General features: G+C 39.6%; 3 protein-coding genes across 5 annotated transcripts; 1 reads left to right on the plus strand and 2 right to left on the minus strand.

The window, feature by feature from the left end:
- Positions 1-25,554: 25,554 nt before the first annotated feature.
- Positions 25,555-75,439, minus strand: SH3YL1 (SH3 and SYLF domain containing 1). 2 transcript variants are annotated; one of them, XM_084261676.1, is made up of 10 exons: positions 75,419-75,439; positions 62,981-63,091; positions 61,867-61,980; positions 61,392-61,456; positions 58,096-58,208; positions 55,388-55,516; positions 54,876-55,020; positions 54,126-54,198; positions 53,379-53,435; positions 25,555-25,837 (listed from the first exon to the last, which is right to left on the minus strand). In XM_084261676.1, coding segments are annotated over exons 1-10 (1,008 nt in total). In that variant the 5' UTR covers positions 75,420-75,439; the 3' UTR covers positions 25,555-25,637. The 2 variants fall into 2 exon arrangements, with proteins under 2 accessions (XP_084117802.1, XP_084117801.1); XM_084261675.1 differs by having other exon boundaries at positions 54,858-55,020.
- A 343-nt stretch (positions 75,440-75,782) lies between these two features.
- On the plus strand, positions 75,783-94,176 carry ACP1 (acid phosphatase 1). 2 transcript variants are annotated; one of them, XM_084261358.1, is made up of 6 exons: positions 75,783-75,835; positions 85,083-85,156; positions 85,252-85,365; positions 90,169-90,230; positions 91,285-91,390; positions 92,262-94,176. In XM_084261358.1, the coding sequence occupies exons 1-6, from the start codon at positions 75,793-75,795 to the stop codon at positions 92,337-92,339; spliced, it is 477 nt and encodes a 158-aa protein (XP_084117484.1). In that variant the 5' UTR covers positions 75,783-75,792; the 3' UTR covers positions 92,340-94,176. The 2 variants fall into 2 exon arrangements, with proteins under 2 accessions (XP_084117484.1, XP_084117485.1); XM_084261359.1 differs by lacking the exon at positions 85,252-85,365 and adding an exon at positions 85,418-85,531 and having other exon boundaries at positions 75,789-75,835.
- An 8,417-nt stretch (positions 94,177-102,593) lies between these two features.
- Positions 102,594-108,041, minus strand: ALKAL2 (ALK and LTK ligand 2; the record flags this gene model as incomplete). Its single annotated transcript, XM_084262600.1, has 4 exons — positions 102,594-102,658; positions 105,107-105,187; positions 105,298-105,351; positions 107,783-108,041. The coding sequence occupies 4 exons, from the start codon at positions 108,039-108,041 to the stop codon at positions 102,594-102,596; spliced, it is 459 nt and encodes a 152-aa protein (XP_084118726.1).
- Between the last annotated feature and the right edge of the window lie 36,138 nt (positions 108,042-144,179).

Below are 144,179 nucleotides of genomic sequence, written 5' to 3' on the forward strand. Positions count from 1 at the left end.
TAAATCCCTTATTTTCTTCACCCAATCCACCATAGCCATTGGGACCTTGGAGAAAGCAGAGCAGATGGCATCAGGTTGCCTTTGCCAGGTGGTGTCAGCGCTACCAGCATCTCATCATGTCATCGAGGCACTGCATAAGGGAATCATAGATTCATTAAGGTTGGAAAAGACCTCTAAGATCATGAAGTCCAGCCACCAACCCAACACCACCATGCCCACTAAACCATGTTCTGAGGTGCCACATCTACATATTTTTTTTAATACCTCCAGCGATGGTGACTCCACTACTTCCCTGGGCAGCCTGTTCCAATGCCTGACCACTCTTTCATTAAAGATTTTTTCCTAATATCCAACCTAAACATCCCCTGGTGCAACTTGAGGCCATTTCTTCCTGTCCTATTGCTAGTTACTTGGGAGAAAAGACCAACACCCAGCTCGCTACAACCTCCTTTCAGGTAGTTGTAGAGAACGGTAAGGTCTCCCCTCAGCCTCCTTTTCTCCCGATAGAAATGAGAGGATACATGGGAACCAGTGTCTTTCCTTACATATCTGTTTTTTCTTTACATAATACAATAAGTAAAGTAATCCAAAATCAAACCTTTTTCTAGGACACCCAATACATTGTCTTATTGTATTGTATCCCTTTTGATCAATAGTTTTAGTGATAACGGCTGTGTGGCTATTCACTGAACTCCATGAAATCTATGCATCCTACAGAGACTGGCTGCCTGCTTAAATAACCAAGTCTTTCTCTTTTCTCACTAAACACCACAAGGAATCTAGGCCAAATTTGAGACAAATGGAAACCACAATATATAACACAACTAACAGATTTTTCTTATATTTTAGAGTTTCTCAGAGGGGAAAAAACCAGCCAAACCTAAGTAGTGTTGTTTCAGGGGAGGCTGTGCACTTTTCATGTACATACTCTCCATTTGCTTGTTAATCTTATCAGAAAATTCCCCTTGTGATGCAAGCACCATAATTTTTAAGTAGTTGAAGCCCTTCATTTACCTATGCTCACACTGGGAAGTTTTTTCAGTTTTTTTCACACCTGTACTTGCGTAAGTGGTTTAGTGTTACGGGGGAGGAAGGGATAGGAGTTGTGGGGGTTTTCCCAATTCTACAACAAAACTTTTTCCTTTGGGATTCTTGATTAACTTGGTAGTTGGTAGCAGACAGTGTTTTCCTTCTTTAGACAATTAAAATAATCAATTTCATGTGGCCATGGAGAACAACTAATACATAACTCCCTTCATTACCTCTCTAAAACCTGGATTCCTGATGCCTGCTGGAAAGGAGGAGGGAATGGGGAGGAAGGAGGGAAATTTAAGTGGACAGGGTATTCTAAAGACTTTTTATGTTTATTGTAACTCGACCCTCTCCAGATTACATAAAAGTTCTGAAAAGGCTACAGTCTAGTGCTGAAAGTGCCTGCATAGCAGCTCAGAAACTTGCAGCCTTCATTCAGGCTATGAATCAGATTGCGAAAGCTGATGTTCACATAACTAAACATTTTCCAAGTCAAATGCTATCTGTGGCTGCTGCCTGTTGGGGCTTGCTCTGCTGGAGGGGGGTATTCATAGCACTGACCCCAGGAGTGGCCTGGGGGGAAGATACTTCCCAGCAGCTGAGGAATATCAATAGGAGAATTTCATTGCATGAAACACAGTGTTGTTGCCTTAGCCCTCTGAAATGAGGGAATGATGGGGAATCTTTGTAACATTGGGACTGTTACCTTCTGTCTCTGTGTCCTACATTTACTCCCACTTATAAAAATGATCCAAGAATGGAAAGCAGTAGAGCATAACCATAGCTTGCCTTCTGGGATGGGAAGATTTGTGTCTCCTTTCCCAGAATCTCACATTCTGGGTGGGGTGTAAGCAGTGCCTACTGTGCCTTCTGTGCTCAGGTGCTCTTGGCAAAGCATCACCAGAAGTACGTGGGATTCATGTCTGTGATACAAGCTCTCAAAATCAGGGTGCAGCTGAACGCCTGAACTATGCTTTAAACAGGTCATTTGAGTTAGAGCTAGGTAAACAAACTGGCTACAACTGCTAATATGTCCTTTAAATGTTTGTTTATTTACTGCATTCCACTGGTGTGGCTTACACACTATCAAATCTACTTTTGTCAGACGCAGGAAGAAAAGAAAACCATTCTCCTCTGCACTGAGAGTCTGAAGCCAAATTTCTGTCTGCAATGATCTTGAGGGGCTGATTTATAGGCATCCAGAAATATGGGTTTATAAGGAGAAGGCATAGCGTCCCAATGCTGTACATACAAGTGCGGCTTGCTACATTGCCTTAAAAAGCAGAAACACGACACAAACCAGTATCTTCTAGAAGATGTTAATATTTTCTCTAATCTGTTCTCTTTGACGTAGTTCTTTTCCTTAAAGAAAAGGAGTAAGTGAGATCCATCTGACCAGGTGTCAAGCTTACCTGTCTGAAAACTATTTTCATAAAACTTGTGTTAGGGTTTATATATACCCTTAGCAAGTGTAACTATTTTTCTCCCAAAGGCACACTCTGGGTAGCAAGGACATGATTTCATGAGATGGTGCACATGAACATAAATCCAGAGTTTTATTTCCCTGTCTTGAGAAACTTCTAAAATGAAGCGGCTCATCACTTTTTTTAATAAAGATTTAATAGAAAATGGGGAGAGATGACTTATGGATATGAACCTACTGTATACAAGATGGCAGACAGTGTTACCTCAGTTCAGCTGGAGAGAACACTGAGGTAACTGGCACATGGAGCTGAAAGTCTAGAAACTGTTATAAATACACCCATCACACAGACTGTGGTAGCTTTTGACTAGAGAATAATAAACTTACTAGCTATTTTAAAGAAAGAAAAACAGAAACCAGGCATCTACAAAACCATTTGTCAGTATTCATGATTTCAGAACAATTTTGAAGAAAAACATCAGTAAAGATGTGGAAGAAATGCAACAATACTTACCAAATATGGATTATGCAAGGCTTCTCTGGCAGCTTTTGTGGTAAGCTATTCTTGGGTGAGTGATGAACCTGAGCCAAACTATCCAGACTTGTCTAAAGTACTTGCTGTAGCCTTTGATCAAATCCTACATGAGAATTGAACTGAGATGAAGAAGATGAGAAAAATGAAAAGTGATCACCAGGAAGGAAATACCAAATAGGGAGAAAGTGAGATGTTGCTTTGAGCGGGTATCTATGGAGCTGAAAAGGGCTTATTTTTTACAGATTTGCCATGAAATGGGGCCGATGTATTATTTGAATTGATGGTCTTCCCACACAAAATAGGTACTTACAAACTTTGCTGGAAAAGGAGAACATGGAGAAGCATTAGAAGTACCATGGGGGGTCAAGATCTGGACAATTTGGAGACCTAAATTTATAGAAACAGGGTGAGAGTTAAGAGCACAGAGTGGAAGTTAGAGCACCAGGGGACTACATATTAGCTTCAGAAGTAATTTCTTTTAAAGATTAAGCAATGGAAGTTTCACACTGTTCTGGTGACAAAGTAAAAATGGACTTTAAAAAGTCCAAAGGAACATTTTCTTGTGAAAATGTTCTAAAAAATGTGGTTTTGCTGAATGAGCTTGGGTTTCATGATATATTTACCTGCTATTCTGCTTCCCTTCTTCAGGGTTTATTTTTCTCAGCTTCTGAGTGTTTTCAAGATACTCTTTGCAACAGTGACGGGGAAGGATAATAAAAACTGTAAAGAAATAAGAGGAAGAGCTTTTGTGCTTTGAGATAGCAGCAAAACCGAGTAAACCACCTGTTGAATTTTCCTTGGTCTTTTGGCAGGATGATGCAAGAGGCAGAAGAGGAGGACTTTTTAAAAAGGTAAGACAAATGTTTCCTGGAAAAGGTAGCTCCTACGCAGGGTTTCAGGCAGCTCACAAGGGCCATGCATTTTTCAGTGATGCATTAAAAGAAAAGCTCAACATATGTTGGTAATGGAGCTACTGAAGGCTAACAATGCCAGTGAGCACTGCTGCATACCTTCAGCTTGCAGATGGGCTGAGGCAGCAGCTTGTGCAGGGTGAGGCTGGAGGGGGATGATCTTGCCACATCACCCAGGTCTCTTGTGACACAGTTCCTGGACCTCACTTGTGGGAAAATGAGTTATTGGGGGTACCCACAGGCAGTTGGGAGGATTACACTAATCAGTGCAGGTGCAAGGGACAAGGTCTGAGTAGCTTATTGAAGAACATGCTCGGGAAGAATCAAGGGGGTATGTGTTCTTCTAGTGGGGATTTTTTTTAAGGGCAACCTGCCAAGCATTTCAGCAGCTAATTTATTGGGAGTTTATTTTTTGAAGTGTTTATAAGTGATCCAAAAAGAGGGAGGTTTGATTCTTCCACTTGACATGTGCCAAATATAATTGGAATGATCACACACTGGTCAATCTGTGAACAAATTGGATTTGCAATTTTGGCAATCACCCGTCTTTTCAAAGGCCCTCTGGAAATCACAATGGGTTTTTTTCATGCAATGCTGACAGTTTGTGCACAAAAAAAAAAAGAATAGAAAAATACGAACTTTCTTGCTAGACAAATAAGACCTAGGGTGAATTCCTACTCTTTTGAAGTTGATGGCAAGATTCCCATTGGCCATGATTTCACCCCAAATCTTTCAGCAGTGAACCTAGTAGTTCCTAGTGGATCTGCAGAAAAGATGCCATGAAATGGAATCTGATAAATTTAACATTTCTACTTGTAAGCATTCCCAGCTGTAAATGCTGTGTATGATCAAGCTGACATTGTCCTACCAGTAAAAACCCCATCATTTAAAAAAATTAAGAAGTGAGGAAAGTCAGCACTTTCTTTAGGTCAATACAACCTTTTCTGTCCATCAGGTCCCTTAACTTTATGAGTGTGTCATTCTGAATGACTGGCTTGATTGGTTGTTTCTGGCAATTTCTGTGCCTGTACTCGTTGTGGACTCCTCTGAATTGTTTTTGTCCTTCTCATTTTCGAAGTCTGTGGGGCTTACTTTTTAAAAACACAAAAGGAGATATTGGAATCTTGTTATGAATTTGAACATTGCTTCTCTTCTCCCTATTTTAAGATCTTGTTTTAGTATTTTCCTCATACTTTAATTAGAGATGAAAAGTCTACATGACTAGAAAACTTTTTTTTCCTTTACAAAACTAATTAATTTAGGCCCTAGTTCAACAAAGAAACTTAATTCCCTGATAAATATAAGCATTTATTAAAGTCCAATGTGACTTAAGCACGTTAAACGTATTTTTCAAGAGAAATGCAACATATCTATACGTCCTTCACCTATACAGCTTTATACCATGCCTTTCAGATTGCTATTGCCTCTATCCAGTAACCTTCCCTCTAGGTTCTCCAATGATCAGGTTGGCTCTTTTGACTACAGTGGGAGCAAGATACATTCCTTTACTTATTTCTTCCGTGTCAGATGTTTTAGTGGTTAGAACTCAGGACAAAATCCAAAGTTCAAGAGAGGTCATTGTCTTGTAAACCTTTTTCCTATGTGCCTTTGTGACAAAGCAAAAAGTCAAGTCTTCCCCAAAAATATCATTTGTAGATGGTGAATTCAAGGCCAGAGAAAAAACTTAGAAGTGTTTCTTTGAAGAAAACAACATGAATCCAAACCAAAAGCCAAGATACGCTGTCATACATGCAATGTGTGAATACAAGCATGAGGATGCAAGAATCCTTTCTAATCCAGACTTTCAATGATTGCAAGTTTTTTCAGTGTAATAGTGGATGAAAAAAATGCTTTCAAAACCGTTTATTAATCCAACTGCCTAGCAAGAAGGTCTATCTATCAAAAGCCAAATTAGCTATTGCTCTGCTGGCTGCTACTAATGACAAAGTTTAGACTGTGTGAGAGCAAGACTCCCACTGAAACAAACTGAGCCATCAGAATTTTGTGGTTTTGAATGGCAGCCAAACTGTACTCGAAATTTGGTTCTTTCATGAAGGCTTCATCCTTTTGAAAATTATATTCCATAATGTGAAGTACAGATACTCAGTTAATGACCAGGTAAACATAAAAATTTATAAGAGTATGAAAATCTATTCATCTCATACATGTTAATATTTTAACATGACGTAAATTTGCAGAAAAGACTAGAGTGTAAATAAATGGATTATGTCATTTTTCTGTAGTTACATAATCACCTGAGATGTCAAGATAGTCTTTGTGTTATTCTTTCAAAAAAGTTAAGAATAAAAAATATCGGGGTTGGCTATGTGTGCCCCTGTAATCATAGTAGTGATGTGTCACAGAAGCAGCAAAGAACAGAAGTGACATTAACTGCCTCTTTCCCATTCTTAGGTGGGCTGGATTTTGTATTGACCATAGGAGTTTATTTTTCTTTGATACTTCAAGGCACCAACTTGATATAACAAAAGCAACCAGGAGAAAATATTCCAGGACAGTGAGTGTGAAGAAAGATTTTTGACTTAGTTTTGATGGGTTTAGACATAGCACTCATTAGTGGTGGACGTGCGAAGGCCAAAAGGATTCATTGAGATTTGCATGGTCCATTGCTTAAATGTTTGCTCACAGCTGAATGCTTTCTACTTACCGTTCATGCCATTATTGCAGCAGGCTCACCCTGACCACTGCTCAGGATGGCTATTAATAATCCACAGGAGCAAAAGTTTTGCTATCACAAAATTACAAACAGCCTTGCTTGAGACATCAATTTTGTTAAGAGAGCTTCCAAGTTTTAGCTGTATTTCTGGCTTCACAGGACACAGATTTCTCAGTGATCCTCATGTGGGGGCCTTGCTAATCTTTGTCTTGTGCCAATCCTATGCTTTTGGCTTTATGGCAAGAGGGTAAGTAAAAAGAAAAGGATTTTTAATATCATAGGGAAGTCAACAAAACAACAGATATGTCTACCATTTATCCTTAGTTTATGGAAGCAAATAGATTGTTCAGTTCTTCTGCTACCTTTGTCCTAGGCCGTAAAGATGACTCCCAAAATAAAATGAGGCCCACACATCAACCTTAAAACATTGTGACAAATTAATTGGTGGTGCTAGTTTTCTGATACAGCCCTTTTTCACCCTCTCTACAGCTTCTTCCCAAGTCCATGCCTTCCCTTCCTATTTTGTCCATCTCCTTTTCTCACAATTCAGATGTTGTCTGACAATGCCACTGCAACTCCACTTTACTGAAGTGGACTCATAAGACCATGTTGTCTGGGTAGATAATTATTTATCCTCTATATTTATCTAGAATAGCAAGATCTTCTTCTTGTAGTAATGCATCCCTTTCCCTTTGTCCCACATGACTTGGGCTTTGACTCTTCCTGCTCCATGTTCACAAGGAAACTGGTACCTGGTTGCTGCAGCCTTGCATGTCTCACAAACACTTATCAAGATACCTTTATCTGCTTCTCATATTGTTCCAAGGATATTAGTTTACTTTAGAACACCTGAAGTATTAAGGGGGGAAAAATGTAAGAAGATGGTAAACCTGGGTACTCGTGTGCTAATATAGAGCCCACCACTGTTCTGGCTGACACTGATGTTATTTTTTCATCTGTGATTTGCCAGTAGCTCTGATTGCTGTAACTCTAAGGATAGTGGCACATTAACCTATAGCTCTGTAAATTACTTTACCCTAAACTTCTCAAATATATTCAGTAAGGCAATTACTTTCTTAAAGGAATGATGTCCTTAGGCATTCAATATAAAACTCTCTCAAGTTAATTCCTGGTGATTTCAAGAGCAATTGGATCAACCCTTTTTAGCATATTAACTATTTTAATCTACTTTCTTATGGTGGTTTTTTTTTTTCGGGGGGGTGGGGTGGGTTGCTAGGGTATTTTGTGCTTGTTTTTGTTGTTGGGGTTTTTTTGTTACTTTTTTTGGTGTTATTTTTGTTTTGCTTCGTGGGCTTTTTGTTATTCAGCATTTACTAATGGACTTCTAGGACCACAATGGAAAAACAGCAAAATCAGCCTTGCCTTTTTGTTTTGTTTTGTTACAGAGAGCTTTCTATTCTGTGTTCATCATTCATGTGATACTTCTTTCCATGGATATTTCAAGTCAGACAGGATGTATAGCATCTCTATACTCCCACCAGCAAACACCCAGTGCCCCAGCTTGTCAGACTAGAAGGTGCATTTTCTTGGCCTGGTGTTCTGTTGGCCATAGACCTAGTAAGCACAACCTATGGCCATTTTTAGTGTCTCTAAGACAGACCTATTTGCTGTCTGTTTGCTTTAGGATCAGCCAGGCAGGTGCCCAGGCGACGGTGCCTTTCTAAACAAAATGGGCATGTACATGACAGAACCTTTCAGAGACTTCCACTCTGCTGCAGATAAGAGCTGCTGCCTTCAAAGCTCTTCCCCCACCGTGTTCCCACAGTACAGATGCTTATTTTAATTTTTTTTTCCTTTCCCACGTTCCTGTTTCTTTTTGATAACATACATATAATTGTGAAAATATAAAGGGGCCAAAGGTTTTATTTTGGAGTGATGGATGCCTAGGACAGCTGGGGTTAACCCAAGATGGCAAGTCTTCTCCAGGATACAGCTTTGATTATTTTGTGGGCACATAGCAATACTACAACTAATTAACTCTCTTTAACACCATGGAGATCTCAGAGAGTTCAGAATATTGCTGTGCTGTCCCCTAAAATAAGTGACTTGTCCAAAACAACTACACACAAGCAGTAAGCTGAACAGTGCTGTCAAGGTAGCAACACAGAGCATCTAGCAATAGTGGTTTAGAAAGACCTTTTCATCTTCCAAATGCGCCTGTGGTTCAGTTCCTTTCACGTGTTGGTCTTGAAGCATTTTAATCACAGGGTGTTCCTCACACTGCACACGGGGACAAGTAAGTGGTGAGGCTGGCTCAACCAAGCGATTGTATCTGGTGAGATTGGTGAGCTGGATGGACACAGATGCCCATTTTTCTCCCCTCTGCTTGATGCTTTGCCTTTTTCTCCGTCTGCCATTTTGGTGCTTGGTCACTTCTGTTTGCAAAAAAGGTGTGACCAAAACTTCATCTTCTGCTTTAAGATGATTATGCTTTATCTCATGCCACTATTTCTGCTGTGAAAGCTGTATGTAACACCTGAATTCAAGAGTGTAAAAGACAAGGTTGTCCAACTTTGAGGATACACTTACCTACATTCTGTGCTGACCTTAGAAAAATCACTTTATTCTTACTAATGCTGAGAAATTTTCTGTGCCAGTTCACTCCGGCCTCCTTGCCGAGTACACTAACCTGGAAGTTTACTTCATCTATAGCAACACAATAGACTTCTCATAACAGAAAGATATTTGCTTCAATTCTGCTTCGGATTCATGGGGTAACACTGGTGAAAGAATGGCACTCAAATTAAAATCAGGCCTACATCATATCTTCACCCTGAGTTGTATTTGGCAATGCACATGTATTTTGAAAGTCATGGGAAGTGAGCAGACCTTGAAAAAATACGGACACTGCAAATGTTGATATCATTGCTGTCAACTTTTTCATTGCTCTGGTATTTGGAGTACTCTACACTGTTTAATTTGGGCTATTAACATTCCAAATGAAAGTAGCAAGAACTCCACCATAAGTTTATCTTTCTTTGACTAATCTTAACATGCACCCAAGTCTCTGTCTAAGCTTTCCAAGAACCACATGGTACGGTTATATTTCAGAAGCACGTTATCTACACTGTCTGCTTTAGCCATTTTACTGACACTGCCTAAGTGGCCCCCCTGGAAGCACTTGCCTCTCTCCAGTGACTATGTAGGGAGTTTGCTCTTCTGATTTTTCTCTTCTGAATCAGAGCAAAATTAGATCTTACAACAGACTAAATCAAATGATGCCAATATGTCCAGAGTGTCAAGTTAGAGTTTTGATCCTTTAAATCTTATTCATGCAAGTAAATCAGCAGTGCTGCTTGTGGAGTGGAAGAGAGGCAAAACTATGCTACTAAAGGTCACGGGACTAGGGCTTCAGAATATCTATGGCTTTTGCTTTGCACTCAGCCTTAAATTTCTCATGCTCAGCTCCCTCCCTCTCTCCACTGCTGTATTTTAGATAATTTCTAAGTAATATTCCCCGCACAATATAATCCTGAACTTCAAAGCAGGCTCATAATTCTTTTACAGATGTAGTAAAAGCACAGTTATGAAAATAAACATCAGCTAATAATATAATGATGGAAAGGGCAAGACGCAATATAATCAAATCAAAGAGGTTCAGTCCAGCAATACTTTTTCATCAAACTCTACATATAGATACATGCACTTGTGGAGGCACTCATAAAAACCACTACACAGAGTCTACCCTTAGCTTACCCAGTCCCTCCATTTTATTACCTACTGATGTAGTAAAGCCTGTTGGCATTAATCTAATAAGTGAAATGAATTCTTATAAGAAAGATACTATACAATGGGATTTGAAAGAATCTTCTTTCTCTGCAACCACAATTTCAGCTGGCTTCAGTGTATTGTCCTGTAACAGTCAAATCTGATACCTCAAGTGTATAGGGGAAAGTTTGCATTTCCTTTACTAGAGAGAATTACTACACTGTTGTACTCTTGGTGCAAGAAAAATGACGCCAGGTAAAGAAAAAGGAAAGGAAAAAAAAGAAAAAAAAATGTAGATCACCTTCCCTGGATGTATTTAAAAGACAGGTAGATGAAGTACTTAGGGATATGGTTTAGCATAGGACAGGAACGGTTGGACTCAATTATTTTAAAGAACTTTTCCAACCTTGTGATTCTGTGAAATCACTAGAATCTTGAAGCACACGCTTATACAGCTTTCTGTATCTCTGACACACACATTTCAGTAGCTCTTCTGTTTTTATTTCAATAGTTAGGTTTCTTTGCTGTAAAAGGCAATGATATGCACAAGCACAAATCTATGAGCAGTATGAATGAAAATTACTGAAAGACTGTAGGACAACCAAACTACTGGGAACAGTAGAAGAAAAGTCTCAGGGGGCTGGAACACTTGAAGCACACTTGAAAAGTTTTTTTTTCCCCCTATCTTCACTGAAATTATCTTTCAACCTTTTATTAATTTTGGTTTGGGGGGGGGGGGGAGGGGGAAGTAAATCTGAACACTAAGTTTTAAAGATTTAGAAAAATGGACAATTCTTGTGAAAGGGATGATTTAGTGGTAAAATTCTTTTCTGGTGAAAAAATTACTTTTGTCAAAACCAAAAATCCACAGCTGTGATTCAAAGAACCAGAGACCACATACCAAGAAGAGCACATTCAGGACCCAGAAACTGGGACACTGGCTTCCATACACATCTCTGTACTTATGCAAGGACAGTCCCTTGCTGTCGCCATTTCAGTTACACAGGTCTGCGGTGGTGTGCAGGCAGCTGTACGTCTGGGGTGAAGCTCCAGTGAAATGCTATACAGGGGAAAAAATCCCTGGATGGTTAGCAGAAGTGCATGCTGAATTCATAATTGTACAGCCTTTATTCTAGGGCAATGGAAATGTACAGGCTGGAAAAAATAGATTTGAATAAACATTAATTACCACATTCACCTTTCCCACGTAAACAATGCAAATTCAGACTAAGTATGATGACTTGTTTCACAAAGCGTTGATACCGTTGGCATCCTTGTGCGTGCAATAGTTCACTTAAGGTTATGTTGTTCCAGTACTAGGTCCTGCAATAGAATCATAGAATCATAATATCACAGAATGTGTTCTGTTGGAAGGGACCTTTAGAGGCCATCTAGTCCAACTACCCTGCAGTAAGCAGGGACATCTTCACTAGATCAGGTCACTTGGAGCCCCAATCAGGCCTGACCTTGAATACCTTCAGGGTTGGGGCCTCCACTATATCTCTAGGCAACCTGTCCCAGTGATCTACCACCCTCATAGTGAAGAATTTTTTCCTAAGATCCAAGCTAAATCTCCCCTTTTCTAGTTTAAAATCATTGCTCTTTGTCCTGTTGCTACATGCCCTCCTGAACAGCTCTTCCTCAGCTTTCTTACAGGCACCAATAGATTTTTCACAATCTTTTTATTTAAGTTCAGCCACCATTTGAGTGGTACCTGGCCAGGTTTCCTTTTGCTTCAGTAAAGGCTAGTTGTTTTGTACCTCATGAAATGTGCACAGGACACTTCTTGTGCTCAAAGTTTTTGCTGACCTCATATTCTAAACTAAGGATCTGTTTAAAATGTTTGGATTGACGTTAATTCTGACACACACACACACCCCCCCCCCCAAATAATATTCCCATACTATTTTAAGTTTATCTAGTTCATTGATCTTAGGAGGAGTTGGCCATTACATTCCTTTTAGTAGTAGAAAATACCGATATTAGTATTGATTTGCACTGTATTATTTTACACAGTTATACAAACTGAAAGGCTTTGTAGTAAGAAACAGACAACTGTAGACAACTTCAGAGAGTGAAGTACAAGTGCTAGATTTAAAAGGGAAGATGCTGTTTCAGGATGCCAGCGATGTTTCTCCAAGACAGGAACACAAGAAAAATAAAGGACCATACAAAATCCCCTGGGGAAAGAGAAGTGAAGAGAATACTTGGTGTCTGCCTGAGAAGAAATGGGGACCACACTGAAAGAGGGGCTGAAGCAAAAAATAAACATGCAGCCAGGCAATCAGACAAGCACAAAGGCAGCACTACACAGGCTTTGCAGAACACACACACAACAGAAAAAGATTTAGATAAGAGAGAGGAATAAAGTTTTCTTTACTTTTTAAGCCTTTTCTGCATGTATCTCTGAATGACTGAGAGACTGTATGAAGAAAGCCCCTTCTGCATCACTGGTCTTAGGTTCTTAGGTGGAGAAATACTTTTTGGAATGTCAAATGCAGCTGAGTTCATCTTGTTGTGCCACCAGGAAGCAAAGAATTGCGACCACAGGGTTCAGTTTAAGAATAAAAGAATGGTGGTGGTATTCCTGGCTACAAAAGGATTAGAGTGCAGACTCACCCTGGAGCACAGACAACTTTCAAAAGCTTTCCATCATTTGAATTTATCATATTAAAATGTTCATTGTTTCCTTAGGCATTCAGGTTTCAGATCGTGCTCCAGAGGAAGGATTACCTTTTCCTTCCTTATTCCAAAAATTACTAAGGATGTAGTATATATTCAGGAGCTGAGGCACCAGGAGGGATTAACGCATTGTTAATGCTTTCAGTTGACTCTATTTATCTTTCAGTGCACCCTGCAAGCAAGTACCAATACAGAATGTAAAGGATGACTCTGTCATGGAAGGTAGAACCTGCATTCAGTTCCGCAGGCGCAAAGAAAATACCTGCATAAGAAGAAAACATCTTTGTGGTTCAGTCAAGTGTGAAGTTCTCTAGTTTCTGAACAGTGCACAGGAAAGTTCCAGAAAGGAAGTACAGGCCCCTAACGAACCATTTCCAGAAGAAAATCTGAAAAATGTCTTGAGGAGACCTTGATAATTTTATTTTCTTCCAGGAAATCAGTTGGAAAAGTTTTCAACAATTTTTGAAATAAACTTTGATGTGTTCCACTGCCCAAAACCACGTTTCCACTGAAGCCAGTGGCAAGGCTCCTGGAGACTTCAGTGGCTATGAAATCAAGGCTGTTGATACAGAAGATAGTGCTCCAGAACTTGTTTTGTGATTAGAGATCAGACCAGGTTTTTAAAGGTGTTTTAATTGCTCAGCTGCAATTGATCCTAAGCAGAGGCAGGCAGTGTAATAATAGTCTTCTGTAATATCTGAATCAGATCAGACAACTTAAAGCCATCGTATAAATCCCTATAATCAACTAATACTTCAGACACTTAAACTGATCATGTTCATATTTTTAATTCAAGCAGCAGTCTCTAACTTTTAGTGATTTTTTTTCATCCAAGGTTAAGTGCTTTTCATTTTTATCACCTATTTTCTTGGTTTAGCCTTTGATACCTGCAGAAAACTTTGAAAAACAAACAGAGTGAATCTATGGAAATTATGAATTTATTTAGACCTGTCAGAATTTTTAGGCTTACTACTCTGCTGGTTCCATTAAACTTTGTTTATTCTCATCCTAGGTTGTTCAGACACCTATTCTGTTTTTCACAGCAGCTTATAAAATACTTCCATTTAAATCCAGAAAGGAACTCTCCATTGATGGATCATGGAGGTGCACGACTTTCTTTAAAAACAACAGCCCAGGCTTTGCTAGGGAAGAATGACTTTTTATCTTTGTGACAGAAATCCCAGCTGACAGCCCTGTTTACTCTACAGAAAATAATGACTGCTGACAGTCTCAAGGACCACCCGGTGGGTTATTTACATTTGAAACATTTGAAATCAACTCTGTTTAGATAATGTTTCAGTTTTGCATCTGGCTTGCCTGCACATGTTGCTAGTATGTTGTATTAAAGCTAGTACAGCTCATTGGAACTGTAATCAATAATGTCCAAGTTCCATTCTGTCAGCCAGGATCTATTAACGTGAAACTGCTGAGTTTCATGTTAAACATTTTGTTCATTTGGATTTTGGAGCCCCGTTGTTAATAGAAAACTCTTCATGTTTAAGAAAACTGGCATTTTTAAAATGTAAGTGAATAACATTTAGGCCCTTTATTCTGACATCACCCCAGAAGAAGAATATAAATATAATATTTTAATACTATAATATGGAAAAAAGAGATGTGCACCATTGTTAGATATCATCAAGAATTAATATGGTTACATTAAGGGCCCTGGATTAAGATAATCCATTTAACAACATATGATTTGAACAATTTTAAGGAATAACAGCTTCTTATGAGATCTGTATTTTTTTCAGTGTAGGAAGTTCTCTTTTCAGCTTGCTACTTTCCATTTCTGTTTTGCCAAGAATATTTCTAAACTGATAAAAATAAGAATAACTCAAAGACTGTTCTATTAATCTAAAACAATTCTCTGAATATCAACTTAGATAGATACATATTTTTATCCAGCATTTGTCTTGGTACCGAAAAAGGCAATGATGAAATAAGCAGATAGCTTCAGTGTGTCAACACTAGGAACAAAGATTAATATCCTGTATTAATTCCTATTACCAAAGCAGATGTGAACTTATATTACTGTTAATTACATCTTTCTCTTTCTTAGATTTTTCATTATTCATTTAAAGTGGCAGCGAACCATAGTTTCAGTTCATGTTAGTTTAGATACTCTAGTTAATAGGATTTGAAATTGCTTAATTTAGTAGGTCATGGAGAAAAAAATCATACTTATTTCTGAAATGCAATAATAAAGTATTTATATATGGAGAACATCTTGAAGGATTGCCAACAAAATGGCATTACGATGACAGTTTCAAGGAACAAGTTAATCATCCCTACTACGGACTCCAGAAACCGCTTTTCAAGGCATTTTGTGTAACTTGTCTCTTTTGACTGACTGCTTTGGAAAAAGAGATGTAACTCGTTACAATCCCTCAACCTACCAGAATGAGTACCTGAAAGTAAAAGGCAAAAATTTAAAATAAAAATGTTCTTCAAATGATGGGTTGGTTGGTTCTGGATATCCTTCCCCTCCACTACAGCATTTGGTTTTTAACATTGACCAACAATGCAGCAACGAGGGCCATTCTACAGGAGGGGACCTCTGTGTATCAGAAGAAAAAAAGCATTGCCACAAGAAGAAAATCCTTGACATCATGAAATAGTCTAATTTGTGGTGAAAGGAAGTTCCAAACCTTGAGAAGGAAATACCTTTAGCATTTTACGTTTTATATAGCAGATTATTTTTTCTTATGCTATCCAAAGAGCAATTGCAATCAGGAATCTTCAAAATGAAAATCTGTTTCCTTTGGCTACCGTGTTCATGACCAGACCCCAAGGGATCTATAGGAAAAGATGCTGGCAACCTGCACAGGTATCTGTGAAGAAGGTCAGGGCTGCTTCAGAGCTTCTTGTTAGTGACTTGAAACAGGTGGATGTATGGCATGTTTTTAAATGACAGGAGTAACTGAACAGAAGAACACATACATGGTAATATAGGAAAAAAACCCCAAAAACCTTAGCATGGACTGATGTCCATGATGACTCAGCATGATGACTTTTGGAGGCTCTATCCCTGGAAACATTCAAGGTCAGGCTTGATGAAGCTCTGAGCAACCTCATCTAGTTAAAGGTGTCCCTGCTTACTGCAGGGGAGTTGGAGTACCTTTAAAGGTACCTTCCAACCCAACACATTCTACAGTTATTCTATGATGTGAAGTCAGTATCCTTTCTGCTAGGAATGTGAGCTACTGAAAGCCCCATAAGACTGTGTGTGGCTTGAGACTGTGGCGGCCATGGAGAAAATACTGACTGTACCGTTCTCAGAAGCATATGAATACGTCGATAATCTTGTGCTGTAATTTGAGCAGCAGCCTGGCTCCTAGTAAAGCAGAGTAACATGGACTTCAAGTAAATGTAGCACCATTTAATGTTTAAAGTCTACCTCAAAGCTACCAAAAGAATCCCAAATCAGCTGGAACAGGCCCAGGTATTTTCAGCATTGCCAGAAGGAAACAAGGGGTTAGTCTGAAAAGCAGGAAATCAGATATGCAGAAGAAGTGATCCAAAACACATCAAACACAATCTTAGGCTGCAAAATCTTAAAGCAGGTTGGCCCGGTTCACATTTGTTAGAAACTGATGGCTGACAAGAAACCAATTAGAATAAGAGACTGATGTTTTGAATTTCTGGCTTAACTGTGGCCTTAATTTTGACATAAAATATGACAGAAGGAAATTGGGAACATTAAAATACAAGACACACTAAAGGGAATACCAGGCTGAGAGCAAGTAATAGCCTGAGACAGGTTTTAAAAGGTAATGGGCAGATCTAGTTTCCACAAAAAATGAGCCCCGCAGAATGTATAACCCAAATTAAACTGGGTATTTTTAACAGACATCACCTCTGCTTAAAATTAAAAAAAAAAGTTCATTTTGGCCTAAATTTTTGCAGTTGATAAAATCTTACAGAGTGGCACCTGTTTAAGTGACTTGATACTTTAGTAATCAAAAATGTCTCCCAAGCATCTGGAACTGTCAATCTGTGACAGTACGTTTGCATACAGGTGCTTTATGTCTTTCCTTCAACAGCACTATCTAAATTTATTGTGAGGTAATATTCACATTTAATTGCGTAAAAATGAAAGTCTGAAATGATTTAAAACCCTTCGAGAAAAGGATTTGACCAGCATTTGCATTTGGAAAATAAAATTAAAATGTCTGAAAGCTGTAAAAGGCACTACAAATATTGTGAGAACAGGATGCTCAGGAACTCTGAATTCTAATAATGTTAATTTTGAGACCATATATCTGATTTGACAGAACAACAACTTCCATTTACAGGAATGATGTGAGAACGTAGGCTGCTAAAACAAGTTGACTAGTCTCTTTTTCTCCCTCCCCTCAAATAACTCAGTTTTTAGTACAGTGGTGAGCATTACTCAGGTGCTTAGAGAGAGGTGACAGGAAGGTTAGGTTTAACTGCCCTGTTGAATATAGTCCTTGAACATCCAGTGAGTCAGATAATACAAGGCCATGTGTAGCACAGGAATAGTACAAGACCAGAGAAGGAAACACAGGTGGAAAAGTGGAAGAGAGGATGGAAAATGCTTTGCTTCAAAATTTTAAAACAGTAAAATTACTTCAACTATGATTATTGCTTTTTATGAATGGAATTCACTGTATTCAGGTATTTTATGGAAACATGTCATGCACCTAAAATGACCTTCAGGATTGTATTAACACTACAGACAACATCCTCAGGTTCCACAAGCAAGCAGCTCCTGGTTCTTCAACTTGGCAGATCTTTCACATGGTGACAGCTGTGATGAGCTCCTCTAGTCACCCCTGACCTTCTTTCTCTGCCTCCTGTATAGACTTTTGTACAAAATATCTCTCAGTCTGAAGGCTAGGTAAATGCATAAGCATGCTAAGAGTATTTTCCTGTTCCATAATGTTAATGAAATGTGAACTTTTTGCCTGGTGAAAAGCTCAAGAACTGCTGAAGAGAACCTCGAAGTCAGTACTACCTATAAGCTTTGATAAAGGCAGGTGCAAAGCCTCAGGGGATGCAGATGGCAAAATTCCTCTGCAGTCTGTAGTTCCAAGAGTTTTTATTTCTGCTGTAACAACCTCCCCCCACCCCCCACCCCACTCCGTAGATAAAGAATTACAGGATGGATCACAGGGATAGAAGAACATGTGTAGATCAATCTAGCATTAGGGTTAGCATGCATTAGTTCATACATTCCTGACATTTAAGGAAATATTTGCACTTAATTTTAGATGAAATTAACTAAAATCTTTTCCAAAGAATGAAGCTTGCTATTTCTTTTTATTTATTTTTCTTACATTAGTTATGGCATGGGAAAAGCCAAAAAGATTTTCTTTGCATTATTTCTAATTCAATTAAGAGCAAGAACCAATTAAAAACTCACAAATGGTTTCCCATGAACTTTTAGACTGAAGTGTTGGATAAATTTAGATTCCTGATACAACCCAATTAGATTCTAAAACGGTCAGGCCAAGTATTTGAGAAAGAGATGCCTATAGGTAGGGCATTATGTCTATATTTAGGTAACAGAGAAGAAAGGTCTGCATTTCTAAGGTTCTGTACCTCTAAGCACCTGCAATAAATCAAAACAAACAGCTGCAGTTCAGCTCCCTGTAGATCAGGCAATTCTTTTGAAGATCTACTGCAAAAGCTACGTAAAGGACTGTTTTTATCTTCCTTATGATCCTATAGGCATAAGCTGTATAGGCAATTGGTAGAAATGTATGCAGCAGGGATTTAAGACCATAAAGTTTCATACACTTTGCAAGAAAATTATTTCAGAATTCATGCAAGCAAAAATCCTTGCAAGCTTTGGAAGGAGAGACTCAAGTCATTTTTCTAGGAGATGCCAGTAGTCAATCCTGAGGAATTTCTGTCTGCCATCCTACTCCCAGTTTATTAAGGCAGAGAGAACAGAACATCCCTGAGGAGGACAGTCGGATTGAGCTGGTCCTTGTCCAAGGGGATCCAAAACAACCACCCAGCACACCTGTGTGTGTGCACACACACGTACAGAGAGAGTGGAGCAAACAGCTCATCTGAAACACCAGCCTGAGATGTTTTTGTGGAAGGTTCAGTAGAGGGGAATGTTTTGCCTGATATTAGAAGAGGGAATGGGATTATATGTTTCTGTGTTGCTGAAGAACTGGAGGTGTTGGCCACAATGCAAATTTACAGCTGCACCTAAGAGAAGTGGGTTTTGGTCAGCAATGGCCTGCAAGGAAAAAAGGAATGGAGGGAAATGTGAGACCAAAGGTTTTGCAGTTATAGTGTTTGCCAAGTTAATTTGTAAAATTATGAATTAAATTACTGCTAAATTAATTAATTTTTGCAAATATTGCAAAGAATAGAATTTGAACACACTGTAATTATGGTTTACTTGAAAGTGTTGCAAACCTAAATTACATAAACTGTCAAATAGATATGTTAGGGAAAAACTTTTTAAAATTTCTGAAAGCATAGATACCATTTTAAATAGTTCATTAACATGCGTGCATTAATTAAAACAGAAGAAAGATCTCTCAATAAAAGTGCATCCTGTTTCTGTCTCAATGAGTTGATGAAATGCCTGTAAGAAAGAAACAAAGCTTTCCTCTTCAGTTTTCCTCCCTGCATTTTGTATCTTTGGTTGGTATCAGGACAAAATGAGTACTTTGGTTTTTAAGCTAATTTTAGTGGTTTAAAGATAAACTTTGAAATATATCATCCTGTACAATTACCATAAACCGAATATTTTTTTTATTTACATACTTTTTCATTATTTACTATCATCTTCATTGTCCTGTGAAGACAGGCTGAGAGAGTTGGGCTTGTTCAGCTTGGAGAAGAGAAGGTTCTGGGGAGATCTTATTGTGGCCTTCTACTATCTGAAAGGTGCCTATAAGAAAGCTGGGGAAGAACTGTTCAGGAGGCCATGTAGCAATAGGATGAGGGGTAGTGGTTTTAAACTAGAAAAGGGGAGATTTAGGTTGGATATTAGGAAAAAGTTCTTCAATATAGGGTGGTAGATCACTGGAACAGGCTGCCCAGAGACACAGTGCAGGCCCCATCCTTGGAGATATTCAAGGTCATTGATGAGGCTCTGAGTGACCTATCTAGTGAAGATGTCCCTGCTTATTGGGGGGAAGAGGGCAGTTAGGCTAGATGGCCTCTAAAGGTCCCTTCCAACCTAAACCATTCTATGATTCTATGGTTTCTTGACAGTTGCCTGTGTACTCTGAATACTGAAAATTCTGGAAGCATCAGTCTGTCAGAAGTTAGTGTTCCACCATTAAAACCAGTATGTAGAACTTGGTGTATTAATTATGGTGTTTTTCTGAATGGATTTCTCAATGAATTCTCCTTGAAAAACTACCAGACCTGGTAGTCAGCTAATGTAAATGTTGCTATAAACCAGTATAAACCAGCTATTAAGTCTTTTGAAGTTTTACTGTATGGAAAAGGTGGATTTGAAGAAACTAAGTTGTCATATGCCTTTAAACCACATAAATCAGAGAAGACAGGAGCTTAATCTGAAAGCTGACAAGGAGATTGTATGTATTAGGATCTTCCTGTGAGTTGAACTCTTGATGGATATGCTCCATAGACACTTTTGTTACCAATCCATGTGCATTTTCCAGTATGCTTTTATTATGGAAAAAAAAATGGAGTGTGCTTGATGACAGTAGATTGGACTGCAAAGAGTCTCATGAGGAAAATCCTGTGTGTACTCAACAAACTCAGATCAATGGAGAAACTGTATTATCTTACCATGCCTAAGGCTCTACAAGTGTCTTCCTATAGGTGATAGAGGGAGCTACCCAGCTTTAAAAATAGTGTAGGGGGAAGACTATGGTGTGAAAAGAGGAGCAAGACTACTTCCCTTTATATTTCTTCAGTTGTAAGCCATGAAAGCTATAACAAATGGATATAGATGGTAAGGCTTTAATCGTCTCAGACTTACCTCAAAAAAAACTTTAGTCCTCTAAATTTTAATGAGGAATATCTGAGTCCACTGGAAAACAAGCAAAACCCAAACTCATGCTGCAGGTGAGAATACAGTAAATTTTCATTCTTTTTGTCCTTCAAATGGGACATGTCAGCCTCCAAAAGGATAAACCTTAGGCCACAGACAGCAGGGAAGATGCAATCAAATGCTCCTAGCAAATAATTCAATAGGCCAGAGTGGGTGACAGCTTTCTGCAAGCCTGCCATCAGTAGAGTAGATGTGAGTGAAAACACCAGGCAGGCGTGTCAGGAGAAAGATTCTTTGTAGCACTGATCCTGATTCGCCAGTCTAGTGACCCATCAGTAACCAAATCATGAGAAAAACATTTGTTCTAGAGCTACCATCATCATCAGTATCTTCTCTTTCTTCTGGATCTGAATCAGGCACTCTGTACCAAAGGAATACACAAACATATGGAGGTTTCTTGGAAACCTCTCTTACCAGAACATGTGTCTATTGGGTGGCTCTGATTACTTCTAGGATTTTTGTTCCTAGACCTATTGGCAAAGAACCTTCTACGTAACTAACTGTTCTTTACTGATCTCTTAGTTTCCTGAATTATGCAGACTGCCTTTAACTGTAAAGTGCTTTTACTGTAAAAGCACATTTGAAATTAGCCTAAGCCCATGTCAAAGGCACGTTAAATTAGGCAGTAGTGTTTTTTAAGAAGTTTGGCTTTGACATCCACTGTCTTTTCTTGCATTAGGCTAATCCACCTAATCTTCTCTTGCCTACAATATATTTAGATGAGGAAAGAATTGTTGCAGGTATTAGATATGCTTGCTATTTGATATTTTTCCCTCACTGTGCATCTGGGATTTAGTAATTAGTCAGTGCAGGGCTTACCAACTACCACGAACACTTAGCTTCTCTGCATAACATTCATTTTCCCCCAAACTCAGCTAAGGCAATCTAAGAAACTGAATTTACATAAACAATAAAAAGATTTAAGTGTGCAAGTTCATAAATTCTGACAGTTTCACAGAAGAAGACACTTGAGTTGTGTTAAGAAGCTTTAAGAACCCCACACAAAGGCAAGTACACTGGCTGAGAAAGCAGCCCGTTTTTCTGGAAATGACTAATGAAGCACTGCAGCACAACCCTGCCAGGGGACGCTTCAGCTTGCACTGAAATGCAGCAACAGGGTATGACCAGTGCAGGGCTGTTTCACTGGGGCTATGTGGTGTATCTAGCTGCTGGGTCTATGATACTATTATTCATCCCGGTCACTGAGTCTTGATATTGGAGGATTTGGTATTTTCTTGCTGAATAAAAAATAGCTGCAGTTTAAGAAAGATAACTAGACACAGAACATGTTTTCTCACCCCCAACTGGCAGACGCTACAACAGTGCTTCTAGCACCATGTATGAACACTGCCGCTGCAGCTACGTATGGTTAAGTCCTCCAATGGTTTTGAAAATACATTCTAAAGCAATAACACCATGGTCTTCCAGAATCACAGACTGCTTTGGCTTGGAAGGGACCTCAAAACCCATCCAATTCCAAACCCCTGCCATGGGCAGGGACACCCTCCACTAGCCCAGGTTGCCCAAAGCCCCACTCAACCTGGCATTGAACACAGCCAGGGTGGGGGCAGCCACAGTTTCTTTGGGCAACACCACCCTCATGGTAAAGAATTTCTTCCCAATACCTAATCTAAATATCCCCTCCTTCAGTTTAAACCCATTACGCCTTGTCCTATCACTACACTCCCTGATAAACAGCCCCTCTCCATCTCTCTTGTAGGTCCCCTTTAGGTACTTTAAGGCTGCTGTAAAGTCTCCATGGAGCCTTCTCTTCTCCAAGCTGAACAAGCCCAACTCTCTCACCCTGTCTTCATAGGAGAGGTGCTACAGCCCTCTGATCAGCTTTGTATCCCTCTGGATGGCGTTCCTTCCCTCCAGCATATTGACTGCACCACACAGCTTGGTGTTGTCAGCAAACTTGCTGAGGGTGCACTCAATCCCATTGCCCATGTCATGAACAAAGATGTTAAATAGTAACGGTCCCACTACCAGGAACACCAGGTTCCACTCAGGAACACCAATTGTCACTGGTCTCCACACGAACATGGAGATGTTGACCACAACTGCTTGAGTACAACTATTGTTATCCACCAGGTGGCTTACCCATCAAATCTGTCTCCAGTTTGGAGACAAGGATGTTGTGCAGAACAGTGTCAAATGCTTAGCACAAGTCCAGGTAGATGATGTCTGTCTTCTCTTACCCACCCGCACCATAATCCCATTTTGGATTGCCACCAAATTTGTTAGGCATGTTTTCCCCAATCACCTCATTTTCCATGTGCATGAGCACAGTTTCCAGGAGGATCTGCTCCATGATGTTGCCAGGCACACAGTAGAGAATGACTGGTCTACAGTTCCTTTCCCCCCCTTTTTAAAAACAGGGGTTATGTTTCTCTTTTTCCAGTCAGTGGGAACTTCACCAGACTGCCATGACTTCTCAAATACAATGGAGAGTGGCTTAGTGACTTCATTTACCAGTTCCCTGAGGACCTACAGGTGCATCTTACCAGGTCACATGATCTCGTACACCTTCAGGTTTCTTAGATGGTCTCGAGCAGTTCTCGGGTAGTCCCTGCCTTTGCCTTCTGTGACCTGGGCAGTGTGGCTTAAGCCCTTGCCAGTGAAGACTAAGGAAAAAATCTCCCTGAGTACCTCAGCCTTCTCCATATCCTGGGTAACCAGGTTTCCCATTTCCTTCCAGAGAGAGACCACATTTTCCCTTGTCTTCCCCTTACCACTGACACACCTACAGAAAATGTTGTCCTTGAAATCCTTGGCTAGGTTTATTTCTAAGGCTTTAGCTTTCCCAGCCGGACCCCTGGCTTCTCAGGCAGTTTCTCTGTATTCCTCCCAAGCTACCTACTCTTGCTTCCACCCTTGCAAGGCTTCCTTTTTGTGTTTGAGTTTGCCCAGGAGCTCAAATTGGCAGATGCTACTACAGTCCTTCCAAATACCTGCAAGCAGTATGGATCTGCTTGGTGGTGGTATCTGTCTGATGACAGATCACATGCATCCGCCCTGACAATGAAGCAAAGAATATGATGGAATTTTATTGAAAGGTCGTAGACGCATCAGACTATGGTTTCAGCCTCTTCTGCCTGGGTTAGTTTATATTTTTTGAGTTTGTTTATGAAAACATGTGTCCCAGTTTGAAAGAAATCCAGAAACTTTTGCCAAAGAGAACAGACTGGTTTTCTAATGGTGGGAAGTCTTCCTCTGTACTAGGCTTAGCCTTGCCACTCAGATGGGATAACTTAAAGCTAAACAGCACCTGATTGATTATGAGATCATAATAGCAGATCAACTGCAACATGGTTGCTAGAAAGATCACACACATACAAATTTTCCATTTGATACCCGTGGCACTGCTAGAAGAAACAAGGACTTAATTAAACACATGTTCAAGTGAGGAGAAGTTGGGACTGAAGAAGTATAATCATCTTGGCATTACCTACATATAAATAGCATATTCAACATATCCATCAATAACAAGGAAATTAAACTGTTTCTCAAAACCTCCAAGACTTATTCTCACCTCTGCTCTGATTTGTCACATCAGCTTTCAAGTCAATACCTGTATCTGTAAAATTAATTTTATTTACAAATATACTCAAAATTAAGTTGAAATCTAAGAATGATAGTGCCATACACTAGTACTACGTATATGCTACAGAAATATCTTCTGTATCTTACTGTTACTAATTTACTCTATTTACTCTGTAACTGTCACTAATTTACTCTATTTAATCTGTAATCTACTTTATGTTGCTCTTTCCTTAAAGATCAAACACTAAAGAAATCTTAAATGGGAAGAAATGGGAAGAGTTGTGCAAGCTTACTTGTAAACAGGGCAGATTTCTCTATCAGATTTCTCATCAGTGGAAAAAGTTCCTCCAAGAATCAAAGGATATCATAAACCTATATATTTTCTGGGAGGAACTATTAATGCATTTTATTAAAAAAAGTTTCTGAAGTGCTTAAATTCTTCAGAGACAAGGGAATACAAGACAAGCTATCAGAGAAGCTGAGCTACTTAACTGGTACAGCGTTATTTAACAAAAAGTCTTCGTATGCCAAACAAGAACAAACTTTGGGGACAAGACCTAAAGTGGTTACTAAGAAAACTGCAATAACTAAAGTGATTTTTAAACCCAAGTATAAAGATAGTGTCTTTTGCCATATCTGTAAAAAAAATACCTGGTTTAGTAAAAGAACTCTGACTCAGAGATGTTTTGAAGCCGATTTCAAAGCATTTATTATAGAAAGACCATAAATTATAATTTAATAGAAATAATTATTTTTTCAGCATGTTTAGTTTTAAATAGTAATTTTTCTGTCATGTAAAAAATAAATCCATATAGCAAGACCGAATTTAAACTAGACACAAATTGGAGTACTTTTTCTATGGCAACTTGCTCAAAAATAAAACTTCACCATAAAGTGTCTATCACCTAGCAGTTATTTAAGACATAAGTTTAGGAGAAAGCTAAGGTTGTTGAATACATTTCAATTTTGTGTTAGAACAGTCTTGATCAAGAACCTCATTTTAACAAAATCTGAAGAGTTAAAATATATTTTTCAGTGTAAATATATTACTGTGTCAACATTTTCTTTCTGTGTCTACAAATCTAGTTGTTACTTATGGCAACATAATTGGCTGGAAAAATGCCAGTTTGTCCTCCTATTCTTCCTTCCCACCAATCAAACTGGGAATTTGTTTTGGTTGTAACTGTGATTTTATCTCCAGCTTTGAAAGTCAAGTCACCCGGCTGTTGTCCTTCGAATGAGTAAAGTGCTGTCACTTCTACTTGGTTACTCCAAGAATTACCTGAAGTGAAAGAAAAAATAAAAAAGGAAATCACTAAACTTAACATACAGTGAGACTTTACATACAATATTCTTTAATGGCAGTAGAAAACAGTGACAAAGACACTAAAATAATTTACCTGAGCATATAAACCACTGATGAACCCCCCTTCCATTTCCATTACATTCTTAGGTAAGTGAAACTTGCATTCTAGCCTATCAGCACAGTCTGTGCAATGAAATAATTATAAAAAATAAAGATCAACAATTTTTTCTACATGCCTCATATGGTGAAACAGACTGGGAACAAAAGCAGTGTGTTGATGAAAGCATGAGTGCTTCTGAAAAAACTGTTGACCAGAGCCACTTCAAGTTTTAGTTTTGGCATGTGTTCTCTGTGACAGTTTCTTCACAGAAACAGCAAAACTTAAAGCAAGGATTTGATTTTTTTAATCAATACTCAGGATACAGGATGGTAAAATACAAAATATCCACTTTGCAGCATCTAGGATTTTGGTATACCTTTCACATGAAACATGAGCTAGTGGAAAGAACTGACTATGGCTTGAGGTACTGGAAGTGAGTTGGCTTGTACAGTGGTATTTTAGATCACGTATACAAATGGCTTGTATTCTCTTTCCACCAGTCTGTTACATAACTCTTTCAGTCCTTACCTGGGGTTGGAATCATGCCATGAGTATTCTGATCTAGTTTTAAAACAATCTAAGTCTTGGATAACATTATCCAGCCTCCATTTCTGTTGACTTTTTTTTTAGCCAGTATTATCACCATGGACCTTTTAATCTAAGTGAATATCTTTAAATTCCTAATAATTATGTTTGCTCTCAATTCCTTTAACCATCTGAACTATATGAGGTAGCTGAATTTGTTTAATGTTGATTTAGAAAACAGTTAAGTCTTTTACATGAATGCACATAAAAGCCACAAATGGAAGATGCAATGGAAGACTAGTTAAGAAGAAATAATGAAGATTTTTACACAGTCAGGTGGAGAGTTTTCAGAATGCATTGCTCATACAGGCACAATGGCTGCACAAATGCTCAAGCATGCAAGATTAAAGGCTGTTAGCATTATCTGCACCTGCTTGCTGCAAAAGGGGAAACCCAAGCTTTTCTTAGTCTACACATTACAAGTACAGAGCTAGAAAAGATGGTGAAAAGCACTGAGACAGCTTTTTTTTTTACAGTCTGTCATCAACAACTGATACCCACAGAACTTTCCCAGTTGCTATTATCACTTCAAAAGAAAGAGGAAAAATCCTTTTCCCCAAAGCCTCCCACATACAAACTAGCCAAAACAGGAAAAAAATGAGAAAAAAAAAAAAGATGCATAATATAATGCATGCATAAACACCATAGCTTTTTATTTCCCCCAGCATCTGTCAATATATACATTCACTCCAAAGGCCAGTTCTTTCCTTTCATAAGCTGCATTTGTAGCACTCATCAAAGACTAATACAAAAATATTTGGCCATGTACTGGGAAAGTGTTGGTTACAGTGAAGTCAAATGCTGTCTTCCTTGATCACACAGTCTCTCTCTTCTGATATCTATATTAATGATCTAAGGTCACATAACACTTTTTCTTTTGATGTGAAAAAAAAAAAAAAGCCAGATGAGAATAACAATGTTTATCAGGTCCTTATCTGTAACAGTTATTCCAACAACAACAACAACAACAAAAAGTCATCAATGCAGCTTTTCTAAATATCTTTTTTACTTTCAACTTGAAAGCCTGACAGACTGAGTATTCAGCAATTGCATGATCTTCCTCCAAGAATTCAAGCATTTGATGCAGTCATGATGATAGGACGTGTTCCCATGCAAAGTGTGATTTGAAGCCAGGTATTTTAATTGACGAAATCATAGCAAAAACCACAATAGCAAAAGGCACTTTGACTTACTACTCCTTGTTTTAATTGAGTAACTGTAAGAAAATACCGTGGCTCAGGACTCTAAGTGCTAAGGCATGAAAGCAGTTATGTCTCAGTTGCATACAAAAAGAAAGATGGGGTGTGTTGTACCTCTGTGCCACATTTGGGCAGCACTCATGGGTAAAAGTGTTGCAATGAAGGCTGTAAATTCTCACACTCTGAGTTCTTAACCATATGTGCTTCCATCACCTAGATGTTCAAATGGATATCACTCAAGGAAAAACAGAATTACTATGTATTTATAACTGCCCAAACTATGTTAATATTGTTGTAAAAATTAGATAATTGACAGCATAGAAGAATAGACTGAAAGTGTTTTAAGTGACTGTGAGAGCTTCTTTCCATTACATTCAATAGAAGAACTATCACCACCACCTTAATGTGCTGGGCTTACAGCAATGGCAGTAAGCAGTATTTACCTTCTAGGCCTCATTTGCATGAAGAGGAAGACTGTAATTCCTCTTACACATACTACTGACTGTATTGATATTGGCTCCGTAAAACTAAGAAAAATGAAGGGAAACTAGGCACAAATTAAAGCATGACACGGTGGAACAAAAGAAGTGCATGTGAGATATTAAAGTGTAGGAGTGCATTTGATGCACCACAATCATGTCTTCAATTACTGTTTGCTCTGTCATATGAACAAGATAATGTTTTAAGTATTCCCCTTCCCATTTTCTGCCCCTGTGCATGTTCATCTTTCCAACCATGCAGTAGCCTCAAAGCACTCCAGCTGGTTATGAACACTGATTTCCCAGTCCTCACCCCAATTTGCTACCTGGTCTCACTGAAAAGCATTTTTCAGCTTTATTCCTGTCAATTATTTCATAACAATTCTTACTTAAATTTCCCCTATCAGCTCTTTCCCATACTAGAGTTTAGTTTTATTTCTCACAAAGTATCTAATCTCTGTGCTTTGTTTCTGCATTTTTGTAGCATAAACCAGACAAAATAGCTATTTATTGCCTCCAGATTGTAGCATCTCATGCCTGATATTTATATGGATCATCCCAACAAACAGCTGTTTTGAATGCAGTGTTGAAATCTAGCACACATATTATAAGGGGGATCTATTTCATGTTCTTGTTTCCCGATTTCAGTTTTACCTAAAAGGCTTTTAAATAAAATTGGTATAGTCAACACGAGGACTGACGAATGCAGATATTGCAACCACATTTGCAGCTCACACAAGATGGTGCTACAGTGCTACAGACAGCATATGATACTGAAATCATTGAGATTTATGAGCATGCACACTGGAATAAAAACAAATTACACTGAGGAAAATCCTTAATTAATGGTATCTGAATACACACAGTACACTTCTACAAACACAGTGATCAAAACAGAAATGCAGACATTTTGGATGAAGATCAATTAGTGCAGCAGCCAGCATACATATTCAGTGATCCAGCATACATGAGTATGGTGTCTGCTTGATAACAAACTGCTCTGACCACAACATCCTTTATTTTTATTTGTCTTTATATACAATAATGATTTGAACCTTTTTCTAAGGACTAATGTTATAGATCAAGGACTTGATGAGGTATAAACTAGAGAGGATTTACAGCCTCTTGGGCACACTGCAGTACAAGGCCCAGAGTGAATGAAAAAGTGATAAAACTCTCTTTAATTACAGCACATTTAGTGCAGAATGAAAGCATTCTCTGGAAAGTTGCTCTAGAACAGATACACTGGCTACATTTGTATTCATTGGTTGAAGAGTGCCAGAGCCTTTCTTTGAAGCCAAATGGCATAGACAGGCCGCATACACACTAGTAAACACCATCCAGAGAAGAGAGCCTTATCCAACCTATTGGTTCCTGTACTGGAGTAACTGTTAAACCACATCTATGAATTGTCTGGGAAAGTGCCAGGTGAGAATAATGCCAAGGAACTTCCTAACAACACAACCTCATTGGTAACTGAGTTACAGAGCTTGGGTGAATTCCTTCACACCACTTAACTGACTAGTAAGGGTAGTCACTAGTTTTACATACTAATGTGAACCTATATTTGTAAACCCATAGTCTGATTCTAGGACTGGATTTTAGAGGAGAGCAGGCATTTTATGTCATTTTTGGTTCAGTTTATTAAGCTGTCAAAAACTAAATCCGAGTTGGAAGAGAAAATAGTACAGTTCAACTATGGGTCCCAAATTTAATTTTATTGGCAGAGATGTATATCCCACAGCCACTGAAGAGCCTTGCTGAAGAATGATATAAAACCTGCAAAATGCTGTTTTTGGCCACTGACATGGCAATAAAACTGAAATAAGTTTTACGTGCTTATGCTTAGTGGTAAGATTATTTAACATCCACTTTGCAAAATTCACTGATTGTCAGCAATTACAGAGCTAGCAGGATCTTTGTGGGTCACGTGTGCACCTAGATGATAGAAAATATAAGTCAGCTAACACAAACTATTACTGCTGGCTTGGGATTCATCTAATCCATAGTAAGAAGCTTGCAAAAACAAAGCCCTGTGACTCAATTGTCACTTCCAAAGAGCCATCTGATCAAGGGTGTTGATGACTGTCCGTGTATTCTGCATATTCTGCTAAACCTTCAGTTTGGTAATTGGCTGTGGTCTGGTTTCCTCTGAAGTTGAAAGGTTATAACATTACATTTATTGGGATGCAACATATCATATGAAAACATAATTGTCTAGGTAGACCTATTTTTCCTTGAAACTGAATAGTCTCTCTACTTTGCTCAATTTTTTTGTGTAATATTTAGAATGCATGCCTACATTTTTTGTTATTTAAAAATGAACATGAATGAGCAACACCTTCCACGTGCTAACTTCTACTTTCTTTTGTAAAGAAGTGAAGTGACTGGAATTGCCACACAAAATGTTAGTCAGATAAGTCTCCAGCATCAGAGATGACGAAAATTGTATAGTGCTGGCGTAAAAGCTCCACCAAAAAGTGTCAGCTTACAGAGAAGCTGCAATATAATTCCCACTGGTTAAATGGAGACCTAGAAAACTAAGCAACCACATGAATCCTGTCTGCAGCAGAAATAAGAGAAAACCAACAAACAGACCAAATGATGGAAAACAACTAATGAATCTAGGCAGATGCAAACATCTATGCTTTTAAAAACAATATATCAAGTATCAAAAGGGTTTATCATCACTGGTACAGTGTTCTGAGGCATTGGAAGCCTTGGTTATTTTTACTCATAGGTTTAGGATGAGAGCTTCAGCTAACAGTCAATAAACAGAAATCTTAGTTCTTTACCTGTTATGGGACACTGGGCTTTTGTTTGGAAAGGATTAGTATTGAGTTTATAATTAGAGTTCAGGAAAGAATCCAAAGTAGGCTGAATAATTAAGTTAATTACCAGGTCCCACAAATCACTGTAAAAAATGATAGTTTGTACCAGCGATAATGAAGAGTTTATAGGAGACTTTAATAGCCATCCTTCATATATAAGACTGTGAGTGTAATCAGTGTGTGTGTGCATATATTGAATAGACTAATCTGTCCGAAGGATGTTTGCCCCAAATTACCGTATGTAAAAAGAAGGCTATTAGCAGGGTCCAACTGCACATGGTAAAAAGGAAAACAAACATTAGCCTATTTCAACAGCTTTACGTGAGCCAGGAACACACTTCTGCAGCAAAGGTGGCTGCATTAGGTAAAATATTACCAGCACATCAAGGAAGGTGATCTTTCCCTTCTGCTCAGCACTGGTGAGGCCACTGGTGCTGGGTCCAGTTCTAAGCTCTCCAGTACAAGAGAGACATGGACCTGCTGGAGAGAGTCCAGCAAAAGGCCATGGGTATGACAAAGGGATTAGAGCATCTCTCCTATGAGGAAAGGCTGAGAGAGCTGGGACTGCTCAGCCAGGAGAAGACTCGGAGTGATGCCATCAATGTCTATAAATACCCAAAGGGAAAGTGGAAAGATGATGGAGCCAGGCTCTCTTCAGTGACACCTAGTGACAGGACCTGGGGCAATGGGCACAAACTAAAATAAAGGGGCTGCCTAAGCATCAGGAAACACTTTTTTTACTGTGGGACTGAGCACTGGAATATGGGGCTTTCTTGTCAACATATGAATCAGTGGGTTGTATGAGCACATGTAGAGCTGAAGTACCCACACCCCCAACCTAAGGTTTGTGCAAGCAGAACCTGCACTGCCAGAATAGATTCGTGCATGGCCATAAACGATACTACCTGTGAGATAGGATGTTCAAAAACTTCAGATGTTTATCAACATTTTGTAGTTGTTTAATGTTGTGGTTTATTCACTGTTATACTGATCCCAAACATATACTTCACAGATTACTAGCTAATTATTTGTCATTAGTGAATTAATAAAGCACTTATACCAAAATCAGGATCAAAGCTATATGAATTGAGCAGTCTTTCCCTGTGACAGTTCTTGCAAAAGTGTCAAGATTAAGGCTCAGGTTAAATCACTTCAACTAATAATTACAAAGGAAGAACTTACTTAACTGTTGGTCTAGTAAGGACAAGTCAGCCTTATGATGATAAAGCTAGGCCAAGAGCTGGAATTCAAAGATGTAATAAAATGTTAAGCTTACTAGGAGTCCCATGAGAAGCTAGGATAGATGTTCTTTTTCAAAAACCAAATCAGCCTAGCCTAGGACTGACAAAGTGACCTGGCCACTATTAGTGTTAAGACTAGGATCAGAGTTTAATAAAGTAAGGGGCTGAAGGGGAAGAATCACTGGTGGCCAAGCAATATCCGGCATAAGATGAGGTATTAAATGACAAGAGTAAATATCTTAGAGGCATTACTGGATTTTCTCTGCTCATCAACTGGTAGAGCTGGATCTGGATGCTAAAAGGTAATATTGGATACTTGCAGGACAGGTTAAGGATAGACTGAAAGCAACATATGTCTTATGGTTCATTCTGTGATAGATAAAAGTAAGTACAAAGTTAGCTTTGGAACTAGAATTTGGGCAGAGAATCCAGTTAGCAACAGTTATTCAGCTTCTACACTAATTGCAGTAGGGTTTTGAACAGGTTCTCCTTCTTTGTATTTGCAGACTTGAAGCTTAAGCAGCTATATTTTGGGTAGGAACTACAAGCACCAAAAATATATATTTTCTGCTGGATCCAGCACTCTGTGCATTAGAATGTGGAAGGCAAGGGATAGGCAAATGAAATAGCATGTAGTACATTCTGAAGACATCAGGGTCACTAACGACAGTGATAGTGTCTGAGTTAGTGCTAGGGTTCATGATAGTAGGATCTTAAAACCTAAAATTTTGTTATGAGTAATGAAGCAGTACTGTGAAACAATGATTCCTACAGGCAGGCAGAGAAATGGCTTAAGTTGAATTTTGAAATAGGAAGTTGAACCACTAAGTCCACAAGAAAGAGATGAAAATCTGGATCTGGCAGGGAGTGCCTTTGGTTCTATTTGAGCTCAAAGACGTAGTTAACCTGAGACTCAGTGGAGGAATGTAAAGGATAATGATACGGACAAAGTGGTAGGGCAGGAAATTAACTTTGAAGCAAGACCTGAATCTAGATGAGTAAAGGAATATTGAATTTGCAAAGGTCAGAGAGAAGGATGTTGCAACAATTGAATCATAACATGACAAAACCCTGGACAAAAGTGGAGATGGAAAGAAAAGGCTGCATTTTTTAAATGGTATTCAGAGAACAATCCATAAGAGTCATTGGTCAGAAAGCAAGGACTTCTAAAGAAATTCAGCTTGAAGATCACAAGAGCTCTGCAGTGGTCAGCAACAGGCAGTTTCAGATTCTACCTGATCTGTCTCTGAGTGAGGATTAAGGTCCAAACAGATAAAGGGGATGTTGTAGTAGGAGTATACTATAGACCACCCAGCCGGAACGGTAACATTGACAAGTTACTCTTCAAGGAGCTAAGAGGAAGTTGAGGTAGGTGGCTGTCTTGGCCATAGTGATCACAAAGTAGTGGAATTCAAAATCTTTGGTGAGAGGAAGAAAACTGCCTCCAAAACTTCAGTGGTAGATATGGGGAAAGCAGATGTTGGACTGCTCAGGGAACTAGTTGGTCAGGTCTGCTGGGACACTGCTTTTGAAGGTACTGCGGTCCACCAATGCTGGCCATTTTTTAAGTATCACCTTCTAAAAGCACAGGATCAGGCAATTCCAAAATGTCAGAAATCAAGCAAGAAATCACCTTACTAACAGGGACATAGACAAAGCAGAGATATTCAATGCCACGCTTGCCTCTGTTTTCAACACAGTCGATGGGCTCTGGGACTCCAGATGCCTCAAGCTGGAGGACCATGACTGCGGAAATTATAAACTCCGAGTGAACCCTGAACTTGTGGGTGATTCGCTGCTCCACCTGGATCCATGTAAGTCCATGGCCCCTGATGGGTTTCATCCCAGGGCACTCAGGGAGCTGGCTAATGTCAGCATGAGACCTCTCTCAATTATTTTTCAATGGTCTTGAAAATCTGCAGAGGTCCCAGTTGACTGGAAGCTGACAAACGTTGTCACAATTTTCAAGAGGGGCAAGAAAGATGACCCTGGTAATTACAGGCCTGTCTGTCTCACCTCAGTGCCTGGTCAAATTATGGAGAAAATCATACTGGGAGTTATTGAAAAAACACCTAAAGGACAACTCAGTCATTGGTCACAGCCAACAAGGGTTCAGGAGAGGAAGGTTCTGTCTATCCAATATGATTTCCTTTTACAACAAGGTCACCCAGCTGGCTGACCACAAGAAACCAGTTGATGGTTGATGGGTTGGGTTTGGTTTTTTTTTTTTGATTGCAGTAAAGCTTTCCATACTGTGTCTCACAGGATCTTTCTGGACAAAATGTCCAGCATAGAACTAGACAAAGCCATAATGCATTGGGTGGGCAACTGGCTGAAGGGTCGACCCCAGAGGGTGATAGTGAATGGGGTAACATCAGATGGGCAGCCAGTCACTGGCTCCCCAGGGTTCCATTTTAGGTCCAGTTCTTTTTAACATTTTCATAAATGACCTGGGCTCAAGACTAGAGGGTGTCTTAAGTAAATTGCAGATGACACCAAATTGTGAGGACCTGATGACTCTGTTGAGGGTGGAGAAGCCTTGCAGAGGCTGCATGAAGTTTATCAAAGGCAAGTGGCAGATTTTGTACCTGGGAAGGGTCAACCCTGGCTGTGCATACAGATGGGGACATCAAAGACTGAAGGCCAGCCATGCAGAGAGAGATTTGGGTTGAGAGCAAGTTAAACATAAGCATGCAGACAGCAAGAAGGGCCAACCATATCCTGAGGTGCATCAAGCATGGCATTGCCAGCCAGTCCAGGGAGGTGGTTGTCCTGCTCTAATATGCTTTCATAGTAAAAGCCCTATTTTTTTTTAACCTTCAGACTATTACACTAAAAATAACCTATGCACCTCATACCAGTGACTCCTTGCTCCACTCATTGTACTTATTCTTCTCCATGTCTATTCAATCTTACCTAATATTTTTTGAAAATGAGTCAGCAGAATATTTCCATCAGGTAAGAGACCTGTAGGTAACTGACTTCTTACACTCTACCTGCCATTAAGCAGAAAACTGTTTAAATAGAAGGGTGACAGAACTGTAGGAACAGAGAACTCATTTTGTGGAGATCATGGATTTATTTCTGCATGTGAAAATAAATAAAAATATATATTTGGGATGAATCATCAGAGAATGGATTTTATGATGAAGAAATAGCCGTGAATGAACAAATCAGCAAAGAAAAATGTAAGGGGAAGGTGACCAGAGAACACTGGAGGAACTGGAAGCCACAGAAAGCTGAGGTACAAGAAATGGAGATGTACTCCTGATGTAGTGAGGCCACTCTTTTAGCTGAAAGCTGAGCTGAACCAAGGCTGCAGAATAGGTGATATAGCCAGACAATACAGAGCTAAGGGGTCAAATTAATTTAGAAGAGTGATAGTGAAGTTACAAAAACTAACAGTGAAAACTGAGAGAAATCAAAATAAAAGGGGATATGTACATAATTTAAAGACAGTTCAATATAGAGACATACTGATTTTAACTATTAATGGATGTATTCCAAATCCCAGAACTCTAAACCCAGACCCCTATTAGAATTCACCATAATACAATATTGAACACAGATGTTACTCATTAGTTTGATGATCATTAATCCAACAAAAAGTAATTAGTTCTACAAACTATTTTAATATTAGTAGGTTTTGAAAGAAGAAACAGCTCTGTGTACAACAATGGAACCTGTTCCAAGGTTACTGAAGCTGAAAAAAAGAAACTTGCAAAAAAAAAAAAAAAGAAGACTAGAGAGATGCAAAGTTAGGAGGGAAAGTAAAGATGCCTTTGTGATTAGTGCCTTTTTCTGATCCCTGACCATAAGAAATAGCTGCACATGAATAAAAAGGTGCAGCTGTTTCAAAGAAAAACAGGCCTAAGTCTAACCCGTTCATATTAATTTAGAAGACAATTAAGAACAGTACTAACCTCACTGATGCCAAAGCACTAATTGCACGCTGGACCACCAATAAGGAGAGAGAGATTGGACAGCAAGTCATCTTGATGTAACGCTAATTCTTCAGCTCTTTTCTCCAAAGACTTCTGAGGTTGAAACTACTTATAGTCTCAGTGGTACAGCACCATTTTCATCAATGAGGCAAACTTGATGTTTTTGTTAAGTATGATTAGTCATACTGATGAGTATCTACCTTTTACATAGAATCACAGAACAGTCAGGGTTGGAAGGGACCTCTGGACATCATCTAAAGAAGATTGCGCAGCATCACTCCAGCGAAGGAGACTCCACAACCTCTCTGGGCAGTCTGTCCCAGTGCACTGTCACCCTCCTGTGAGTGGCAGTTTGTGCCTGCCACTGGGCACCACTGAGAAGAGTCTGGTCCCATCCTCTTGACTTCTACTCTTTAGCTACTTAGAAGCATTGATCAGACCCCCTCTCTTCCCAACTCAGCCTTTCCTCATATGGGAGATGCTCCAGGCCAGTCTTTGTAGCCCTCCGTTGGAGTCTCTCCAGTAGTTCCCTGTCTTTCTTGAACTGTATCTAAACTTACCCCCTTGGTTCCCATTATATTTTACACCTATTTTTGAACTGTTCTGTAAAACAGCAGCTATGAAATATATAATAACTTATGAGCATGAAGTTATTCCCTGCAGACTTGATTTCTTAGGTGAATTGTGTCAGGTATAGGCAAAGAAGCATTGGAAGGGAATTGAGAGGGAGTATGTGGAAGAAGCATGTAAGGCTTAGTGCTGGATTTTTGAGAAAACCGCTAATTATTCCTACAAGCCAGTTTCCTGCAAGCTGTTCAGTCCTACAATTTTAAGGATATCATGCCTTTTGTTGCTACTTCATTTTGTAATTGCTTATAAGTAAGACTTTTAAGGGAATGAATAGTAGCTTTAAATTGTAGATATGTGAATTAACAGTGGTTTTAATCATAATAATTCTGAGTCACACTCTAATGAGTTAGAACAAAGAAACTATAGAAGATACGCTTTGTTGATATTCTAAAAGACAATCTTAGAAATACTTCAGTTGTCTGAAAGCATGCATATATGTGACTAAACTTGTCTCCTTAGAAACAAAACAATGGAAACTATTTCATTTATGTTATGATAACAGTCAAAAATGCACAGAATTCTTTTAAAAACACAGAAGATACACTAGGAAAGAAATAAAGCTATGTAAGTATGCAATTGTATGTTTATGAACTACATGCATAATAAAGAAAAAGGAATAATCTTGTTACAACTAAGTTTTCCACTCAGGGTTTAGAAAGCAAACTGATGAAAATGGCAACAGAAAACAGTATTCTGCTACTGAACAGAAAATACATGGCATGCAATGGATATGACTACCAATTTGAATATTTCCTCAAATTAAAAGAAACTTCTTTCATATACTATGTAGCTTCTTTATATAAAAGAACTGACTCATTCACTTGCTAGAATGTAAACAAAGAAAAAAGTATTTCCACAGTGATGTTATAAAATATCGACACAACATTGCCTCAAAATATCCACTCTGTGACCATGTGCAATAATAAAAACATGACAGCTACAGTATCTTATTCCATGTGACAGCTTGGAGATTAAGACCTCATTTGGTATAGTTCACTGGATATGCATACTTCCTAACATTTCATGGATGCAGAAGTTTAATGCAATTAATGGTTCATGCTTTGAAAATATTTAAATTCCAAGGCTTTAGCATTTGTAAGTAGGTTCTAACAAATACTGCTTAGGTAACATGAACTTTGTCTCAAAGCTGGGGCTCAGACCCACAAATATGATGCTGACTTCACATTCACAGCTAGGTTGCATGAAAATAAAGCCAGATTACTGAATGTCCTAAATTACATCATCATAAGCAGAGATGAAATACCTTATAATTTTAAGATTCACTTCCTGGACAATGTCTGTTCTCAGGCTTTATCATTCACTATGACTGGGGATGGGCCTAAAAAAGTCTCCATGCAGCTCTCATTCAGAAAGAAAAAAAAAGTATCCCAACCATATCCCGAATACTACAAGTAATGAAAATAATTTCAGTTCTCGACTCATATCAGAATAACGATCAGCTTCTTTCAAATTAATGTGCTTAATTTTTTGTATTATTAAATCACTCCTCTCAGCCTTAAACGTAAGAACAAAGGGTTTTATCTCACCTTCTAGAGCAGAACATACATACACCTACTTAGAAATTTCATTTTAATTCTTTCTGGAAAGATTGCAAACAAGTGTGTGTTCAATCTTACAAGTGAAATCTCAAATGTCCTATCCACATTAAACTACTAATTTCCTTAATGGCCTTTTTGATTTCAGTTTTTAAATGTAGACTCACCTCAAAAAACCCTCAGCATACACAAAACAAGCACCTCAGATCTCACTGAACAGATGTTTGGAAAGGCCTAAATATGCACGGTAGATTTGACATTTTATATCTACAGGTACTAATCTGCTATAATCAGATATAAGCATAAATCTTTCTGTACAGATACTTGAAGTATGTCATATGCCACCATTGATCCAATTAATCTCCAATAATGCTCATCTGATCAAAGGTCAGGAGACATGATATTCAGCAAATCACGCTCAGAACAAATAATCTCTTGCTTTAGCTGTTGTTTTGCCACTAACTAGGGCTTGTTTGGGGCAAGTAAACAAAATCACTTGTCTTTCACAGCTTTCTGGGGCGGGGGAAAGCGTCTTAAGATTCTCAAAGTATTTAAATTCAGTGTTGAAATCTGGAAACAATTCCTTCTTCATAACTAAGAAAATCAGAATGGACTTTTTGGGGTAACTGAGCTTCAAAGATCCTACACTAAAGCAGTGCCCTTTAAACATCCCCACAAAAGGCAATCGGCACTATCAGCTACACAAACCTGCTCCGAAGAGGGAAGGCAGGTTTGCTCTACTCTACAGTCACTACTGGGCAAAGATGCATTCTATATCCAGAAGACCTGATAATCTGTTTTGTTACAGAAATTGTAGATTTAAGGCAACTTCAAGATGTTTGAGGAACACTGTGGGGGTGCTGCAGGAGTGGCTTCTGCAAGAAGCAGCTAGAAGCTCTCTGCAGGCCCCAGAGAGTAAATACCAGTCAACTCAAGGCTGGAATTGTTGCTGACCAGGGCTGAGCCCATCAGTGATGGTCACTGTGCCTCTGTGAGTCACATTTAGGAGAAAAAAACTCTCAAGCAGCCACTTTTTACCACCAGAGAAGGGAGTGAGAAGATGTAAGAAACTGTGCAAACACCAAGGTCAGTGAAGGGGGTAGGGGGAGGAGGTGTCCCAGGTGTCAGAGAGAAAGATGCCCCTGCAGCCCCTTGAAGAAACTCATGGTGGACAAGGTGTTCCCCTGCAGCCCGTGGAAAGATTCCACCTGCAGCCCATGAAGAGGATCTCACGCTGGAGCAGGTGGAGACATACAGAAGATGCTGTGACCCATGTTGGACATGAGCAAGAAAGAGAGAGAGAGAGAGTTCTGTGCTGGAGCAGATTTGCTGGGAGATGCTTGTGACTCCACGGGGGACCAGGCTGGAGCACTCTGGACTTGAGAGACTGAGAGACATTCTACAATTTATGACTGCACCCCATAGCAGTGACCCATGCTGGGGCAACTAGTGAAGAGCTGAATCCCTGCGGGAAAGGACTCACGTTGGAGAAGTTCACAGAGGACTGTCTCCCATGGGTGGCACCCCATGCTGGAGCAGGGAAAGAGTGTGAGGAATGCCCCCCCAGCAAAGAAGGAAAACAGCTCATGAGGAATTGAACAAAACCCCATTCCTCCAGGCCCTGCCCCTCCCTGTGCCATAATGGGGGGATGAAGGGAGCAAAATCATGACTTAAGTGAAATCTGCTAACAAGAGAGGGGTGGGGGGAGGTGCTTTAAGATCTGGTCGCACTTCTCATTACCCAACTCTGGTGTCACTGGGTGTGCAGTGCAGGGTAATAAATTAGAGTTTTCTTTCCTTCACTCTGTGTTGAGTCTGTTTTGCCCGTGACACTGATTGTGGAATGATCACTCCTTGTCCTTACCTCAACTCCTAAGCCTCTCAATATATATTTTCTCTCCTGTCCAACTCAAAAGGGGAGTGATAGAGCGACTTTGGTGGGGGTCTGGCCTCCATCCAAGGTCAAACCACCCCACCTGGTTAATATCAAGGTAGGCCTGTGTATCATTCCAGGAACTATATCCTTCAATGCATCTTGATACTAAATGTACACCCCAGTGCCAGAAAGGAGTGCAAAAGCAAATGTTAAGGCCTCTTCCACTTCCATAGGAAACATCTCTGCAAAGCCTATTTTCTTAAACAGCTGCAGAACTAGACATTATGTATTATTTCAAGTAGGCACTTTGTCCAGGTTTCCAGTGTTACAAGGTCTTCCAGTTGATTTCAAGAATAACTTAATAACTATATTCTCCATTCACAAAGAAATGGTGGTTGAAAAAACTATTCCATGTTTAACACTTGTTATTAAAGACAACACAAAGCAAAAGTTAGGCACAGATGTTCTACATGGGTACACTGCCCCCAATTTTGCTTCAGAGCCTCAACAGATAACTAATTCACCATCAACTGCAAGCAAATCTGTGTTCATGGAATGGAGATATTCTATGCACTTTTATAATCATAGAAGCATAAAATCACAAGACCCAGAAAAAGGCTCAAGTATTGTTGACCTCTACATTGTCTGGGAATGGATCATTTCAAAGTAGCTTCTATGTTACCAACTTGCATCATTACTGTCACGACTAGCGAACAAACCCGGTGGTTCCATTGGCAGTTAAAACAGACCTGACTACATTTAAAGTTTAAGTTACTGTGCAAATTAAGCTCATTCAGTATGAAACATATTTCACTGGTTTTGAGTTTTTGGCCTACTAGGGAACATGCTGGCTCATCATCTTCATCTGCTGATGGAATGCTTTCTATCTTTGTTTCAGCACACTCAGCTTTTGCATTAAAGTGCCTTTTTTGTCAAGCATCTGTGGATGTATTTGATATTTAGGATATAAAAAACCCACCTCCTGCTTGCAAGAGTCAATTCTGTACTGTACTTTTGCTGATTACTTTTGGCATTTTTCTGCCTTGTCAAAAACTTTTAAATTTTCATTCAAACGGAAATGGTCAAATAAACTGTATCAATGTCAAGGGCTTTATTATGTTCAAAACTACATTAATGCAAATAATGCCTATACTGAAATCATACTGCAAAAGCTGAGATGCAATACTCACATTCTGAATAACCTTCATATTCTGAAAAGTACAGTGGCAAGAACTGAACAGTGTTTTATTCAGGTCAAACTGATGATTTAGGGATGGCTTGTGGATCCTTTGTTATGTTGACAAGCTTCTCCATGTTTCCTCTACACATACTGAGCTAACTTCTAAACCTGAATACACTGTCTCTGCATATTCTTTCTCAGATGCAACAGTTCTGCTCATGTGTTATTGGCATATGAGCTACTTCACTTGTTAAGTCTTAGCTTTTACTTGAGCTTGAAAACAACCTATAGGTTCAAAAGCAAATAAATAATCAACTAGTAGACCCAACTTCATTTTATACAGTTTCTGCCAGCTTCCTGGAGAATGCTTTGTGAAAGAGAGAGAGAAAATTTTTTCCGCCTTGTGTTGCAGTTTTGTGTAGCTGTGCTGCTGAGACGGCTTTTGCAAGCAGCAGCTACAGTTTTCTGCAAGCCCAGTTCAAGCCCAAAGTTTCTGTTGACCAGGGCCGAGTCAATCGACGATGGTCACAGCACCTCTGTGAATCACATATAGGAGAAAAATAAACTGCTGGCAGGAGCACTTTGCCACCGGCGCGGGGAGTGAGAAGATGTAGCAAGCTGCACAGACACCAAGGCCAGGCCCGAAGGAGAGGGGGGGGGTGAAGAATGCGGAAAGAGAGTTTCTCTTGCAGCTCGTGGTGAAGACCATGGTGAAGTGGGTCTACCCTCGTAGCCCATGGATGAGGACAGGGAGCAGAGACATCTACGCCCTGTGAAGAGATCGATCCACGCCTCAGTAGGTTTGCCGGGGGACTTGTGATTTTGTGGGGAACCAGGCCGGGGGAGTCTGGGCCCGAACATTAGCACCCCATGGAAGGGAGTCCTGCTGAAAGGCCTGTGGTGAGGACACAACTCCCCGATAGAGAGGACTCATGCTGCAGAAGTTCGTGGATACGACTCTTGTGTGGGTGGGACCCCACAGTGCCGCAGGGGAAGTGTGTGTGTGTGGAATGCACCCCCCTCCCCCCCAAGCTGAGACAACTCAAAATGGACTGAAAACCCCCCATTCCCTGCCCCTCCCTGTGCTGCAATGGGAGGGAAGAAGGGAGCGATTTTATGGCTAAAGGCAAGAGTGCGAAGAGGTAAGGTGTGGGGGGAAGTATAAGTGTTAAGATCTGAGGAAGGAAAGCAGCTTGTGAGGAACCACCGGAACCCCACTCCCCATTCCCTGCCCCTCCCCGCGCCATGTTGGGGGAGAAGAAGGGAGTAAAATCGTGATGAAGTTTAAGTTTGCTAAGAAGGGGAGGGGTGGGGGGAAGGTGCTTTAAGACCTGTCTGCTTCTCATTTTTATTCTAACTCCAGTTCACCGGGTGTATTAGTTGTAGTAGTAATAAATTGCTTTTCTTTTCTTTATTCTGTGCTGAGTCTGTTTTGCCCATTGCGCTAATTGGAGAGTGATCCCTCTGTCCTTATCTCAAGTCCTAAGACTCCCAATATATATTTTCTCCACTTTTCGGCTGAAAGGGGGAGTGAGCGAGCAGCTTGGTGGGCATTTGGCCTCTAGCCAGGGCCAAACCACCACACCTTGCATGGAGGAAAAACACCACACTGGTTAGAAAAAATGCTTAAAAATAATAAAATTGTATGAGACAAAGAGGTATCTCATACAGAAATACACAAAGTACTAGTATTGTACAAGGTCTAATCTGAAGTCCTCTTGACAATCTTCATCATCAATGTTAAAACTGGATGAGGAACAGGATGACCAGGAACAGAAAGCCTGTTTTCAAGGGGAAATGAAATGAGCTTCACAGACCAAAACTCAGATGAAAGAGGTTACTACTAGCAGACAAGGCAGAAAAGTATTTCAGCTAAAGAACAGGGAAGAAGGAGACAAAACTGATTTAATATTGCTAAGAATGCATTTAGAAGAAAAGTTGAATGAAGTTTCAAGTCATTAACTGCTTTCTGTAAAAAAGCTGGTATGTCCTCACTATTCTAATATGAGATCTACTGCTTTAATGAAAACATATTCATATTATATCAACACCTGCAATATATGGAAAACTCATGTTAACTTTAATTGGGTTAAGGGGATGTTGAATTTTATGCTAGAATTTATTCTTGCAACAATTACTTATTCTCATTGCTGTTACATTACTCTACCACCAGTACAGACATTATTAACTCTACATATGCCATGGGCTCCATCAGCTCTTAACTTCAAAAGGTTATAGGGAATCAGATGTTCCCTTCCTCTGACTGCTCATAACAACTGTTCTTCAACATGCAGTGTCCCGTGGCACGATCCTGTATCATCTGATCCCAGTGTAAACTTGGAGGAGAAAGGCAGACAGCCCTACTTTATCAGAGAACAATTTCAGTAAGAGCTAGGAACAGCACAGATCCATGGACTAGAGTCTAAACTGATTAGCGCAAACTCTGCAACTTGCAACATCCACCTTATGAGCATGATGCTCATGGGCTGCCATCATCAGCCAACCTCTGTTGCCATAACATTTCCCAGGCTAGCACAGCCAACCTTTGCTGAATACCCATTACATCAGCCTGGCCAGGACATACACTGTTATGATAAGGTTCATGAAAGACAGAAAATTGCTGCAATTTTCAGTTAAAATTTGAGAAAGATATTGAGAGTATTCTTAATGCTTTTATGAACATGATGCACTACTACATATGCTTTTAGGTCAAATGAAATATCGTATGTGTAGATAATCCTTCAAAAGAAAAAGCTTATACTACCTACTTTTGTGAGAAAAATATCAAGTTCAAGTATGAGGAAATTCTGGCTTGCAGTTGGGATTCAACCACTAACTCCAATTTGTCTAGTGTGCAATAAACATGAAGGCAAATTTTTTCCCCCAACAGTGCCTCCAAGCCTTCTCTGCTGCCCTATACCCAGCTGTACCTCTAATCTCAAATTCCTCCTCATCTTTCTGTAGTACCCTACTGGTAGACTGAGTAGGGAATAGACAGCCTGAACTTTATGGCAGGGACCAATACATGAAATTGCATACGAAAGCAAGTTTTTTCCTTTCTGTTTCTTCTCATGGAAGAGTTTTATATTTTCTTTTCTTTTTTTTTTTTTATTTTAAATCTTGTCCTGACTCCTTCCTTTCTAAATAACAAAAAACCTGCTAAAAACACAAACACACACCACTGAGAGGAAAAGGAGAAGAGGAGTACAAGTCTCACAGTGTATGAACAAATTAATAACTATTCGCTTCCTTTCCACAAAGTAGAGGTTGTTTGCAGTTGACCTTAAAGAAACAAACATCTGGAAAAAAGACTATGTGAAGTTTGCCTAATATGGCAATAAAATTCTGAATGAGAAACCCAACGGAATATAACCAGAGAAGCCTCAATGAAATCCTTGTCAGGCCCTCCGCAAGCATGTAAGAAATTTCTAGAAACTGTTACCTTTTTTTTTAAAGTAAGAAGCATTAATAGTTAATTTCTAGAACAGTTTTTTGTCATAGTAATTAAGTTTATACTAGTGTTTGCCTTATTATTTCTGAAAGGCCTCCTATTTCTTACTCAGGAACTGACAGCTTTTTCCACAAAATATGAATAACCTTCTTGGTTCAAACAGTATTACCCATCTGGCTGATCTCCATGATTCAATACTGAACTAGCACAGCCAAGGTAGATGCAGGACCACAGGTCCCTCCGTGACAGAGATCACATTATTTGGGGAATCATGGAAAAATATATTTCAAGTGGTTGTTCCATCAGAACAAAAGCTAAATAGTTCCCAAAGAAAGGAAACAGGCTGCCCAGTGATGTGCTTGAGTCACCTTCCCTGGATGTGTTCAAAAAAAGGGTTGATAAGGTACTTAGGGATATGGTTTAGCATAGGATGGGAATGGTTGGACTTGATGATCTTCAAGGTCTTTTTCAAACTTGTGATTCTGTGAAAATATTATCAGTCTTCCCTTAGCATATAGTGTAAAGTAGATGTTCAATATCTTTCCAGGAATAGATACATGACATTTCCTCACATCTTCTTCCTGTCTTTCACATGAGGTAAGGGGAATTCTGTGGAAGACAGGTTGTTCTCAAAAATGCAGTTTTCAGATGTAGAGAAATTTCTTGTCCCTGTTATCAAGATGGATTGGTAAAGCTTCACCCTATTGTCCCTGCAAAATGATCTTCATTTCTTAGATTAGTGTCAGCTTTCACCTCAAGTCAATCAAACACAAGGCATTTTGCCGCAGTCTGGATACCAATCCTGTATATCCATCACTTCCTTGAGGTCCTGTTTGGCTTCTATTAGTATTAATGAAGCAGAAGCTCACATACTCCCAAAGGCTTTTCTAGATAAATAGATAGGAAAGCAATTTAAACTTGCTTTTGTCTAACTACTTGAACAATACAGAAAGAAAATACTACCTAATGCAGTACACAGCTTTGAAACAACTTTTTAAGCATATATTTCATACATATGCTAAAAACCTTAAGCTGCATGCTTTACAAGGGCCTCAGACAAAAGACTTTCATCTATACCATTTAACGTTGGTACACTCACATGAACAATTTCACATTTTAACTGCTGTGAATGAGAATTATCACGTTCATGGTGCTTTGCACTTCAAAAATAATGGTGGCTTGCATTGAGATTTTTCCTATGATTTAGCTCTAATTTCCTAATTTTTATTCCAAGCTATTAAAAAATGCTGAGAAAAAAAAATGTTTCCCATGCCAGTATATCTGGTTTATATTTATTATAACATCTCTGCCAATGCCCTGCACACATCAGAGACCCCAATTTCATCCTAGCGTGTCTGACCTCAATCTCTCTGTGCCTCATTGTATTTTGAGTTAGCTGATTATACTCGGTAAGTTATTTGTTTCAGTATGACCAGTCCTGCATGCTACATATTTTCCTCTCAGCTTGCCACAGCATAAGCCATAAGCAGCTTGATTATCTGACTTATTACATTCATGATAGTAACAGTACGATCCTAGTAAAAGTGAATCAGGGATAAAAACAGTCTCACAAATAATTTCCTGGGATTTCCTGGGTTTGGTTAGTATTAAGAAAGAGCTCATAATAGCAAGAAAATTAATACTGTGAAGGACCACCAGATGGGTGTTTTATTTTTCCGGTAACTAAATATAAACATGTCACAAGCCTTGCCATGAAAAACACAAAAATAGACCAAGCTTAGCTAAAACTCTTTAAAAACAAACAAACAAAAAAGGGTACTTTAGTTACTTTCCAGAGGGTTAACTTCATTATGTTTACTAAACTAGTAGACAATGTCATGAAGGATTATGACAGATACATCATGCATCTCACTCTGTAAAAAATTTCTAGAACAAATATCTATTAGTCACACTGAGCTGTCTTACTGATCTTAGAGTTTATAATCTGCTGGAGTTTCTACTCAAATTGTAGCATAGAAGGAACAGATTACTGCACAGCTTGAAGAGGGTTCTTGCTTACAATGTGAAATAGTTCTACAGCAAATCTCTGCCTTTCTTGGAAAAGGCATAATTCAATAGTGCTTTTCAGTTCCAAATACACAGCACATAACCACAGCACCTAAAATCAGATATGGGCATATTCCTTTATCTGAATTTGTTATTTTAAATATCACAATATTTAAAAATAAAATAAAAGTCAATATTAACTGGTTTACAGTTAATTATAAAAAGTGTCTACTCCGCTTCCCCATGAAAACACACAATGGGAGAACAATTCCACTGACGAGTTAACATCCTTATCTACAAGGAGTAAGAGCACAAAACTACCACAGGAAAGTATGGGAAATTAAATTGAAAAAATGCCTTCCTGGATCAGCGCTCCATCAGGTGGAGCAGATTATTTATCTCTGAGTTCTCATACCCCCACTAATGAATAGAATTTTTAAAAAGAGTACAGCCTATGAAGATGACTCAGGGCCAACATTTCTGAAACATCAGCCAGTCTCAGTGACTGAAATAAATCACATTTCCATGGAGGATTTAGTTTCCAGTTCAAATGCAAAAACCTTTCCTCCCCTCCCGTCCAACATTGCAAACCATGGAGTTTTCCTCCATCCTTAAAACCAATATGTTTTGGATTCCTTCTCTCTTACAGGTCTATGCAGATGGTACAAAAAGCATTTTCTCACCTTACCCAATTAAAAGCTAAAAGTTTTTGATTAATTTTTATTACAATTCAAGATGAAAAACTAATCTGCAGAATTACTACCACCATTTTAAACCATCTTGATCCAGAACAAACAGAAACAAAAATTGCAACACTGACAATATTCTAGAAAGACAGACTTTAAGCCTACACTTTCTGACAACACAAGAAATGCAAGAATTCAAGTATTACGCTAGGAAAAAGTCAGTCTGAGACCACAGATATACCTGAATTCTATTGGCTTCAAAAAGGATGAGAATTGAAAAATGCCCAAGTCAAAAGTCGCTCATTAAGAGATTTGGGCACATTTATATTTCTCTTATAGTGCAGTTGTCAGAATTTTTTCTTTCAGTGGGTATTTCTAATTGTGGAACTGCATAGCTGATACAAACAGCTGTATAAGTTTTCCAATTAAACTTGAGTTGTTCCAAAATAGTACTAGCTTTGTCAAAACTAACTTAGGAGAAGCATATCAGAAAGCTAAGGTGATTGCTTCAATAGGAATTTAGCAAAGTAAGCCTATGTTAATGTTGCAAGCACAGAGTGATGGTCTCTTTCAGCAGCTCTAACTGAAAATTCCATTGTAATCAGAAGTCCTAATTAATGCAGACACAGCTATAATGGTGTCCACATTCCAGGTTATATTTTGTGTTTTCCCTGAATTTGACCAACGTTATCCTACAGGGTAGCAGATTTTAAAACAATAAGATCATAAGTCAGATGGAAACTAAACTGCAAAACAGGCATGCAAGTAAAATTAGTGAGTGAGGAGGTGAAGTCACCAGTGAAAATCATGCTATTGCCCTCAGAAAACTGCAAAACATATGTTTTTAAGCTTTTAACCTCAGAAGCAGTTTATGAATTCCTAACCCACATAATTATGTTGGCTTTTAACTGTCAAATCCCCCATAATGTACTAACAAGAAGAAATTCACATACAGACCCTCAAGTTTCCTTGACAAAGGAAAATTCTTGAAATCCTTACAGCAAACAGATTTTCATAGATCTATTGAACCACCTGACATTCATAGATTATTGAAAGAAACACTGAGATCATCTCTGAAATTATAGAGAATTGGGCCAGATCTGATTCCTGGAGAACTGTAACCATGAATAGCAGCTGGGATTTAGTTAACAAAAACCAAATTTACCACAGCCTTATGGTACCACCTGATCAGAAAGGGCTCATACTGTCTCAACTGTTTTAAGATAGAGTAGCCATATGTAAGGAGGTTAAAAAAAATAAACAAATAAATAAATAATAAAAGGGTAAGGACTGGAGTTTAGTCCAAATTCAATATGCCATTTAGGAGCTCAAATCTTACTGAGCTCAGTGAACTCAAATCTCAGTATTCGGTATTTGTAGCACTATTAAAATCTGAGAAGAAAGAGAAAATTACTTATGACAAAGAGCTCATCAATCTGTTTAACAATCAAAAGAAAGATCAAGGAAGATCAAAAGTTGTTTTGATTACAGCACAAGTGTCTCAAAGGGAACAAGAGGGGAACAAAACAAAAAAAAAACTCCTCTGGGAAGGGAAGGGCTCTTTAATAGTGAAGAAAGCTACAACAAACATCATTGTCTAAAAGCTGCAGACAATTTCATATGGGAAGGCATGAATTTTTAATAATAATGTTGACAAATCACTCAAGCCATCAGTGAGGGAAGGAGGGGTTTTTAGCTTCTTAAAACCAGTGACAAATTTCTCATCTGCCTCTGTGTTCTTCATCGGTAGAACTGATACTGCATTTCTTTGAGTATTTAAGAATACAAATACAAGCTGAATGGGGTAGTAGCAATGTGTTATTATCCTCATATTATTCTTGAACTAAAAACTTTCTGCTGAAAAAAAACCCAGTTAGAACCTGTATTTTGTTCTTTTCAAAGCTATACCATAATCAAGTTTGGGTGTGATGAATTTATGCCTCAAGGGTTCAATGTCTGCAAACAGATAATTTATTCAGTTTGAAACTCAAAATAAGAGGGGACATATTTTCCCCAAGATAAAATTAAATTTAAAAATATTTAGTTCAAGTACATATGGAAAGTAAGAAAGCCACTGACCCACCCTCCAGTTCACAAACATTCCTGAGAGAGAACATGTTACTGAGCAGAGGCAGAATGAAACACTAAGTCTACACACATTTTCAAGGCCAGAGTGCTCAATCTCATGATGAACCTGGATAACTGTGAACAAACAGTGAAAGAACTGCCTGAAAAGGAAGGCTTTTTGCATTTTCATTCCCATTCTTGCCTCAAGTCTGTTTATTGATTTTTTCAGCATCTTGGCAATTGTAATTCTTTTCCAAACATGCAAACTAGTCCTTTTCTGATTAGCTGAGCTGAAGAAAAATTAAAACAAAAAATCAGACTTCTGATTCTGAACTAACTGCCAGCTAATGATTCCAGTTCTGACCAACATCCACTTTACTCCAGACCCTGCTTTTACTAGCAGATATCTATAGCTGCTGCTAGGACCTCATTTGGGAAACAACATCACTGCAACATTTTCAGAATTCTGTAGAATTCATCAATCTGTTAGGATTTACCTACAGTTTTTGTTACTTGCTGTTCTACAGCAGAACCACAAGTAGAAGTATCTAGAAAACACAACACCAGTGAAAAACTATTATCTAGGTGACAAACTATCAACCTAATTATCTACAAAAACTACCCTAAAAGACTAAACTTCTCCTAAGCCTATAGTGCCCAAGTAGTCCACTAAAGAATCATGGGTCATATATATTACAGATGTCATACAGAGCTCTGCAGAATCCTTCTATCCAGATAAAGCAAAATTAGACTGTGGTACTAAAGCTTGGAAGAACCAATCCATCCTTTTACTGGATTGCACAACATTGAAAAGTAGAAAAATAAAGCTGCAACTCTCTAATTCCAGTAAGGCATGAACTTTCATACTCAAAAGAAATTTAATTTCTTTATCTGAAAAGTCTCCAGAAAAAATCTCTACTATTGTAGAAACTTCATACTTCACTGAATCATAGCTACAATATCAGCTATGAGTTGTTGTGGTTTTTTTCCAGAATTGTAAAAGGTCTCTAAAAATTATTATTTTTTTTAAATAGCATTTGTGGTATTTATAAGTTTCTGGAACTATTTTAAAACATTACTGAACCTCATTTTAAAACTAAATGCATTACCTTAAGTATTATTCAGTTACATGAAAACAAGCTATGTGCATCTGAGTTCAAGTATCACATTATCAATTTAGAAAAACATGTTTTTCATTTAACATTCTTCTTGCTTTTGAACCAGGTTATATTACATTACATATCTGGATAATTCAGGTCCCCATAAAATAATTAAAAATGTTTCATCCACAAAACTAACTCTTCTTCCATTTAATGAGAAGAATTAATCTTTCAACCTTTCTACTACTTTTGTAACTATTACAAAACCAAAAACTCGTAACACAATGCCAACCTCCCCCCTCCCCACCCAGAAGTAAGTCCTTGCTACTGGCAACCCAGACAAGCTTGGTGCTCAGCATCAAAACCTACCTTTACACCAGACATTATACCTAAAATATAGCTTTCTGGAGATTAGTTTCCTGCGCTCTCCTAGTTACCTAACAACTTTTTTAAAAGCTAGAAAGATGCAGAAAATGTTGAACTTTTTTTTTTCCCAGACCACTGTAGAACATCCGTTGCAACAGCTAATCCTGCAATAAAGATCGGCTAGTACGATCTATAGCTGCCAGGCAGCTCTGATGAAATCATCTGGACTATAAACAGGCAGGAAGAGATTACTGAGACAGGAGGTATGGCCTTAAGGCTCCTTCAATTCCATCACCCAGTATTAATACATCCATTGTTACTGATGGGAAAGGGACTGCAAGTCTATTACAGCCCCCATCTACATGCACGTACGTGACAGTATTGAGATACTTGGGGGGAACTGATATTAACCCTGATTTTTCCCTGTGGTAAGAACAATTCTTTAGCCTTTCAAAACATATAGTACTTCTTCGGATTCAGATACCATTTGAACTGTTATCTGTGGAAATACTATCTGCAACAGAAGGCAAAATATACCATGCCAAGCTTGTATGGTGAACAAAATAGTGCTGTGAGACAGCATTTATTGCAGGAAGTGGCACTTATGCAAGATCCCACTGCCTACTGTGCTCTCCAAAGATAATCTTGTGTATTTCTAGAAATCATTAGGAATCCTCAGTAGCATATTGATTGAAAATACATTTTGAATTCAAAGAATCCTGAAAGCCATCAACAGTTCTCTCTGGAAAATTTCTATATTGTCACTTGCACCTGAACGGATGAACTCTATCTTTATTATAACAAACGTTTGTGAAAGAGTTTCCAACTACTTTAGAAACCTCTTTTCTGTTGGTCAGGATTTTTTTAAGATGGTGAGTTTAGTTTTAATGGCAGGAAGACCATTTTTTCTTTCTTTTTTGGGTGACAGCCACTGAGTACAGATGACTAGTCATCAGTCTTTTCCTGGTACAATAGTAAATTTTGATTCTCAGGAAGTCTCTGATCTGCTGAAGTCATATCAGCAGCTCAGCTTAAGATCCTCCTACATCTGTCCCCTCAACACCCCAGCCCCCCACAACCCCAACAGCATGTATGGGAAGAAGATATGAAGGAGAATGTAAAGATAATAACACATATAATTTATCTTAATTTTTAGCAAAAATATCTAATTACATGAACCATGAAAACTACAATCATGATTTTGACCTTCAGATGGAAGAGTTTAAGTGTTAAGTCACTCTCCCTGAAATACACTTTTCACTGTGATGAAGCTTGATTTTAACTTCATTTTCAAAAGTTCTTTCGTTTCATTTTATTTTCAAGTGGTGAATGCAAACTGTGAAAACGTGTATATATTCACATATACATGCACACATAAACCCACACACATGTAATACAGGATGCCTTGGTCTCTTGGTTTTGATCCAGCAGAAACCACTAAAACATTTATCTAATGGACAATACATTTCATGAAAGAAATAACTTAGTTAATTGACTGAAACAGCTAACAGCCCTTTACCTGTGAAAGAGACTCCTGGCAGGAGAGAACACTATAGCAGCCAAATGAATACAACCACTGTGACAGTAAAATATTTCCTAACAGATGACAAGTTTCCAGATGATGGACCCCACACTGCAAATACTACACAGTAAGATTCTCCCATTAGAACTGAAACCAATTTAAGAGAATCAAACAATGAACAAGTAGTATCTTTTTAGTATAATGCAGAGTTATCTCAAGTCAACCCAACTCAACACAAAAACCTCAAGGAGTATAACTGCAATGGAAGTCTGTGTTTATGCTAGCATAATCAGATATGACCTGTGGAAGCACTTTTTAATTAATAGAGGAGTTATAGTGCCTTGCATAAGGAATTGGACACGAGCTTGTTGTATCAGCTTTCTTTTTCTCCTCAATTAGGTGGTAATGTAGAACAGTTTTACTAGTTTCAGTGCATATTTCAAATTCACTGAAAAAAGCAAAAGAAGTTTTGCTGTTCAGAAAAAGAACACTATTCTTTGAATGTAAAGCCTGGAAATAAGAATCACATTTATGAAATATTTTCAGAAGAGCATGGAAGACCCTGAATCGCATTTTAACACATGAACAATGACGAAAAATATGTATGGCCAGATACTGTTAGATGTCTTTCAAAGTACTTTACAACTTCTTGGACTCCACACTGCATTAATAAGATATGTGCAAGCTTAGTACTTACCCACAGAGGCATAATCATTTGGAAGTTCAGGGTAAAGTTTGTTTGTGTTCTTTTTAGCTGAAAGAGGAAATTGAGTAGCAAGTTATATGGCATACTAACTTGTATTTCATACCCTGCCTTTCTATCATATGTTCCATAGTTATAAACTTACTGAAGTTATCTAAGCACCAGAACAGAAGAAAGAAATAAGGACTTTGCTGTATACCTTTGTTCAGAGACATAAATCAGGTTAACAACAGGAGCCACACAGTAAAGCCCCACTATAACTGAGAGCATTTTGGTGACAAACTGTTATGAAGCCAAAACTCTGACTCCTCTGCTCTACTGAGACCTCTACCTATTTAAAGAAAATGATGACCTAAAAGAGAAGTTTGAGTTTTCTAGAAGCTGGAAGTTTCTAGAAGTAGGAGTAGCAGTCTCCAGCAGGATAGTTCTTTTTATGAAGAAGTTTAGTACCACGTGGCTTGTCAGTATCCAATAAACATGAATGATTCCTTTGAACTATTACATGCTTTTGTAACTATACAAACACTACTTCTCTAGTGAATGTTAGAAAGAAAAGGTTTGTTAATATAAAACAAACAGAACCTTTACCCAACGTGCTTTCAGTGTTTGCCCAAGGAAGAGTATTAACAAAATATTTTCATAGAGACAGCTACTATTGTAATAACTGCATAACATCCACTAGCTTTAATGCTTTAATTTTATATAGAAAATAATTTAATAATTACCAAAATGTTTTCTAACCTGGTGGTGTTGGCCTAACGGTGGGTTTAGGTGGCTCTGGTCTTGATGATGGTCTAGCAGGTGGGTCATTTACCTAAAATGCAAAATTGTTTTTAAAAAATTGCATCACACCTGGAAGTGGGTGGTAACTTCTGAGCCTAGAGGTATGTCAAGTTACACTGAAAAAAACTCCAAAACAAACACTCTTTCTCCACTGAAATTGCATGAGCTAGAAGCACACTCAAGAGCTAGTGACATACCAGTGGCTAAAGTAATTCAACGTGGATTTAACAAAGATGGAAGTTAATGATTATCCATCAGCAACATCAATACCTACAAGAAAACGTCTTCTATAGTTCTCAGTATTGCACTGTAAATGTGATTGCTTGAATGGAAGACAGAAAAAAAATAATTAGGACTCAAACCTGCTTTGTTCATTATTTCTAAATTAACTTGATTAGGAATAGTTGAACAAACTTTTCTACTATCACCTCAGATTTGATTATGCACTAATATAACAACAACAAAATATTTTGTTATTCTGGAGGAAGCAAAGCAAACCCAGGAACATTCTTGATCAGAAGAGCCTACCAGGGCAACACCTGAACAAATGTGTCACTCATTTGCTGTACCTGCAATGTGTCATGCCTTGAAGCATCCCACAGAGAACATAAGAATGCCACATCATCATCACCATTAACCAGAAACAGTTCAGGAACAGAAAATGCCTATGTGAAGAAGATGTGCACAAACCCTTCTTTGTTCCCTTACAGCTTTTCCTGGGTTATTTTTTTGCTCTTCGTTTTCATATACTTCAGTGAAGGATGCTAGAATTTCATAGAGATCTTCTGCCTGCGCCGGAAAAGGCACATCACCCAGCAGGATGGCACTAGCCCGAATATCCTGGCCATAAAACCTGATACAAAAGAAGAGATGCCAGGTAGATCATCATTATATTTCACTGTTTAGATGAAGCCATCTTGTGCAAATGCTCCTCCCTGTTCCCTGGCCCCACATTTCTCCTACTGAACTTCTATTGAAAAGTGACAGAACAAGCTCAATGCTCTAATTTTTTAATTATAAGTAATTGCAGCAAACTCAAATGCCTACCTACCACCTTATTTCAATATGCTTTTTCACCAGCAAAATTTTGTTCCTGGTCATGCAGTATGCATCAGCTAGGCCATTTGAAAACCAATCTCACAGCAAACTGAAGAAACACACACCACTTCTGCAAGACATTTTAATAGATTCCTTGTTATATCAGCTTTCTTGGAACTTACTTGCGATTTGTTTCTTTCCTTTCAATTAAACAGGTTCCTTCTAGAGATACACCTGCAAACAGTCCTCGAGATTTGCAGTATGTATAGACAGCAGCAGAGCTTCTCAGGGCAACATCCCCTTCCAGGTTTCTAGAAGGAAAAAAGCTTTGGTTCATACCCTTGAATACGGCTTTGCAACATGAACAGCAATTTGTCTTATTATTTTAATCCTTCCAAAAGCCTGCAAGAGTTTCACTTTTCTCTGGTCTTACAAACTCTATCGAATGTATTCAGGTGGGTCAGACTTGAAATCCATTTTCAGTTCTTAATTCAGACAGGACCCAGTACAAAGTAATTAATTTGTTTGCTAAGGTTTCCTCTGAAGCACAGAACAACATTCCCTCATCTGAATGCTCCACATTAGACATTCTCTTGTATTCAGCAGTCAAAAAAATTATAATTAATGTTTTAATAATGTTTTAAAACAATCTGATTACATTTGTGGTGATTTGTAACTACATCAAATATATCCAAATCTTCCATAACTTTATGGGGCCCAAACCAGCACAAAATACTTCAAGTAAGGACTTATCATGTCCCAACAGAACTCGAATATTACAATGTTTGTCCTACAGAGGATCACAGAATATTTTAGGTTTGAAGATACCTCAGGTAGTCAAGCAGTCCAACCTCCTGCTCAAGAGGGTACAACATCAAATTGAGATCAGGTTGCTGAAGGCTTTGTGTAGCTAGTTTTTGAAGACTTCCATGGCGACAGATTCCACAGACAGTCTGAGAAACCTCTGACAATGCCCAATTCTACTCATGTGGAAACCTTTTTTTCTCATACCTAGTCAGAATCTTCTTTGCTTCAATTTATGACTACCATCTCTCACTACCTTGCAAAGCACCTCAGTAAACAGTTGGACCTGTCTTGTTGGCAATCCCCAGTTGGGAATGCAACCTCTTAGAAGATCTCTACTGCAGGTTAAATATACTGGTATTTCCCAGCCTCGTATTTCATGTGCTTCATGATCCTGGCTATCTGGGTAGCCCTTCCCTGAACACACTCAAGTTCATAAACATCTACCTTGCACTGTGGGGCCAAAACTGGATACAATATTCTAGGTACAGCCTATAAAGTGCCAAGGGGAGCAATCGCTTCCCTTATATACTGGGTACAACTCTGTTGATGCAGGCCCCTATATCATTTTGTGCCTTTGCTGTTAGCATGCACTGCTGACTCAGCCTCTGGTCTACCATGATCCCAGCATGTTCTCAATAGGGCTGCTGCCCAGCCTGGCAGTCCTTGTCTGTATAACTGCAGGGGTACAACCAACCGAGGGTGCAGGACTTAGCATTTGTCCTTGTTTAATTTCACAAGGTTTATTGTTGGATCTTTCCTCTAGGCTCTCTAAGTCAGTCACTCTGAATGGTGGCCCTGCTCTAAAGTATATTGTCTGCAAGTCCTGATTTGGTGTCATCCACAAATATGAAAAAATTTACATTTGCTCCTCCAGGTCACTGATAAAAGTAAGCAGGTCCCTGAAGAGTCTCCTAAGGAGTTAGGAGATACCTGGCCTTTGAGTACAAGATGAATTATTTATCACTGTTCTTCAAACCTGATGGTCTGTTTTTTCACCTATTTACTAGTCTGCCCAATGCTGTCATTCTAGTCCATGATGTCCCAGCTTGGACATGGATGTTGCAGGACAGCATACTGAATGCTTTTTAAGGCCAAAGACATCCACTGCCCTTCCCTGTTCCACAGATCTATCTCACTTGCAGAACAGGTATCAGCTTACCCATTTGTTTTTTCAGAAGGGTACAGTAAAAACAGAGGCATAAGGAGGCATATGTCCCATGAGAAGAGTCTGATGGAACTGGGCTTGGTTAGCCTGCAGAAAAGATGACTTGGAGGGAACCTAACAGCAGTCTTCAAGAATTTAAGAAGAGGGAATCAAGAATATGAAGCCAGGCTCTGTATAGCAGTGCATGGTGGAAGAAGCTATAGATATAAATTAAACAAGAAATGTTTTGATTGGATTTAAGACAAAAACTTTTACAATGAGGACAGATGAGCAGTAAAAAAGATTGCTCTAAGAGCTGGAGCTGTCTCCATCTTTGGAGTTTTTCAGGACCCAATTGGAATAAAGCCCTGACATCATAACAGACCTTGCTTTGAGCAGGAGATTGGACTACAGATCTCCTAAGGTCCCTTCCAAATTACATTATTCCATGATCATATAATCTCACCCTTCAGAGGAAGTTGGCTTAACCACTAAGGGTTTAAAAGTAATCATTTGATGTATTTTTAATTTATTGTCAGGCAGATCTGTGGTGACAGAAAGCACAGGCCCATAGACCAATGGAAATAATAGTTCAATCAGGCACAGTAGTGCCTATGCTTATCACTGAGCCCAGCCAAGCAGTCTCCTGCAAAAAGAGAGTAAGTTTCAGAACACTTTCCTTCTAGCAATAAATGCCTTTTTTGGGAAAGAAAGAAAAAGAAGAAAAAATAGAGAACAACAAGTGACTGAAAAGGTATAATGCTACAAGAAAATATGGCCTAGTCAACATGCAGGTTGCACGTGACTCTTTTGACAAACAGTCAACAGGTTGTTTTGTAATATATCAAAAAAGTCTTGTGAATACATAGCTTTAAAAGCTACCTTCCATATTTCACAACATATTTAAATCACCCCATATTAGGAAGGTATTTTACTCACCTCCCCAGAGGTCCAATTGCCACAGTAAAATTTCCTCCAAGTGTAAGATTCCCTCCTTTGGCAAAAGCTTCTACTGCTCTTTCATGATTCAGTATTATTACTAAGTCTGAAACCTACAACATATCAAATAAAAGTAGCCTACTTTTAAAGAAGAAAGTTAGAACGGCATGGGAGAAGAGTCTTATGCTTTGCAGGAAAACAGATGGGAGCATTGAAGATATTCCCTTCCCCAAATGAAATTAGCTCCACATATATCAAGGTTTTAATTGAAGCAAGATTCTTTTGAAACAATTTTCATAACAAAGTTGATACTTTTTCTGCAAGATATTCAGAAACTAAGAGTCCTTTCACTTACATTTAAAAAAAAATTGATTTTTTAAAAGAGCAATATGGTCAATATGTGACAGACAAAAGCTGTAACAGAAATGCTATTTTAATTCAAAATTTCCTAATTACAGACATTTTAAGATGTGAAACAATCAGATTAAGAAAATAACTTTATTCCTGATATAAATGAATTAATAACAGCAAGATGGAACTTAGTAAACAAAAATTACCTATCTGTCCAAAAATTAAATAAAACTAAAAAGAATAAAGGTTTCCCATTATTGACAAAATTTTATTTTCTTGATTAAAAATTAGAGGTTTACTGTGTATCTAAGTGTGTACATGTACATATATATATATAATATTTAAAAACACTTGAATATATGAGCTATAGCAATTTCTTCTAAACACTATTAAACCAAATAATTAGAGAGCTAACAAAGTATTTTTGAAAGATGCAAAGGCAAAATTTAAAAAAACAGTTTAGAAAATAATTTGTTTGCCTGGCTAGTAAAGCAAAATTAACATATCAAAGAACTGTTACTGTTCTTTAAGTAGATGCCTATTACCATCAGTACTGTAAAACTTTAACTCTCTTCGAGTTAAAAAAAAAATCCATGTAAGTCTCCTACCACTTTTTTCCCAAACTATGAAGCATTCTAAAGCAGGAAGAAGTCTTAAATACAAGCATGATCATATAACGATCACTATCTTACCTAAAAGCTCAGTAAATGCACTACATGCATTAAAAAAAAAATCTGCATCAGTACCAGCCTGTTCAACAGAACAGATTACACTTTCGTAGCTTACAATGATGGACTGCTTTATTTTAAACAGATGTGCCTAAGGACTACTGTGCCTAGACTTGCATCTGATGGACTTGACTGAAAGCCAGGTTCAGAAAAAAAGCTTTCAACTTACCCCAAGTTCCAAACAGTGACAGCAGGGAATACAAAAGGAAATACTAGATTATTTGCAAAACAAGGCTGGCCCAGAAGTATTACACACAATTTAAGGGAGGCCTTTGTTATTAGCCCCCTGATAACCTCTACCCCATCCCAAACAAAAGATGACTGACATGAGTAGTTTTTGAATCATCCAGGGATGGAGAGAGAGAATGCAATTCAAGATGCTGCTACTTCCTTTTTCCCATTAAGAGGATGAATCCACAGCTAAAGCTCAATGAATCCACAGTGAGAAAAACCTTCAAGGAAAGCATTTAGATGAATTTTAAAATTTGTCTTTAATTTGAGGTAGGGTGTTGTTTCTCTTGGAAAAACACGCGACCACTATCACTTCTGAAGTCTCTCAATTCCTTCTTGTTTAATCCTACTCATAAGTACCCCAACTATGTCCAACTACAATCTCTCCTACAGGAATAAAATGCAACCAGTTTCTACAAGGTTTAAGTTTATGCATGACTAAAAGAATGATGAAATTGGACTCTGGGCTCCTAAGCCACTTAGGTATTTCTGAATAGCATCTCTTTTCTAGAAGTAGTAAATAAGATTGTGTTATAATAATGCCAACAAAGAACAGTATTTTCTAAGCTGACTAAAATTTAACATGAAGGGCACAATATTGCTCAGAAGAAGCACCCTCTCAGAAACAGCTTCTGTATTGAAATTATTTGAGTAAGTATCAATAGTAAATGGCAATCTAAAATATCAGGTGGCGATGTTTAAGCTATGAAACTTTTCCTTTAATCAAATTATGTTTAGTCTCATTGTCATATAAGCCAGAAAACCTGAAACTCTGGGGCTCAAACCCAATGTTTTGTAATGTGTTCATATCCTGTAGTCATGAAAAACAAGAAAAAAACTTCACAAAAATTGAAAATTTTGCATTCACAGCATCCTTTTAAAAGTGCACAGCCATAATGCCCAAGATCACACACTGAATAATGAGGATACAATAAAATACTGATCCACTGCTCGATATGTGAGTGCTGGCTGATTGGCTGCCAGGACAGGGACAGTTGGTTAGGTCATAGGAGACGCTGGGGAGACACCGTGGGGGCTGGTGTGGACCACCCAGATGAGCTATGCATGGAAAGCCAAGTTGGATGGGGCTTCGAGCAGCCTGGTCTAGTGGAGGGTGCCCATGGTAGGTGTTTGGAACAGGATGATCTTTGAGGTTCCTTCCAACCCAAACCATTCTACGATTCTTCGGAAGAGCAGAACGCCCATAGCAAGAGATCTGGTTGGCAGCATACTACTATTACTCTGATTTTCTCTGGGAATTGGCAGAACAGAAACTAAACTGAAAGAGATGAACAGAACTGGAGGCAAGGGTGGGAAAGAGGAGGAAAGATGGATACAAACAAGGATGAAGGAGCTGTATGGTAGAAGAAACAGGAAGCAGATACAGAAAGCTGTCAGGGCTCCTATCAACAGGATTTTACTGCGCATTTGAGAGTCCTTTACTCAACTGTTTCTGCTGGCTGGAAAGTGGCTCATCTTTTGTAGCATTCCTTCAGAGGAGGCACCTTCAGTTTTGGTGCTCCAAAACTGAAGGGTGAAGTCAGTAATCACAAATTAAGGCGGGGTACCTTAGCTAGGCTCCATTTTACTCAACCTTCAATTCCTCTCACTGTTTCTTGCCAGACGAGAGTCCTTGTGCTCTTTAACAAAGCACTTGATACAGTATTAAGTATAGGACACTTCTAATTAACTTCAAGTGGCCTATATGTGAACTGTGATGGGAAGTTTTCCATAAGGAAACAATTCAGTCTGAAGAAGTCAGAAATCAAGGAAATAATCTGTTATGCCATTTCTTTTACTTTAAATCTGTCCAGGCAATTAGACTGATCAAACCCCTATATTTTCTTTGTCTTATATAAATGAATTTATAACAGCTTTTTTTACACAGAAAAATAGATCCTATCTCACCAACACTTTGATCTTTTTTGCATTTTAATTTCTTGCAAAAAAAGTTACCAACAAGTTATTTAAAATGTAAAATTATACCTCAATTCCAATTTCAAATCCACCACCAAGGCCAGCAATTCCTATTGCAGAAGGAGCAGACCAAGCTGTCATGCAAAACAAGAAAAATTTTTTGAAATTTTAATAAAAATCAGTATTTCTTGCAACACGTTATTAGAATTAAAAAATACTAACAAGTATAAATCTTTATATAAATTATTTATAATACAGTTGTCCACGACTGGACATAATTATTCTAATGAATGGTTAACTACAGGCTTCTATATTTCAGACTTTTCTACAAAGATAATGAAAGCATTATTTAAATCTGATCCAGTATAGATTTGTACAGTGTAGATTTGTAGGAACAAAATTTTGAAGACAGCTTTCAACACTGTCACCTGCTGGCTTGACTCACCACAAATCTTGTACTTTATGCTGTGAAAAGAAATAATGAAGAAATTGTTTTTTTCCTTTTAATTGTCCCATGAAGTAAAATCAGAAAATATCCACTTACTTCCATTAGGAAGACGAGCTAATACAATTCCACTTCCACCTCGAGCAGTCACCAAAAATCCAGCTTTGATAACAGACAAAACTGCAAGGCCTTTGGCTTTAGCTATTACGTGGGCTGAAACAGCAAAATCATTTATTCAAGGTCTTTTAAGAGTAGATCAAGGAGAAGGGAGAAATAAAACTCTACATTTACCAAATCTGGACACATAAGAGTCAAATAATCAAAGCAAAATTGTAAAGAAAACTGCAGTAAAGCTGAATTGATAATGACACTTCCACACTAGTCAGCCACAAAGTTAGTCACAGGCCACATTAGCCTGCACTGATCTCTACACTGCCACACCTACTTCGCCTATCCTGGTTAGCTCATACAGAACCGGTTTACTTACTGCCATGAACATTGTGTGTGAGCACCCTTAGTTAGATAAAGAGGCAGTAAATAGTTGACATCCATGTCTGCACAGATTTTTGGCAGACAGGAGTCTGAATTTAGATCACAGTGACACACAGCAGCCTAATCAGCTTATATCATTAGACAAATGTTTGTGGCAAATAAAGTGTCATCATCCTGCTAGTCTTATTATAGGCCTTCTGGAACATACTAGATATAAATTCAAAGCCACAACCAGCAATATCAGATGAAAGAAGACATGAGAAGAAACACAGAATAACAATTGCAAAAACAAACACGAGAGTTTAATCAGTATCAAAGGAGAAATGTACCCTGACCTCTTTTTTTCAACTTATTACCTAGCTAATTCTGGTAAGTACAGACATTCAAGAACTAGAGCTACTCTTCCAGGTTCTCCTGTAAGTATGGATATTCACAGGGTGAGCATGAGACAGTCCATCCACTCCAGAGAGAAGCCTTCCTGTGCAGATATCCCATGCTTGTAAGCATGCAGAAGATCTCTCCCAGTCAGTAATGGCTGCCTAGAATACAGCAAACCGAACCCTTTACTTCAAAAGTATTTTCACAAAAGCTATGGCACCATTGCTTTTCATTCCTCCCTAAGTTATGGTCAGTGAAAACAGAGAATTGCAAAAGAGAGCAGGATTTTAAATGAGGGAAGCACTGGGATTTTTAACTGAATCAAAATATTTCCTTTACTCACGAGGTATGATTTTATCGGGTCCATTTCTTGAAGTTATTTCTGTGAATTCTCGCAGTATTTTAGCTGCCTTTTTAGCTTCTGACTTCAAGTTGGAAGGTATTGGGTTATTCACTGTAAAGCATGAAAGAAATAAGAAATAATGTTTATGCTCAGGATAGCTCATATAAAAACAAATTGGTGTAATTTGTATGGGAAAAGTGATTCCTTACAAATGAAGAGTAAAGCAAACAAACAAGGAAACGGCAAATACAAGAAATTACCTTCTGCATCAGACCCACATTTTGTCTCTGATGGTAGTAACAGAATATGCCTGGACCTTTTCCACAATCTGTTCCCTTTGTAATTCCACAGAATCCGTACCGATAAGAGCAAGAATGTTGGAGGTTATTCCTGCCACTATTTACATATGAGCTTGTTGCATATGAATTTGTCCAATGCCTTTTCAAACCTGCTGATGTATTCTGCAGCAGCGGTTCACTACTTGCAACTTAAACAAACACTTGATCTATATTAATCTACTAGTCAATTCCTGCTAGTTCAGGTCTCATGAATATGGGTGAGTAACTACCATATCCCCAACTTATCTACTATCTTTATGCTTTTATAAATAGCCACAGCCCCCCCAGCCTTCTCTGCTTCTTCAGAAGTCCCAGCCTTCTCAGTCTCTCCTCAAGGTAGCTCCTGCATCACTCTGATCACTCCAATTGTTCTTTTCTGAACCACCATCAACTCTGCTGTTCTTCAAATCCACAACAGTTGACCAATGGACCAATATAGCACTAAAAGGTTAACATCTCTGCTCTTTCTGTACATTAATGAATAGCATTTCCTTTCCATTCCAGAGTTGAACTTGCAGCATGGTCTAGCAGTGAACAAAATTCTGTTTGATACCAAGAAGTTTCCTTTATTTCCCATTGAAGTGCTTATTAATATTTTCTCCCTGATGTGATCCAACAAGAACACCCTCTGTAGAGTTCAACTGTGGAAAAAGTAGGGATTAAGGATAGATTATGTTTACTTTATAAAACCATAGATCACAGTAGCAAACACAAAAAAATCTTGAAATTTATTCCCTAAATATACAAGATCATAAATGCTGTGTAAGAGTGTAGATTACATGTAGATCTACCAGATTTACTGAACAGAACCAAGTATAAAATTTTAATATTCTGTAACTGTATATATACATACCATTTTATCTATGAACAGTACTGCTTTACCTATAGATTTACAAAAAGAGGCCTTAGGGCAGATAAAAAGATATGAGTTGCATTAGCCTTGATTCTTATATCTACTAAAATCCCTTAAAGCTTAAATTATTCTTGTTTTCCTGTCTGAACATATCAACACCCACCATTTCCCATTTTATCAGCAACGAATTGTAGTGGGACATTGTATTGTATTCATGACCCTGCCAGGGCAGGTTCAGATTAGATGTTAGGAAAAAAAAATTCACTGAAAGAGTTGTTGGGGCCTGGAACAGGCTGCCCAGGGAGGAGGTTGAGTCACCATCCCTGGATGTGTCTAAAAAAAGGGTAGATCAGGTACTTAGGGATATGGTTTAGCATAGGACAGGAACGGTTGGACTTCATGATCTTAAAGGTCTTTTCCAACCTTGTGCTTCTGTAATATATTGTCAGATCAAAGACACATCCAGCCCCATGTCTTGCATCTGAAAAGAACTAGCAACCATATGTCCATAAAATTCCACCGTTTCTAAATTTACAAAAACATAGAAAAAAACTGCCAGTTTCAGTCAGAGGCAGCCTCAATTTTTAACTGCTGTTCCTTTAACATTCATCCACCTCTTTATTCTGGGCAACTTTCCCACCCAAAGCCATGAAGGTGAGGACTAAATACCTTTTGAGGTGAAGTCAATGAAGCTTGGAGAGCAATTCAGTTCAGACTAAGCAAAACTCCTAGCAGCAAGTCAGCCAAGTTTCTGTCCAGGCTCCATTGACTAGAATTAGAATTACACCTCTAGTTTTCAAAGTGAACTACATTCCTCTAGAATGTTCTCCAACCAATGAAAGATGACTCCCAGAATAAGAAAGATTTTCACATCTAAGACTTTGAACCAGCTTTGTCTGTGAAAGCTTGTAGCAATGCTTGGCTTTAGTAAAAATGCAGCGCTGAAGAGTTTGAAGTCACAGCAGCCACCACAAGGTTGTGCAGAAATACCAGCCTCTCAGAGTAGAAGGAAATAGATGAACAGATGCATGACTAAACTGTGTTGTGCTAACAGAAAGAAGACACACTAATTCTGTCTCCTTCAGCCCTTCTGTTTTCAGGAAGTTAGGATGATGGCCAATTACCCATGTGTGAAGGGACAAGGGAAGGTGAAGGTCTAAACTAAGAAATCAGAATTTTAGAAAAAGCCAGTGACATGTGCAATTTTCTCTGACTTTGATGGACTAAATTGTAAGCTAGCTTGCAGGAGCTTTGCATTTCTTCCTTGTTTCACCAGGCATGGCTACACAGACAAAACAAGAAGAGAGGCCAACTTAGACCAAACACAACATAAACAAACAACTGCTTTTGGTAGATTAATGGACTGGACTGGAGCAAATGCCTTCATTGCTTCTGTTATTTGTACTTGACATTGCATTTTCAAGGTCAGAGGGGAAATGTTGCCAGGACGCTGTAAGAGAAAAATAGGAAGGTTTTTCCTTTTCTATGGAGACGTGTTGAGGCAGTCACAAAAAGACATTGCAACACCATTCCTCTCAAGAAGGCATGAATAAAACCACTTCTAGCATATTATAACTTGTAATTCACAATTAATATTGTAACAGACAGTGCGTGTCCATTTGCATAATCAGGTGAATGCTTCTGTATGTAGGTTTCACTTAATGTATTTTGTAAGTTCTAAAGGTCTTGATTTTGGGGAGGGTAACCTACCCACAGTCTTCCCAAGATACACACTTCATGGCACTTTATTCTTCTTTTTATTTTCTTCTTCTTTATATTGCTCTATAAGAACGAAGTGTAAGATATGCTTCATTTTAACTGTGGTAGAATGGACAGTTACACGCCCAACTGTGCAGGACTCCTAGCAAAGCGTTTAAGACAACAAAAATAAGATGTGTGCACACTGGAGATAAAAAACCTTATGGAGATAAAAAAACATTAAGCAGCAAAAATGAGCATTATCCAGCTTCTAGGCTATAAAGGAAAAAAATCTACTTCTGTATTTCTCTCACTGGTCTCTTATCTTTGTATGCATTCTGTCCTCTCCTTTGCTCCACCTCATAATTTTGAGGCAGATCTCCAATTCATTTCTTCTTACTATGAAAAAGGCTCTTATTTCAAACAGATTAGGAGAGAAATCTCTCAGCTAAATCCACTGAGAAATTGAGAAGTTTTGAGATCCGGAAGTCTGCAAACAAGGAGATGAGATTAAAAAAAAAAAGTAAAAATTTCCAGTTTTCAAATACATTTTGATTCAGAATTTCTTCAGAAAGATTTTATGTTTCTGTGCATGAAGCAGTTACTGTTTAATTGAAGGCAACTCTCAATACAGAATTGGTTTCAGAATCAGGTTTTGGTCACACCTTGGGGTGGAGGGAGGACATCAAAGTAATCCTTTTCAGTCCTAACTTTGAAAGCATCATGAAATACCTAGGCTGATTCATTATATTCCTACCTGGTTTATTTTTATCCTGGTGTTACTATTTACCTGCATTATGACTCTAAACAGTATATTCCCAAATGACAACTTTGCACATAAAGATAACATTTGTTGAGCAAACTGAAAATGACGTATTTCCACTCCAATCCCTCCTAAAGGGTATTCTTTGTGCCACTTATAAGGTTCCTTTACGACCAGGGAATAAGGGAGATGGAGTGAGATTCCTCACCCAGCTGTACACATGAACAGTAAGCACGTAACCTAACTTCCCACGTTCAAAATAACAGCAGATAGTTCACTTTCTCCCTGTGCTATTCATTGCATGCATCGATATTGCTTCTACATGCCCTGGATACCTACAGGAATTCACACTTCCATTGTCCCTCATTTCTTACCTTCCTGACACAGATTAAAGCAAATTCAGGATTAGTTTTCTGAACTAGGAAACAGTAGGATGATTTGACAACAATGTTCTGCCAGTTACTTTGCAAGGAGCCAGATCTGTGAGTTTTCAGATGTGGCCAGGAAATGGATGATATTTTTAAAGCACAGCAATGATATTGGGGAGAGAAGGGAAAGAGAAAAGGAAGAGATTGGATATGCTGCCAACTGAAGAGCTCAAAGCTACGCCTTGAAGGGTTGCAAGCAAGTTGAAAGTAAAATGAGTTACATCCAGATTTTACTTTAGACAGCAGCAGGTACAAAAATTAAAGTGACTTTAATTGCAAATAAGCATGGCACAGAAAGCTTTCAACAACAATGGACATGATCAACAAGCCACCTGTTCAAACACTTTCCTTGATGTAAACCAATACAGTTACTCAAAGCAGTTACCATTATTCCTTCCATAGTGTCTCTCTGCGATTTCCTTTATTCACTTCCATAACATTACATAGATACTAAGGAACTAGCAGGATGCCTACAAGAGTCTTGAGGAAACGATAACATGTTTAAAAAAAAAACAACAACAAAAAAACCCCAAACAAGCAGCCTACACCCTGACCTTAATTACAGCTATTACCATGCCTGATAAAGCCTGGCTGGACTCCCATTTTGCTAAGATTGCTAAAGCCACAGCAAAAGAAATCTAATGTTTTTATCGCTGAGGAAAGGGGGAGGTTTGGCTCTCCCACTTAGGCTATGCCACAGTCAAGATTTTGTTGACAGAATTCAAGATTAAACAAGGACACAGGCAATAATCAACATTAAAAAGGCAAACTTTCATGGTTAGCTACATAGCGTGGGTGAGGCCTCACTCTTATCATCAAATTTTGGATTAAACTGTTTGATGAAGCTTTGTCCAAAGGCAAAGGACATTATGCATTTTTCATTAAAAAACCCCAAGTAAGTAGAAAATTGCGCAAATACGTCACAGACAATTCAAAAATCTTTTTTTTTTTAAAAAGTACATGAACATTTGCACTGTAAAATTGTGGTGTTTGACCCAAAATACTGTAGAAATAAAATTACTAAAGATTGTAGTGAAGGTTAGGGACAAAATCTTGTTTCTACTTATTTTAATCACTGTATAAACAGATAAAACTATAAGTGGAATTTCTGTGACAACAAAAATGGGTTTAAATTTCTGCTCACCTACCAAACTGTCCTCTTTCCCCTCCGAGTTACATTATGATTTGAACAGTAATGCTTTTCTCTAAAAACCCAACTTGATATTGAAACTTCACTGAACAGATGCAAAAGAAATATCTGCTCTTTAATGAAAACACTGTTCTAAACATTTAGAAACAAGCAGGAGTTCCATGCTCAGTTTATCCCTTCAGTAGCATAAGGAATAATCCTGTAGCACTGGCTTCACTATTAGCTTTTAAGTACGCATCTATAATTGTCTGTTTTGTATTCAACCGCTGCTCAGGAAAGAGGTAACCAGGAGCAATAAGACAATAATATCTATCAGGAGGATACACTGACTGATGGATTTGGAATGCAGTGACCAGCGAATGCTCAGCTGGGAGCGAGCTTCATTTGCACTGCTGCTTGTTGTTAAAAGGAGAAGATATTGAGCATATGTGAGTCAGCAACACAAACCCCATGGGGGAATATCACACCAAAATTGATTAACTGCTTAATTTGTAAGCTGATGAGGCAAGTGCGTCAGCCTCTAATTTACATTCTGACTAACAGTAATAATGTGTTGGCTGAACATTTGGTGAAATTATCTGAGCAAGGTGTAATAAAGAATAAATAAAGCCTTTTACTTAGAAGCTATAACTAATTCTGATATAATCAAAATTCTGCTGAATATGAACAGATGAAATAAAGTGTGCTGGTGTTGTGAGAATCCAAACATCAAAAGCACAGTTTCAAATAAGATCAACGATAAAGTGAAGACAAAGCCTTACATGCAGATTTCATACATATGTTGCCCATGTATGTATTAGCTTTCAAGTATGTTTGAAGGAAGGTAGTTTTGAGGGGTTTTTGGTTAGTAAAAAAAAGAAAAAACAATGACAAATACCTTCTATGAGCCTCACACAGTAATTCAGTCTGCTTTACTTCACTACAAAGTTCAGAAACACCATAAAAATACATTAAAACACAGCTGATTTGCCATGTTTATAGCAGGAACAGCAATGCTAAAAAGCCAGTATGAACAGAGAACACTCAAAATCATAAATTGAGAACATTCATAAACATGAGAACTAGCATAGCCAAGAAAGGTGAAAGAACAACATCTAATGGGAAAGAGAAACCTGAAAAGCAATACAGCACAGCGTTGGAGAAGAGCCTAAACAAGAGATTTCAATTCAGCATTACAATTAAAGAGATGAAGGTAATTTTGGTTTCACAAATGTGTGACATGGTGGTACTGTGGTAGCCAGCTCCAGTTCTGGGATTCATCTGGTACTTTGAATTCCTTGCACAACTTGCAAGACGTGCCTTGTAAGCATTTTACCTAGCCCAAGAAAAAGAGAGGTCATTTAGAGCAGTGGAAGAGAAGCAGCAGAGCATTTAAACATGTCTCCATTGGTCTCCCTCCATTTAATGCTTCCAACACTGGAAGCCAAAGGTAGACAGCAGCACAGTCCAGGTCAATGAAAAGTCATGAAAAGATCTGTAGAGTCTAAGGAAATAGTGGTGAAATTGAAAAGGAAAAGGATGGAATAAAATAATAGTAATATCCACCCCTGTTAGTCAAAACCCAGCAGCCTCCTGCTGTCAGAGCCTGAGGTCCATGCTCCTGGTTTTGGAGACAACACCAACAAGCAGATGTTGTTTCCTTGAGACTCCAAGGAGGAGGAAAACTCAAAAGGAGTCTAAGAAGACAGTAGCAGGGAATGAGAACATAGCAATTATTGACAGAGGTTCATGCCAATTGTGTATGTGGCACAATTCTGCCATAGACTGCTGGAGAACAGCAAGGGAGTCAGAAGACAACAGAAAATCCGTCAGTGCAAGGCAAGAAAGGCAAAGTCGAAAAGGAGAAAACAGGGTCAGTCTCTCAGAGAAGTTTTATGTTAATCTCATGCATTTCTACCATACTCCTCACCAGCTGGAGTCCTGAAATTGTACCAGCTTTCACAGGGTACTGCTCCTCAACAAGCTTGGTGTGAGCACTTAGTGCCATGTCGGTGGTAACAAGAGTTGTGGCAGGGTACAAGTACCTCAGCAGGAGCCACACGGCCTCGCAACATTGCAGCTGAGCTGCACTAGGACTGGAAGACTGTAGCGCGTGCCCTCACAACCCTCAGGGGGTTTGATCCATGAATTAACGTAACTACTCTTTCCTCCTTCCCTACCCTGGCTATTACTGGATGGTATTGCATTAAGAACCTGGTGCTGGCAGTGGTGGGGGAAGGAGAACAGAGCAGGAACATGTGCAGACCCTGCAGCCTTCAGCACACAGAAAACAAGGCATCACATGTATTTTAAGGTTTACCTAAGTCAGATGGAATTATAAGAACAGATTTTTCTTCTCAAACACTGCATCAGAAGTAAAATGGTGCTTACAAATCAAGCTGTAAATTAAAAAAAAAAACACCCTGCCACTTACCCATGTCAAAACCAGCCTGTTTTCCCTTGTTTCACCTGCAATAACCCACTAATGTTAGATGTTGATGACAGCCTGTGCACAGGAAAACCCTCAAGAACATACTAAAGTTATAAGTAAATTTGTCCTTTAAGATCTCAAATGTGAAAAAAGGAATGTCAAACAACAGAAGATAGCACCTTCTCTAAAAGGAAAATATCCCAAGAACTATATTTCCAGAAGAGAAGAATCTCACAGATGTTTCTATTGCTACACAAACCTATTTACAGAATTTTGATGATTTATATTTTTTTAAATTGAGTTGGGGTTGTAACAAGATAATAGGAAGCTTACATTCCCAAAGTTACATCTTTATATTTGTCTATTCAAATCATGGACATGCCGGGGCAGGGGGAGGGCGGGTAGAAATGACAAATGCATTAGTACTCCTGAAAACCTGCATGGCATCTTGGATTGCATCTGCATGCTTATTCCAAGACAGCTAAGAAGCCAGACAACAATGATGTTGACCCATCACCTAACGTTTGAATTCTGGTATGCAAATACATACTAGGAAATCAAACCCAACCTACAGTATGACAAATCTCTATTGGAAAAAAGAATAATTTGAAACACAAAAGCCTTTAAGTAATGGAGATAGAAAACAGATGTCTCCTTTACTTCTCCCCCGGTAAGCCTGTGGTTTTCAGGGTTTTGGTTGGGGTTTTCTGTGTTTTTTTACTATATTACTTTAAATTATGGAAATCAAAATACCTCTGAAGATAACTCAAACCAGTATTATTGGAAGAATGTAACTGAGACAACTCAGAACTTGGAGAAATTTCCCACCCTCATCCTGTACTTGTACAACTTTTAATATTAATCAGTGTTCAAAGGCTCCTGAAGACCTTTATAAACACCTAACTTTGGTTTAGATATCTCTGCTATGACTTCTTTTTCAATGAGAAAACTTCTCTTTCCTGAGCAAGATTTTAGGCTGTTGCCCACTAGCACAGGGATTTTATAAACTCAAGCTTACAGAGGTACAAACTGAGATGTTAGCCAATGACCTTTCTGAAAGCAAGGCTAAATTTATTTAAAATGTGGTAATTACATAAAATAACAAATCCAAAAATAAGCTTACCCTCTGCACAGGGTATCTGAACAAAATAAATTCTATGAAATATGAATAAAGTATTTATGCCTGGTAGCTATGTCAGTGTGAATACTGGCATGTATCGTGGCCATAAGCATACGACATTTTTGGGCAGCTGCTAGTGCTGACAAGCTGGCTTCTGAGATTTTGCTGCCAGTTATGTACAAACTTCCAGATCATGGGAGCTCAATACATTTCATATAGAATGTTTGTTTTGTTAACAGTAAAAAAAGCCCCACAACACGCAAACCCCCCTATGCCCACAGTTGCATGGTGTGCACATTTTTTAATCACTTTTCTCAACAGAAAGGAAAGGGCTTAAGTAATCCAAACACAAAGTGCCACACTTGGTAACTTAATGGGATACAAGTCCTCAATCCAGCTGAATTAACTATTTCCTTGAGAAAAGCCAAGGAATTAAAAAAAAAAAAACAACCAAAAAACACCCTGTAACACACAGAGCCACCCACACTATCAAAAGCATTTGATTAGTTGGGTTCCCATCACTTTTCATGCTTATGCATTTTTTTTGTACCTTGGAAAGAAGTCTAAATAGACATGCTGAATTTCCTCTCATCTCCTACAAGGAAGAACTTTCTGATCTGAGTTGGAATATATGATGGTAAAAGGACACTGACATAGCTGAACAAGGCACTGGAGAGAAAAATGTATTCCCTTTGTACATGCAAGATGTTTCAAGTAGGTGAGGTCTCATTTCTAAGGGACTATGGCATGTGAAGACAGTCACCACATGCCTGAGGCACAGCTGAATCACAGGATTTGTTCCACAAAAGCACATCAGACATCTGTTCAACTGCACAGGTGGCAGAGGAGTGGAATACCTTTAGCTAGAAGTCTTCAAAAATCCTTGTAACTTTTAGCAGTGACAAGAATGCTAAACTCCATGGTTCTACAACTGAGCTGCAGCCTTTGCACTAGGAGAAGGGGCCATGGGGAAGGGATCACACTGTTTGCACAAAGATAGAAAACAGTGTTTTCAAGAACATAGAGACAGTAGCATGCTCTACAACAAGAGCCAAAGGCAGTTACCTTAGGGGTTGTTAGAGACTAAGAAGTGAAGTCTCCCAAGAATTTGTACTACCAGAATTGCAGGCTTTTGCTCAAAAGATCCCACCACACCTATCCACTTTGCCACCCAGGCCCTGGGAAACTGTCTAGCTGAAACCCTTTAGCATGTCTTTCATATACACTTATTGTACTATGTTTGATGTGTAAACAGTTGGTACCAAAAAGGGTTGGATGCTGCCTACCAAGCCAGATAAGTAGTATGACCTAGGCTAAGAGAGAGTTAGGAATTCAATTCTGCCTGTCTCTCCTCATGTTAGTACAAGAGTTAGTATGACATGTAAAATTTAGGGGAAAATTCTAAAGGGAATCCCAACTTTGGCTTGCTAACTTTATTTTCATCTCAAAGAAAAAGCTTGAAGGCAATCCAAGGAGATAAACAAGTACATTAATATTTACACAAAGTTTTAACTAAAACAAAGCTATGTTTTTAATAACAAAATTCTAAACCCCATCTTGTTCATCTTCTCACCAGGGACAGAAGCATAGCAAGAACAAAAACGTGTCAGACTACAACTCCACTGCACCCTATGCAATAGCCCTGTGCAATAATAATAGCCATACAATAATAAACTAAATGAAAAAAACATTTGGGCACCTTAAAAAAAATACAGATTCCAGCAGAAAATATTTAATATTTCTATTAGCAAAACTGCCACTATTATTCATACTCATTTCCCCATTTCATAAATGTCCCAGTTCTCTATGTGCAGTCATCAAGTCTATTAAGTTACTAATTCCAACAATGAATAATTTCTACAATTAATCACACAAGAAATGTTTCTTAAAACTAATACAGAATATTTAAAAACAAAAAGCTCAAAAAGTATAAGTGCTTGATATTTATTAATCCAGAGTTTGATGAGTTTGTCTTGCTAGATTATCTTGTTAGATTATCTTGTTCACAACAGTGTTTCTCTCCCACTAAGTCATACAGCATATCCTTCATAGCTGCCTTGCATGACAGGCTCTTTCACAACAAGGTAACGTGTGTTTAAAAACCCCAGAATACCAAGGGCTTACCATGTCAGAAACATTAATTCTTAGTGGTGAGAAACAATGATGTAAGGCAGAGAACAACAATGAATTCTGTTACAGTTCATTTCAAAGATATAAAGTTGACATTAACAGAAGAAGGTACAGAATGGGACTCTCTTCCACTACTGACAGCTGAAAATGCAGAACAATGCTTAAGATAAGGACACAGAAACATGGAATACTTTGTGTCAAATTTAGAGCTAGGCATGTACCTACACATAAAGTGAACACGTACACATACTGTGGTTTATATGCACTCCAGAATGGGCTTTCAAAACACTCATTTCTACGTATAGCTTCACTTTCCTCTGACACACATATGCATAGAAAGGTGGTGGTGGGGAATAGATTTCCTATATTGACACCTCAAGGCACTTCATTCAATAAAAGCACTCTATGCTGCTCAGGTATTTTAGCACAACAGAGCCAAGAAGGAGAATTACACAACCAAACCATCTCGCCCTTCTAAAGACCTTCCTTTGCCAAGGCCAGATATGACGGCTGCACCATCTCGCACTGCTGGCACCTGCAAGACAGCAGAACGCCGCAGTGCATAAGGAGGGGAACGCTGGATAGAGAACGAATGTTTCTGATTACTAATGTTCTCCACTGGAAAGTAAAATGATTTTTAAAATGCAGTTGTACAACTGCATTTACGAAAAAAAATGCGGTGCATGCAGACCATGACATGAAGTTGCGTAAAAGGAAACGTGCTATTTGTTGCGTTCCACAGAAAATATGCCAGATATAAGCTTTTCAGGTTGTAATGGTAATTAGTCATCACTGCCATTTGGAAGTCACAGATTTGGCACACAATTTAGGATCTGGGATTTTTATTTAACCTCCGAAGTGCCGTATTTTGGCTGAAAAACAAGACAAACAAGTCTCGAAAGCAGCAGAGGAATCCAGACCCAGCCGCACCCTGCCATCCCGGGGCCAGCCGCCAGCGTTACAAAACCCAGCCGGGCACATGGGACAGCCCAACAGATGAAGCCAGATATGAAAGAAAAGGAAAAGTAAAATAGAGAAGACGACTCAAGCTCTTCTGGAAAATGAAAAGCGCGTGTGCTCAACTTCACCAGCTGCTTGGTGCTGCCATCACCGTATTCGACGCATCTCGACGGATAGGTGGAGGAGGCACCGCATGCCTCAACACTGGGCGAGAAGGGAAGCTAAGGGAAAACCTACGCGCTGCTCGCAGTGTCAAAACACGTCTGCATAGCTTGCGGTGAGAGCCTGGCCGGCGCGGCGCGGCGGAGACCCACTGGCAGCCCGCCGAGGGCTGACTGGCCCCGCAGCGCCCGGCGCCCCTCTGGGGGCTTCTACAGCGACAGGGGAGGCGGGAGGCATCCCGCCCTCGGCAGCGGCTGGCCAGGCGGCCTCCAGCTCGGCGGGAGGAAGGGGATGAGGAGGAGAAGGAGGCAAGACGGAGCGGGCCGTCGCCTTAGCAGGGGAGGCCCCGGCGGCGGCCGAACACGGGAACCCCCCGCCGAGGTTCCCCCGCTGAGGAACTCTCCTGTCCCCCACGGGGATACTCACTCCTGCCCGGGACAGCACCACTGCTCCGCCTCGCTTCTCCTCGCCGCCGCCGCCGCACTGGGCCGCGCCGGGGCGGCCCCGCCGAGCCGCGCACCTGCCGCAGGTGAGGCGGGCGGGGCCGAGGCGGCCACCAACCGCCTGCCTGCCAGCATGCCTGCCTGAGTGCCGCCCCCGTGCCCGGCGCGGCCCTGTCCCGCCCCGTGCCCCCGTGCACGCACTCGTGCTTGGCAGAGTTTCATAGTTCGCCCCCTTTTTTTTCTCGCTTCAGGCAAAAAATGTAGCCGGCTGTAACGGCCGGTGCCGTAAAGCAAGGAGCGGGCGGCGCGACAGTCGAGAAGGTCCCTTCTCCGGTGGCTGGCTGGAACGGAGCGAAGATGGCGGCCGGGGAGGTGAAGTCGGTGCTCTTCGTGTGCCTGGGTGAGCGTGGCGAGGGGAGGACGGGTCTTCCTCCGTTCTCTTCCCGCCGCTCTCCGGTCGGAAGTACCGGGCAGGGGTGGCGGGAGCAGGGTGAGGCGGGGGCCGCTGCCGCGGGGGCGGTCCCGCCCGGCGGGGTAGCGGGCGGGCCTGTCACGGCTGCCGCCAGAGTTCCGGCCCAGGGTGGCTCTGGGGGTGTCTGCCGCCTTCTCGGGGAGGGACGGAGTAAGACCTGAGCGGGAAGGCAGAAAGCAGTACCCCATGTCCTTCACGTTTCCCTGTGATAGGCCGGAGCAACCGGTAGGAAATAACACGCGAAGCCCGGCGTCGGTAAGCGCGCAGGTTATGTGTGGGGAAGAACGGCTCCTAAGCACCCGTAAGCCATCGGGAGCTCTGCCTTCATCACCGCTACCCCTGAGCAGCACCGAACGGTGGTTGGGAATAGCTTTCCGAGACGGGCGGCGCGCTGCTTGGCTTGTAGAGCAGCGAGGAGGGAACGGAGAGCTCGCCAGCGAGTGCGTGACGCCGCATGTCTGCAGCCGTACCCCATGGACGTGCTCTGCAGTTCTGAGCACCTGACATAAGAGGGGGAAAAAAGCAGTTATAGGAATGTCTGAAGTTAGCGGAACAGTCCCTGTAAGAAGGGGGGAAATAAGTTAGGAGTGAAGTAAGCAAAAGAACTTGGTGGAGATTACTTTGATCTGTGAAATTATGGATGATGGAAAGGAGTGAGAAGAGGAAGACTTTTTTTGAAGGGCTGTGGAACCAAACTAGGAAGCATTTATTTATAATATATTCTGCGTATTTAAGTTGTGAATCTCACGTCATGAGAAGTCATGGAACACAGAAATGTAAATAGCATCAGAAAGGGTTTAGATGCTTTTCTGAAGCTTAAGACAATTGATTACTAATAGGCAAGATGATCTTCTGCATCTTCACAACGAACAAATTGCTAACCTGACTAGATGGATTACAGGGGCATGCTCTGTTTTGTACATGATCTCTCTAAACAGCTGGTTCTGCTCCCTTTTGAGGATGGTTGTTTGCTGTGATCTAGGAAGGCTTTTAGAATTACCCACTGCCTAGCCCTTATGTTATGTCCTGGGAGTTGATCCCTGTGAATCCTTGGCATTTTGCCAGTTTTGTTACAAAACCATCAGTTAATGTGGGGTGGGTTTTTTTTTTTCTTCTCTGCTTTTCTGTTGTAATAGGAGAAAGGCAGATTAATTGAACAACAAAACAAGAGTATAGTTTTGTGTAATACATTCTGATGTTTACCTTAGAGTAAAATCAGGTCCTAATAATAATTTAGGAAAAACATTCTTACTAAGGGATTATCCAGATCTGTGTGTTTGGGAGCCAGTGGCGTAGACAGGCATTGATGTATTAAAACATCTAATTGGTATGTATCCTTCTGTCCAGACACTACCTTCTAAAGGCAGTGATAATCTTCATGAACCAACTCATACGTATCTATAGGTCTGTAAGTCCATGATGATTTACACTGTTAACAAGTCCCTAATCTAGACAATCGCTTCTTATGGCAGATAATATAATAATTTTAGGTACAGAGTAAAAATTTTTATATTAACCTTGAGGAAAGGATGAACTACTCAGGACCGATGTTAATAGATTTTTTTTTAAATAAATGTTGTAAATACCTTTTAAATGTCCTCTTCTATAATACTGGCTTATAAAAAAATAAGCCTAATGGTATGCGACATAATTAACATGACAAGCACTTCTTATTTCCAGACAAACACATACTCTTTTCAGTTAAGTTCTGAAGGCAACTGGCTTCTTTTTCCTTCTTTATCTTTGATTAATTTGTTTGCCTTGAATAATGATGCTTATGTCTTAACAGCTCCTCCTTTTAATAGAAATAATACATATGGTTATTGCTGAAAAGAGTAGTAAGCAGATTTCTAGAACAGTAGTGTTCTGTACTTCTTAGTAAAGCACAGTAATTCTGAAGTTTGCCACATTCAGTGAGAGCTGATCCTCAAAAGTAAAGCCATCATGGCAAATTAAATTTTCTGTTATTTTTGAGAAACCTGTTACTGACATATCTATTGACTGTATTCTTTCTTTGCAGTGAGATAAGCAGATACTCATTACACAACAAAATACAATCTAGTTAATGTGCATAACGATGTTAATGATAAGGGACCATCATCACTGAGAAATAAATTAAACACCCAGCAACATATGTAATTACAGTATAAGAAAAGGCACCAGGAATTTTTTTTTTTTTATTCAAGGCAAAGAAATAATTAAAGCTGGAGGGGAACCAAAATGCAGTTTGGTCTTTTTATGCTTAGTAGCTCATCTAATTAATGGTTTAGCTCCAGAAATGAGCTTAATATGATGCTGGGTTGCATAAGTCAGCGTCTTTCTGATGCCTTCTCCGCTATAACAAAACAAGCTGCATGGGCATGTTAGACCAGGTACTGACTTACTGATCTCTCCCGTGTATGGAGGAACAGTTGTAGGACAAGTGAACAGTAAGTAAAGTGGGTTTGGCTAGGTCCTCAAAACATTGATTTGCGCTTCCTAGTTCAGTTGTTACAATGCATTATGCGTTTACATATAGCCAAATACAAGGCTTCATGGGACAAAAAAAACACCCCACGTTTATAGCTGCAGAATGGGAAAGTAATAGCTTGGATATAAGACACTGAAGAAGTCCTGGCAAACAGCCGCTGTAATAACGCTCTTTAGTAAGCTGACAAGAAGATCTAATGTCATTTTTCAAACAAAGAAAGAGAATATTAGAAAATCATAAGGAAAATACCTTGCTTCTGTGGAGCACTGTAAGATAGCTGTAGCCTGGTTCATCTGGGTGGTTCAAAAGGCTGGGGTAGTGCTAGAACATAAGACTTCTAATCCTGAAGTCATGAGTTCAAGCCCCAAGCTAGGCATTGAAATGAGGACTGTTATCCTAGAGCTGTACAGGATCCAGCCTCTTTTATGAGGAAGTGATGTCAGGTGGTGTGGAAAACTGCTCAGGCTAACTCAGCTCACCTGACTGTGGCCTGGCCAGAATCAGGACAAGCTATAAGAATACAATGCCTTATTTAATTTGTATTTTAGGATGATGCAGAAGCACCAGAGAGTTGAAAACATGGTTGTAAAGCCAATCTTTGAATTGGAAAATAAGATTAAGGTGTATGCTTAAAAATTGTTAAAGAGCTTGATTGTTGTGAGTAGGTGCTTATGCGTTGAAAACTTCCTTTTACTTTAAATGGGAACCTTTAGGTTGCTGGGAAAGGTATAATGTTCCAAAAGTTGATAACTGAGTATAATTAATCTTGCTGCAGGGAGAGATCTTTAAAATGTGAACATTCAGCTAATGAGCTGATGGTTTGATTACCAGGAATCCTAGGAAGTTGGATTGCTATTGACATTGATTTTATCAACAGAACCTTGATTGGTGAGGGACTTTAAATCTAGTGCTCTTGTAGACATCCCCGTTTAGGTATCTTGAGGTGAAACTGAGTTCTCTTAGCTCTAGGCTCCCCAGTAGAAAAAGGACATGGACCCTTTGGAGCAAGCCCAGAGGAGGGCCACAAAGATGGTCAGAGGGCTGGAGCATCTCTTCTGTGATGACAGGCTGAGAGAGTTGGGCTTGTTTCAGCCTGCAGAAGAGAAGGCTCCAGGGAGACCTTATTCCAACCTCCCAGTACCTGAAGGGGGATTACAAAAAAGCTGGGGAGAGACTGTTTACAAGGGCATAGAGTGGTGGGACAAGGGGCAATAGCTTTAAACTGAAGGATGATAGATGTAGATTAAATATTAGGAAGAAATTTTTTAAAAGAAGGGTGGCGAGGCCCTGGCACAGGTTGCCCAGAGAAGCTGTGGCTGCCCCCAACTTGGCAGTGTTTGAGGCCAGGTTGGATGGGGCTTTGGGCAGCCTGGGCTAGTGGAGGGTGTCCCTGCCCATGGCAGGGGGTTGGAACCAAATAAGCATAGAATGGTTTGGGAACCATTCTCTGTTTCTGTCATATATATATATATATGTGCAGAAGCACATATGCTAATATGCAAGGTCTGTGAGAAATCCCATTGTGTGCTGGTTGTGGGATGATGTATGAAAGTTACATGATGTCATTTAGGTAGCTATATACCTACATGTTTTAGATAAAGAATGTAAGTATTTGATGAAATTGTGAATAGAAAGGCCAGGGAATATAGACTAAAATCAGAGCCTTTAGAAGACTAACTGAATGCTGAGTGTGACAAGTTGGATGAAACAGGAAAGAAATAGGAATCTTGATGAAGTTCAGACAGGATTTTGAGTACAGAATGGAATAGAGTAGTGAGTTTTAAATCCTTGCTTCTGAAGGGGACCTCGTGAATGATTAATTAAATGGTCCTGGGATGCAGTATTACAGTCACTCGGATGAACTGACTGTGCATGGAGGGACAAGTAAAGTCAAAAGAAGGTTTTAAATGTGAAGTGGTGAAAGCTAGTAAAACTTCCGTTACAAACAACAGATGGAAAAACAAAGGAAGAAGAGAAAAGCATCTGTTTGCATTTGGGAAGGTCTGAAGGAGTTAGAGTGCTGAATAAGGAACAGTGAAGATACAAAACCAATTGATAGAACAGGTGATTAGGTGAACAGTACCTAGAGATGAGCTATGGACCTGAGCATGAAATTAATTCAAGTTGTCTTTTCTGTCAGTAGAAGCAGCACATCTGTTCCTGTATGGAAATAGGTCAAAGAGTAATGCACAGACTGGAGTAAGAACTCAAAAAAATTAAGCACTGGCTTGGATAACCATCAGTGGAGTGCTTGCTCCTAGAAAATGAGTGAGAAAGCATGACTCTAAAAGTGATCCACAGATGGTTCCAGTACTGATTCTGTGATTTAAGTCTCTTAGCTCCAAATATGATGATGCAAGGTTATTTGTAGCATTTATTTGAATGGGAAGAGTCTGTCTGGATACCATGGGTACGAGTTTTCTATGAGTGAAAATGTCACTACAACTTAAAAGCATGAAATTCACAAAATGAAGGGAGAAGGTGGATGTTAAGAGAACTTTAGTAATTATCTTCTACATAAGAAGATCATGATTATGGTAGTCAGAAATACATCAAAGAAGATAGGAACACCAGAGGACAGGCAGCTATGGTAAAGTGTGGATAACATTTAAGGAAAATAGGGTTCCAGTCCAAGGAGAAAGGTAATCTCCCTATAAATTGTTTTGAGATTTCCATCTTCATTCCTCAGTTTTGTTTGTCCATAACTTAGGAAATACTGTGCACCTGTGAGGAACTTCAACAAAGCCTGATGGATGTAAAGCTGGACATAAAATGGGTAGAAATTGTAGTGGGAAAGGGATGATAACTGGAAAACAAGGATGGAAGTTTGGAGTGTGAGATAAGATAGGGCTTTTACATTAGTGACGAGATGAGTACCATGGCTGAACAGAGTTGGTTAGGATGAAAATAATATTGCAGAGTATGCAATAGACAAGAGCTTCTATTCAGTCATTGCTGGGATTCTGTCTGTAGTCCAAGAATAGATCCAAATGGTGATTGCAGTTCCATAGTGGTGTTAATACCTCTGTAATATCTGAAAAGTTTCATCACGGAATACGTTAATTTTTAAGTCACAAACTAGGTTACATGTTTGTTCAAAGGGAATGTAACAGCAGTTGCTAGTTATTGCTAGAAGTGGTGGTTAATATATTTAATCACTCAGTGATCATGGTGCCATTTATCATGATGATTGATACAGTATCATCAAAGATGAAATTTTTTGCATTTATTTTACCTAGTGAATAGGTTACACAAGAGTGAGAATTTGGAACAAGTCATTTGATCCAGGTAAAGCAGAAGGTCAAAGAGAAAAAAGCTATGAAAGGTTTTTCAAAAGTACTGTTTTGAAATTCTGGGAGCAAGGTAAAGAATTGGTAGGATCAATAGTATTAATCACTGCGTACTACCGAAATTTTGAGTGTGCTAGTGAAACTTGCTGCTCATACACAGTGGTGTTGGGGTCATTTATACAGAGGAAAAACAACATACAGGAAGAAGTGGATGGCCTCAACAGCGGTGTAATGGAAACAGAATTTAATAGTTTAGTAAGAAGATGTTAAGGTCAGCAGTTTGAAGCAACAGAGAAAGAGGGGGAATGGACAAATTAGAAGCTGGGGATTGTGATTGCATATTCGATACTCATGAAGGAGTCAAACGTAATTATAGAAGTTATATCAGGTTATTTACAAAAGAGCTAAGTAAATATTTTAGACTTTTTAACCAATTTGTTTTATTTAAAAAGCCCCAAACTTTTCCTGCAACATAGTGTGTGGTTTAATTTGTCAGTATTCAAGAAAAAATAAATTCAAATTAGAACAAGTGTAGAGTTGGCTTAACTGGAGTGATTAGATATGGGTCGGTTGATGTCATGAGGAGAATGAGTTTGGTTTGTTTAGTTCAACAGAGCTACTCTTGACAAGGATTCTGTAGCTGCTGAAGGAAGGAGAAGTTTTTAAAACAGAGGGTGATGTTAACTAAGATCAGATGAGCATAGACTTCCTAGAATAAATATTAAGTGGGAATTGGAAGGTTTCTGGCTACCACAGGAAATGAGTATCTGGCTAAGCCTTTAAGATAGATGATGTTTTTTAAAATAAAGTTTGATGTGTTTGTAAGAGAAGTGATGCTGTGCATTCCTGCAATATCAAAGGGTTTGGCTCATTGATTATGAAGGATCTTTTCTGTGATTCTATTATTTTTCTGCCTTATACTTTGTGTTACCATGTTCCCCCTGTTTCCTATTAAAATTATATTGATTAATGCTTAACTTAGTTTTATTACTATATTCTTTAACTTTTTTTGTAATTAGTAAGTCATAATGTATTTTCTCACTTGCTTTATAAATAAACCCAATCCAGCTTCATTTTTCTTCTGAGATCAATTTAGTTTCTCTGCTTGGAATAAACTAGTTCAAACAAAGGAAATATTATCCTTTTTTTCTGAAGAAGATCTACTGCCATCAAAATTAACTTAGTTTTAGCAAGATCAGTTTCTCAATGGTTAGCCAGTTGTGTTTGCCCGGTTAGTGATTTGATGTTCTCTAAAATTTTGACAACAAATTTGTATTATTTCAGTATTTCACTCTCCACTCTTTTTTTAGAGTTGGCAAGACTGAGAGCAAGTTATTAAATGCCCAGATCATAGCAGCTTCTTTCTCTTTTGCAGTGAAGTATCTACTTTGATAGTTAAAAATATAGAAATGAAGATGAGGTGCCTGATCTGAAAATTTATTTTTGCTGCTGGAAATTTAGCCTTGTTCATGGGCATTTCAGGTTTTTTTGCTGTTTGAGATTTGGAAAGAATTTAATCAGTAGTAGAAGAGTGATTTATTCACAGGTATAGAAATTAATGTTGCTTCTCAAAGTCAGAGATAAGCAAAGTCATATGTTCTCTGCAATGGAAAGTGAAGAAAAGTTTGCATGATTTATTATGCATCAGGGTGACTTATCAAATATTACAAATATCCATCCGGTTTGTCAGAATTCCTGAAGGATGAAAAGGTAGGAGAAGTTCAAGTAATAGTCGAATAGGTTTTATTTCATTGTTGAGATGTTTAATTCCTTTCCAAAGAATACGTATTTTTGCATGCATGTTTGAGAGGTCTGCCTTAGGTGGTTGGCAGTTACAGCTTCAGCAGTGGAGCAAATGCTGCAGAGCCATTTCTAGTTTTTAACAGGGCTCTTTCTCTCTGTTGAAATGGGTTCTTCCTGCAAGCAAGGTCAGATCAAGTGGCTACTGCAGTTGGAGTCTATTGGAAGGGAAGACTGATTATGTATTTATATAGTTAAGTAATTGACTATTTGTTGGCTGATTAACAGCACTTCAGCTTTGCCATCAGTTATATTTTGTTCCAAATCCTCTATATTTTGGACCCCCCCAAAACTGAAAATTTATTTTCCTGAGGTGTTTTTAGAGCTTCTGTAATTGACTTTTTTGGGGGGGAGTGGGGAGTGAGGGGGGAATTAGGATTAATATTTGGAAGCTGCTCTTAGTGAGGGTTCAGTTTGACCTTCAGTGACTTCAGGAGCATCTCTAATCTTGAGTTATTCAGCCATTTGACTATGTTGGCTCCACAGTGGTTGTGAAATTGTCCAAGACTTTTTGTAAACAGGCAGTGATGTAAATGCTTCAGGCAAATATTTCTGATTCTCCAGAGAAGGGCTAGTTGAAATTTGCTGGTGTGGAGTAAGATTTGAAGAGAAAGATGATTTGCTGCCATTTAAATTACATAATTTTGCCTGGTCTTCTGTGATGACAGACTCTTTGCTTATATATAGGAGGACAATAGTCCTCCTATTTATTTTAATAAGTTAAATCTTTTCATACAATGTGTGTTTCAAGAGGCTGATGGATAGTATAGAATCACAGACTGGTTTGGGTTGGAAGGGACCTCAAACAACATCCAGTTCCAACCCCCTGCCATGGGCAGGGACACCTTCCACTGGACCAGGTTACCCAAAGCCCCGTCCAACCTGGCCTCAAACACTGCCAAGGTGAGGGCAGCCACAGCTTCTCTGGGCAACCTGTGCCAGGGCCTCACCACCCTGACAGGGAAGAATTTCTTCCTAACATCTGATCTACATCTACCCTCTTTCAGTTTAAAGCCATTGCCCCTTGTACTGTCACTGGCAGCCCCCTTCATAAGTACAAAGGCTGTGATTAGATCACCCCTAAGCCTTCTCTTCTCTGTGCTTCACAACCCAAATTCTCACTCAGAGGTGTTCCAGCCCTCTGGACTCATTTTAACAGTTTCGTGCCTTTCCTGCACTGAGGACCCCAGAGCGGGACACAGTACTCAATGTGGGGTCTCAGTAGAGCAGAGTGAAGAGGCAGAATCACCTCCCTTGACCTGCTGGTCATGTTTTTTTTGATGCAACCCAGGATACAATTGCCTTTCTGGGCTGCAAGAGCGCATTGCCAGCTCATGTCCAATTTTCCACCCACCAGTATCCCCAAGTTCTTCTCTACAAGGCTGCTCTCAATCCTGTCATGTCCCCTCCCAGCCTGGGTTGATAATGGAAGTTGCCCCAACAGATGTGCAAGACTTTAGCTTTCCACACTTGCAGAATCTCTTGAGTTACAATAACATAAGCAAACTATGTTCTACCTAAATAATAAAAATCTAATCCGAGCCATGCTGGCAAATCCATGGTTACTGCTTATTTTAATTGTCTGAAATTTTCCTTTAATCTCCTGTTTCTATAGGAAACATTTGTCGCTCTCCAATAGCTGAAGCTGTTTTTAGGAAACTTGTAACTGATGAAAAACTTGAAAATAAGGTAAGCTACTTATTTGCATTCCTTCCTAAGAAATAACTATCTCATAGCCAGCTAGTAGAAAGGAGACATAAAAATATAAATTTGTTTTTCTGTAGTGGAGGATAGACAGTGCTGCGACATCTACCTATGAAATAGGAAGCTCTCCTGATTATCGAGGACAGGCTTGCATGAAGAAGCATGGCATTACCATGAATCATATTGCCAGGCAGGTACTGTACTTTAATTTTCTTTAAATATGTGTATGTATTTGTTCTGTTACAGTGGATGACAGACAGTGCTGCTGTTTCAGACTGGAACGTGGGGCGCTCCCCAGATGCAAGGGCTTTAAACTGTCTAAGAAATCATGGCATAGAGACAGCACATAAAGCACGGCAGGTAGAAGAGAGTATATTTTCTTTCTTATTCATACCCATGCTCTGTTTAGCCCTAACCATTACAAGCACAGAAGTCATTTGACTGCTTTGTGGTTAAGCATTAAGTAATAAATACTATGTGCAGTTTTTCAAAGGACTGCAAAGTGACCTAACTTGTAGTTGAGGTGAGTTTCCTGTTGTTAAGCTTCATTAGAAGTATAGCTAGGAAACACTGGAGCTGTTTTTGCATTATAGAAAAGGTTTAATATTTTTGACATTTTTCTGAAATGTTTTTTAATACTTTTTTAGAATGGTTTTATTCTAGCGATCTGTGGGTCTTCTTTCAACAAGAATTGTATTTTTGTTTAGCATATCTAAAAAGAGAGTATCTGTTCACCCATCACAAAATGCTTCTGCTCTTGCATGAGTGCTAAGTTAGAATGAAGGCTGTCAAACTCAAGATTAGTATCATGGCCAGTAGTAACTTAAGAGAAAGACATACCCTTGAAACATTCTGAAGTCAAAGGCAGGTTTGTCACTGTGGTGGTTCAGCCCCAAGCAGTGGCTGAGCACCACACACAGCTCGCTTACTCCTGGAGGAGAAACAGGCAGAGCCTCCATGGGTTGGGGTGACAGTTTACTGACAGAATCACCATGAAAGGAGAACAGGAACAGCCCATTTCACTTATACTCAGTAATAACACAGAGTACCTTACCAACCCAACAATAACACAGAGTACTGCACAACCTGAGGACCAAGATGCTCTGGCCACACTCAGAGTGCCCTGTAGGCACCCAGGAGAACCCCTACCTGACCAGCCCCTTTTATGGGGAAGTGATGTCAGGTGGTGTGGTAACAGCCTGGGCTAACTCAGCTCACCTGTGTTGGCAGCTTGAGGAGGTAACTCTGGCCTATCCAGAATCAGCATAGTCACTTCAAGGATTTCACTAAGTTTTGCTAAAAGTCATCTCAGTTGTCATTGATAAAGGAACGTATATTTCCATGCTGTGTTCCAGTGAGGTTGGAAATAAATGTGCCTGCATCTATTTTAAGTCATTCAGACACTCAAATAAATGCACATAACTTTCTTCAGCTAACTATTCTCTGGGTATAAGATACTCCTTTAGGGCTTGACCTTTACTTAGCTTGAGTTTATGCCGCTAGTTCTTGTACTGCCAAAAAGATCAAGTAGTCTTATTATCTTCCATTTCTGTTCCCTTCAGAATTTTACTAGACCTTACTGAGGTCATGTTTACTTTCTTCACTTTCAAAGACTACATGTTTAGTTTTTTAACTTCTTAAAATAAATTCCTTCAATTAGACAATTGCCCTCTGCTGACCTCTCCTGATACTAATCTCCATTATACAGCAAGACAAACAGGATTGAGCACAACATTGTTTCGGCATTTTACTAGTAGAATAATTAGTAGAGAAATAGCCTGTTGTGATCTTTTCCTATTACAAGTTCTTGATTTACTGTTTATTGATGTTTACAAAGAGAATTATTTGTCATTATTCAAACTAAATGGTGCTGAAATCAATCACTATTTCAGCCACAGTAGTGTAATTTATTTGTATTCTTAAAAGATGAGCTGTGGAAACTTGAGAACTGTTCTTGGTTTTACTGAAGTGGTTTATGAGCAGTTAAACTGAAGCAAAGCATCCAAACCCAGCTGATCCTCTGCCTTGAAGCAAAATGAAGAGATTTTTAAATCAGAAGAGCCTAAGATGTTACATATACAGGGAGAGGAAATTAACAAGAACAAAACAATAAAATTACAATGAAAATTTGTCTAAAACGTCCCAGTACAGGCAGTTTCTTTTATAGAGGAAATTTTCAAATTCCTGAACTAGAGGTTTGCACTTATGTGAATGAACTATGTCGCTCCAGTATTTGTTTATTCCAATCCAAAATTCAGTCAAATGGTCTCTGATCATTATTTAAACTGTGTGGACCTGATGACGGTCTTATAGTTCACAGACCCGACAGCAGAATAGGACATTTTAGAGTGGTCAGGTTAGCACAAGTAGAAGTGTATTAGACAAAGACTGAAGGATAGAATTTTGTGTGTGACTTGTTTCAGAACAGATTAAGAAAGATTTAATACAGAAGCTGCAGAAATAGAGAAGAGGGATTTGTCTTATGTTGCCTTCAAAATACTGTCGTAAGATGACTACCTGATGCAATTATCCTCTTCACTCTTGTGGAAGACTGTTACCTACTCAGTGAAAGGCACTTTCTTTCATGTAATTTTGTGCATAATTATGATAATCATGGATTGAGTCTTTTTTTTACTCAAGACTGACATAAATGCTACAAGAATGATTTATGTAAGAGATAATGTTAAAGTGGTTGCATCCTACCATCATACACGGTTATTGTTGAAATGAATTTTATGTGAAAAACATAAAAATAAATGTTTATGTCTCTATATAAAAATATTTTAACATTTTACTTGATGGTAGGTTCCTGTCTGTTTATGCACCCATTGACATTCTCAGAGCTCTTAGTCTTCATGCACAAACCAGATAGGTATTAATCAGTTTCGCTTTTATTCATGCGGAGGCCAAAATTGATTTCTGTATGACTCAGAGCGTGCATTTGCCTTAAATATGAAATTGAGATCAGAGGAAGTTTGTATTTAACACTCTTTCACAACTGGATAAATTTGAGGACTACTGCCTCTCTTTGCTTTTTAGACAGAGAAAGTGAGATTTCCGTTCTGTAAACAAAGGGACATGTTTAACAAATAAATTGGAATTATGATGTGTTTCTCCTTTGGTCTTTAATAATGGTTACATGCAATGGTTCCATCTAACGTTGGCTACTCAAGCTCTCCACTACTCTTCTCAAACTGTACATAAATTTTTACGTCCTCTGTTTCTTCCCCCGAAATGCTTGTTTTCGTAGTTTTGAGGAAAATCTTCAGTTCACTGGTGCTTGCTCAGTTAAGCTTTTTGCATCTGATGTAACTGTAGGGCTTAAGAGACCAAGCCAACCAGTAATCTTGTTTCTAGGGCTGCATTTGCAACTGTGTCAGTGCTGGTTCCTAGGGAGCTATGAACTGTCAAGTTGTCAAGTATAGGGAGAGAATGGGAAGTGATGGGGAGTGTGGCAAGTGTGCTTTTCCTTTTCACTTTTTTTTTTTTTTAAATTGAATTCTTACATATGTCTGCAGCACAAAGAAATCTATGCCCACGTATTTTTGCAGGGATGAATGTTTAGCTGTATAGAGCAATCAGAAGAAGCTTGTAGAGGTACTGCTTAGGGTTGCCAGGAAAACAGAGCTATTTCCACTGCAAAAATATTTTCGTAGGTCAAAGGCACTGCATGAATATAGCAAATATTTTTACAGTGAAAATAAACAAGTCTGCATTAGTTTTCACCATTAACCCTTTATTTTCAAGTGCTTCCCCCTGTCCCCCCTTTCAACTCTTATGTGGAATGTTCCATTTATGGCTTTAGTCTAGTGATAATTTCTGTAGGTATTTCCTTCAACCCTGTTCTGGGAGCTTAATTGCTGTCTTATTTGCTGTTTGCACAAAAATAAGTGGATTTTTTTGTCATCTGAAACTTCATCTTTTAGTATGTAAATAATCTTAAAACTCTGACTTACAGAATAATGTGTTTTGCCTTTTTATCTGTTCATGTGGCTACTTGCTTCTCCAGCCCATCCTTCCCAGAGACACCTGCCAGAAAAACCCCTACTGAACAAGTGTCCCAGGTTTCTTGGTTATGACGCTACACGTAGGCCTGCGACTGAAGTGTAGTCTTAATGAGAACCATTCATTCATCCTTATTATGGGCACTTGATTAGGTATCTTATGCTCTCATTCTGGGCATGGTCTGGGAAGATTTCACCCTAAGTTAAGGCTTAAATGTCAACTGAAATATAATTATATTGGTAAAAAGCTGCAGCCATCCTTATTCTAGTCCAAATAAACTGCTAACTTAAGTACTAATGTAATCTGCAACGTTTGCTGGCCTGACTCTGAACTCAGAGCTCTGGATTTAGTTAATATTCATGTTTAGGAGTAAGGAAAGAAAGAGAACAGATGGTGTGGTGGTAGGAAGACGTACAGATTTTTTTTTATATCATACCATAATTTTTGTGAACTTATAAGGCCTAAAATACAGTGAATGTGTTTAAGAGATTGTAACTCATACCATGATATTTCAGGTTTGAATTTCACTTGACATCTTTTTTTCTGTGTAATAACAAATTTCTCAATTGGAAGCATTGCAACTGATTCCAGGTTACCTATATCTTTGTTTCCTATCAGGAAAGCAATTTGTTTACGTTTTTATTGCATGGTTTCCACAACTGGAAACCTGCTTTAGATTTTATATTACTTTAGTTTAATGTCATGTGTAATGATCTTCTGAGTTGATGCATGAGGTGTTTAAAACAAAACAAAAAGAGTAGTATTGGTAAAACACGTAACTTAGTTTTGTGGAAAACTTGCAGTAGATAAACAAACATGATAGTATATTTAAAATGCCTTAACTTGCTGTAAAAGTTGATGAAGATACACAGTTTTATTCTTTCTACTTGTCTCTCTTTGTAGTTCTGATTTATTAGAAATTTGAAAAAGCCTTATTTCCTTTTTTATAAATCAAATTGTTTGTAGGCTAAAGCACGTATTTTTAATTCTAGGTCACTAAAGATGATTTCCAGACCTTTGACTATATACTTTGTATGGATGAGAGCAATCTAAGGTAATGTATGAAGAAATGGAACAAATTCATATGGATTACTTGTGATGTCTCATAAGTCACTTGGAAGACAGATGTCACGTTTTACTGCTTAGCTTATCTCAGGCTTTTTGGTTTTTATTTTTGTGTGTTTGTAAATTGTACCCTGATAGATGGATTCTTCACTTCTAAGAAGTTCAGTGTGCTAGGATTCAGTGGTCTATTTGTGCGACACATTCCACTCAAGGATTGAGGACATGGAAATTCAGTATACTCTGTGCAGCTGATACCTCTGTAGTTAAAGTGTGAGGAGGTGCTGTCTTGTTCAGTGTGATCTGTTTTTCTAATCACACAGGATCTAGAAGACACTATGGGAACTTTGAAGGGATTAAATATGGTGTGCTTTTTTCTTTTCTAATAGAAATTGAGCTCTGAACTAAGGTTGTTAGCTGGGGTAAATCTTGTTTGTTAATTTAGCCCTGTTCAATAAATACACACAAAAATAAAAACCAAAAAAGCCTGAGATGAGATAAGCTAAGCAGTTAAACGTGACATCTGTCTTCCAAGTGACTTATAAGACATCACAAGTAATCCATATGTTGACTGAATGTAGTAGTTCTTCCCATGAGTTAGAGGCAGTATTGAGAGAACTTGCAGCGTACCAATTAAACACGCGGGTTTTGAACACATGGGAGAAACTTACTCATACTTCTGAAGAAAATTCTAGATAATTTTCATTATTTTCTTCAGTACAAGCTAAAGGTGGACATTGAAAGTATTGATGACTGATTTGAGGAAGAAGTTGATAAATTTATTGTTACAAAGTGCTGTTGAGCCTTAGGTCTAGTGCCTGACTGGTGTTTATGCTCTGAATTAATTAATGTATAAGTCCTCCATTCTCAGTTTAAAAAAAGTAAAATCCTCCACACCACAAGAAGCAAAACCAAGCAGCAGCCTAGAGTGTCCAGACACGTCTTACTGTCCTGTGTTCTCTAGAAACAGTCATGAGCATCTCATGCTGATGCCAAAAAGGTCCAGAAGAAAAATTCATGGGAAAACTTTATTTTCTCTTTTACAGAGATCTGAAAAGGAAGAGCAACCAAGTTAGTAACTGCAAGGCCAAAATTGAACTGCTTGGAACCTATGATCCACAGAAACAACTTATCATTGAAGATCCGTACTATGTATGTGTAAAAAATTCTTTGGGTGGCTTGCTTAAAAGTTGTGTATGTGTAGAATGTAACCTTTCCAGATCCCACAGTTGACATGCAGCATAAAACCCGATGTTATACAAAGTGTAAACATTTTTTAAATGACTTGACAAAGCAATATACATTATTGGGATAGAAAAGGAAGACATTTCTGTATGCTTATAGCACTTACTTAAATTTAAATAATACAGTGCACCTATATTTTCAATACTGCGTGAAGCCCTGGTTGGTCAGTCTTTATGCAATGAGGATGTCATCAGGAAAGATGGAGACAAAGACATGGACAGATATGGTCAAAGTTGACTAATATTAGCCAAGAGCAAACAAATAGATGAAGGCTCTTCACTTTAGGAAACAGGAGTGAATGAAGATGCAACAGGGTTCTGTAAAATCTTGGTATCGTGGAAAAGGTGAATAAGGAATTGCTAGTCATTACCCCAGAAGCAGAGAATATGAAATGGCATCGGGGGAAGCAGGTTCAAAACAGAGTCAGGGGTTCGTTTCTACACAGTGCTTCATTAAACTGTGAAACTCAATGTCAGGTTACTGTGAATGTAAAGTGAAGTGAAGGATGTTGAAGAAAACGTGAAGGTAAGTTCATCCAGGACTGTTGACTACAAAGTCACAGTGTTTGGCTGTAGAAATTACTGAGCTGCAGAAGTTGAAATTAGGGAGAAATAGGCAAAAGCTATTACCAAGTACCTGTACCATTCCTGTTCTTTCATAATGTCAGTTATTTGGTATTACTGATGGAGGGAAACCAGTTTGCAAAATTTTTTAGTCTGAGCTGATACTACTATTCTTACCTTCTTTTTCCTTTGTTTTTGTTTGTTTTTTTTTCTAGGGGAGTGAAAAGGACTTTGAAACTGTTTACGAGCAGTGTGTTAGATGCTGTAAAGCATTTTTGGAGAAGTTTCATTAATGCTTCATCATTTTATTTCCAAAGTAAAATAATTAGCATCTGAAATATGTAAGGTTTACTTGATTGTTGTATTTAAATTGTAAAATTATGCCTCAGTAGATGCAATACTTTTTCATTTTATATTTCAGTTTCTATGTCATCTAATTAAAAAATATAAAAATTTTAATTGGACTAGGTGATCAACAATTTTGTCACACATCAATGTAATAATAAAGTATGTTGTTCAGAATAAATGTATCTGTAAGCTCCTCCAGTGCTTTCTCACAAGCACTGCAAAAGGGATGTCTTGCTTCTTTATGCGCTACACTAATTAAACTGAGATCTTCTCATCAACCTAATGTAAATCGTTCTCAGCGACCTAATATAGACCAGCTTTCAGTAGGAGTCTGCAAGACAGTAGTTCACGTATGCTAACTTAGGCCTGTCATTGTAGTATCGTTAGATGGCAGCCTTTGGGCTGAAGCTGTTTCACATTGAGCCTAAGAGACTCAAAAGAACCACCTGTCCCCAGAGAGACATTGCTCTTAGCACTATTTTGGAGCTTAGGCAAGCAAAACCTCTGTGTTGGTTATCTGGATCCAGTGAAAATGGGCGTTTATATCAGTTTAAATGCTCAGTTATTAAAAGAAGATTTTTTTTTTCTAATAGATTTTTATACTAATTAAGATTAGCTTAGTTCAGAAATAGTGATTGATGTTAACAGGCCTTCTCTAGGAAGTCTTCCTTTGGGCTTGTGGTCACTTCCAAGCATTCAGGTCCTTGTAACAGAGCATTTACTTTCAGGGCCAAACAGATCAGCTTAAAAGCCTAAACATGAAAGATACATTTTCTATCTTGTAGTAGTAAAATACTCAAAGCCATGCAATGTAATCAATGAGAGATTTATAATTAAATCTCAGTTCTTGTGGGTGTTGGACAATATTTTCAGATTTACTCAGGAGAATGGATAGCCTGTCAAAAGTGTTCTCTGAGAGCGTAGTTCAAGCTGAATGAAGACAGTCCAATGGTAATGTAATACAAAGTTAACAGTAAGGACAAAGTTCTGCTCTTAGACAAAAATGGATTGTTTTCTAGAAATCCATGTGTCTCTCAACTTCACCTTTCATTCCTGCCTTAGATTTAAATGTACTGAGATCAGTAATGTAACTGATACCAACATTGTTGTGGACTAGTGTTACCATACAATCTGTAAAACTGGATCAGTAAAACTTGCTTTCTTACTTATTTAGCCTTGATTTTGTCTCTGCCTTCCAAACTAGTAGACTAACCCCTGTATTTGTCATGCGCTTTCCCTTCTGGGAGATGATGCTGTTATTCCTGTGATGGGAGGGATCCTGGTGGAGTTCTGCATGTGCTGCAGACTGCACAATGGCTATTAAGTTTCTGGGACTGGTTGTAGGACAGCTGTGTTTGTGTTAAAGAGGTTTCTGTTTTGGGCTAAAATTTCCATCCGATGTAAAACATAAGAACCTGCTTATAAAAGGGCCAAGTGGTAGATGGAACACAAATGCAGAAATCCAGACCTTTGGGCATTGTTACATCACCAATAGTTTGGACTTCTAAAGATCAAGTTAATAAATAGCTGTTTCACTTAAAGGACAAAGAGTATTATGTGTAGTATTTCAGGTCAGATTAAGCACTGACTCTGGAAAAAATATTTTCCACTTCTTTTGTGAATGCTTTAACAAAATAAATGAGGGGGAAATGATGGGCAGTTAGAGACAAGCCATCTTAAATGTTGTTTTATGCTCTAAACTCAGAAGTGTAATTATTTAGGTGCAATCTCATGTTATGAGCATTTAAAATATTTCAGGGAAAATAAAATAACTCAGAAGATTGAGAATGTGATGGTTTGTGCTTTCCCATTCATGGCTGACTAGGAATTGAACCTCTAGTTCCTACATACTGAAGTTAAGATTTAAAAGCCTTAAATCTTTGTCTTTGAGCTGTTGGGATGACAGAATGGAGATAAAAGGGCATTGTTGTTTACCTTCACTAGGCTTAGGAGTCTTTCCCTAGAGTAATACTAAGTGTTGAATTCAGTTCAGATTTTCAGTTTCAGCCTTGAGGCATATTTTCAGCAAGTAATCTATTGGCTAAATACTTCACCAGCTCTACTAGGACAAAAAAGCCAATTGATTGATTGATTTTATCCTTCTTGTGTTTCTTTTGGAGGAGGGGAAGGAGAGCGCTATGGTATTTTAAAAGAACTGGTGGAATACAAGACTAGAGAACAGGAAATGCCTTCAGGAAGAGCTGCACAGTACCATTACTTGGGTTCCGAGAGAAGCAGTGAGCACAGGATTAATATGCAAATCATGTAGCACACGGATGACTAAGCTCTTCCTGGTTTAAAATACCACCCATGAAAAATGTTATGTTGTATGAAAAAATGCAGAACTGGCTCCTCCTTCCCTCTCCCACCATCATGGCTTGTATAGTTTATGTAGTAAGGTTATACCTAACACTGAATAAACAGAAAAGCTGCTATAGCATAGTGGTGTCTTCTGTCAAAGCATGCTGACCTCTGCCAACTCTAGAGGAAACTTCCATGAGATTGACTTGCTGTAGTGGGTTTACCTGGTAAGGTTGTGGTAGCAGGGGAGAGCTACAGGGTTGGCTTCTGCAAGAAGCTGACTGAAGCTTCCCCAGGGTCCGTCAGAGCCACTACCAGCCAGCTCCAAGAGTGACCCTCCCCAGCCAATGCTGAGCCCATCGGTAGCAGTGGTAGTGCCTCTGGGATAACAGAGGTAAGAGGGGGGAAAACCTGCTGCAGAACAGCAGCTGGAGAGGAGTGAGAAGATGCAAGAGAAAACCGCAGACACCAAGGTCAGTGAAGGAGGAGGAGGTGCTCTGAGTTGAGTCTGCCTGTGACTGTAGCTGGTGAGTGATCTCTCCCTGTCCTTAGCTTGTCTCATGACCCTTTCCTTATATTTTCTGTCACCTGTCCAGCTGAGGATGGACAGCGATAGAGCAGCTTTGGGGGGCACCTGGTCTCCAGTCAGGGTCAACCCTCCACACTGATTTATATTTGTTTATGAAGTCATTAAATAAATTACTAATTTTCATTTACAAGGAAATTTTCTAGAACAGTTTTTATTTAATCAGATTTCAGGTGTTCTGCTACAAAAATTTGTGCTGTTTTAAACTCACATGTTAAGTACTACGCTGTGGTCTGATTTCAGTCAGTGGGGCCACAGAGAAGTGCTGAATGAGTGTTTGGGGCAGGTGAGCCCCATAATGAACCCTCTAGCAGTAGATTCCTCTAACTACCAGTTTTTTGGTATGCATGTGGTAATTCCACCGAGAAATGGCAGTTTAGCACTTAGTGATCACTTGAAAGCAAATACAAAATAATGCACTTGTCCTTTACTAAATCCAGTGGTGTTCTAGGATAGGATTTTGTACCTCAGCTAGGTGGGGTTATTTTTTGTTCTGAAGATCTAGATACTGAAGGCTATAGTATGAATTTCAATAATCCTGGCTCATGGGTACTTCCTAGAGTGGGGAGGGTTCTATTTGTTTTTGTTTTTACATTTTGTGGTTAGAATTAAGGAAAGTGGAAGCTAAATGCCAGTATTAACGTAATAGCACCTGAGGTTCATCTACAGATCATGCATAAAACCCTTCTTGTTTGAGCCATTTGATTGTGACAACTGGATTTAGTATTTAAGGAAGAAAGGGAAATGTGTATCAAGGCTTCTTGAGTAAACATTCACTGACTCAGAGGGTTTTTTGATACTGAAATGATTTATTGGACATTTACTGATCATATCATTTTGCAGTCTCATGAACAGACTGAAGATTTTTTTGGAAATAAAACTCCAAAATACTGTCATTAAAAAAAAAAAAAAAATTCAAATTTAGAATGCCAGACAGACTTGGAGAAGCCTTGTGCTTTGGGTGTTCTGTGGGACTGGAACATGCAGGTCTGTCTGTCCTCACAAATCCATAGAGGGCGTCCAGGTCCCTGGACTTCTCGGAGGTGGGTGTACCTTTCTTCCTTAGACTACCAAACTGATAACAGCTACCAGGAGATAACTTGTTTATCAAATTCTGGATTCAGTGAACAGAAAGAAAACTGAGGACAACTTAATACCAAACACTTTATTACTTACGCTTGTTATTTACAGTATTTACATATTGCACGTTTGCTGGAATGTTTTATACATTTATTATATAAAGTAAATTAATGGCAGCTTGTGTTTGTGTACAAAATCCATGCTCCATTGTTCCAAAAAATATGTCTACTTGGAAATATGTTCCCATTTGTCATGCAATTTGTACTCCTAGGGTACAATGTGACCCCAATGCAAGTCTGTTTTAACCAAACTTTTAAAAAATTGCATAAGCATGAAGGATACCAAGTGACCACAACTACTGTGGAGCAGATCTTTAGTAGTTCTAGATATACAAACAAACATTCCTTAAAATTGTAGAATTAAGCAATAGAACATCAATTTTCTTGGTGAAGGATTTGTGTTTACATAATTTTTGGCAGCATTACACATCAGTTGTAAAGTGTGTTTTGAAGTATGGAGCATTAGGTACTACTGGCAGTTATGCTACTGTAAAGAATGTCAATCTGCAAACTGTTGACAACATACAAAATGCATGTTAAAAGAATTATGGGAAGTAGTCTGTCAATCTGCAAAAATAAATCTCTTGTTCACAATGGAATATGTTATAAAGGTAGTAAGTTCTATTTCCCTGTTGGTTTCCAAGGCACTTCTCTTGGTTCTTGGTGTTTCTTTTCATGGTACTAACATCTGGTGAATTAAAAGAAAAAAGAAAATTGTGTTTCATCATTTTTATACTTGCATACATGTGTTTAAGAATCTATTTATCATATTGAAAGTAGGAAATAAAACTTCAGTAATAACTCTAGAAAAATCCAGTTGTGCATTTCTGATCTAGATCAGTCTAGTTCGTGTCAACCTCACTCCTAAATTACAATTATGTTTGTTAATCAAGGCTAAAATTGTGAAAATTGTCCCATTTAGGTAGAAAGATTTAGAAAATGCAGTTCTATCTCTGCAAAATGTACTTACAGGTATTGACCCTGTTCTAGGAGCGCAGCTGTGAAGTTGGCAAATGAATAAACTTCGAGGATGGTATTAACAGATTTTGCAGATTTCGGTTGTAATGTCTTTGGTGTCAGGAAGCTGTTGCTACAATGTCCAGTAATATAAATCTCTCAAGGAAGGTTTGAAGGATCTGATGTTTCATTGAGCCCATTAGTGAAAAAACCCCTTGGACTCATTGAATCATGGAACAAGTAGAAGGTGCTGAAGTTACTTTCTGAGATTTGGTTATATGAACATAGCCCCTGGGACCTGCAAGCACTGAGGTGACAAGCTGAGTAGAGCTGCAATGGTTCAATTTGCTGCCTGTTCTGTTAACTCTTCCCAGAACAGTATCCCCTCTCCAGTAACTTCTGCTTTCTGCAACCAGAGTTTCTGGACAGGTGACTGTCGGATGCTGTGAGGCTGTCTAGCCAGTATCACGTGTTCCCAAGACGACGTGCTAGTGCCCTTACTTTGAAGTAAACAATGCACAGTGTCTTGCTGTTCAACGGGAACTGTGTGGGGGAAAGATGCTGCTCCTACATGTGAACAGATTGAGCTGAAGCTTGCGTGTCTCACTGACGCCAGCAGGTCCACATGGGAGATAAAAAGCAGTGGGTTCTCTGACACAAGAGTTCTGCTGATGTCATTTTTCATAGTTGAAACTTCCGTATTGTTTACCTGAACATATGTATCTGTTTTTCCCATGATCAGTGTGAATTCGCTCATCCTTGAGTTTCTCTGCATTTTCTACTGCTCAAGTATAATTTGTAATGGAATCATTTGAATGCAAAGTCAGTCGGACTTGACATAATCCGTTGGAAATAAAGCATTGGTGCATACAGAAATACTTGTTAGTAATATTTAAACACATTTAGCATTTCAATTTTTTAAATTTTTTATTAGGAAATGTAATAATGTTACAGAAAAGCTTAATGTAATTCGATTTTTTGTCTGGCTTTGCAGATAGAACAATGGGTTTTTTTCTTTTTAATATCCTTCCTTAGAGGGGGAACTGATGTAAATTTTCCTTGTCTTACACTTCCATAGCTGATCAGAAGTTGTGGGTCTTAGACACTAAGTGCTCAGCTAAACTGTAGCTTTCTAAATCCCCTGCATTTTCAGAAACTCTTGAAAAGTCCCCAGGTTTTTAGCACTGGTCAATCTGCCTGTTCCAATGCCCAATAACTCTTTCAGTGACAAACTTTTTCCTAATGTCTAATCTGAACCTGCCCTGGTGCATCTTGAGTTCATTCTCTCTCTTCCTATCACCTGTTGCTTGGACAGAGACCAATATCCACCTCTCAACAACTTCCTTTCAGGTAACTGTAGGCAGCGATTAGGTCCCCCCTCAACCTCTTCATCTCCAGGCTAAACATCCCCAGTTCCCTCAGCTGCTCATCATAAGGTTTGCTCTCCAGCCCCTTCCCCAGCCTGGTTGCCCTTCTCTGGACACGCTCAAGGGCCTTGAAGTGCTCTTGTAGTGAGGGGCCCAAAACTGAACACAGCACTCTAGGTGTGGCCTCACCAATGCCGAGTACAGGGGCACAATTACTTCCCTAGACCTACTGGCCACACTGTTTTTGATACAAGCCAGGATGCTGTTGGCCTTCGTGGCCACCTGGGCACACTGCTGGCTCATATTCAGTCAACTAACATCCCCAGGTCCTTCTCTGCCTGACAGCTCTCCAGCCAGTCTCCCCCAAGCCTGTAGTGTTGCATGGGGTTGTTATGTCCCATGTGCAGCACTCTACACTTGGCCTTGGTAAACTTCATCTCATTGGTCTCAGCCCATTGGTCCAGTCTGTTCAGATCCCTCTGAAGAGCCTCCCTACCCTCAGGCAGATCAACACTTCCTCCTAGTTTAGTGTCATCTGCAAACTTACTGAGGGAACATTCAATCCTTTCATCGAGGTCATGATAAAGATACTGAACAGGACTGGAGATTTTAAAATACTGTAGCAGAATTCTGTAGGATTTTGTAGTAAATCTTTCTGTGCTAACATAAAAAATTCCTTCTCTGACTGTGCATGCCCAAGTAAGACTGTTCTGATGTCAGCATCAGGTCACAAAGATCCATGTATCAAAGATGATGAAGCTCTTTATGTTACCTCTGCTGCTGGCCACAGAGTTTCCCCAGTAAGGAAAACTCCAAATTGCCTCTTTAAAAAGTTGGACTATGTCACAGTAGTGACTATGTCACAGTAATAACTATGTCAATTGACTGGCGAAGTTAGACCTTTGTGGGGTAGCATCACATTAAAAAATATCTAATACTCAGGAGTTAGCCTGAGCTTTAGGGATGACACTAACTAGGAGCCTCCTGGCAGAAACCACAAGTGTTAACCTGCTGCCTACAGAAACCCTTTGTACACCAGAGACCACCTTAAGAAAGAAATAGCCTTGAATTTTTGTCTTACTGTATGTGAGTAGTACTATGTTCAAAACTTTGCAACTTCTTGAAGACACCTTGAACTAATGATAACTACACTTTGGAGCAAGAGGATGGTTTGAGAAGTGGAAAAATACAAAAGGAACACATTTTTCTACAGCTTAGTCCATGGAATTATGAAAACAAAGGCTGTATTATGCTTATCTGTGAGCTGATGTCTTGCCCACACAAATTGAACTGATGCTGTGGAAAAGCTCTGAAGAATGATGCTTAATTTTATGGAGACACCTGTGGATCTCAAGGCATATGTGGTAGAGAATAGCCTTCCTTTCTACTAACAGAAGTTGCTTAAGAGTAGTGATACTGTTAATGATGTGTCTGTGTGGAGACTAGCAGAAGTGGAGGCTCATTACGTTGACACATGCCTCCTAGTTGAACAAAGAAGTTGGTTGGCAAAAACGAGATGGACATTTTTTAAAATAGTCTCCCAGACTGAGATGTGAAGCACTTCAGTTCCTCCATATTATGAGTTTGTGTTTACATGATAGGGTGTAATGATACAGATTACAACTTGCTAAGGAAAGGTAGAAAAGAATTCCCTACTCTGATGTATCTGCTTATTAGCATTAGTAATAACAGTACTTACCTATCTTTTGCAGGGGAATAGCATTATATAATAATTAATTTGTTTCTTGCTTTTTGGGTCTTAAAATTAATGGCTTAAATCTCTGGCATTTCTCCTAGCTACATCAAAGGATTTGCCCATTTGCTAACTTTTATTTGTCCTAGTACTACATGCATTTTTTCCCTAACTCCATCCCTGAACATGATGTATGGATAAGATTCTTCTCAGTGTCTCAAATTAAGACATGTAATGTAATTGTTAATGGGCATCGGAAACACTCTGTGTTGAAGTTGGGCTACTTTAGGTTCATTTTATGAAGGCAGGCAGAAAGTACTTAAAGAAATGTTGAAGAGTTTAGCATAACGTCAAGATGCTGAATTCTTTCTAATGGTTTAATATATTACCTCTACCTTTGCTATTAAAAAGTATTTTCTAATGTCCAGGTGGAATCCTTTCTTGTTGCAGAGTTTAGCAAGTTATATCTTATTTATCCACACTGGATAGAGTGGCTTGTAGCCACTTTTTATGAAGTTTAATAGCTCCATCATGTTTTCTCTGAAGTTATGTTTTCTGTAGATCCCAATTGTGTAGAACCCAATTCCTTTCAGCTCTTGTAAATTGGGTTTTCTAGGTCTTTGGTCATCCATATGACTCTTCTTTGGATGCTTAAAAGAAGACATGTATATCTTTGTGGTGTTCTTAATTAAAAACTGTATTCCAGCAACAGAGATTATTTTAGGTGTTTTATAAGCAATGCTTCTGTTCCTAAATTCTAGTATGTTGTTTGTCTTTTTTTGAAGTATGACGTAGTGGACATGTTTAGTTTGTGACCCACTACAGCCCCTCCGTTTTCTACAGAATGATCTATCCAGTTATTTGCAACTTGCCACATATTTACGCAGTTGAGTACTCCTGCATGACTTCAAAATTCTGTTCTTTCCTTTAAGTTTTATCCTGATTTTAGACTATTCAGATAATTTTCCAAGAATATTTTCAATTTCATGGTTGCTTCTCCCACACTACTGTCATGTATAAATATACTGTCTTCTATCACCCAAATTATTAATGAAAATACTGAACAATGCCATACCTAAAATGACTCTGTCATTCTCCTCAGGATCTTTTTCCAGTTTGACAGTGAAGCACAAATAACTTATTTGTATATTTTTCCAGTCATTTTTACATTTAGCTTGATCACGTTTCCCTAGCTTGCTTGTGAGAATGCCACACAAAACAGTGTCAGTGCTTTAAAAAAAACAAGCCAAGATGCTTTACATTTATTGCTTTTTCTCACTGACTCCTTCCACAAGATGTATCGTTGTCACAGTTAAAATATCTTGATTTGACAGCATTTGCTGCTGACAAATCCATACAGGTTATTATTTATCCCTTTGTCAGAGGTTACATTATTGTCTCAGGTAACTATTGAGGACAGAATGTAAATTAGTGCTTTTGTATTCTTAGTGACAGTTCTCTAGAAATGCAGATAGTTTGGAAGTACTTTTTTGTTTGATTGGTTTGGGTTTTCTTTGTTTTAATTTTGGTGCATGCTGAAATACTCAGGGGAATCGGGTACATCAAGGCAAAGAAGGAAGGAAATAAACCCACAGACGTGAGAGGTGAACACAGTGAAACCACGAGAAATCTGAGGAGCTTAAAGTTAGTTTATCAATGCTACTAATAATACATTTTAATTGAATTAGTATAAAACCACCTGCAACCTATCTGCATTTATAAATCTTTCATATGTAAAACTATATATAATATGTTAACTTGTACTAAAACGTACACCACAGATCTACAGCTGCACACATAAAAGTGCTGCCACTGCCGATACAGGCAATCGTGTACTGAGTCAACTCTTGAAAAATAAGCTACAGCTGTTGTGTTTTGTTCTGTAACAACAGATTCATTGCTAACTGTATGCTCCTATGAGTAATTCACAGCTGATGCACATAGATTTTTATATAATGACTTCCAGTAGGGGCTACCCATTATTTATCACCAGTATTTGCCAGATTAAGCCAGTTATTTCAAGTACTTTGAAAGGGGAATACCTTAGCCAAAGGACTATTGTTATTACACTCCCATGAATTTGCATCTATGAAACACAAAAATCCAATGCTTTGCTGTGCAGCAGAATGTCATCACTGCTATGGGAAAGCTTACCTTTATCCTTCCATGCACATTGGGCTTACTGCCAACCGAGTAAGAAGCCTGGCACATCTTTTATAGTCTGTCATGAGAAAAGAAGAGCATCATAGATTATGAAAGTGCACGATTTTGCTTTTAAAAATCAAAACTGGTAACTATGCAATTATTGTCCTAATAAAGTTCAGTGAACACCTTAGTTTGCATCAGTATAGAAATCAGCTCCTTAGATTTAGAAATGGATCGCGTAACGGAGAGTGTCTCTGTATTCTGTAACTGAGACCCATGCCTAATGGGACATAAATCTCTACATGTGATCACTGCATGTGTACGATCTATAATCAAACAGCATCAATGAGCTTGGAGGCTCTCCAAGCCTATGTATGTATGAAAATTTATACATCTGTGCTTCAGCGTGGGATCTTACTACCTGACTGCCTGATTTCCATATTGAAGGAAAAATAAGTTGTGCTCATCCATCTTTGAAGTCCAGCCCTCAGTGAGGGCAAATCTATCCACTGAATATTAAGTAATGCAACTCTCCAGTAAACTTTCTTCCTGGAAAAAAACTGTAAAATCAGACAAATACCAACTCCTAGTCATAAGAATAAGTCCGGACTGAAGAAAGTGACCAAATCATACAAAGTAATTCATCAATTATTGAGTTTCATTTTAGGATTGGTAAAATCGTTTTGTCCACAGTAGTCCTATTGTTAGTAGTTCCTACTGTAGTCACCTTCTTATTTTTGATGCATTCATAATAAGGGGCAGAACTAATACAAAACTAAACAATCAAGAGGGTTTTTTTCCAATAACATGGTAGACAAAGCAGATTTTGTGAAAGTTGGTTATGGGCAGATTCACAGAATCACAGAATAGGGGGCGCTTGGAAGGCACCTCTGGAGATCATCTAGTCCAACCCCCCTGCTAGAACAGGATCATCTAGAGCAGGTCACACAAGATTATATCCAGGTGCGTCTTGAATATCTCCAGAGAAAGAGACTCCACAACCATTCTGGGCAACCAGCAGAGCAAATTACTTTTTAGGTGGCAACACTACTGTGCTGTACTAGAAAGCATTTACTTTGTTGTTCACCCTTTGAATTTCTGCACAGAATTACAGTATTACCTGAAATCAGGATATTATAAAAAAAATCCATCATGAAGAATTACAGATGGTTGTTTACCTCATTTTCCTAGAGGAAAGTTACTTTAAAGGATTCTAGTCAGTTCAGTCTGGTGACTGATGTTGATTTTCATTAGGCATTATTTCATTAATGAGTAACTGCATCTAACATTTCCTAGATCTGCCATGTTAACGATCCCTAACTCACAGTATGGATGTGCTATAATTGCCATTCATACAGATTACCCTCCATAATCCAGACATTACGTTGTTGGGTATGTCATCTGTCAGGAGGAAAAAGCTAATTCAGACTTTAAGACCACCTAATTTTTAGCTTCACAGCTTGGAATGCTCATTAATGCTAATTCAAATGATGTTTGTGATGTGGTAATATGACCATTTGCTTGTTCAAAACAGACTTGTTACAAACAACTTTCATTTCCATCCATGTAAATGGAGAGTGATCTGGTTAACCATTACCTATAAATCCTTCTATTTGCAAGATATTCCTAATCCGAATCTTAAAAACAGGAAAAAAGTCTGTGATTCTTACCAAATGTGCCTTTAAAATATATTGAGCTAAAATATTTATTAATACTTGAAACTTGGAATCTGTAACTCGTGTTTCTATTTCCAGCTCTGCTACTGACCCAACTGGTTGACCTCAGACAAGTAAAATAAAGTGTGCTTCCATTCTGAAAAGGCTGTACTAAAATAGCATCTGTTTACTCAACAGGTCCACCTCAGTCCTATCTGCAGTCACATCTACTGACTGATAAATGCCAATGTTTTGTGGTTCTTTTAATTCTCTCTGCCGCCAACACTGATGGGGGAGCATAAGCTTGATCTGCTTATTTGTGTCCATCAAGATTTTTTTTTTTTAACTAAGCCTTAGGAAGTTATAGTTTTGTAATTTGTGAAGACAAGGGTTGTAAAAATTCACTGTCAACATCATTGGTAGATTGATAGCTCAACAGTCAAAATACAAAAGGTCTGTAAAATATGTTCTGCTTAAAAAGTAATTGAAAAGGAAACAGCTCCCGCTGGATTTCTGATCCTATCTTGAATTTCCAGCACTAGAAATTAAATATGAGAGGGATGTGATAGGGGTCATGTGTTCCAATGAAGAGCCAACACCTTTGGTTTGGAACCAGGGAGGCATACACATCAGTACCTAAGGTCGCAGTGTTTACATCCATTTGACACAGTGTATTTGCAGTGAACAAGTTGTGTCCATTTTCCACTCTGTAAGGCTGCTGCTGTTCTAGCAACACTGTGAAGTGTACTTAGTACATTGTAGAGCACTCCAAACTCTCTGTTGGAAGGAATGTATTCTAATAATCTGATACAGCTATTCCATCTGAAGAGTTTTCTGTTGTTCTATCAAAGTCTGGGTTTGGCACTTACATGCTGGGATGGTGCAGTCCCTTGTATTGTGATAAAGCCGATGAAAGTGTTTACTACATTTAGGGCTAAAGTAGAGTGGACCTGAAATATAAGGAAAAATAAGTTATGATTCAGCACAGCTCACAAGAAGAAGAGTGTAGCTTATGGCATGTATGTGAAATGATGGATACCGATGCAAAATTAAAACATACCTGTTAAATGCTTTAAAAACTTGTCTTTCATCCTCAGATCTCTGGGAACTATTTCTGTTGGACAGAGAAAAGAGCAGTCACTCTGCTGCACTGGAACTACGCTTGCCAAGCATAGTGTGAGGACAGGGAATAAACTCTGTCCAGCAAACATCACCACTATGACTTGATAGATGCAGAGGTCAAGAGTCATTTGCATACAGTAGGCCAAATTGCAAGCATTTGTTTTACATAAGAAGCCACTGTAAAAGGCACTGTAAAAACACACTCTGATGATGAAACAAGTAATGTCTGTTACATTTGCAGTCATTAAAAATTAACTGAGTCGGATTTTAGCTCTCTATGACTTGAATTATCATGTTTACCTAGATTTAAATCTTTCCAGAAATTTTAGTTTGTGCTTGCTCAGAAATGGCATATTAAACCAGTGGTAAGGACCCAAAGACACATTCAAGTTTGTTTTACTGTCTTCTGATTCTCCCATGCAAATGTATCCACTCATTTGTCACAGGTATGTTTGTACAAGCATTGTCCTGCTGTAATCACGAACCTAGACTGGTCTGCTTACAGGAATCTTTTTTTTCCCCCTTCTCTCTAGCAGTAAATAAAATTCACAGGAAATGATCACAAGCAAATTGCTCTCTTCTGGCTCCCTACGTTTGTGGTTTACCGCCTCGCGTTCTGTGTTCAGCAGATGGCAAAATGAAACTGGTTTACTGAAATCCATTTTAGCCCTAACCCTTGCTTGTGTCTTCCTGATTTACAGCTATCTTTGATTGCTTTCCGTTACAAACTCTGTGCTGATACTTTAGTGCTGAATGTGTATGATACAGTACATGGTGCTTTATTTATTTGACCATAAATGTCTGAGTAGCCTTCTCCATTCCCCTGGCACCGCTTATCAGATGCAAGGCAGAGAGCATTTCCATCCAGATCTGATTCGCCTGTAAGGTTACACACTTCTCAAAAGTCATTCTTCATTTACTTCCAACTTTTAGTCAATGTAAGTAAAATTGACCTTATCATATTTGACCTAATTATGTCATGATGAGCATTAAAACACACACATGCTTTGAAATTTCCCATGGGATGGGCTCACGGGAAAGCGATGCCAAAACTGAAATGAAAGACTCTAAGCAGTCGTTCCTCTTCAGGGTTGCTGGGAATAACTCCATTACAATACAAAAAGGAAAAATCCTGCCTAGCCACACCACTATCAACTAATCTGTGCTGAAATAGGTTTGTTTTTTACAGAGATAACTGTTCAGCCCAACACAGGTCTTTCACATCAATATGCTGGTGTGGAGTGGACAAAAGCTATGCTTGTGTTCCATGTGTGCAGGCAGGGGTTCCTTGCTCAGGCTCCCTGCTTCCCTCCCTAACTTTTCAACATTTGTAAAACAAAATGTTCTCACTATGCTGATCTTAAGTGGAACAAAATTGTTTTCTTTGTATATTCATTAATCATCCAGATGGAGAAGCAACATTTTCATGACACCCACCAACAAATGCAAATCATGAGGATATTTGAATATGAATGAGAATGAAGAAAAGGTACAGTGAATCTTTATGAGATCAATAAAGGCAAAATAAATAGCAAAAAAAGGTGAGTAGACATCTGCTGGAAAATATTCAGAAAGTCACTTTCGGTAGGAGGGATGAGATGAGCAGCGGTAATGCTGTAGGGGTTTGGGAGTGACAATGAACAGTAAATTAGACATGGCAGCAGGAGAAACCAAATCTGCGTTCATCTGGAGGCACAGGAGTACATCATGACACTGAGCAGTAGGCATCATTGTGTGGCTTGGTATGACCACTTCCGGACTGCTCTGTACAACCCTGAACATCTTTCAAACAAACCCGGGCTTTCACTGGAGAGGTAAGAGAAGAGTAAGGAGGGCTGCAGGGGTGTCCCAAAGTAGTCACAGCTGTCAGAGTGACACATAAGTACTCCGTTTCAGTTCCCTAGTATTTCAAAGGTGCTATCACCAGAGTACAAAGGGGACTAACAAGGGGAGTGGAAAGTTTCATGAAGCTCAGCTGCAGGAAAGACTTCTGGATGTGGGATCTATAAGGACATGGTACAGTCCTGCAGGGGAATTCTTGCTAGGGTAATTTCCAAGAAACACTTGAACCAAGTACATTTTAAAAAGTGGTAAACTCACAGGAAAAAGAGCATTTTCATCCCTTACTTCTCAGCCCATTTCAGCCTTTTCTCTTAGTAACAGGTTTTGTTCAAAGCCACACAGGAAGTCAGACTTTCAGTTCAGTACATTGCCCAGAGAGTAGGAGACTCTGAGATGTGAATGGAGTTTTTCTATTCCAAATTTGCCATCTGTGTCAGTTTCTGATAGCAAAGGGAATCTGCAGGTATTTTGAGCGGTGAATTCTTGATATAAAATTAGTAACCTGATGTGATGTCTGATTCACCAAGGCACCCCACAGGAAAAAAAAACAACAACATTCTAAATCATGGACAGTGACTTACCAACTCTCTGCTCATCCTGGTATCCTCCGTAGTCGGCCACTTCCCTTCGATCTAAGTTATAGTCATGCTTGGGGAAGTACTGCACCCCACTGTCCTTCTCCAGGTGGTACCTTTTCAGTTCCTGAATGATTTCCATGATCAGGTTTAAGAGACTTTGCCTGTCCGTAAGATCTGCGGAGTCAGTTTTCTCTTTGCAATATCCTGCCGAGAGCATTAAGAGCACCAGCCCCAGCAGCCCAGGAGACCTCAGTCCACTCATTGCAGTCTGACCTGAAGGGTGCACGAGCAGATGGGAAGGAAGGATCCGCGGCCGTGGGAGGCCTCCTATTTCACTGGAAAAGAAAACGGGGGTGGGTCGGAGGTGGGGACACTCGAGGGGGTGAAATCGGAAACACTACGGAGAGCGCTTCGCAGGTTACACAACGCGGGAGCCCTGCCCGCCCCGCAGCCCCGCGCCGTGCTGCTGGTGTGCGCCGCCGGGGACCGCCGCTGCGCCCCGCGGGGGGCAGCGCCCCGCCTCGCCGGCCGGCGGGGAAAAGCGCCCCGGCCCCGCGGGCAGCGCCCACGGGGGCCCCCGCGGGAGGGCGGGCTGCGCAGCCGCGGAGGCACCTCGCGGGTAACCCCCCTCGCCCTGCGCCGCGGCGGAACAGATCCCCACGGCGAGCAGCGGCGGAGCGCGGATGAGGGGCAACTTTCCCCAAAGTTTTTTTGCCGGAGAGACGCGGACGCTGTGCACCGAGCGCACCCTCCCTACACACACACACACACACACACACAGCCCGCAGCCTCGCTACGGGGCTCCGCGCCGGGGCTGCTGGCAGGAGCGGCGGGGCGCGGCTCGGGGTGCAGCCGTCCGAGGGCACGAAACGGCAACGCCAGCCTTCCCCTTCTCCCCTCCCAGCTCGGGGAAGGAGCGCGGGCGGCCACGGCCGCCTCCCCCGGGAGCGGCAGCCAGCTGCGGCGGGGGACGCTGCTCCATCCCCAGAGCCGCTCGCCTTCGGACGGCTAACCGCCCGCTCCGGTGGGTGCCGGGGGCGACCGGCCCACGGTCAGGGCTGCCCCGCGCTCCGTGCGGCCACTGCGCCTCGCCAACTTTGGCGGGCGTCCGTCGGCGCCCGCCTCCCGCCCGCGGGCTGTCACCGGCGTGGCCCCGCAGTGCGGGCGGCCCCGCCGCACGCAGCGCTCCAGCTCACCGGGGCGGGAGGGGTGGGGGCGTGGGGAGGGAGACGGAGAGGAAGGAGGATTGCTGGTTCTTCCCGGCCGCTTTACCTGTCTCTCCGTTCCAGAAGCCGAGGTATCTTCCCCCGGGAGCCGCTCCCCGGCTCTCCCCGGACGGCAGCTGCCCGCGAGCGGCGGGGAGTCCAAGTTTTCCGCTGCTGGCCCGCCCGCCCCTCCCGTCCCTGCGCTCCCGCCGTATCCGCAAACTACTCCATCGCCGCCAGCCCCAGCGCAGCCGCTTATATAGGCTATACGGTGGACATGAGACGGCAGATAGTATCGACTTGGAAGTGGGTGGAAAACAATAAAAGTCCACTTGGCAACCTCGGGAGCGTCGCTGCTTGCACAAGCCCCCCTCTTCCCGCCCTCCCTTCCCTCCCGCCCCGGTTCCCCCCCCCCCCGCGCCCCGGCTCTCCCGGGCAGGGCTCAGTCACTCCTTCGCCTCTCTCCGACGTAAGGAGACGGTCCCAAGTGTGTGTGTGTGTTTGGAGTGAGAGGGGGCGGCGGCGGGAAGATGGGGGGGGAGGACGGGACGGGACGGGGGGGGCGCGCCTCGCCCGAGCCTTTAATTAGAAACGCGCTGAGGAGCCTCTGAAATATTCATGGCCTTGGCGCGGCTCCCCGTCAGGCGGGTCCCCGGCCCCGCGGCCGCAGCCGCCGCGCTCCTCGCCGTTCCCCGCGGGGGGCCGCGCGGCGGGGGCGGGCGGGGAAGCCGCCTGTTTACCGGGAACTCCGGGCCTGGCTGCGGCGGGGAAGGGGAGGTGTTGGGGCGGGGGCGAGCTGCCGGGGAAGAGGAAGGCTATTTTCTGCTCCCGCCGATCGGGAAGCCCGGGGAGAGGTGGCTGGAGCGGGGTCTGGGTGTAAGAGGCGGGCGTGTCGCCTTTCTCGCCGATTCTTGGCAAGGGCAGTCCCGGGTGGCGAGGCGGCTTCCTGGGCTCTCGGTGCGGCGCTGCCTGGAAGCGCTCCCGGCGGGGCCGGGTGCGGTGAGGAGGAGGAGGACGAAGGCAGCGCCGCCGGCAGGAGAGCCCCGCCGGCAGGAGGAGAGCCCCGCCGGCTCTCCCTCGGCAGCAGTGACAGCCAAAGCGAAGGGGAGGAGGTGGCGTGGGGCGGCCGGCGACGGAGGGGCAAGGGAGGGGGAACCCGACAGCCTGCTGGCAGCGCTGCGCTTCCCGGTACGAGCGAGACCCCCTCCTGCCAGAGCCCCCTCCCCAGGATACGCCAAGCCGCCGAGCCCTGCGGAGCGGAGCGAGTGAAACACGATCCGGCTGAACTTTTCTGTTTACTCTGATTGTGCGGATGAACCTCTCCCTTGGCAGCCGCGACGGGCAAACACGGGCTTGGATCGCGCGGCGGGCGTGCGTCCCAAGCCCCGAAAGGCGGCGGGGTGGGAGCGGGAGGCGCTCGAGTCCCGCCTCCCGAGGAGGCGGTGGCGGCGGGACCCGCGAGGCACGGCCGGTAACAGCGGGCGGCGCCTCCCGCCCCGCGCTGCCCCGGTGGCCGCCGCCGGACAGGTAGCGCGCGCGCCGCCGGCCCCTCCTCAGGCAGCGGCAACGGCGACCCCCGGCGGCCGCGGCCGGGGCTGAGTCGGGCGGTGCCGCCTCCCGCCGCCAGGCGGCGCTGAGGGGCGCAGCCGCTACGAGGGGCCCGCCGACCGCATGCGAGGGGCGGGCGGGCGGCCGTTAACGGCTGGCCCCGGAGCCCCTCGGAGCAGCCGCCGCTTCCCGCCTGGCAGTGGGCGCAGGGGCCGCGCGGGCAGGCTGCTGCCAGGCGGGGGCTGGCGGTGCCCGTCCCGCAGCGGCCCCTGTACGGCTGCTTTAGCTTTTGCCATCGTGTTCCCGGACCGCTGCTTTATGCCTTTCACCTGTACTAGCCGATTTAGCTTTCCTCGAAAAGCAACGCGTTCCTGGCGCCTATGCCCGTTGCTGTAAAAGCCTCTTTAGCCCGTGCGGTCACAATGAAGTTATAAAAAAAAAAAAATGAACAAAATGAAAAAGTACACAGCGTGATGAAGAAAGACACCCAGAGGCAAGACCGAGCAAGAGTCAGGAATCCAGAACCCTTCCTCCTCTTTGGCTTCATGGTTTGTTTCCAGTCACCTTAAGACTCCAGGAAAAAAATGAATTGAGCGAGTGGTTCAGCAGTGAGAAAGAACAGCTTTTTGGCATGACAAAACTCGGTACGGCTATATATATGAGTTAGTCATACCAAATATTGACACATTAGGGTCACCTATTGGAGATGGGGACAGTGGAAAATGAGCCAGGTAGTATACAGCTGGGGGTTCGGTTTTTGCGATCGTGTTTCAAGTTGTCCTTTGCGTAGCGTAACCTTTTTGGGAAAAGGTAGATACAGCTGCAGTACTGCATTTTTTATGGAAAACTGGCTAAATACCTGGGTCAATTCTCCCCTAGCTTACGACTACTGTTCTTGTGTCAGTTTTGGTCACCGTCCAGAAAGGCCTGTGTTTCGAGTACATACCAGACCAACTTGGAAAGGCTGGGCTGCGTCTTTCCTAGTAAGTCAGATATACCCAGATATGTCTGTCACATCTGTCACAGAGAACAACTGTCATGGTCGTTGAGTGATATGGTTCATGTAGCTTCTTGCGGTTGGACTTGGTGATCTTATGGTAAGACTTGACGATCTCAAAGTTCTTTTCCAACCTAGTGATTCTGTGGTTCCTTTTGAAGAAACAGTGGACATCATAAAAAAAAAACAACCTTTGTGTTGATGCCTCTTATGACATAACTCCATGACGAGTTTGGGAATGGGATAGCTGTCCTAGGCCAAAGACACACCAAGGACAAATTAACATCATAGACAATTTCATTGCAATGCTCAGGAATATTCCCTTTAAATTTACTAATATAGACATAGACTCAAAGTACAGTGGAGCTATTAACTGAGATGTGAGGTAGATAAATAAACAGCCTGTTGCCTTTTTATGCATGCAGAAACTGAGGCAAGGGTCTGTTCTGATTTGTTTACACCAAAGTATATGAAGATGTGTAATAGCTTCCATGACTTCAGTGGAGCCAATTGAAATTCACACTGATAGATTTAAGTTGATAACAATGTTCCAACAGGTTACATTTTCTTAAGTACGTTTTCTTAGGGCTCCATCTAAGCCAACCACCCAGATGCTAACCATGTAAATGCTACGAAGCTCCTACTCTGCATATATATTGCCAAAACTGTGATCCCCGAAACTTCCACCCACCCTCAGTCTGACTCCTGAGGCTTTTAAAGCGAGTAGGTGCGTTGTTTGCCATGACTGCTTGCAGGTTCTTGGACTTCTTCCCTGGATACCAGGAAGCGCCTGACTCTTGTCAACACTAAGCATCCAGGATGGTGAAGAAAGCATTCTTCTGGGATTTACAAGATGTAAGTTTTAATCCCTTCAGGCAGAGATGAAAGATGAACATACCTTCCCAGCCAGGACAAAAACCGGCTTGCTTTCCTTGAAAGAAGGTGGAGAGGGAGATATGAAACCTAGTATCACAAAGCAACATGAGCCTGGGAGAGCAGATCATAGAGGTAATGCTACACAACAAGTATTTTGGCTAGTTCTGGAGGGGCAGATTTCATTTAAAAACACCTAGTGCATTTTTTTGGTCTTATTTTTACAGGATGTCAGGTTAGTAAGCTCTTCTGAAGTCAAAATTATGAATGGATCAATCTTTGTTATTAAAAATGGCCCATCTTTAAAATAAATATGGTGATCCTTAGAAAAAGGACCTTGTGAACTAAGCATACATGAATGAGAAAATCAAATGCAATATTTGGTGGATAGTTTTAACCTGTGTGTACTGTTCCATGTTCCTCTGGTGGTTATGAAACAGAGGCATTACATTTGGTATTTGGAACAAATGCCAGGCAGAATTTCTAGCTTTGTTGAATACAACACATTAGTTGCTGTTTTCACCAATTCCATTCTATTGTGCCATGCTAGAACAGTAAAGGAAAAATATCTTGACTTCTTTTACTTACATGGTGTACGTGATAACAAGAAAATGTGTTCTCTTTGGTTCGGTCTTCTAAGACTAGTGAAATTTTCATGATAAGAGCCCTACAGTTTCAAGCATGCCCTTGTTTCAGCTGATTATAACAGACATAAGGGTTCCTATCTATATTTAATAAAAGCAAGTGCAACATTTTCTGAAGTGATTGCAGAGCAGAGTTGATTGTCTAAATCAGGCTCATAACCAATACATGAACTGAGCGTATGCTTAGGAGAAAATTCCAATGGACATTCATATGACTAGACTATAAAAATGCTTCTTGTATATTTCGAAATACATTTTTTAATCCTAAACTTCACATCAACTTACAAAACCCTTAAAAAGTCAAGTTGCACCGTTGGTTTAAAAAGCAGGTTTTTCACTCCTCACAACAGAAAAGTGGCACTTGACATTCAGGTTACACATCAATGATGAAAGGAGATGGGGTCGGTACTTCTGTTGGGTCAATTGAGTGGGTATCAGTTTGCTGGCATGACAACTGGACTTCCAAAACATCGGCCACACACAATGCGATCTACATGTGTGACAGTTACTTTTTAAATCTACGTAGAAAAATCTATACGTTGCATCCAACAGATGATACTTTCCAAAATCTCTGCTCCAAGTTATGAAAATGCAGAATATGTTTTCAATATAATGTATTGTGCATAAGTATAAAATAATATTTATGCACCTGGCTCAGTCATCTCTGTGAGCCTCCAACTCTCAGAGGCAATGCCCAATGACAGCTGCTGGGGAGAGTAAAGATGAAGCATTAAGAATTCCTGTAGCACTGAAATCAGCCAGAGAAGATACATAACTAGAACAAAAACTTTCAACAGATGTTAGGGGTATTAAAGCCAATTGAGCATTTTAGAGGACTTTCCCCACTTCCTACCTGATGCAAATGCCAACAGGATTTTATGCTATCAATCATCACTGCAAACAAAACTGAAGACCTTTGATACAGTTCCCAAATGCTTTATCAGTATTACAGACACGGCCAGCTTGATGTTTAGTAAAAAAGTTAAAAAAACCTCACAACAACCACAATGACAAACAAGCAAACAAACTAAAAGCCACAACAGAAAACCCAAAACAGATTTCTGGCAATAACTTTTCTCTGTATGCAAATTCAAGGCTAAAGACAGCTCTGAGTTGGCCAATACATCAGTTATTGAGCCAGTTTCAAAATCATCTCCAATGAGCTTTGCAGTGCTGCCCCAATGCACCAGTGCTGCCCCGATGTAAAGCTACTGGGGAAATCCTACTGAACCGGAAGGAGGAAATTTAAGTCTTAAGAGAACAGTGTCACTTTTTTCTAGTAGCCTTTCATGGTCTTCAGTGCATCCCCTGAAATCTACAGAGACCACCCCTCTGAGCTATTCCATATTTAGGTTTTCAGAGATACTTTATTTTGCAAAGATAAAGGCTCCAGACAAGAAAGTCAAACCACCCTTCACTGTTGCCTACAGGAGGACACTAACACAGACCAGACCCCTAACTTTTAAGCATTTAAAGTGTGTGTGTGGGGTTAATCCCGTTCTTAAAACTACCTTTCAGGCCATAAGCAGTTCTATAGCTGCTGTACAGCAGAGAGCCTGCTGTATCTGTCTTCACTGTTGACTCCTGTCTGTTCACTTAGAGTTATATAGCTGCAGCTGGAGAAACTGCCTTTCCACATCAAATTAAGACAACTAAAAATAAAAGCCCTAGCTGATGTCTCGTTAGCTGACAGAACACGTTATATTTTCTGGCCTGCTCTGATGTCCATGCCAAAGGAAAGAGGATAGCTTCAGTGTGTTAGGAACTTGGTGATTTTAGAGGCAGAGTAGCTTCCTCTTTCATTCCCAACCATGGTTCTTAGCTCAAGGAGGCAAGTGGATCACACGTGTTTTTTAGAGGCACTGCTAATAAACACTAACATGATCTGATAGTACAGCCTCAATTTGAAAGTGCTCTCTCACAGTGTTTGCACCACTTCTTAAAAAATTTATGCTGAAGAACGCCATCTCAGGCAGCATGAGGGCTGTCATATGACTGTCATATGACTGTCAGCATCTGAATGCTAAGCACAAGCATCAAGAACATTAAAAAGCAGAGGTACTTTAATCCTTCCATGGGTCATCTGTAGGCAGGCACGGTGCAGGCCCTGTGACTCTCTGAGGGACAGCTGGGTGATTTTTACAGATGAGCTGTAGAGCAGGCCTGTCGACAAGATCATAGTCTAGAGTCTGCTTGCAGGCAAGCATAGTCTTTGGAAGCTTGTGTGCCTACAAAAGAAGCAAAGGGAGGATGGGGGATTAATACCATTCTAAGAAAGTGTCTTGCTGGCCATAAGCAACTCTACAGCTACTGCACAGCAGTGAGCCCATTATGTGTGTCCATTGTTAACCAGTGGTCTTTCCCTTCCAGAAACCAGCACTGCAGTCCCAACTGTATGTAGGCAGCCTTCTCATTGCCAAATTTATAATGAAAAAAAGCTGCCTCCCATGGTAAAGGCAGAAAGATTATTCAACAGCAGCAGAAAACTACAAAGAACAGACTATAGATTTAGGATTTCAGCTCCTTTTTGGATTCTGTGTTTGAAGTAGTATAAATAAATCATCCACTAGTCCAGGGTTGTGAATGATGACTTTTCTTGTATGGAAATCTGCCTTTTAAAGGAGAGAAAAAACCCTGAGTCAGCAAAACTGCAGGAAGTCCAGGACCTGGCATATACAGGCTGCATCTGCAGGAGTAACTGTAATGTGCCCGAACTGATTAAGTCTGCGGCACTTAAGCTAGCTGGCACAGGATAGGCCACACCCATTCTGTCCATCCTTACTGCCTGTGAGAGGACAGACTTATGCAAACTACTCATTAGGAACGCTTCCTGGACTGCCAAGCTTCCCAACAGCACCCAGGAATCGATCAGGGGAGTTGTCACAGACTAACCACATGCTAGGGACTGCTGTAACAATTTAACAGAGTCGATGGCTGGGTTCAAGTGCCAGGAACTCTCCTTGGCAGCATTTGGTTTTATCTACTGGTATAAGCACAACCTGTGGGTCCCACCCATGTTGCCAGGGATAGAGGTAGCTGCAAACCAGCAATCCCTTTGGGGACTCTTACTAGTTGGAACAATGGACAGAAGCTTTTTTATATCATGGCCTAAATTGGTATAAAATAAGCATTGGAATCTGTGAAATGCAGCAGTTTCAAAAACCAGCTTCAGAACTTGGAATCAGCTTTGAAAATAGTTCCATGTCTTTATGGTCAGGCAGCTGTACAGAGATTCCACTGGAGGAAGCAAAGAATCAATGTCAGTTGGGCAGGATCACAACAAATCAACTGAGTTACAGGAGAGAATAAAAAGATTATTTTTTTTCCCTTCATGCGCTGTCTGTATAAATGCAAGACCTTTTAGATCTTGTCTGGCGAAGGACCAAAAATGCCAATATCCTTAGTTTTAGCCCAAAGGAAAAGGAATGGTTAAAAAATAATTTTGTATGACCTTTACAACCTGGGCTTTCTCCTAAGACAGAAAATTATTTTGCCTCACATTATTTTTAACAAACTATATATACTTCCTGAATATTTTGCTACTGTGATTGCTCTCTTCAGCCTTTATCCCAACCTGATTTTCCCCTCAAAATGAATATTTTATAATGAAGACATTTTCATACATTTTTGAGACTGGCGAAAACGTTCTGTTCATTTGAGGGGGTGTAACTTTTTTTTTTGTCACTTTTTTGTCTTTTACCTTATTCTAAGGTAAAATTAGGTTTCTACAAGATTGTACCTCAAAAGCTTAACACCAGATGGTTCTAAAACTGAAAACTGACTTGGTTCTGACATTCATTACACAGTGGGACCAATCTGCAGTTTCTATAGGTTGTTTTATTGTTGGTATTGAAGTGTCATGTTGAAAAAGTCACATTGTAAAAGTCTCTTCTAGAGTTTTCAATTTGTTTCTATTTAGGAGAATACAGATGAATGAAAAAAAAACAAAAGGTATAGCTCTGAGAAGGTCTTACATTGCTGAATTAGTACCTATTTTTATCATAAAAGATAAAAATATAATTGATGATCCATTATTTGTGTTATTAATTTAGATTTTACGTTGAGCTCAGCCTGGATAACAGAAGCAGTGCAATTGTTTTCACCTTTTCTAGTTGGTATAGTCATCTGGGAAGTCTTCATGCATTTTTATAAAGCTTTAGTGCCAAATAGCACAAGGGAAAGAATTTAGTTTTAAAATATTAATTTTTAATTAAAATATTCAACTGAGAGGTTATTTCTCTTGTATGCAAATTTGTAAAATGTTCTAATATACTAAAGAATTTGTAATTAAAGGAAGGCAGATGGACTTCTGTCAATACCACCAGGTACTGCACATCATTAATGACTATTTATGCCTATCTTCTTGCTTGTTTTGCAGTTCTAGTTTACTGGAAACAACAACTTTGGTAGTTTCACTTAAGTCTGAAATTGTAGACAGATGTTTCTGTTAGAGGCTGTTGTAGAGTGAGAATGTTCCTTGGTCAGTGTTGCCCAATGCAGCTGTGACCTCTGTAGTTACTCTGTTTGAAAGCATAGGATTCAGAGTAAAAAAACCCAAAACAAAACACAGCCTTCTTTGAGATGGAGGTATTTGTCTCCTCTTTGTCCATTCCTCTCTTATTAATGGACAATACTCAAAGGAAATGGGTTTTGACCATAGTAATAATGATTAGGAGCTAATGAAATCTGGAACTTTCCTGTAAAAGTCCAACATTTCAAAACATTTTTATTTTGATTTGAGATAATCTCACTAAACTAATAAAACCCCTTCACAAATCTTGATGGTGGAAAGCAAATATTAAAAGAATTTCAGGAAATCACAGAATAGCCTATGATTTTTCAAAGATAAATGGTGCACCCAGCTAATTCAGAAGTGGGAGAACTCTTGGGAGTTCCCCAGAGTTAGGACTAACACAGGGAACATATGGAACAGGATAGCAAATCAATTCCTGAAGGGCCTTCCAGAATCTTTAAAGCTTGGATCTAACTAGATTTCCCAAGACTACTATGTTCTTGGCTCCACCATGTCCTCCAAATCCTGATTGTGCCAAGAAACTTGACCGTGAGATTGACTGTTCAGTCTCTTAAGTCCCTCGTTGCCTGACTGAAGCAATGTGTTTGGTGCAAACAACTAGGGAGCTGCATTTGTGATTTGTCAGAGGTTGATAGGAAGTTAAATATTTCCACAGAACTGTGCTGTTAACAAAGGAGCGCTCCTCTAATGAAATATTGCCATGTTTGAAAACATCTTACTAGCTCTCATGTAGTAAGATCTCAGTCTGGGAAAATGAGCGAAGGAATAGAAATGAATGGAGCACAATTCATTTAGGATATTTCTTAGTAGCAAAATGCTAAATATTGCTGCTTTTTAATCTTTTTTTTTCCCTACAGACAGCGTAAAACTAACTGTGTTCAACAAGCAAGTCCTTGTGTATACAAAAAGTTACTTACTGAACAGCAAGGCATGAGAAAACATGACAAAAAATTCTGGTATCTATGCTCGTAGCAAAAATAAGTATGTTCATCTTATTTATCTTAATCTATATTCAAGGTGAGATGGCCCTGACAGCAGAACAGTTATCTGTCAGTAGTGTATCTCAGGAGAATGGCAAATGGATCTGGCAGTTTTCTGTTGCATGCTTTGGAATAGAAAAGCTATTTGAATATTGATCATATATGTGTCCAGAGTAAATAGATGTTCTGATTACTTGCCCCAGATGATGTGGAAAACAGGTGCGTTTTTGTTGCTGTGAAAGGGAAATGGCATAGTTCTTATCTTACCCAAAGGAATACATAGAGAAGATCAAACTCAGGTGATATTTAACACAGCAGAACCACATGAACCTTGGTCCTAGTTCTCTCAGCTGATGAAATATCCACATACTTTAAGCCTCTAGAAAAGGTCTTAATGAAGCCAGCCCCATTTAGCTATTCAGACATCAGTGGATTAATGCAAGATAGTAGAGATAACTTACTATGTTTACTTGCCAATTGTAACAGATTTTCATGTTCAAGGCAAGAACAACTGACTTTTGTTCCAGTTTATATTGGAAAATTTCTTTTGACACTTTCTGCAGTTCTTAAATTGTTTTTATGTTTTGGGTTGGGGGTTTTTTGGTGGTCCAATTTTATTTTCCTTACATCCTTTTGTAAAAGGAAACATCAAAACAGTTCATAGCAAAACAGTAACAGTCTCACCACTGCTGTGTCAGGTTTACAGTTTTGTATCTCTTGTTAGTAAACTCATGTACCAATTAATTCTGTCATTTTGCTACAGGATGGCATTGGGTTATTATATTTGTAGCTCATATTTAACTCCTTAACAGTGTGCTATCTGGGTGGTCAACTTTTGTCAACAAAAATCTATTCTCTAAAAATATAAATCCATTCCATCTTGTTTGACAAACAATATTTTTTGTAAAATCCATGTTGACTGAGATTACCTAGAATCCCATCTTTTAATTCTTTATTTATTTTAAAATAATTTTCTATTAATTTACCTCTGACTGGAATCAGACTAATCAATTATCATCCATATCACTCCATTTCCGCATCCTAAGTGGTAACAAAAAAAAAAAACAAAACATCAGTGTTTTCAGTTTCTACAGTTTCATTGTCACTGTAATAAATAAATAAAATTAAAATCAGGAGGCTAGATATTTCCTCATCAAACAATTAAGTGTTACTGGAAACATCTTATGCCCCTGTAAGATGCTTATCTGGTTTTGATGTCTAATATCTTTCTCAGTTACCAGTGAATTAAGAATCTTTCCTTTATTCCTATGTGATCCATGTATCTTGTCTGGCTTTCTTCTAAAGACAGAACAAAAGTATTAATTGAATAAATGTTCATTTTCTGGACTATTAATAATTTAACAATTTATGTCTAGTTAAAAGGCCCGTTTCATTGCTATGATTCATTTCTTTTTTAGTGCATTAGAATCACTCACTTTCAGCTGTGCCACAAATGGATTTTTTTTCCCCATTGTTGTTGGCTTTCCTTTAGTTCAGGTGGTTTTAGATACCTATCACTGTGTTTTTATATTATTAACACAAGTTTTGTAAAGGAAAGTCATGACTTACGAATGTATTGTGCTTTTTTAGAGGAATCAGCATGCATTAAGGAAATCTGGCTGGTACTGTCAACAAACTCTCTCAAAAGACTCCTACGTAAATAAAGCATCCACTGAATAAGAAGCAAAGTCCTTAAATAGGTAAATAATTGCCTAGAATATGGAAAATGGAGGTTAGAGTAAGGAATAAATTTCCAGAGTGCAAGAAGTTTATCAATAGATCCCTTCAGGGATCTGTGCTAAGTTTCATAATTTCCAGCATATTCATAAATAAAACATTCCATGGAAAAAAAGTGATGGTAGCATTTACTTATATTAAGTTATTCAGGAAAGCCTGACAATAGAAAAATAGGAAAGTTGTGAGGAAAATAATCTAAACTTTACACAGAAAGTAGATTGATGCCTGAGCTGATTACTATACTTCTGGAATGATGTCTTGGAATTAGGATAGATAGTTCTGTTAAAAATGGCATCCTGGTGCTCAAAATCAAGTCATTGTTAAGAACTGTTTGAAAAAGAGCAGAGAATAGTGAAGCCACTCCTTCCCTCTCCACAGAGGGGAGTGATCTGTCTGCAGCTGTTGTCCCTCCTCCTTCCTCACTACATAAATATATACTAGTACTGGAGGAAGTTCTGGAAAGTTTAACAAAGATGATCAGCTTCTATACAGGAATGGCTAAATGGGCTGAGAGCCACCCTGAGGAGAAGGACTTGAGAGTGTTGGTGCACAAGAAACTCAACATAACCTTGCAGAGTGTGCTTGCAGCCCAGAAAGTCAACAATGTCCTGAGCTGCATCAAACCCAGCATGACCAGCAGGTCTACCACTCTGGTCTCATGAGACCCCACCTGGAATACTGTGTCCAGCTCAGGGATCCCCAGGATAAGAAAGATGTGGACCCTTTGGAGCTAGTCCAGAGGAAGTCCATGAAGATGCTTAGAGGGCTGTAGCACCTCTGCTATGAAGACAGGCTGAGAGAGTTGGGCTTGTTCAGTCTGGAGAAGAGAAGGCTCTGGAAAGACTTTATTGCAGCCTTCCAATACCTAAAGGGGCCTACAGGAAGGCTGGAGAGGGACAGTTTATCAAGGAGTGTAGTGATAGGATAAGGGCTAATGGGTTTAAACTGAAGGATGATAGATTTAGATTAAATATTAGGAAGAAATATTTTACTATGAGAGTGGTGAGGCCCTGGCACAGGTTGCCCAGACAAGCTGTAGCTGCCCCCACCCTGGCAGTGTTCAAGGCCAGGTTGGAAAGGGGTTTGATCAACCCGATCTAGTGGAGGGTGTCCCTGCCCATGGCAGGGGGGTTGGAATTGATCTTTGAGGTCACTTCAAACTCAAACCAGTCTGTGATTCTGTGATTTGGACTTTCAATGTGGAAATTATGTGAGTAAAGGGGTACGTGGTAGAGGTCCATGAATGCAAGAGTGTCATGGGTAGAGTAGTAAGTAGGGAAAAATTGTGCCTTCCAATGAAAGGCTTGGGGGCCTTGCATTCAAAAAAGAAGACAGGAAGTGTTTCTTAACACAATGTGTGGTTTATCTGCAAAACACCCTGTCAGAGGATGCTCAAAATGTGGGAGTTTAAATGTGTTCAGAGGTGACGGGGAAAATTTATGAAAGAAAAAAATAATATAAAAAGCTACTAAATAAAACCCTGACTCTTCTGTCCTCTGAAGTTTGTGAATGACCTCCTAGGGATTCCAGGAGTAATCTTTTCCTGTAAACCTATCATTAAATCCATGCATTTCTATGCTTTCTCCTGTGTGTCCTCTTGTCGGAGTCTGGATGCTGGTCTAAAGGGAATCTTGTTTCAACAGGTATGGCCATTCTTCCAGAATGTTATGGGTAAGAACAAATAATTCAGCATAGGGCATTAAGAAATTTAAAACACATTGCAGTCCGGAACTTTCAGAATCAAAATTTACAGTAGTGATTGTACTTTAGTGTTACATTTAAAGCCTAGCCAGAGCTTGCTTGCCTTCAATTAATTTGGAATCAACTACAACCTGTGTTACTGCTTCAAACTTTTCTCTGAGCTTTGAGTACACCATAAAGCATAGGAATTAATTACCATCTCCAGTCCTTATTTTTATAACTAAATTCTTATTTCAAACCTAGCCATAGTTTTTCACCAGTTTGGTTTATATCAACTGTAGAAATCAGTCAATTCACCCTTGATGGTGTCCAGCATCCTTGGCCTGTGAATTTCATAGAATCTAGTGGTAAATCTACTTTCTGCCATCATTTATAAGATAATCTTAATCATAATACCATGCTCACTGTTAGATTTAATAAATCATCGGTCAACTATAGTTTTTGATAAGTCAGTTGCCCATGTTGGATACAGCCCTCTTTTTATCCCTGCAGGTTTTGAGGGGTCCAGACATAACCTGAAATCCCTGTGCAACCAAACTGTAATGACAGCATGGGACCCTGCAGTCATAAACATCTTGGTCCTACGAGCATCAGACTGCTTCCTGGCTCTGGGGGTTTAGCTTCTCAGGACTGCTGTCCTAACAGCACTCCTAATCCCACGTCACACCCAAATTTTAGTTACAAGCCTACCAAGCCATAGCTCTGCCAGAATAGTAGACCTGGATAGAGGACAACTAAGCAGTCAGCAAAGGAAGTTAATTTGTTTTTCCATGAGAAGTAATGGATATTTTTGCTGCAAAAGTCTAGGTAGTACTGTGCAGCCTCCATTAACAAGACCTGTTTGTGATATATAAGAGATGTTTTGGGAAACTCTCTGCTACCTGAAGAAGAGGTACTTCGGAGATCTGTGCATATTCAGTTCCTTCGTGTTTTAAATGTTCACCAGTTCAAAACATTGACACATCTTTTGTTCTTGACACCTTTTAAATAATTTTTCTGTTTCTTTGACTGAAGCTGGTAATGGCTTCACTCACAGTGGTTGCTGTTTCTGCACTGACTATAATATTCTTTTATTTCTCTTTCTCAGACTTTCCAGATCTTACTCTGTTGTTGCTCTGTGCCAGGAGTATTAAACTACATAATGGCAGCTACTCTCCTTATTTATGGGGAGGGGAAGAAATGCAGTCACAGGCTATTTATACTGTTACTTATGATAGCAACATGTTACATTATATTTAGGAGTAAATTCAGAAAATATTAACCATAAACCATGCTTGTTAAGTCCAGCCTTCACCCTGCTGAACCAAAGATTTGAATTGTACAGCACTTGTCCCAGTTTGCTGCAATCCTGAATCCTTGTCCATCTCCAGAACAAACTATTCGCTCAACAGTAGTCCTTCACATGTACTGTAACCTGTTTTGAGTTGCTGAAAACCAACTATATTTCTTATATGATGCAATGATCATACTTGCTTCAGAAATAAACATGAGTTTGATGGCTCCAGACCTACAGCTATCCTTGAGAATCTTTTAAGGATCCTTTATTAACAAACAAACAAAAAAAATTTCTTTGGTTTCTAGTGAAAAAAAACTTAATTGAAAACAGAAGTAGTTCTACTGTGGGCCAAAGACCCATGATAGTTATGATCCCTGACCCTCATTACAAACCTGTAGATGACTATACTTTTCTCTTCAACTCTCTTAGCCTTATAAACCACCCATCAATACTTTCTAGAAGATAAAATAGAAGCCATTATAAGCCTGCTGGTTCCTGGTTTTATCCTAGCTGTGTGAGCTTTGCAGGGTTCAAGTTTAGAGCTAATTAATCTATTCTTCCTGTTCTGAATACTTTCACTTTACCAGCAATGCAGTGATGACTCACAAGAACTAATTTTGTTAGGTCCCTCAAATAGAGTTCATGTGTCTTTTTTTGCATCTAGCAAATCAACTGTTTGTGTTCTGTAATAAAACGATGCGCACATGCTCGCAGTAAGCCCAGAAGGTTAATTCCTACCTCAGTAAATTAAGGTCCAGGCTAGGAGGAGCAAGAGACTTTGTATGCCAATTTTTCAAGTATTTGTGGATTTTAAGAGAGGCGGTGCCACTGTGTGTGTCCTGATTCTTCTATAAGAATTGAAAAAAACTTCTTGTTTACTCAAGGAAGAAAAGCTTTGTTTTTCCCTGGGTGGAATTGTTTTGTGTTTGAAACAGTGATCAGGAATTATTCAGTGGAATGATACCAGCAGTCCTCCGGTGACCATAGGGAAAACCAGTCCACTTGAGATGGAGAATGTGTGCAGCAAGGCTGTTGTCAGACAGAAACACAAATGCAGAGTTCCTTGGGAAGAAACAAGGAGCTAGCAGCACAGATCAGCAACAGCTGCAGAAGATGTTCCTACAGCCACAGTTACAAAGGCAATGGCATCAGTCCCAATGGAAGCTTCAAGAACAACCTGTGAGCATCTGGAAGAATTTATGGCACAATAAGGGTTGCAGCTACAGGAGCAACATTGAAAACAAGAGGTACCAGAACTAAGGAAAAGGATTAGAAGCTGTTACTCTGATCAGGATAAAAAGAAAACCAAACCACAGGGCAAACCCAATGAAGTTGAAACTCACAGTGAATGATTGGCTCCCAGTCACACCAGTCTGAGGGTAACCTAGAAGCATTGCTAGAGTTTTCAAGTGGCTTACTGAGATCCAGACACTCTTGGGTTGTCAAACCATCCAATCTGGGGAAGGCATTTTAAGAAATCCCAGACCTGCTACAGGAATTCTTTCTGGAATGGAAGCTCACAAGTCAGAATGTGGTGTAGCATTCACTAAAACTGAAACCTAGATCTTGCTAGTTGCTTGATATGAACCTGATATGAAAAAGCATTAACGGCGTCTGTTAGAGTATCCACAAACCAATACTGTATTTTACTTCATTAAGTGAAGGCAAGTTGTTGATCTTCATGGGATTCTGTGGCATGTTGTGAAGGATGACTGCCTTCTACAGGGCCTATTAAGTTTAGCAAGTCCCTGATGCTTTTAACTGCCTTATGCCTTTCAGGACCCAGGCACAGAACAGACGTGGAGATTCTATACTCAGCATAATAGAGGAAGATAACCAGCTGCCTGAGAAGTTTTCAGAGATGCTTGTTTTGATATTAAGGACATGCATTTATTTGGGCACTTCTACACAGATGGTTGCATGACTTCTGAATATAGAAAGCCTTGCAGCAAGCAGTAAAAGAATAGCAGAAGAGTGGTGTTAGCAGTGTTGAAGAATTACATAGAGAATAGGACGGCTCAGCCATACTAATTACAAAGTGTGAACAGACCTGACTCTGTATTGATTGTGTTACATCTGATGCCACAATTGTCTTTTGTGGATGTTGGAACATTTTGATGTCTTTATCTGAGCTGGAGTGTCAGCGAGATAACCAAGGGTTTATCCCTCATGTGGGCTGCAACAGTGTGAAGACGGAACAATACAGCAAGCCGAGGGCTGATCTGCTGCCTTAGGTGCCTCTTTCCTGTTAGTGTACATTTGTTCAGCTCTCATGGTAGAAGTTTATTGCTAAAACTTGGGTATGTGTTCCTCACCCACCCTTGCTGTCAGAGCCCTGAGTGCACCAAGAACAGCCCCTGCAGTCTTCTCCCCTCTCTGAGATGTTTGACCGCCACCATCAGCCAGCTCCTATACAATGCAACCATGTAGCTTGGGATCAGGTGGCTATGAAAGAAGTTGTGAAAGAGCTGTGACAGGCTGTGTTGGAGGCTTCAAATGGTGTACGAACTGAGTTTCAGTAGATTTAGTTCAGGGCCTGGTCCTTGCTCCTTATTGAACCCCCACATTCACCCTCACCCCATCTTTATTGTACCGAAGGGTAGCTGTAGTAGCTAGAGGAACAGCTGTTAAACATTTACCTGAGTCTCATCCAGCACCTGTCTCATTTTGAATTTATGTCTGTTATGTTCCTAAGCAGGACCTTCACTAAAACCGTACATTTATAATTTTCAATAAATCAGTGGTCCTAAGAATTCAGTATGTTGGAATTATAGGCTGGAAATTACTACGTTGAACCTACCCACCTCTGTCAGATCAGTTTTGCTTTTGCTGGCCTTTGAGAACTCAGGAGAAGTTATGTTTTTCCTGTGCCTCATATAAGAACCTCACACCTTTTCCAAAAGCCTAGGCACTTAACTGCAGCCAGAAGATTTCATTCCACCCTAAATCCTTAGGTAAGATAATAGTGCCCACCAGTTTCATAGCATTATAAAGTGTTACAAAGTGAGGCCGGAGAGCTGATAATATAGTACTGGAATGAAGGCTGTTTTGTGATAGTTATGACTAATAGATGCAAATTGAGAACAAAGATTAGAAACAGAGATGCAGGTAATGCTGGCAAAATACATCTTGCAGGCATCTTGAAAGCTATCACAAGGCTAAGATGAATCTTGAAACTACCAGGGCAAACACTTTGCTTGAGTTTCTGGTCCAAGATAGGTGTATGGTTTGATATCAGGTTCAGGTTAAAGAGAAAAAGGATACATGTATTCCAGACCCAGTCTTCATCCAATTTCTGCATGTCTAGTATATCCAGCAATAACTTTAAGAAATCCATCACTACTATTCTTAAACTTGATCTCAAAATTTGGGGGAGTGGGGGTAGGGGCAAGGCATGAGAGGAAGAGAGGTAAAAGCACCATCTAAAATATGGCTGTATCCTTTTTCCTTTGTCTTAACTCCATGCTAGTGGGCTAGATTAGCTGCTGCTTCTTATGTGATGGGATACTTCTTCCCATGGATGGGACTACTGTTAAAAAGTTAAAAAATAAGAATCACAATTATGATAATAAGGACTACAGCATTGGGATAATGGCTTTATCTTTCCTGAAAGGTCCATAGGACCAGAATTATATCTGATTTTAGTTTGAGTGAGAAATTAAGATTAGTTCTGCAAGGGAAAGGATCATAGTTTAAAGGAAAAGTCTGGGGCTAATCTTATGGCATGGAGTAGTACTAAGAAAAGTGGGACTGAAGTCTTTAAAGATGTATTTTGCAGAGGCAGAATGAGAAAGATGTTAGAAAAAATATGGTTTTTGAGTCTTTAGGTAGGATTGTGTCGGAGGATTTACTGTATTAATGAGGTTTAGGAGTAGAAATAAGTGTAAGATGAGAGAATCAGGTGAAGAAATTGAGTTTATTGCTAGACTGAGCAGAACACACAGGCCCAAGAAGTTCTGTTAAGGAGTTTATGGGCCCCTAAAGCATAACTGAGGGAAGGGGTGAAATGAGTCCAGGGAAGGATTAAATGCAGGTTCTGTATGAGAGGTGTTGAAAAGTTTTGAGAATTTTGTGGTTTATAATGCCTGCAGAATTAGGATGATCCCACAGCTGGCTTGGGTAAATGGTTTTATTTCTGGATCGAATATGTTTCACATAAATCTAGGACGGGTGCTGTAATGGTTGTAGGGGAGTATAACAGTTCATCAGCAAGTGAAATAAACCTAATTGCTGCAGCCTGCATAGACTAAAACAAGACTGATATGTACAGGAAAACTGTGATAAAGACTGGAGTAAGGACTGATTTCTTGACTAGGGGCTGGAATAGAAGACACCTAAAATCCATGTTTATGCCAGAACTGGAAGTACAAGTCTCACAGAGCTAGGATGAGAGTTTAGCAATAGAGGCAAGCAGGTTTTCAGTAGATATGCGGAAGATTTAGGCCACGTATCTTATTTAAAGCTGTATTTATGCTTGTTTTAAAGATTGTTATAAAAAAACTCCTCTAGAGCTAAGCTGGTTGCAATATAGTTCAGGATCTTCTGAGTCAGGATGAGGCATGGTTTTGGAAAGCTTAATGTCTAATATTGATGTGGACATCGACTGTTGGTAAAAGGAGGTTATATATTAACATCAGTTTTTTTAAAGACGGCGTGTGCTATACAAGATTTGTTTCCAGATCTTGTTTTCTACCTTGTTTGCAGCTTCCAAAACTTGCCATTTAACACTTTCTGCCCCTGACTGGTGAGTCTTGCAGATTATATGTAGCCCACATCTTCAGTACTTCTTAATCTTAATCTTTAAACTGAAATGAAATATAAACCGAACTTTAACAATAGACTTGCTGGCCGTGTCTGTCTCATTCTGACCCATTTGGCCCTGCTAACGGCACTGTTTTACGCCTGCAAAAAAGATTTGAATGAAAAACTCAGTTCCTGCATTGCAAAGTTAAAGTGCCACCCAAACCAGAAATTTTATTTGTACTCTACAGATGTGGACTATACCATGTGTTATGTATGTTACATACATAACATTCAAACTTTTGGTCCTGTGCATTCTGGAATGCAGGGCTACAAGAACCTGGAAAGAAATCTTGTTCATCACGTCTTCATATTCTCAAATCTTTCTTCAGGTATATTCTAATTCATGCTTGCTGTAGGTAACATTGCTTGTAAACCTTTCAGATCCTGGAGAAATCTGATTTTATATTCTCAGGACCAAACTTTATCCTTGCTGATAATTGTACCCAGAACCCTGTAACATCTAGAAAACTAACCAGAACCAATTCACTCCTCCAGCTTCAGGTCTTTCACAGCTCCTCATGCCTTTCAAGGCGTATCAATAGCAATTCACCCTCACCCCCCCGCCCCCCAAGGTCCTGATTTTAGACCTTTACTGAAGCTAGCAGTTCACTTTTATGCCCCCAGATTAACTCTCCAGGCACCGAAGGGTACGGAAATTAACCTGTATCCCCAATCTTCCCTGTCTCAAACACTAAATCTATTTCTATTCTAGTCTTTGCCTTATCAATAGGATGAATTTCCTTCCCTAACTCATTTAGTTTTCTCATGTTCTCACATACCTAAACTCTCCCATAAAAGGCCTGGTTGGGGAATGTGGTTGGGGTGTTGGGTCAGTCTTTGCATCATGCAGTTAGCTGTGGTCCTTGGATGGGTAAGGTACTCTGTGTTATTACTGGGTGTGAGTGTAATGGGCTGTTACTGTTCTATTTTCTTGGATTTTTTGTCAGAAAATGGTCCTTACCCCATCCCACGGAAGCTCTGTCTGTTTCCCCTCTGGGAGTGAGTAGTGTTTGGTGCCCAGCCACTGGTTGGGGCTGAACCACTGCAATTTAAAGGGCACAGTGAAGTTCCCTGCAACTCAGTGCATTTTTAAGAAAAAACCTTTTTAAGCAGCAGTTATTTTATATATGGATCTTTAATAGATCTACATCTAAATATCTATTTCATTAAAAAATGATGATTTTTTCCTAAATTTTAAAATATTCCATGTTTTGAAAGAAATTTTGTCAAAACTTCTCACATGCATTACACAATAAAAATCATAGACTCAGAGTTGCTGACTTTGCATGACCAATTCATCGTACAAACAAGGTTGCTGCCACCCCTCACAACACAAATTTGGTATGCGGTTGCCAGCCTTAATTAAAGTTGTGTTATGTTGTCTGTATCAGAGCTAAGTCTTTATATTTTCATAGATGCTTCCTTGTGTTTTCTGTTCATGAGCGAGTTCTTAAATGATATAACTTGCCCAGAAGACTTTCTAATACAGAATTTATGCTTACTGAGATGCTTACATTCTTTTGCTTGCTAAGTTACATAAATTTAAGAAGTCACGGACAAAAATCAGTGTGTGGGGTTTGGTTTTTTTTTTTTTCTATAGGAACTCCATCAAAATTGTTACTGGATAAAATGTCAACATAAAGTGTCACCTTTCACTTCACTATAGAAAGTATAACGGATACATATTTATTATGTGCTATGGTAAAATACCAAGTTTTAAAATACTTCTTTCATTTCCCTATGTTATGCAATTAATTTTGGATTTATTATCTTGTTTTTTTTAAAAAAAAAACCACAACCCATTGATTTTGAATTATTGAGAGCTAGATCTTTAGATTCTGATTTGTTACCAATATGTTAAATTTAAAATCATGGTTTACTAGTGGGTTGAACTAGCAACAAGGCTACTTTAGATGTTGTGAAAAACTACAGTCCATTATTAGCATTTAATTTTTTCTCCTTTTTGGGTTCACAATTACTCAATTTATAGTGTTTATTTCCACTCCCTAAAAAACAACAGAGCATTGTTGTAAAAACAATCTATTCCGCATGTACACCCACTCCTAGAAACTGATGAAGTGTATTAACAGTTGCTGAGAAGAAATCATCCCAAGTCTGATACTCTAACCACAATTTTGGTGCCAATAAACAAGGAAAACAAAGTCACTGCAAATATCCATTGATTCTGTGCTTAATGATAATAGGATATATCATTACATTCTTTGCTCACAACTGAAAAAAATTAGGAAAACCACAAATGATAATTTCGTAAACATAAAGAAGTTAAACTGAGATAACACAGGAAACCTTGATATAGAGTTTTCTGAATTTTTAATTCTGTGACTTTGAAACCAAAATAAGGTGGGGTTTTTTTTGCAGTTGTTTTTAGATACCTGACATTTGTATTATATCTCCCTCAGTCTGTAAGTACTACTGGATTTTTATGTGACAGGAGGGTTCATCTTTGGGAGATCTGAGTACAGTTTTTACATTTACCTTAGAACCCCTAAGACACAACGGGTGCTGCTTTGTCTTTTTGTATTTGATCATGAAAAAGTTAAACTATAGTTGGGATGTCTTTAACTGTCACTTACCTACAGTGTCTGCTCTTAAGAGCAATTAATAAAACATAAATCTACTTTACACATAATTAAAATATGCTTTTTCCAACAGGGTTTATTAAAAATTATTCCAACCTTAAAAAAATCCTTAGACTTGAGAGTTCTTTAAAAATAAAAGCATGGAAATACATCTTTTTCATATTTACCCTAAACATTTCAATAAATGCTTGTGCTTTTTCAGTTGTGCTCAGGTGAGATGATGCTAACAGTCTAAATGTGCAAAGCCCTCTATTAAAAGCAGTAATAATTATCATAGCTAGTTCTCACCTGTAAAGTAACTCTACCATCTGCTCTACCTCTATATAGCCAGTTTTGATCCCCACATTGACCCTATCAACCTTTTTTTGTATTTAAATTCACAGTTGCCCCCAGTTTTGCAGTCAGTAACATGGTGCCAGAACTGCTTTTTCATATAAACATTTTGCATTTTACTGTGTTTCTTGATTTAGGAAAGACAGAATTTAGTGGCCTAAGTGCTAATTTAGCATGCAGCCTCCCTCTTCCTACAGTTCATCCATTTTGTACTCACTTAAAGCATTTGGATGAAGTGTGTAGAACTCTGAGTACAAGTCTTTCACTTCTGTTCTACTATATGGCTGGGGTTGGTGCTGTCCTGGCATAAGGTGCCCTCTATAAACATATGCCTTTGCAAACATGATAATAATTTTGTGGCAAGCTCAACCAAGTCCAGTCCAATCCTTTCTCCCCTCTAGAGTAGCTCATAGTTACAACCTCCATCAGGAAAGCCCAGGACCTGAACTGTATGCCATATGTAGCCCAAAGGGAATCGTGCACACCAGGACAATGCATCTCCATGAGAATATTACTTTAAAACTGCTTTGGATGGTGTTGAGAACACATTTTCCATCTCTTCACAAGTTGTGTTGCCATTCTAGACAGAGATCAAGATTAAGAGAGTAAGAGAATGTCTCAGAGGCTCAACTGTGACCTCGTAGCCTAGTGACCAGGCACCTCTGCTGAGAAGCAGATCCATTTTAATCCTGCTCCTTGTTCATTTTCTACAGTTTGTACTAAACTGTAACCAGTTTGAGAAACAGCCTTCCTTTTTTGCAGAAGATCGTTCAGCCACCTGGTAACAACGTTATGTCATCATTTCTTTGAAATCTTTATTTATTTAATTAATTTGAATTTATGGATGATTCTCAAATCCTTCAATGTAGAAACAGTCTACAGGAACGGAGTGTCCTTTCTTCTTGCAAAACTACGAGTCTTAGAGAACTACCTGTGTCCCTCTAAGGTGTGTGTGTGGGTGTGTGTGTGCATGTGATCCCCCTCCAGACTGAACAGCAAAGTGAGTTTTCCCACACCACTTTCGTGTTTGAGTGTGCACTAATCAGGAAAAGATGGAGGGATTGCATTCTTAGTACTTCTCTGCAAGACATGAAATCCCTCATAGCTCTTGGACAGCACAGAAACAAGCATGTCAGGGACAATTTAGGTAAAAGAGATGTTCAAAGACACGTCTTCCTCCTCATAGATTTTCTAATAGCTGTTTTGACCTGGTTACTTCTGTGCTATTTGTTTTGGTTCACACAATTACTATTGAGAGACTAGATCTGAGTTTGTTTCAGGGGTCTAAAAGTTACCTACAACACGTAACTTTGTTGGACTTAACCTATGCTTGAATGTAAAAATGGGCTTTTGTTTATCTGAATGTAAACAATCAACAAAAAGTTGTTTTCAGACTCCTGGCTTTTTTCCAAGTTACTTGTCAATATCAAAGGGAATCTTACTGATATATTTACTTCCCTCAATACTTTGTATCCTGAAGGAATTATTTTTTAAGGTTTGTTTCCCTCACTCCTATGCAAATTCTTACTGAAGTTCCATCACACAAAAAAAAAAAAAAAAAAGGAAAGAGAGAATCCTGGCAAAGTGTCTGCATCCCTTATATGTCCATGTTTAAAGACATCTGACTAGACAGGGCTTACACCCCACAGGCATTCTCTTCCTAATAGAAGACATCTGTTGAACGTGTTACGGGAGCGGGACTCCATAAGGCGATCAGGAGCTTTCCTTTATTTAGTATGCAAAAGTATGGCAGAAGCCCATTGGTAATTTAAAAGACAAGAATATATTTGGACTGTTTTCTCCAAATCCTTCACAGTTTGTGCACTAACTCTCTTCAGAAAGTAATAGCTTTTAGCCGTCTTTAATTTAAACAAACTGTTTTATTTGTCTTTACACTTCTTAATAGGGGAGAAGAAAAAATGCAGAGTTGAGCCATGCTTCCATAACTGCAATTTGGAATATTTTGGGAGAATAACCAATCACCTCTGTTATGTGGTAGTAGTAAGCTAATACTGATAACTAGTCTCTTGCCAAACTCTTTTTCCCCCTTTCACACAATTGGCTTTAGATTTGGGTCATGCATGGTGAAAAATCTTCTGCAGTTTTATTTAACTACATTCAGAATGAAACAGGGATTCATTAAAACAGCCATTGAAGAAGTGTTGTGGTTTTGTGGGTAACAGGGAAATCCTTCACTGTAACTCCTAACTCAGGGACAAAGGGGAAGTGATCAGAAGTCTGTAATACCACTTTACCTGCTCCGTCTCTTGTACTCTAGTTGCACAGCACAGGGAATAGGTGTCTATGGCATTCTTTGTGAGCTGGTGAAGCTACTAAGTTCTGGAAAGGCACTCTTTTGAAAGCAATTTAATCATAGAAAGGTGATAAATATGTTATTAAGGGCTCAGATATAGCTAAACTATAGTGACTTTTAAAATAAACTATCCTGTTATATCTAATGAGATCTAATTTGACCAAACTTAACCCTTGTGAAAGAAGTTTGTCAAATTATTTTGCAAAGAATACTTACCTGACTCAAAAGAATACCCAACCAAAACAACAAAAAAATCCAACGTAAAATTCACAAGGCAACTTAAAACATGTTGAAGTACTCAGACTCGAGTCATTCTCTGATAAAACAGGATTTTGAGATTTGGTTTGGAGAACCTTACTGCTTTCAGAAAACTCAACATGGATGGAGAAGGGACAGGGCTGTATTACAGCCATAAATGGGAGCATTTGGTGTAGTTTCATAAGGAACATTCCAATTAACGTTATTGTCTTGCAGTTATGGAAGCGATTGGTAAAAATTATGTGATGACTAAAAAGGCCTACTGAGCTTTGGCATATGCTGGGCTGCAAATATGGATAAGACCAATTTTTGACCTCATACCTTGTTTGAAGAGGTTTCACTGTAATGGCTTAAGACTGCCTACTCATATAAATGCTTCAATTTATTTTCACAATTTCATTATTTAAAAATGTATTGAAAATTAAGTTAATTTTAGTTTATTTTATATGACACATGAAGACAAGTAACTGTTCTTGCCATATGTCTTTTTAAAATATACTAGTATTTGCTCAAATTTTTCTTTTTTTCTTTAGTTAGATATTTGGAGTAATCAATGAAAAACCTCAGTTATCAAAGGTAACAATAAATTTGGTTATGAAAGATACAGAAATATTTATAGAGAACTTGAATAGCAGCATTTAAAGAGGCAAAGAATAGCTTTTTAAAATTTCTGCCTTAACTTTCCAGAGTTCTCCTTCAGGCTACGTTCTGGAAACTGAATGCAAGATTGAGGTAATGGGATTCACACTTTTGTGTGCAATATTGCATTAAAGTGTGGAAACCAAGGCTGTAACCGTGCAAAACCATAGAATGATGTCTAGGGACTATCTGATAAAGAATGAACCTCATTATAAAAGTGCTGCCTCAAAAATCAAGACCTAATCTGTGAACACCCCCCTCCCCTTTCTTATATATGATCTCTGTCTTTAAAACATAACTTTCTGTATCTTTAGATGTATTTGACTCTGTAAAGGGGGTGAGGTTGTTTTGCTTAAGGATTCTCTTTTAAATCTGAAGAAAGTTTCTCGTGACTTAAATTTTTTTCAATTGTATGAGATAGAGTCCTCTTAAATTCGAAAGGATGCTGTCTCTAAGGATATCTGTTCTCTTAAACTATCTTTTTTCCTACCCAATTCAACAACACTCAAACAGCTCATCCTTTCCAGTAGCATCAGAGAAGTAATTCAGAAAATCAGAGAACAAAAGAAGCTAGATCATAGTCTAAGATGTTGCACCACTTCAGCATTGAGTTATCTTCAAAGCAACAGCATCATGGATGAGACAAAGTTGTAAAGTGCATCTGAATCATCAGAATGTTTTTTTAATGGGGGGTGTAGAAGCCAAGGTGTAATGGTCTTGAAAAGAAGATGTGCTGAGAGACAGATAACAAGATTTAATCAGAATTTAAGTCCATTAGTTTGCCTTACTCAAGACTGCTGCTTGAACGCTGTCTTCTGAGTAGAAGATTTCAAAACTTTGTCTGGGCTAACACTTTAAGATCACACAAGTTTGCTATTTAGAAATTTGTTAGAGTTTTCTTGATATTCTAGGTAAGATTCACCAAGACACAATTGACATGATTTGCCCATTGCAGATTTGAATCATCTCACTCTTTATTTTTTATTGATGTGATACAGAAAACGTTATAACAACTGGACGGAGAAACATAAATCCTTGCAGCAGATCAGAGGAAAGCACCTGGTTCTACACATGTCCTTTACTAATGAGGTGTTAAACCCTCTCATGTATTGCTCCTATCATGTTAGGAACATGCTAGTGTTATAGAATTGATAAAATTTATGAAACCTGAAACTTTCTTATGATGCATGATTTGTGGAGGACTGTAATTTAGTGATAGGAGTTTTCAGTGCTCCAATATATATACCAACAGTCAGGATGTCTGATATACAAAGGACATACTATGCAGTTAAAATTAGAAGGCACATGCTAATGGAAAAAGAGAGCTGAAAAATTTTGATTGTGAAATTTGTTAATCATAGCTGCAAAAGTAGGCATAAGAAAACAAAGGACAAAAGAAGCCAGAGAAAGCTGAATTTGCACTGGAGTCTCACGAGTTAGGGAAGTATAGAGTAACAGAGAGAGGTTTTTTCCATTGCTTTTAGAGAAGGCAACATGTAACAATAATGTTCCACTGAAATGAAGGGCTAGGATGTCCATGTCTGTCTTGCACTGTGGAGCACAGAACTGGACACATTGCTTCAGATGTTGTCTCACCACTGTTGAGCAGATGGGAAATATCATCTCTGTCAAAATGCTGGCAACAGTTCCTCCTGCAGCCCAGGATGATGTTGGCCTTTGCAGCAAGTGTACACTGCTGGCATATGGATAACTTGGTGAAGCCAAAACCCCCAGGATGTTCTCTGCAAAGCTACTTTACAGCTGTTTGGCCCCCTGTCTGTACTGGTACGTGAGGTTATTCCTCCATAGGTGCAGGATTCTTCATTTCCATGTATAGAACCTAATAACATTCTGGTAGTCCCATTTCTCCAGCCTGCTGTGGTCCCTCTGAAGGGCACCCAAATCTTCTGATGAACCAACCATGCCTCTCAGTTTTTAATTGTCTGGAAACTTGCAAAAGGTACAGTCTGTTATATCATTTAGGTCATTAATGGTGATGTTAAAAAGTAGTGACCCCACTATCAGCCCACATAGGGTAAATCACTTGTGACTTGCTGCCAACTAGACCTTTTACTTCTCATCCTAAACCCTTGAGTCCAGCAATTCATCCAGTTTTCAGTCTGCTCACTGTCCATTTATCTAGCTCATGTCTCATCAGTTTGAGAATGGCATGGAGACTTGCCAATAGCCTTATTGAAGTCAAGATAAACAACAGTTGCTGTCCTCACCATAAATACTGAGCTGGTCATCTCACTGTGGAAGGCTATAACCTTGGTTATCACAGAACATTAGAAGGTGGAAGGACCTTGAAAGACCATCTAGTCCACCCCCCCTGCCAGAGCATCACACAGGAACACATCCAGGTGGGCTTTGAATGCCTGCAGAGAAGGAGACTCCAAAACCTCTCTGGGCAGTCTGTTCCAGTGCTCTGTCACCATCACAGTGAAAAAGTTACTCCTTACATTCACATGGAACTTTCTATGCTCCAGCTTGCACCTGTTGTCCCTTGTCCTGTCACTGTCCATCACTGAGAACAGCCTGACTCCATACTCCTGACTCTTGCCCTTTACATATTTATAGATATTAATAAGGTCACCTCTCAGTCTCCTGTCCTCCAAGCTAAAGAGGCTCAGGTCCGTCAGCCTGTCCTCATAAGGAAGGTGTTCCACTCCATCATTTTGGTGGCCCTGTGTTGGACTCTTTCAAGGAGTTCTATGTCCTTTTTGAACTGAGGGGCCCAGAACTGGACACAATTTTCCCAGTGTGGTCTCACCAGGGCAGAGTAGAGGAGGAGAAGGACCTCTCTTGCCCTACTCAAAACAGCCCTTCTAATGCACCCCAGGATGCCATTGGCCTTCTTAGCCACGAGGGCACTTTGCTGGCTCATGTTCATCCTGTCCACCAGGACCCCCAGGTCCCTCCCACCTATGCTCCTCTCCAACAGGCCAGTCCCCAACCTATACTGGTACCTGGGGTTGTTCTTCACCAGGTGCAAGACCCAACACTTGCCCTTGCTAAATCTCATTAAACTTCTCCCTGCCCAGCTCTCCAGCCTGTCTAAGCCTTGCTGATTGACAGCCCAGCTCTGGTGTGTGAGCCACACCTCCCAGTTTTTTGTCATCAGCAAACTTGCTGACTGTGCACTCTATTCCCTCATCCAGGTCATCGATGAATATATTGAATGGTACAGGTCAAAGTACCAACCCCTGAGGGACTCCACTGGATACAGGCCTCTAGCTAGACTCTGTCCTATTGATCAGAACTCACTGGCTTCCTCCCTTCAACCAACTCTCAATCCACCTCACTACTTGATCCTCCAGACCATACTTCCTCAGTTTAGACTGATTTCCATTTTCAAATCCACACCAACTTCTCCCAATAAACTTTCGGTCCTTCATATGTTTGCAAACGGTTTTCAGGAAGGTTTCCTCCATCATATTCTGAGGTATAGAAGTGAGACTAACTACTCAATGATTCTGTGGATCTTCTCTCTTGCCCTTCTTAAGGATAGGAGATGGGAGTTATATTTGCTCCCCTTCAGTTGTAGAGAATCTCCCCAAGTGACCATGACCTTTTAAAGTGGCATTACAATATTGTTGGCCAGATTCAACTACACATAGTTTTCAGCTTTCCTACCCCTGTCACTGCACACTCCAGCAGTGTATCTGTATTCCTGCTGGGTGATCTGCCCCTGCTACCATCTCCTGCTTGCCTCCTTTTTATGTTGGAGTTTAGAAATGAGCTCCTTGTGCATCCATGGAGGCCTCCTGCTGCTTTTGTTTCTTTCCCCTATTCCCAGCATTCACTGATCTTGGACTTGAAGGACGTGACCCCTAGAAGTCAACCCGATCTTCTAGACACCTCATCTCTCAGGGATCGTATCCCACAGAATTCTCCCAGACAGGTCTGTGAACAGGGCAAAATCTTCTCTTTTGAAGTTCTGGGCTGTGATACTGGTTTTTGCCTTGTTCTCTCACCTCAGGTTACTAATTTTCACCATCTCACGGTCATTGAGCTGTGGCTGTCCCCAACCTTCACCTTCCCTGCCCTTATTCTTTGTTTATATGAATCAGGGTCAGCAGAGTGCCTCTCCTTGTGCAATCCTCAATCACCTCTGTTAGGGAATTGTTATTAATGCACTCTAGAAATCTTCCGGATTGCTTCTGCCCTGCAGACAATGGGGTGATTAAAAGTCCCCCAAGAGAACCAGGGCCTGTGATTGTGAGACTTCTTCCAGTTTTCTGAAGAAGACTCCATATATTTTTTCCTGATAAAGTGATCTTTTGCAGACAACCATCACAAGGGTGCCCAGTTTGGTCTGCCCTCTAAATCACAGTTTGCTCTGGGCTGGGTTACCATCTGTTCCCATGCATTTCCGCTGCTCTCTAACATAAAGGGTTACTCCCCACTTCATATTTTCTTGACCTGTCCTTCCTAAAGCATCTGTATTCTTCCATGGCAATGTGAGATATTCCACCACATCTCTCTGATCCCAACGAGGCTGCACTAGTGTACAGCTCATACTCGTGCTGATTTCCCAGAAGTGTGACAGCATCTCTCATAGTGCTGCCCCCTCATCACCCCCTTATTTATGTCATATACTTCAGCCCTCTTTTGGCTGTTACATCTCTCCTGTCCTCATCACCCTGCATCCTTCGTTTGCCACCTCAGTCTACCACTTCCTCCCCTGACTGATCATCATCTCTCTGCCCCATCTTTCCTAGTTGAAAGGTCTCCTCAGCAGGTTGGCAAAGATGATTTTGCCCCAAATGCTCAGGTGACCCTTTATCTTCCTAGCAGTCCTCAAATGAATTTATTTTGAATCTTACAGGGATATTTTCAAGGTCACTAGAAAAACGAGGAAATTAAATGCCTCTTATACGGATTTAATCTGGAATAATGTCAAAAACCTTGATGTTAAGTCACAAAATGAGGAAAAATTAGTACACAAAAATATAAAAGATTAAATGAAATGCCGGAGATTGTTATCAAGCAGTTGTGTTTGTAGGGCAATAAATTATTCTGACAATAAATATTTTGTTTCTTTATTAAATGTCTTTGAAAAATGGATATTTTGATGTTGATACTAACCAGTGGTTTGTGAAAATATTTTATTTGTGAGCTTTCAATGTGAGTATTGTCCAAGAAGTATAAAACTGATTTTTTAATGCAAAATATTAGAAAGCTCAGGGAAAAAACCCCGAGAAATATGACTACATTATGAACAAGGAAATACATATGCAATTGCACAACGGAATGCGGCAGACAGCATGATTCTGGCTGCACTGAAGTGATAGTTTTCCCTTTAGTAGGAATTTCATTTCTTGATAACTGTCAAAGAGTCAAGGGACTAGTTGGAACTAAAATAATGCTCTTATATTCACCATGTCATGTTACCGATTTTCAGTATGGTATGTCACCCTCCATGTGTTTAAATTTCCAAATTCAATTTGATATGTAAAATCTATCAAATTCCAACTAAACCTGAAGTATGACATTAAATCATTTACTAAATTTTGTAGTAAAAAAGGATGATGGACTTAATCTACTCTGATATTATAATACACAAATTTAATCAAGTAATTTTTGTGTTAAATTAAGATGTCTTGATCATACATATTTCATGTTCTCAAAATGTTGACAGAGATTGCTTCAATTGTTCTTTATGTGATATAATGTAAAATATACAATGCATTGGGAAAAATTCTATTTGAGAGTGTACAGATAAACAAACATGAAATGTTTTGATATCAACAATACTTGATGTTATAATAATCTGAAGGATTTTGTATTTTCTCAAGTGCCCTTTCTTTTTTGGTTAGGAAATGATTTGAAGGTTCATAACGTTAATAGGAGTCATGACATATTTCTATTTTTACACAGAATGTTCTAACATGAGAACAGTGAGAAACTTCTTCCATCCAGGCTTTTTTGCGGGGAAGGAGGGACATGGCAATTTGTAATTTTTCCAAGATATAAACAATATATATGACATATGATCTTGGCACATGACTGCATAATGGACAAAATCTTAGGAAATCTAGACATATGGGATTATTTACATTAAACTTAATGTTAATTCTAGTGAAGTTTTATTCCTTTCAGTAGGCTGTTTTTTGCTGTCTTTTCATAGAATTTCATTTATTGCAGATGAGTAACATCTCTCTGAGACACCATCCTCTGATGCACAACCAATCCGTTTATGCCTTTAAATTTCTTTGTTCTATCTATCTTCTTTATTTTCTGTCTACCTGCCTGATAATCAGAACCTTTAAAATGCAGTTTGGGCAACAACAGACAGTAACAGACAGTTTTTGGGTTTACACTGAAAACCAAGATGTCTAATTTATCTAAGCTGCTATCTATAATAGATGCTGAGAGTGGATGCCCAGGAAATTCATAGTATTCCTAAGTATGTCCTCCCACAAACATTTTTCATATAAACTTCATGAGGCTCAATTGTGTTCACACCATTCTTTTTAATACTGCTAGATGAATGTTTCTTCCAAAAATATGCCTAATTGCTTTATGAACCTGGTTTTGTATCTTAATTATCCAGAATTTGCTGTGACAATGAGTTTACATTGTGAGAAAAAAAATGTCTTTGAGACTTTAAAGTGATTAGCTGTGATTTGTATTCAAGCTACTTTTAAGTATTCATTGGTGGTTTTGCATTTGAGGAGTGGCACTGAAATGCTTAAAAGCCTATAGACATGGTCCTGACGGACAGGAAAGAAGTTTCAGCAAATGTATATCAACCTCAGTCATTATCTCACCTCTAATTCCTCTTATGGATTTATCCTTAAGAGGTATTATTAGGGAACCAGTAGAAACTCATCCATCTAATTCCCTCTGGATTTTTAAAGAGTATAACGAGCATTTTAATTTCCCATTTTGAGACACTGTGTGGTATCTCTTTACATTCTTCTGTTGCAGCCCTTCACCCTTGTCAGAAATGGATGATGAAACAATATCTTCAGTCCTTTTAGCTTCTGAGGGCATTGTTCAACTCCTTAACATTCATACAGTGGCTGATTAGGACTACTACAGAAACTTGAAGTACTAATCCAAAGCTCCCTGGAGTTAGTGAAAAGATTTCCATTGGCTCCACTGGATGACATGTGGCTCAGGCTCCAGAAAAGCGAGGACCTGACAGCCTTCTGAAGAACATATACATGTTTATAAGAGGCTAGAGGCTTTTGTTACAAGGCTAGGATGTCTGACATCTGCTCTTGGATGCTACCCTTGAAGATACTTAATGAAAGTAAATAATGACAAACTGTAAAGACTGCTCAGCTAACAATAATACTGAAAATATAAAACTGCAGGGACATCAGTGCAGAGCATAGTGTTGCTTATCTAATGTATCATTTTACTGCAGAAGCCAGACTCTTAAGGGTACAATATCCTCCCAATCTGTTCAATTGTGTTATCTCTCAGCTAGAATGTTTTAAACATAGAATAAGTGATCACAGTCACAACACAGCTGATACTGTAGTGTAACATGTAAATGATATAGTTGATGTCAGAGCTGTAAATTTACCTTGAGGTTTACCTGGAAGGAAAAGAAACAGCTCAACCTGAAATTCATAAAAACCTCTAAATGAGGAAGTAGTAAAGAGGTAAAAGGTATAAGGAAGAACTGTTTCACAGTAATTTTCTTACTTGTTCTGTCTTGACTAAACTGAACCATCTGCTAGGATTGTCTTTCTGCAGCTGCACAATAAGAAAAATCCACATCTAGCACATAACCCCAGACCAGAGGCCAACACAGAGCACACAATTCTAGTGTCTGTCCTTCAGGAAGGTCCTAGAGGAGAGGAACAGATCCATCCATGTGTTACATAGGAGCCTGGCACTAGAATGCCCAGGCTGAGGGTTATGACTATGTTTAGAGGTATGTGTGCACCTTTAGAATATAATTTTTTGTCCTTACCAGTATTTTGAACATCTTTTTTCAATTTCCTAGTTGAATATTCTCATTGCCAGGCTACAAGTAAGACTGAGAAGGTGTGAGAATAAAACAGTTCTTCCCACTGGAACAATTCTTGCCACTGGTTGGGCAAAAATGCAAGAACCTATAGTGAGAGAGACAGTAGGGATATGTGATCCCTTTTTGGCTGCCCACTGATAAGGTCCCTCTGCTTGGAGAAGGGAATGTTGATAACTTCCTTCTTTGCCTACTAGGACACTGGTTTGAAACCTTAAAAGAAAAATTTGCTTTTGACCTTTGTTGATAGATGGATCAAAAGAGAAATCCAAAGCTATTTAAAACTGCAGATGGAGAGAAACCTCCCCAGGGAAAAAGTGTTCTGCCAGCATCTGCTGGCGAGTAAAGGTAGCTGCCAGGGTAGAGTAATCCTTGTTTGCAACCAAGTTATGTAAGGATTTGAGGCATTTTTAATGTTGCAATATGTTTTGATGCTCGAGTTTTTATTCAGAATTGAAAACCTGTGCTGCAAATTACTGTTCAGACTACTGGGTGAATGTGTAACCACACTGCAGTAAACCCAAGAAAATAGGATGGACACACCTCCTTTTCCCTTTCAGGTTAAGAATTTGGCTAAGACACCCAGGTTCATCTGGGCCCTGGTTTTGGCAGGGATAGAATTAATACCCATTAACTAGAAGCTGGCAAAATGCTGTGGTTAGGATTTAGGATGAGAATCATGTTGATAACACACTGATTTTATTTTTGTTTTAGTTGTCAGGGACTTTTCATAGAATCATTGACTTTTCAGCTTCTCACATTGCCCTGCTAACAAGAGGGTGGGGGACACCCAGGAAGCTGGGAGAGGACACAGCCCACAACCAGGACAGCTGACCCAAACTGGCCAAAGGGATGTTCTATACCATGTAACATGTTCTGTGTATAACTGGGGTTGGGCTGGGGGTCCACGTAGCATCAGCTTTGGGGTGATGGCTGAACACCTGCCTGCCCATGGGAAGTGGTGAATGAATTCCTTGGTTTGCTGGCTTTATTATGTGGGCTGAGAGACTGGGCAGTTTGGGGGTCTTGCCCAGCAGCTAGGGATCTCATGTAGCATCAACTTTGGGTGGACAGAAATTGTACTGTTCATCACTTGTTTGGTGTACAACACAAAGGGCAGATTTTTGGGGTTTCAACAGCAGGTGGCATCTAGTAGGTGGATATTGAAATCTATTGATGATAATGCTGTGCTAGGTAATACATAAAGGACAGAGAGTAAGACTTGAAAAAACTTGAAGAGTTTTAGGAGAAAGGGGAAATCAGCTTGGTTAGAGAGAAGGAAAGGTAAACCCAGTTTCAGGAAGAAGAAAAAGATGTTACTAATTTCACTGTCTTTAATAGAGAGAATGAGATTCATGCTCAATCTAGAGTGATTTTTATCTATTTATCAGGTAGTACTAGGGGAAAAATGAGAAATGAGCACTAAGAGAAGAGAATTTTGGTTATACAGTGAATTTTCCTGCATGGTTACCATTCAATTTTCGAATCACACTGCTCTTAGATCACAACCAACTAATTTATTATCAAACTAACTAATTGAATTGCAATGGTGAAACTATATTTTTTGTTCATTTTTAAATGTCATTCATAATTTTTAAAACTTTAGTATGAACATGAATAAATATCTAATGTGTAAATTATACAAATTAACCTTTTGAGGGACTGCTCCTAAAAGAATATGCCTAAAGTCTAATTCATGAACACCTGCATGTAATATACATTTGAACATGCACAGTTCCTTTTATTCAGACTATTCAGAAGATACGTTGTAGTAGTATTCTCACATTCCAGAAGACCAGGCATTTTATTTCTTCATATTGTCAAATTAAATTTAGGGATGTGAATGATGGCATACACACATCCTTCATTTTTTGGGTGTCATACAGGTTAGTGTCATGATTTCTCTTGCAACCATACCACATCACAACACCGTATGTATCGAAGTAGTATTTCTACATTGCTAGCTAT

This window comes from Gallinula chloropus (genome assembly GCF_964237585.1).
Source record: "Gallinula chloropus genome assembly, chromosome: 3".
Taxonomy (NCBI): Eukaryota; Metazoa; Chordata; class Aves; order Gruiformes; family Rallidae; genus Gallinula; species Gallinula chloropus.

Bases quoted from the DNA above. Each gene is read 5' to 3' on its own strand.
- SH3YL1 (XM_084261675.1), bottom strand. The intron at 55,021-55,387 runs GTAAGTTCCAAG...CTTTTGTATCAG, and splicing joins AGGAAAGAAACAAATCGCAA to GTTTTATGGCCAGGATATTC. The intron at 53,436-54,125 runs GTTAGAAAACAT...TTCCTCTTTCAG, and splicing joins CGTTAGGCCAACACCACCAG to CTAAAAAGAACACAAACAAA.
- ACP1 (XM_084261358.1), top strand. From the start codon at position 75,793: ATGGCGGCCGGGGAGGTGAAGTCGGTGCTCTTCGTGTGCCTGG. The intron at 85,366-90,168 runs GTACTGTACTTT...TTTTAATTCTAG, and splicing joins TGAATCATATTGCCAGGCAG to GTCACTAAAGATGATTTCCA. The intron at 91,391-92,261 runs GTATGTGTAAAA...TTTTTTTTCTAG, and splicing joins TCATTGAAGATCCGTACTAT to GGGAGTGAAAAGGACTTTGA.